The 144,179-nt window shown below is 37.8% G+C and overlaps 6 protein-coding genes across 7 annotated transcripts; all 6 read right to left on the bottom strand.

Annotated features, from left to right (window-relative positions):
* Positions 1 to 14,715: 14,715 nt before the first annotated feature.
* Positions 14,716 to 25,287, bottom strand: LOC124155014 (odorant receptor coreceptor-like). Its single transcript, XM_046528759.1, has 8 exons — positions 24,745 to 25,287; positions 23,774 to 23,872; positions 23,185 to 23,401; positions 20,589 to 20,769; positions 18,041 to 18,140; positions 17,312 to 17,416; positions 17,055 to 17,210; positions 14,716 to 14,848 (listed from the first exon to the last, which is right to left on the bottom strand). The coding sequence occupies exons 1-8, from the start codon at positions 25,231 to 25,233 to the stop codon at positions 14,798 to 14,800; spliced, it is 1,398 nt and encodes a 465-aa protein (XP_046384715.1). The 5' UTR covers positions 25,234 to 25,287; the 3' UTR covers positions 14,716 to 14,797.
* Positions 25,288 to 32,998: 7,711 nt separating this feature from the next.
* On the bottom strand, positions 32,999 to 45,165 carry LOC124155824 (cytochrome P450 9e2-like). 2 transcript variants are annotated; one of them, XM_046529951.1, is made up of 5 exons: positions 42,335 to 44,742; positions 39,437 to 40,104; positions 37,271 to 37,519; positions 34,396 to 34,671; positions 32,999 to 33,416 (listed from the first exon to the last, which is right to left on the bottom strand). In XM_046529951.1, exons 1-5 carry the CDS (start codon positions 42,610 to 42,612, stop codon positions 33,247 to 33,249), a joined length of 1,641 nt encoding a protein of 546 aa, XP_046385907.1. In that variant the 5' UTR covers positions 42,613 to 44,742; the 3' UTR covers positions 32,999 to 33,246. The 2 variants fall into 2 exon arrangements, with proteins under 2 accessions (XP_046385907.1, XP_046385908.1); XM_046529952.1 differs by lacking the exon at positions 32,999 to 33,416 and adding an exon at positions 34,178 to 34,277 and having other exon boundaries at positions 42,335 to 45,165.
* Positions 45,166 to 53,028: 7,863 nt separating this feature from the next.
* Positions 53,029 to 77,706, bottom strand: LOC124155823 (cytochrome P450 6k1-like). The gene is made up of 5 exons (XM_046529949.1): positions 77,528 to 77,706; positions 69,278 to 70,217; positions 58,914 to 59,156; positions 55,056 to 55,328; positions 53,029 to 54,140 (listed from the first exon to the last, which is right to left on the bottom strand). The coding sequence occupies exons 2-5, from the start codon at positions 70,203 to 70,205 to the stop codon at positions 53,971 to 53,973; spliced, it is 1,614 nt and encodes a 537-aa protein (XP_046385905.1). The 5' UTR covers positions 70,206 to 70,217; positions 77,528 to 77,706; the 3' UTR covers positions 53,029 to 53,970.
* A 4,296-nt stretch (positions 77,707 to 82,002) lies between these two features.
* On the bottom strand, positions 82,003 to 97,464 carry LOC124155822 (probable cytochrome P450 6a14). Its single transcript, XM_046529948.1, has 5 exons — positions 97,208 to 97,464; positions 88,281 to 89,235; positions 86,600 to 86,842; positions 84,414 to 84,692; positions 82,003 to 82,322 (listed from the first exon to the last, which is right to left on the bottom strand). The coding sequence occupies exons 2-5, from the start codon at positions 89,194 to 89,196 to the stop codon at positions 82,153 to 82,155; spliced, it is 1,608 nt and encodes a 535-aa protein (XP_046385904.1). The 5' UTR covers positions 89,197 to 89,235; positions 97,208 to 97,464; the 3' UTR covers positions 82,003 to 82,152.
* A 7,652-nt stretch (positions 97,465 to 105,116) lies between these two features.
* LOC124155821 (cytochrome P450 6k1-like) lies at positions 105,117 to 121,528 on the bottom strand. The gene is made up of 5 exons (XM_046529947.1): positions 121,330 to 121,528; positions 113,529 to 114,480; positions 112,079 to 112,318; positions 107,126 to 107,407; positions 105,117 to 105,412 (listed from the first exon to the last, which is right to left on the bottom strand). Exons 2-5 carry the CDS (start codon positions 114,463 to 114,465, stop codon positions 105,246 to 105,248), a joined length of 1,626 nt encoding a protein of 541 aa, XP_046385903.1. The 5' UTR covers positions 114,466 to 114,480; positions 121,330 to 121,528; the 3' UTR covers positions 105,117 to 105,245.
* Positions 121,529 to 129,341: 7,813 nt separating this feature from the next.
* On the bottom strand, positions 129,342 to 140,987 carry LOC124155820 (cytochrome P450 6k1-like). Its single transcript, XM_046529946.1, has 5 exons — positions 140,760 to 140,987; positions 135,501 to 136,448; positions 134,101 to 134,340; positions 130,377 to 130,658; positions 129,342 to 129,637 (listed from the first exon to the last, which is right to left on the bottom strand). Exons 2-5 carry the CDS (start codon positions 136,435 to 136,437, stop codon positions 129,471 to 129,473), a joined length of 1,626 nt encoding a protein of 541 aa, XP_046385902.1. The 5' UTR covers positions 136,438 to 136,448; positions 140,760 to 140,987; the 3' UTR covers positions 129,342 to 129,470.
* Positions 140,988 to 144,179: the final 3,192 nt, after the last annotated feature.

Raw genomic sequence — 144,179 nt, 5'->3', positions numbered from 1 at the left:
AAATGTAACACACGATATAGGACTCCGAAGTACTAGAATATATAATGTACCTAGTTTCATCAACGCTCACGGGAAAAGAACCTTGGAACACGTAGTTCCTAAATTGTTTAATACGCTACCACAAAATTTGCAATCAATAGAAAATATTTCTCTACTAAAAACGCGTCTGAGACATTGGTTACTAGAGAAATATAATGATACCGATATATGAGAATTATGTTTGCTTATGTGATAATACATTTATTTCTTTGTCTTGTAGGTATGTTAAAAATATGTTATGTTATGTACACATGTTAAAAATTTAATGACATTATACTACTAAAAATGTTAAACATTGTTTTGTTAAAAACTAATCAAAATTTATGGTTTAAACATGTATAAAGAAAGATACATATATTTTGTATTTATTTTGTCACATATATAATTTCTTTCTTCCAATACGAGAAATATCTCAAATGCAAACACGTTATATATTAAAAAAAAAAAGATTTTAATACATATATTCCTGTAATGTTAATGTGTATTTATGTATGTACTCTTGCTCCCTAATAATTTTATAATATGTTTTTGGCAATAGTGGAAACATTATTAGTGAGAATTCATGTTTGCTAATGTGATAATACATTTCTTTTCTTTTTTGCTTAAAGTTATAACCTTTTCTGCTACCATTTCTAATCTCTGCCATTAAATTTCTTATATTATAAAAAAGTCTATTGTTAAAACATATTATTACATTATATTGCTAAAAATTTTAAACATTGTTTTGTTAAAAATTAACCTAAATTTATGGTTTATACATGTATAAAGAAAGATACATATACTTTGTCTTTATTTTGTCATATATATTTTTTCTTTCTTCCAATACAAGAAATAACTCCAATGCAATCACGTTATATATAAAAAAAAAATATTTAATACATATATTCCTGTAATGTTAATGTGTATTTATGTATGTACTCTTGCTTCCTAATAATTTTATAATATGTTTTTGGTAATAGTGGAAACATTATGAGATACACAATTTTAAAAGACAATGTACGACCACGAATAAAAAAAAAACTAATAGGCACCTGCTTACAAGCCTTGAAAGGCTTAGCGGGACCTAGACTTTTTTTTTCACATTGTATTTTCTTGTAAATGACATTTCATCTTTGATTAATGTTATAAGTTTTTGTAAAATTTCTAATCTCTGCAATAAATATTATTATTATTATAAAAAAAAAAAAAAAAAAAAAAAAAAATTTGATGATATTAGCCAATGATTTTTGTCCGTGAGTGAAAGGTACAAAATAGTGCGTTAATAGTGAAAGGCTTTTATAAATACTTCAAATAAATGGCAATATGAAATAGAAAAATTATTTTAATTCTTTAGTATTTTACTGCATCAACCGAAATCCCGACTTGTTATTGTATCATTATGGCAATTTTAAGATAAAATACTCCAGTCGTGGTGGTGGAGATAATCCTGTACGAAAGGTGGATGGGATTGAACCTTTGGATGAGTGTCCGTGTAAAATGTACCTACGCCTCGAACATATTAAAGGAAATAGAGTTTAACCTCGCGTACGGACATTAAAAATCCAAGTAAAGCATGTATATTTTTCGGAATGGTCTTTCTTTGTCATTATTCTGCCATATAAGCTCCTTTAATACTGCACCTACAGTGATAAATGAGGTATCATTTTAAACGCTGAACCACCAGCTTCGGACGGAAAATATAATTTCTATTTCAAATTTCACAATTATCCATTATTATGAATTAAAAGTTTCTATTTTACCATGTCTGTTACTCGCTCGAGGTATTTTGACTCCACAAATTTTTTCATCTTAAACTTAAAAAAAAAAAATGGTTTAAAAACCACTTGAATCATAACTAAACCAAAAAAACGTAAAGTATAAAGTACTTTATGATACACCTTCGTCTCTATTTAAAACCCAATTACACCGTTTTCTAAACTTTATTTTCCACAGTCATTTTTTCTGCGCATGTATTTCACAACTAAAATAAAAGACTAATGAAAACATTTTTTGTACCTATAGCTGTTTCAAATCTGAACAATTCGAGAAAGAAGAAATGGATGTTTGTGCACGCTTGAGTGTTATATGTTATATTAACCCCGATGTAAAGGCCGAACAATGCTTCTTTCGTTAGTGAGTGAAATAAATAAATAAATAGGAAATATTAAATATAAAATGTTTTTACTTCTACGAATAAATTATTTTCAAATAATGTAAATTTTGCCTCAATGCTTGCACAAAATTCGCTATGTGGCATAAAAATCCATTGCATTTGGTTTGAACGTTCCTTTCGTAGTCGATTTCCGGCGGCCCCTAAACAGGATCGTGGAGTCAAAGATTTTCTTCGCTTTTTCTTGTCATTGACTATGAGATAAAATTCATTTAATTACAAAAGTTATCTCAGTAGAAAATAATATAGAGAAGAACATAAAGAGAATTTACCAACAAGTGAAGAATGAAGTTCCCCGCAGATAATTCCACGACCACGATAAGTCGCGGGATTAAATATTTTTTAAATATTTATACCCGAACCAAAGCTAAAACTTTGGAGGAAGTTAAATTATGAGTAATGGAGACATCGTAATTTTTTATAATGAAAACATTTATTTGACTTTCTGCCATAAACAAAAGAATTGTAGCAGAAGAAATTACACGATACACGAAAGTATACTAAGGGGCTTTTTCCTTGCCAGTTTTTTCTAGTGAACACTTTCTGTGTTCTCGCTGCATTCGCTTAAGCTTAGGATTATGGATGTTATTTTCAACCGTATGTTAAAAAAATTGTCTTTTTTAAGCTAATACAACTTTTCCAGAGAATTTAGGTAGATATAGTTATACTTAAATATGGGAAAGAATAATATCGTACGTATGCTACCGGCGAAGAGGGGACACGGCACAGGGTTGAGAATTTACGATGCATGAGGTGTTGACGAACATAATAGCATTGGAAGCAGTTTTGTAATTACCTAAATTATGAGAAATTTGTGAAATATTATAATAAATAATTTTGTATCACTTTTAAATTAAGACATTTAGGTCTCTCGTCCATCGGTGCCCTGAAACATATATCCCTCGGTTAGAGGATTAGACCAGATTAATGGCATAGGTAAACCTAATTGAATACTAGTCCATCAGTGCGATCAATGGAAAGAAAGAGAGAGAAAATAAGGAAATGACAAAATGAATAGAAATCTCTTAAGAATGGAATAAAGAATGAGCTGATGCGGAAAGTCGTGAACGCCTTGGGAAAAATTGTGACAACATAAAAAACGGCGATATTAGCGGGGAACATAAAAATCAGGAGTGTTTAGTTACATGATAGGTGCTTGAGATCAAAGCACTCTATTTACAAAACATAATAAGAATATAAATAAAAAATAGGATGGAAATGGTATTTAAAAATAACCTCAATTTAATTCGAGTAACAATTTTTTATACTGACCCCGAAGCTATTTTCCTGTCACATGGCTATCAAATTCACATGAGTCCCGAAGGGCAAGAAACTCTAATTCCGAAAAGCTTGTAAAATAGGTTAATAATTGAATAGTAAAATAGCTTGTAATATATATGAATGTTATGGGTCGAACACCGCCTTAAAATTTGCGTTCTCCAATGTTCTGAAGTGTGGGTCATCTAAATCATAGCAAATCACATTGATGTCATATTCAACTGCTGAAAAACCGGATGAAAAATACCTTTCGTGTCCAGGTAAGTCCCTTTTCCCGTGATTTCCCGCAATAATTAGTGTTCTATTAGTAGTAGCGTGTGTTTAAAATTTATGACTCGAGAGAAACTTTTTACGTACAATAGTCTCTCGCTAATCCGAACACGTTTAATTCGAAGATCCATTTAATCCGAACAGCTCAGAGACGCATTTTTTTCCAAAAAATATTAACTTTTCGTTATTTTCTGTTCAGTACTTTTTTTATATTTTGGCTTCAAGCATGGCAAAATTATTCCTTTTTGTGCAAATTTTAAAATGTAGTACAACATGTAAACTATAGACTGCGTACAATATTTAATAATGTATTTAAATTAAATAGCAGAATTAAAATGTTGAAATTTATTTCTGTCATTAGCACTGGTGAAATAACATGAATACAATTAGTGACCTTAAACTCAATATTAAAATTCTGATACTAGGGCCTATTCCTTACCAGATATAAACTCAGTCATTTTTTTGTTGCAGTGAAGATATTCTTTTGTACGATGCGTAGTTTTGACACCGTCTCATAAGTAGTATATCGGCAGCTGCGGCAGTAGTCTGCTGTTCCAAGTATCGCAGGGCAAGGTCAAGAGCCGCTGCTCCGTCTGCGTGTGACGTCACCCTTTCTTTATCGTCACTTTCGTCCTCCTCACACTGTACTGATTCTTGAGTGACTGCCGCAACTATGACGTCATCGTATAGGAGATCATCGCTTACAGCATCTGCTGTCATCCATTCATTAACGTCTGTTTCAAATGCTTCCTCGCAGCCAGGGATAGCCTGAGCGAGTCGAATAAAATTATCTTTGTCATTTTCTGCTTGGTTTTCTTCATGCTGTAGACTTGGAAATGATTTTTTCCAATACTTTTTTAAAATTTGTTCTGTAATATTCTTCCAATCTCCACCAGTCCAGTAAGCAACATCATTGATGTTTCTTTGTTTTATATTTAAATAAACTGTGTCATCTTGATTAACTTCAATTAATCAAGATTAACAAAACTACTTGCAGTCTTTAATTCTAAGTAACTGCAAAATATTCTGACCCATAGACTGCAGCAAAGGGATACCATTGGGAGGTGAATTAGCTGTTTTAATTTCGCGGCTATCCAGTACTTCATTGTTAGGGTGCAATGGTGCATTGTCAATAAAAATAATTGCACTTAGTGGTAAATCATTATCTTCACTATATTTTTTTACAGTAGGCACGAACTCGTTATGGAACCATGTCTTTAACAACTGTACACCTATTCACGCTTTCTTTTGGCTCCTGTAATACTCTGGAAATGCCTTTAAATTAACGTTTTCAAAATCCCTAGGCTTTGCTAACTTCCCAATCTACACAAATGGGAGTTTATGGTTACCATACGCATAATAACATGCCATTAGTGTGATCCAATTAGAGATCTTAAAACCCGGGACACGGGTGTCTTCTTTCGAAGCCACGTTCTTGGTGGGCAATGCCCTAAAATTTAGGCCGGTTTCATTGGTACTTTGTATTTGATGTGGAGGATAATTTCCCTTTAATATTAAATTTTTAAGTCTACCCACGTACGCATTTTCTGCGTCAAGGTCAGAGGAAATCCTCTCTCCAGTAGTTGCCAATTGACGTATACAATGACGCTTCTTCCAGCGATCTAGCCACTCAATGCTGGCTGTAAAATACTTATCGTCGACCATAAGTTCATTCATTTGAATGTCCTCATCTGAAGTAAGAGGCCCACTTAAGGGAGTTCACCTCTTTCTTTCCTGGATGAACCAAACAGGAAGTGATTCATCAATTTTGGTGAATGGTAAGATGAATACTGGATCGTTGTCTATTTTCAAGAGTATTGCCAGAAGATGTAGCGCAGTATTGCTCCAGCTTTGCGCGGTTTTCGCCAATTACAAACTGAAGCTTTACCGCCATTAAACTCTGTATCCAATTTAGTTATAATTTAACCATTATCTAAACGCAGTAAAGCATCTGGTTTATCTTGATGTGTTAGGGTTCTGTGCTTACGCTTGCTAGCCATGTTAACCGTACTTCATAACACAAATTCTCGCACAAAAAAATTAAACGATATGCGCACTATTACATTATATTCTTCTGTTTCAAACAGATGCTTTTACTATTATTTCGGATAATCCGAACAATCAAGTAGTCCGAACAGGGTTCGGCCCCAATTATTTCGAGTTTGCGGTACTGCATTGCATTAAAATAGGCTGAATTGGATTTTCCTCGCCTCGATTCGCCTCTTTCCCAGTATTTTCATCGTACTGCTCTGCAGGGGCGCAGCTAAGAATTAAGGCTAGGGGAGGTTTTAGGCGCAACTAATACTTAGGGGTATGGGGATATTGCATACCCACCAGGGTAATCAGGAGTTGCGGGGCCCCTCCTCCAGAAATTGTTTTAGAATAATGGTTCAAAATGGCGAGTTTTACGGCTTTATGAGGGATATTTCATTGATCCTAGCACTATTCTATAAGTAATACTGATCCAAATAAGTAAAATGGATTAAACTTAAAAATTTCTCTGAACTCTGGGGGGGGGGGGTTTATCCCCCTAAACCCCCCTCGCTGCGCCACTGCTGCTCAGTGCATCGTGGAAGTTGTGACAGCACGTTTGCCTCTTCAAGTGTGCAAGTATAGTGCTCTTCAGTTTCTTGCCTTGAACTTGGCGTCTCATATTTCATCGCCATCGCAACAAACCTCAATTTTCTGTCCGGAAACTCAATTACGATGATCGAGGCGAGAGCGGACTGTCGATTTTTAAGCCTGATGCGATGGGAATTGAATGGTGATAGGGAATCGCTATTGACCTTTCAATTGCTTCCATTTATGCGTTCCCGTAAGTTCGCCTTCTCCCCCTTTCCTGTAAAGATGAGTTAAAATATGACTAAAGAGTTGTGGAAATTAATGTTAGCGAAATTTATGATAGGTTCAGTACATAAATGTAGAATTTATCATGTCTTACTCGAAATTAATCACAAGAGATAAATTCTAACGCGAAATCTCGTCGTAGTTAAATAATTTCACCTATTCCTAATTAGCTCAGTCTCTTTTATTCGTTACTGTACTTGCAAGCGTCTTGATGTCGAACCCCTGGACCACCTCTGTTTTGTAACTGATGAATGAAGTCTTCCGCGCTCTCCTAGGAAGTACATCATTAGCCATTATCCTACGGCACAGCGGTGAAACCTGACCTCAACCCACACGTGTCATGTTCAGGCCGGAATTGTTTCTAGACCACGATGTACTCGGGCGCTCCTGGAACTTACCGCACTCTGAATAGTTTGCTTCCTCCACAGGTGATCACAATGGGTTGGAAGTGAAAATAGTGCTCAGGCTAGTTTGGAACTCTTGGCCGTGGATGTAGCGTCATAATTATGTTCGCTGCATCCCAACTTCCTCCACTGCCTTCATTTCGTATGCCTATTCTCTGATCGTTGGTGGTTTTAAGAGTATCATCGTTACGGATGTTGCCCTAATCTCTTTTGCGCATGGTACATTTTTCCTCTCATTAAAATTTGGTTGCGAAGTATGATGAATGAAGACTAGAAAGATACTGTGAGCACAGCACAAGATCGATGTCGAGCAGTGAACTACTACTTTGGTATATACTGCGGTATAATTAATGATGCGTTCGTGGAATACAGGGATGTAATATCTACTCCCATTCTTGAGAGAATTGGAGTAATATTATGATTTTATTATCACTGTTTCTTATAGTTTGCGTTGTGTTGTGTTTGTGTGCAATTTATTCACACAAATTCGCGCAATTACCTCTTAAAAATTGCATCTCGTCAATATGTGATATCCATTGCGACTCCATAATAAAAGCTTACATACTATTCTCATATCTAGCTTTTTGTGTATACTGTCGAGCCTATACTATATCACTGTCGAGCAGTGAATATTCTATCCATGACAACCCTAACGCAAGGTTTCTTTTAGGAATTCTAAGGTCGCAAAACTCATATTATTAACTGTATGTTACAGTGTAAAAAAAGTCATCGTTAGTGTCGATTGAGTGCTCGTTTTCACTACAGTATGCGTCCGTTATTTTTTAATCTTCTAACTGTCCATTTTTTCATCTTTCTAGATAATCCGCGCTTGTTAAAGCATGCCCATAAAGTGAGTGTGTTATATCAGCACCGTTGCTCTTTCAAACACAGCAGCATTTTAGCGTAAATGATACACATTCGCTCAAGCCTTTATTTTTGCCGTCCTGCCTCCATTCTGAGAAAAGCCAGAGATGAAAAATAACGTCATTTCATGATAAGCCACGGAGTGTCGGGTCCAACCGTAATTATTGCAGGTTTTAGCTTAATAGTCCACTCTTATAAAATTAATACGTAGGAATTATTCATAAATATTTATGAAAAACGTTTAATTAAAACTGTCATCTTGTTTCTTTTGGGAAACACTGTGATACGTACGTTTTCAAAACAGTGCATTGCTGGGACTTTAAGGTATTGATACTTATTTTATTTGTTTACCTTGTTTGTTAAATGTTTAGCCTGTTGCCTTTTGGTGAAACAATTTTTTTCCATGGCCAATACAGAGTACACTATTATAATTTGGTGGTCAAGAATCATTAAGCAGAAAATGGTATTGGTATGCACGTATATAACTAGCATTGATAACATTTTATTTAAATTAATACCATGAGAGAAAAATTAAGCTTTTTAAACCTGTTCCTTTAAGAATGACTCTCAAGTTGTGATAAGTTTCCTGAAAAATATGTAGGCACCAACTATAGAAAAGAAAAAAGGCAAAATAAAAAATCTAATGCTTTAAAAGAATGGATACTATCCATAAATAAAATTGAAGTTTTTATTAGATTTTTAATTCATATTAAGTTCCAAATTGTAAAATTTCAGTTTTTTTTACAATACCAGCAATATCATGTATTTATTTAGGAAAGAGACTCTCCATGCAGGTGCTTGTACCTTTGAGGCAGCCTAAAGCTCCAAAATTGTTTGTAGCCAAAGAATTTAATCAGCTATGGAGTAAAATATACGTTATATAGTATACTCTATATAAAAAACCATATCATATAATTTTTTTTACCTTGTACAATCATTTTTTTTGCATTTTCCAGATGTTATTTTCCCCTTAGGACTTAAATATTGATTAAATTTAAAGGTATCCATGTCCATAGGCTGTCAGCTTGACCCACATCTGCGCGAGCATGGATCGAACCCCTCTCACTGATTAATTATACATTTAGTGAGCTTTGAATTGACGTGCTTTTATCGGCCTCCAAAGTATATTCTCTACGTAATCAGAATTACCGCAAAACGTTTTAAATGCTTTGTATAGCAATTACTGTTGATTGAGAGCTGCTATTAAAGTTAAATATCCGCTATTCATATATCCGCTGTATATTTTCCGCTTTCTGGGGTACTGCGATAATTTCAATCCCTTATAAACCTACTTGGGAAACACCTATTGTTCTTGCAAATCTTCGAGATAACCAAATATTAAGTGTTGTGTCTCAATAATAAACAATTAGCTTAATTGAAGTAAGCGGGAAATGAGAGGGAAAATATTTTTCCTTTTTATAAATATCGCCAGCAATTCTGGTACCATTAACAGTCTATTATTCGTGTTTGTTTGAAAAAAGGTACGGTATTTATTGATTCAAGAACTTCTACATATGTGTATAAGAGAGCCCATCCGTAGGAATAAATAAATTTTATGAATTCATCCCAGAGTAGAACTTAACAATAATTTTATCAGCATTAAAAATTTCTAACGAATAAATTTTCTGCTTGCATGGCTTTCACATCCATGCATGGATACTTAGATAAATGCGTTGAAAGTGGAGCTTTCGTCTCTCGAGTAGCAAATACCTTACCTTCTTTTATGCAAAGGTGGCAGGAAATTTGAAACTCCTTATGAGTTGCTGATGCTTTTGATAAATCATAGAAATAAATTTATTTTCATCGCCTGTCTATTTTATTACAACCGATCAAGCAGTTTCCGAGACACAGAACTTCAAATTCTGCTGTATAAAGTGAAATTTTTCGGGAAGGTATCGTAGTATAGCATATTAAATGATACTCAAAGATATCGTACCTACTCTCCACTTTTTTAATTTCACTAAATTTCTTACACGTGTTTCGATTGGCTTGCAATCATCATCAGCTTCTGGTGATGATTGTAAGCCAATCAAAACACGTTTATTAGATTTTTTTAATTAAAATTTAGAAGACAATCCGATATCTCTGAGAACCACCTGGCCATATTCAAGGGGGCTATATCCCCCCTGGGGTATCCAATTTACGCTAGATAAAATGGTTATTTAGACCTCCACTACTACTTGGAGGTTATATCCCCCTCCTGTGTCATTACTCCGACACTGCGGCATCTGGTAGATACGTTTTTTGCAAGGACAGTGCGTGACTAATTTTTAAAATCTCTTTTTTTTTTGTTTTTTTTTGAACTGAAACTACTTCTACTACAAATTTTTTTAACAACAACTTTTTAACAACTTTTTTTGAAAATTTTGAAAAATTTTTATTTTTTTTTGGGAGAAATGCGATGATTTTATCCAAACGTTTACGCAAAGCCAGATACTATCTTCAATCCTCTTCGTTCCGGAATCGGAAACTGTTTTCATCTTAACTAGGGATGTGTGAGTACTCGAAAATTCGAACAGAGTCGAGAGATTGATTCTCGACTCGAGTGCTTCGAGTTACATTACGAACGTTTAGTCGAGAAGTTTAGGTTACAGAGCTGTCGAGGCCAGTAAGTTCCGAAATTTCCCGTCTAGATGTGCCATCATTCATGTAATGATATCATTTTGTAAGTCCATATGTCGTTGTAGTGCCTTGGTCTGGAAATTTCAGCTTGCTTTATACGTAGCAGTCAACCACAATAGTCGTCCACGGGGACTCCGAATACCTTTTCGTCATCCGCGGCGGCCTACTGTCTTCCGACCCGGCGGCACATTCGGAGTAATCCGAGTGGGCCGCTGTATCGCTCATACTTTATTATGCGGTACGTTTTTGTACCCTACCCTACTTTCTTAATTCAAACGCCGAGAGAATAGGGGAATATTTTTAAGGTTTCTGAAAGAAATAAAAATGTGTAACTTTAAGGTTTTGGCGGACAATGCCGATTTTTCCCGATTTTGACGCAATTAGCATCAACGTTCATTATAATTTTCTTTTTATATCAGGCTAAGGATTCAGTATAGAAAATTCACAAGGGGATTGGAAAAATGAGAATATGTTGAAGAATGCCTGGCTCTGAAAGTACCATACTCGACTCGACTCGATACTCGCGAGTAGTCTCCAATTCGACTCGGGATCAGAAAGTGCTACTCCCACATCCCTAATCTTAGCACTTTTTCCTGGGTTTATGTATTTTTTTATCATATGTAGAAACGTAATTGCTTACCTGTCAAAAAATTCGGCTATTTGGGTAATTTCTTTTTGATGTAGGCAGCCGGATGTAGAATACAATTAATTTTCAAGTTAAAACAATAAATTGAAAACTAGTTTTTGTGTTACTACGGATGAAGTTATGCTTGAAAAATAATTTTAACGATTTAAAAACTTATTTTTGCAAATTATACATTCATAATTTATTGCTATTTTAATGGGTGAAAATAATCAGGTGGAGATTTATTGGACTGCGGTAATCTGTGATAACCCTGGTGAAGTCAGATGCAAAAGTGAAGCTACCTGCAAAGTCTTCGATTTTATGAGCTAGCTGCGGGAAATCTATATCGTTGAGGAAACCGCGCCTCGTTTTGGTCAATAAGAAATTAAAATATGATTTATATTAAAATAAAGTTCCTCTAATATTATTGGAAGAGTAATAATATTGTCGAAGATTGGTGTCTCGGAAAAGCGTGGAATTTTCCCTAAAGGTCGAGGGCATACCTTATTGACATACCTTATTTATCCTTCCGCTACAGGGAATAACAAATTTAAAAGGACGAATTGCAAATTAAATGGAATTTGTCTCCTCTCCCTCTCTTTCTTTCTCTCTCTATCTCTAGTTATCAAGCTGATTGATGGTGTAAAGTTGCAAAGCCAATGTGAGCAAAGGGTACCATTTCCGGCTAAATACATATTGAATATAGAAATATTTACTCCAATCGTTATTGCTGCCTCAAATGCGAGGGGCTTGAAAACGAGGGCGGTGTTACGGTCTCAATAAACTGATCTGATTTTCATGTTTCCATGCCTGAAGTAGTTTCTCTTTCCGGTATATGCTGCAAGGATTGATAAATTTCATTTGTATAGTAGCATTTCGTCACATCGATTTCCAATGATATACTAGCAAGATAAAATACTTCCATCATTATTCCAATCGTGCTGTTGGCATGGCATTTTTGGTTAGTATTGTCATGGACATTGCTCTTTGCATCCATTTCTGAAAATACTTTGTAGCTCACTGAAATACTATAGAACACTACAAAATATATCCTAAAAAGTATTTTTGCAGTTTTTTTCAAAGAAAATGCATTGCATGGTTAACATTAATAGAGTGATATATACTTTCATACCATACTTCGTTTTTCAATACAGTCGACCTGGAAATCATTGCGTTAATATCGTTCTTAATATTGTTTCCAAATAATTTTTTCATATATGTTAGCATTACCATCTCATATCAATTTTCTATTTTTATTTTATCAGCCATCTTTAGCGAATTTGATTCAAGTTGTTTCACTTCAACCCATCATCTTTAATGTCAATATTCTCCGCGAACATTCCCTACCTTCTCAGAATGCTTTGCTTTCATGAAAATATTTGTTCTGTTTTGACATTATAGATATCTTTTCCCTTTTTTTGACTCAATGTCTCTATTCTACTCTCTATCTTCTTCATTTTTTAATGTCAATTTTTTCCATGGACTTTTTCATTTCTTGATGCCATTAGAAGTTTGAGTCAGTCTGTCATCAATTCATAATTATGGTCAGGGCTGGTTCCATTTTATTCTTGGGCGTTTATTGAAATGCCATTGTCGTTTTCTGTTTTCGTTTATTATGTGATAGCCATTAAGGAAAACAAATAATAAAAACAATCTTAGCAAAAAAGGTAGTCGTTAATACAGGATATAATTCGCTAAAGGATAGAATTAATAAAGAAAGATCTTTATAGCAATGAGGTTTTCTATTTCGAAGAGTTAACATGTTTTTTGGTCATTTGAGTAGACAATATAATTGCCACATTTATTAATGTATCTGTTTAATTGTAATTCTTTGTGAACTGCGTAAGTGCTGAGTTCTCGTCCACAAAAACTCTAATTCTACTTCTTGGAAAAATTTTGTATTTTCTACTTTTTTGTTTGATGAAGCGATTGGCTATTGATTCATTGTAATATGGGCTTTTTACGTCAATAGCATGGGTAGGTACAACCTGTCCAAAGAATTAATGACTTACCTTTATGAAAAAGAGGTTTACTCACATTGAGTACCAATCGTAAAACCAGTCGTAACTTGGAGAAATTATAAAGAAACGATTATTCAAACAGAGACATTTAATGAATGATTGATTGCAAAACGACATACACTGCACTACAACATGGAACAGTTTTCATACCTTCAACGATATATCACAACTACAGAGATCAAGTCCATTCAGTTCGTACCACATCATCGCGAAGATGGTTGAAGTAAAATACTTATGGTATCTAAATTCACAAATTCAAAATCTGTAAACTTAACTCAAGAAATTGACATTTAAAATAACTAGTTCCACTATCACAGCAATCGCACTGACTCCGTCCATATTATCCACGTGATCTTGGGTATTATGCTAAAAAAATGCCTGAAAATAGTTCAAAATGGGAATTCGTATGACAGCGGAGATATCTTATATAATAGTTACCCTCATAAAAGTCATGGATTCTGGCGAACAAAAATGCAAACAAGCCTTGATTGAAGATTGACTGAAACTTGTGTCACACCCATCCCACCCTAGGACGAAACAGTTACGCTTAAAGTCGCATTATTATTGCCTAAATAGAATGAATCTACTGCTTGCACTTATAAAAAACACTGACTGCGAGAATAACTCAGATAAACACGAAGCCACCATTAACACAACTGTTACGAACGCAAGCAGTGTAGTGTAAGTCACCGCCGCTATGTGGCCTATTTTGGAAAACTAATGCGCGCCAAATTAAAACCGAAAATTAGCTTACCGCTAGTTTCACGAGCCTCCACCTTGGAGTCTCCTTCACCACGAGGATGTTACACCCGTAATCAAACCACGCCACAGTTACAACCGCCTACGCGCTCGAACTTCAACCTCAAGAATGAATCAGCAGAAGTCAAGAAGCTGATACATTTTATTTTGTAAAACAAAAACCAGCATTCTCTAACTGCGTATAATCCTAACCTAATAGCTTAGACTGATTATAATGAATTAGAATCTGCTTCATTTTTGCTTACTAGAGTTAAAGCAATTTAATTATTCACTCATCCTCTCGCATTTAACATTGTTTACGCGGCGGCATTGGAGTGATATCTCAGGGTTTGGGGTTGCGTATGTGTTGTCAGTTTCTTCGCCTTAAAGATATGAGAGGGACGTCGCGAAACTGTTGCGATAGCAAACACCCAGGCGCCCGTAATCCTAAAGCCTGAGATGTCATTCCTTCGTCCACATTAAATTCACGGGTGACACCACATATTCTACCCTTAGTGACGATGCCAAAATTTGTGGTGTGTTCTATTTGCAAGTCGAGTTACCCCTAATCCCTTTATTTCCTTTAATATCATTGTCAGGTTCATTTTGATGCGGTATTGCGGGCAACGCGACGTTCCCACAAGGAGCGGCAGTTTCCACATGGCGACGGGTCGTGGCACATTTAATTTTGAGAATCTGTTCTACCTTTAACTAGAATTCTCGCCATTTATTAATATTTCCCAAAAGAATGATTTTTTTGGGCTTCTAGTGGAATTATAGATGCAATGATGATTAAAGGGTTTCTTACTCCATATTATGCACGCATAAAACATAGGCTGCTGTGTATTATTATAGCATCATTTTTTTTTGGAAAGCATACATACAATCTTTACTACCATTGATACAAAGCTGGCATTAGCCATGTCTGAATTTTTGTCTTTTACTTCAACTGGATCAAGACCATGAAATATGTTACCACAGCTCCCAAAACCTGTAAATAATTTTTTTAATCACTGTTATGGACAATAATAGGTAGGTAATAATAATGTTTAAGGCATCTAATTTTATCATAAATATTAAAGCAAGGTAAATTCGTAATTTTACATTCATATTTTATGAATTCACTGGAACATTTTATTGCTTGTGGTTGTGATGTTAAATGACACATTTTTAGAGCCAAAAGAAGACTTATGTGAGAAATATTGGTTCATTGCTTCTCAGGAGAGTCTTAACATAGAATATTGTCTCAGCATTGGTGAGGGAGATGTTAGAACAGATGAAATCAATTGAAATGAAAATCAATGAAATTTCGAAAGCGTTAGGTATGTGTCTGTTAGTGGAAAAAGATATTGTTCATAGTATTAGCCTTGAAAATTCTAGCTCTTTGTATATCAGCAGATATTTCTCCATGTACTATAGAAGCATTTAAAGTTCATTTATGCTATTTTTCCCCCCAGGAGGAAGCATTGCAAACACCTGATCATTACTACACATATGTTGTTAGTATCCTGACAGGATATGCAACCTCCAAATACTTGTTTGCAATGCAAATGGCATACAATTTCAGGCGACCACCATAGTCCTATCGCAGTACACTGCTTCACATGCATAATTAGTATAAGCACAAAATTAGTCATATTTACAATATACTCTTTACTGTTCAGGCCTGGGACAGTGTTGGTCGAAAGTAGCTAAGATTGAGGCATGTCACACGATCTTTTTCATCTAACTTCCTAATGTTTTTCTTAGTTTCAGCAGAAAATTTTCTCGTAAATACGCTTTCCTTAAATTTCATCTTTTGGGTGTATGCAACATAGCTATACCAGCTCTGTCTGAATATGGGATTGAAAATTATCTTTGTAAAATATCTGAAAATTTTGTCAAATGATTGCTTAGACCTGCATTATTTTTTTAACTGATGATTCACTGATTAGCATGTTATTTTTTTAATAAAAAAATAATATGCTTAAAAAAATGTGGAGCAAGTTTAATCATGACTATGTAACCTAGAGCAAATACTTTTGTGTATTTTGTCTACACCTTCGCTCTCATAGATGACATCAATTAGTGGTAAAGCTCAAAAGAAGTGGTCACAGGATGTGATAATACTATTCTGTCATTTAAAGCTAATTCTAAAGTTTTTTAACGTGTGCATATTCCCATCAGAGTAATATGGGCAAAGTTGTGAATACATCGGGAAGAGAATTGCATTAGTCGATGAAACATTTATGTATTGGAAAGGGGCAAAGGTGGATCCAGGATTTTTTTCTGGTGGTGCACAAGGGTCTCATGGGCAAACAAGGGTCTCATATTTGGTATTAAAAACAAGGTGTGTACAACAATTACTGTGCGAAATATTCTCTTTGTTGTAATATGAAAGCTATTAATATGAAATTAAATGATTGAGACTCCGTGATACACAAAATGATATGAACATAATGATTATCGTATTAAAAATTTTGTCTAGTTTCTAAGTGTCAGATTGTTTTTTAATGGGGGGGCAAAAGGGCACGTGTCCCCATGTGCCACCCCCCTTAATCAACCTGTAGAAAAGGAAGGTGTGAGAAATGTTTTGTAAAATTGATTAGAAAAGGCTAGTGGAGAGACTCATATGAAGTGTTGCGATCCATAGTCCTGAAAAGTGGATGCTGATGAAATAAGACAGGAAAAGAATGGAGGCATTTGAGACATGGGGAAGGAAGAGAATAAGATTGTGAAATGAATGTTGAGGAAAAGGAAGATGATGAGGACTCCAAGGACACTGGCAATGAGTACTACAGTCTTCACATTAGTTTTTTAGCATAGGTGCAACAGCATATTTCCTAGGATTAGACCTGTTAGAGCCGTTGGAAAAGTTTAATGATCAAATGCTGTTGCCAGATAATAAAATATGGTTTGGTAAACCAAAGTATTTTATTGTCTGTCAATAATGTTCAATTAGAACAGTATATTTTGGAATTGTCGAAAAAAACTATGTCTTCTATTTCTTGGTGGAACTTCCTCAAGCTCAGGGGGAAGGGGTGCTCCCCGTTTTCCCCCCTTATGTATCCGCCACTGATCCACCCTACATTCATCTTTGATAAATTGCATCTACCCTGACACATATTACATCCTAAATCTCCATTTACCTTAGAGCTAACTGAGCCCACACCCGCTGACTAACATGATAGTTGTAAAATTGATGAGTGTGAACTTACTGAAGCAAACAAATCCAGTGAAACTGTGAAGAATTTGGCTCCAGAAACAGACATTGGGCGTTGACTTTGTTGGCATACTATTTGGATAAATGCCTTAGCTTCCTCTGTGCATTCATACCATGGGCTGTCATAAGCTGCTTGCATGACTGAAGTACTCTGAAATGTAGTTTTTTAGCATGCACGCCATTTTTATAGCCTCATATCATCTATGTAACAATACTAAATTAGTACTTGCATGAATGATTTCATCCACTTACTTCTTCGATTAGATTATTCCCATATATGCAGAATAGAAATACTTGCCCTAAGGTATAAAGCAAGTAAGTGATCACCGTCAATGCATGCATGTCAACTGATGAAATCTGCAGGAAAATAGGTGAAAGAGAATTATGCGTCAGAGCATCTATAAGTTTCAAAATACTTTTAAATAATTATTTTGGAAGGTATATTTTCAAAACTGAATCAGTCTTAGTAAGTCTATACATGGAAAAGTGAGGGTTTTTTATTTATTTTCAACTTCCCCGAAACAGCATACAGAAGCCATTTACAATGGAGGAATTAACAAATCACGACACAAACATCCATGCCCAGGATAGGGACCAACTACCCCGGCGGGATTCGAACCCGCGACCTGCAGTTTGGCAGGCGAGGACTTTACCCCGCCTCCACCAAGGCCGGCGGGTTATTTGCATCATGTATGTAAAGCTAGCCAGGGCAATGGAATTAAAATTATTTTATTTGTTCTATATTACTAGTTATTTTATTTATTAAAAGTGGTATGTTGTGGTAATTTTAGGTTAAAAGTTTCATTTTTATACATTCAATGAGTTTGGTAATTCTGAGTGATTCCTTTTCATGTAGGCATGAGATTATTCATTAGGTATTAAAATTCATCCATTATTTTCAAAATTAATCCAGAAAATATGCTCCACTGTGTTGCATTTCATGTTTATGTTGTAGTTTCATTTTTATGCATGTTCTCTCACCTTGGTTGCTTCATACGATAGCAGAGTCAGTGCTATAGTGCTGGTAAGCATATGAATCAGTAAAGCCATGCCATAAGAGTCCCCAATGCATTCAACAAACCTAGAAAAGTATTCACATTCCTGCATTAACTTTAATTTTTTGTGTTTGATTCAGAGGTGGTGATTTTAATTCTTCTATTTTTGTGCATAATAAGGCGTATTCCTTAATGATTAATAGTAGTGGAACTTAGTGGGACCTTGAATTTTGGTGCACAAGTATTCAAAATCAATTACAGAAAAGACCTTTGGAATCATAAAGATTAATATTTTGTGTTGAATCAATGACTATCTTGTAAAATATATTTTTATCACAAATTCATGATGATTTATTGCTGAAAAAAATGTGAACTAATACCAGCTTTATATTTTCCTGAAAATCTAAATACATTTACACTCTGTAGCCTCTATTTTTTTATGATTTCCATGTTATTGTATTCTCAATGATTTTTTCCCATGATTACAGGCATTATTCCAAACCCTTGACATCACTTATAACTATTGATTTGATTTAGGTTTGCTAGATTAAGGCTGTACATCATACAATGTCATTCAAGTATCACACACAAACCTCACCAAAGAGTCCTAAGGATCAATGCAAATGGGGAAAGTTCAAATTCATTTTTGGATCATGAAAATTATTTGAACCAGCATGGCTCATAATGTGTTAAAAATTGCAAATACAAATTTTCACTAGTTTCTTTAAATTGTATCATTTAGGGAAGATGTATGTACTTGGAAAGGCAGTTATCAAATATCAGTGCTGATTGCCTACCCAATTAACCCTTTCTTGCCAGTGCCTAAGAAAGGAAAATGTTTTCCATGCTACAAGTAGCATGATAATATTCTAACCCTCCGTCCATCTGGCGCCTAACATTTTGGAATGCTATATGTCACGCAGCATCTCACAGACACCATTTTGGAATGGTTAAACAAAATGCGTGAAAGTAGAAATAACTTTTTTTACTACAATAAATCATTCATTGAATACTTAATGTCATGAATGGATGACAAATGTATGCATAATAATGATGGAGATATTTGTATTAATGAGAGACTGAATACTACTATTTTGACGTTTCTTACTTACAGTTTTTCTTTTATCGAAATTATATCAAATTTAGGTATTACAATAAAAAATTTGTATCTATAATATGCATATCCAAAATTTAATACTTAACACGTTGCATACGGATGGTGAGAATTCTCGTCATTTTTTTCCCGAACGTTCCGGACGGATGACAAAGATTCTCGTCATTTAGGCACGTCAACCTAAACAATTTTAAAGCGTACAATACGTATTCATTAGTACGTTTTCAGTTGTTGTTCGTTATTCATAATGAATTGATGCATCATAGCGTTTGATTGGGTAAAGTTATATTCTAAACATTAGCTTTTTAACCATGTTTAAACCGAAGGCATTACGCCCTAATAGGCATATTTCCAGAATCGGCGTTCCTAGGAATTTAAATACCCCGGTACGCAACGTGTTAAGATAGTTGTTTGTTTAAATTGTATACGTATTTTAAAAATTTGCGATGAATATCAAGAAGCTACATATTACCATATAACGTATTGTTACTCAAGTTGTCGTATGACATCGACCCGACTCCAAAAACAACAAAATATCAAATTTTATTCCATAAGTGCATCAATACATATACCTAAGGGTATTGGCGACTATTTCAGAATCCAAAATAATAAAATACCAGGAATTTGAGTTTCCTAACTATGGAAATATAATGTGGGCAAAGAAAATAAAATGGCATCTGGTAGATACCACGCAACCAATGAAGGGTTAAACATCTCTCTGCAGAACTCTTTTTTGGGATGGAATTACCATAGTGTTCTCATCCCTTCAATTTGGGATCAAACTCAATTTTTAAGTTTAATCCATTTTACTTAATTGGATTGATATTACTAATAGCATAGTGTAATTATTAATAAAATATACCTCAGAAAGCCTTAAAACTCACCATTTTGAACCATTTATCTTAAAATTCAGCAATTTATTAATCTCGCACCTACTGCTTATCCTGGTGGGTACTCCATACCCCACACACCTCGGTATTAGTTGCACCTAAACCCCCCCCCCCCAGCCTTAATTCCTGGCTGCGCCCCTGTGTAGGGTATGGCCAATGTTTGTTGGGAAAGGGTTAAGAATTCACTCCTCTGAGCAAAGTCATTGTTGTCAAACATCTCTGTCTAGAATTTCCTTTTATGTCTAAGGAAATCTATTCCACATTTTTGCCTGTTTAACAATGGGATTGTGAGCTATTATGGGCCAGGTGCCTGCTATTATATGATTCTAGTTATAAACCATGGCTGGAAATACCATGTCAGCAATGAAATGTGATGATCATTATGTAGACAATGCCATCTCCATCCCTCACCCTGCTCCTTTCATACACTTCTTCCTATCCTCCTCTGTTCTGTACTCAGGAACAGATGTTTTGAAGGTTTATTTCTATAATAAGTTTGACCGTCATTCATTAAACTTTTAGCAAATTACCTTACAATGTGCTTGTGCTTTTCCACCCAGTACTTGGTGGCTTTTTGAATCACTGCTTTTGTATCATTAGCTCTGAACATTCCTCTTCCAATAGCCTCCAGAGCTGCATGAGGATTGTCTATTATATTATCTCCTTTTCCAAGGTAAGGAGATACTATGTTTCTCTGGTGCCCAAATGTTCCTAAAAAAAGAACCAATTAACATGATCATCATCCAGAATTAATTTTGGGAAATGATGTGTCCCTTATAACATTAATTAACCTCCTCCAAAGTGGAATTGGCAGATAGGGTTTGCTTAGACAGCATTCAAATATTGCAGGCATGTAGCATATTATGATTTTGAATGGCCTTAATGATCCTTTAAGCAAACTTAAAATACTCTTAAGATAATATTGATTGAGGAATGTGCACGGTAGCCCTAGCAGATCTAGATTTAGACCAATGGGGGGGGGGGGGGGGCAAACCAGAGGTCTGCCCCTGGTGAAAATGAAATGTTCACTTAACTGTTCTCAGGCTGTGAAAAAACTGTGCAAACAGTTCACAAATTTCCTGGGCCATTCATGAAGCATTTGGGAATTGTTCACAGTGAATTTTGGCCCATTGAAGTGCTGCATACTGTTCAAATAAGGTGTTCGTGGGGTGTTTCCCAGCTGTTCATGAGGTGTTTTCAGGTGCAATCCATGAACGGTTCCCCAACAGTTCATAAACACTTAGGCAACAGGTTCTAATTACCTAGTTAAACGCTTCCTGTACGGTTAGAGAAAACTTCATGAACAGCTGAGAAACGCATCATGAATAGCTTATTTGAACGGTTCGTAACACTTCATTAGGGCCAAAATGCAGTCCTTGAACGGTTCCCCAGCAGGTCATGAACAATTCAGCAATAGGTTCTGAACATTTTGTTGTTGCCTTGGTTCTGAACACTCTAATGGCCTTTGAATGTGTCTGGATGCATTGATTGGATTGCATGGATGGCATAATAAAATTGTGACATCCATGCAATATTCATAATAATCAAATTAAAGTTGATGGATATCTCTTAAATATCCAAACGACCTTGCAAACAATGTTGCGGCCATGTTCAGCAGTAGACATGGTGGTTGTTCATATTACAACATCTCTTAGTTGTCACAACATCTAATGAGTAGATAATGTGTGTGCTTATTATGGTTTTGTTAATCTCTAGATATGCAAACAAAACTTTTGTTCTTTTTACTTCTATTCAGAACATATGCTACCTAGGGATACTGTTTGGAATAACAATTACTTAATATCACAGATATTACAATGTGGATATCTATGAAACGTTACCTTTATAGCTCATTGTGGAAGTTGCAAGTGGTATATCTTTGTAACGTTGTCAAAATATCCATTGTGTATTATCAATATGTTTCAGATACATCAACCTAATTTTGATATCCGATGGTCTACTACTTGGGTCATGCATTGATATTTTTTGGTCCCCAATTTCAGTTTGTTGTGGCGATATTCTATGTTTTGATGACTTCATGAAAACTATTGGGTTCAATGTTTGGTGACTGATAATAATATGTTACAAGGATATTGTAATGAAAACCATTTCTGTATTGATCCTTGTCAAATAGCTGAATGAACTGAAAGATGCTTTTTGTCCTGGAAACAAGGAACAGCGTGGAGCTCAAAACAAAAGTGTTCATTAACCAATCACCTGGATGAACTCTCAAAAAAAATATTCATTCAATATGCCCGGAAAGCATCAGGTTTAAATTTTTATTCTCGCTGTTGACAATGTTTTTGAACTTTGAACTTTAATTGAGAAGTAGATTTATTACTCTGAACGAGCTCCTTGTCTTTGACATTCCACCTCATAAATGTAGTTTCTAATACATTGAAAAATGACGAAGTGATGTGTTTCAGTTGAAAGTGCACACAAATTTAAATGCAGCCGGCTGAAGAATGCAGATGGGCAACTAAAGCAGAGGCATTGCTATTGAGAATGTGGAATTGCTGCAGAAGTTCACTCCACTAGGGAAGTGCTATCAGAAGTCTTGCAGGTGGTAGCCATTACTACCATCTTTGCTTCTTGGCCTACAGCACTCATTTACCCTACCCTCCCCTATATAATCCAGCTTGAAAGTGAAGTGGCAGAACATGGCCCTTCACTTGCCAAGGAGACTTTTAAGTTACTGACAAACAGACATTTCAGTACCCCACTGGAGCATTAAGCTACAAGTTTCTACATACCTCTGTGACCATTCTATGTTAAAAATTTATTTAGATTCCTGAGTGTGCAAACACATGCAAAAATTGACATTCTCATATGCTTTATCAAAGTATGGCAATTCACCCACTTCACCTGCCAAGGTAAACTGGTAATTTAGATGTGGTGCCTATAAAGTAAAGAAAACAGTATGGCAGGAGAATTGTCTGGTCTCTAAGAGACATACTGAATAGGGATCAACTTCATATTGCAAGTGAGACCCTACTATTCATTATCAGGTCACCATGTCCGTGTATTTCATAGAATGTAGTGGTAGCTATAGTAGTCTTTTAGTTGCAATCATAGCTACATTAACGCATCAGTGTCATGTATGCTTTTATAAATATTATTTATTACCTTCAGTTGTCAATCCTGTACTTTCATCCTGTGCCATTACTGATGAACGTAGGACAGAGAACGTTTTAGGTATTGATGGAAAACCATTTCTTATTAAAGTGGAATGCTGGTAGAAAATTTCATCCATGACACCATGTCCACTCTTCATATTTCCAAGAGAAGAAAAAAGTTTATTTCTTGGTATTCTACTGAGTTCCATGAGGGGATGTAAAATGTCCTATTTGTAAATGAGCAAAATTTAAAATATTAATGTGTCTGTTATTAAAGTTTTCTTAAGTTCAAATCTCACTTCATATTTGACAAGGTTTAAAATGTTTTATTTTTTGTAAAAATGAATTTAGTCTCAATCTACTTGATGTTAATTATGATGCAATATAGTCAAATTTCATATTATTGGATAAGCAATTTCTTCATTTTTTGCTTATATACAATGTAGGTTAGTAAAAAATTTAAATCAATCCTCAAATAGGAGTTTTTATCACATAAAAAATGTTGCTTATTGTATTGTCATATCAGTGCTGCAAATTCCATTTCATACCATTGATTACTTTGAAGTTAAAAATAATTTCATTTTATCTTAATTTCTTACCTTTAGGTGACCAATTTGTTCACATGCAAAGATGAGCCATGAACAGAACAATAGATCAAGAAGGTTGATCTGGGCCATGCAGAACACTATCCAGTAGAACTAAAGTAAAAGGTATGTTTAAAAAAATTTTGTGACTCATATTTTTACATCAAATTGCCAATTTATAACAAAGATTTGATCAGCGATTTGCTATATTATAAATCATTTTTGAAGGTAGAGTTGACCACTTCTGGCTTCACTTGGTGTTATAAATTGCATGTTCCTTTTTAATAAATTTTCTATTCTTTTACAATTTTTTAATTACGTATTCCCACTTAGTTTTGCCGTACTATGACATCAGGAACATGTGTGAAACTCAAGTCACAAGAGTAGAAAACTCTCTAGGTTATGAAGATTGTGGGACAATGCTAATTTAAAGTCTGCACCCCTGTTAAACAAGAATGAATTCAATGCTCCCCAACCTGTATCACCCGAGGGCCTACAGATCTGAAATCCTACCATGGTGCCAATTTATCATTATCATGATTACTATTGAATCAATAAAATATAGGTATACATAAGTCATTTATGGAGCCCAAATCTTGTTGATGTATGTATGCATGTTATAAATGAAATAGAAAACCCTCAATGACTTTGAGTATAAAATTGCCATGGAAAAAATAATAATGGGTTGTTGTTGATTTTGATAAAAAAAGAGAACACAGAAGTTTCAGAATTTTTGTACGTCAATAGATGAAGAGGAAAAATAAAGAAAGAAAGTAAATAAACTGTAAGTAGTGGTCAGATAATTAATTCTATTGCTGCATTACGACATTATCTCAGTCTTGGGCCATCATTTTTCCTCAGAACTTGGCTTCAGAGTTCATTGGAAATAGTAAGCAGAAAATTCTGCTAGGTCATAAGTTTTGATCCCATTGATTGCATATGGTAATTGAATTTTAACTATGATACATATTGGTTGAGAATCTAACCTGGTATGCCAATGTCAATGCGTAAGCAGGATTGGTTGAAGTGTCCCATGGGTAGGTTGCGTCCACAATCAGATTCCATTGGCCTCTGCTACTTGTTTCATTCGTGAAATGCACAGAGGATTTGGCTAGCGGGTTGCCTTCATTAGTGATACTTGTGTTATCTCCCAGCAAAAATGTTGTTGAGGTCTTCCCATGATGCCCCAAGCCAAGAAAGGGTCTAATACTCCAAAACATGGCAGCTACTGCTGAGCCGGACATAATGCTCACCAGGAGACGTCTCATTTTTTGTTGTGCATCCTTCACGAAGAAATTGTTGGATGCTATAAATAGAGGCACCCTCTGTCTGTCAACTTGAATTGTTATTGAGTTCCTCTTCATCTCCTCCCCAGATTTTGTGCTTCCATTCCCTGCAGTAGAGATATTTTGCATCTCTTGTGAGACTTCATTGTCACTATTCCACTCTGTTAGGGCTGTGTCCCACAAGCTCATTGTTTTGTAGAATTTTTTTCTTTGAAATGCAAAATAGAAAACCTACAAAACGAAAGTAAATTTTGCTATCATGGGAGAGCTAACATAGCAATAAATACCAATCCATATATAATATTGTCTGCTTATAACTTACGAATGGGCAATAATTATGTAGACCCTAATTTAGTTTAAATACCATTGAAGTGTATCCTAACTGCATTATATACCATTCGCATGTTAACATGTGCTTGGGATTCGCTGGGCACATGGGTAAAAAGAATGGATGGTACAGTTTTTTCTGATCTTATTGATTTAAACAATATTATGTCTGCTTATCTAGAAAATAATTTTCTGAATGTTCTAAATTAGGGTGTACTTTTCCCAAGAAAATTTTTAACTATTAACCATCTTTGTGGCTGATATATCAGCTTTTGCCGCTTGTGCAAAAAGTGCAGCGGACCGGTATATTGGCTCTTACGTAGTACATGTTTTAATTTGCTATAACTTATTACATTGATATATTTTATTTCAGTAAACGTAAAAATATTTTGTCAATATTAACCAGTTTAACCTCAATAATTAAAAAAAAAAACTGCTTATGGATATTAAATAAAATAGCTTTGTATTGATTTTTTTTCCTAGTGCCACATTTTATGAAAATACCCTCCGCAATTCTCGCCAGTAACCCAGAAAGAAGGATAGTACTAAGAGGGTTAAGAGGAGGAGCCAATTTAAGAAAAAAAGTTAAATATCAAGTTTGAAATTTTGGCCGAAATGTGGTAGAGAAGATGGTTGAAGCAAGAAAAGTCAAAGCAGACTAAGCAAAATCATTTGAAGATGCATAGCCCCACTCAGCCAATTGTGAATGATTTCTAATACATATTTAGTATTTGGTGCTCAGGATAAAATAATAAATGGTATCCCCTCCAGCAGCATACATATTTACTTATAAATGAAGATTTAGTAGAGATGAATGAGGGAAAAGATGACTCACTGTGAGTACTGCAAACTTAAACTTACCATGCTTATGCCAGAGGGTATGTCAAGATGGCTGCATCAATTGCTGAATGTTGGTAATATGACTACCAAGATGGCTACATTAAAGCTAAATTGGGAGCTTTTCTCGTAAAACTTAAAAACCTAAGCAGTCTGCCTACCAGGGTTGGCAGTGGGTGTGTGGGTGGATTACAGTTACAGTAGGTGAGTGGCAGTGGGTGGATTACAGCTACCTAATCATGGCATGTGTTGGATAGCTAGTCAATTAGTCATTCAACTAAGAACTATTGGTTATCTCTCTTCCTATTTTATTGTCATCCTAAGTAAATACAAGTTGATTGGGGGGAATCATTGAAGTGGGCCGTTGCCTGCCTTAGATCTGCAACCTTGGTGCAGCATTTTAACAAATTTTGAGGAATTATATATTTAATGGTTCCAATGCACTTAGTTGCCAATTTTTAGCATCACACAAGAAATTTATGTAATTATTTACATTAAAATCATTCCTTGACACTTTAGCATCTTTCACACCACTCAAGGTATCTTTAACAAAGAAGATAGAACCAGTCCTCGTGAATGCAAAAATGAGATTCAAGACCGTTTGAGATGGTCTTTCAAGAGTGATTGTTCTACATGTCTTGAATGGGGTTGAATAGCCTTTCACTGCTGCACAAAGCTTGAATTGGCTTCAATAACGTTAGCCAACATGATCGACAAAGGAATAACGCAAAACATGACCGAGGCAATAATAATCGGAATTTAACTTACAGGCAACAAGTTCGTGGCTATTTTTTGGAGTGTGAAGCTCCTCTTCTGCTTCATGTGGTAACCTGAGTAGCTAACTTCATAATAAACCTTTGCTCCCCTTAAAATTTAAGGAGGGCTTCAACGACATTTCTCTCCCATTTGGCCATGATGTCAATACTGTTCCATCTCCAAGTTAGTGCTGGGATGGCTAGAAAACCTTCAGTGATTGGTCGAAATGCCTCAACACCAATCAAGTTTCAATATAAAATAGAATCGTTCAACACGTTGAATTTAATAGAAACAAAAGGGTTTAAGAGAATTTAAGACAAGATGACCATAACAATTGTCACGACATCATATCCATTCGAGAAAGCTTGTTCAAAAAGTCTTGAACAGACTTTGACAGTGTCAAACAGCCTTCGGAATCCATCAGGAAAAATTTCCAATTTTTCACTTTTCTCTTAAAAATTCAAAATTTTGATTAAAAAATTGATTATTTTATAGGTCATATGGACCATCAATTACTAACTGTTAGCACCATTGGTAAATCAATTTTAAGAAAACTTTTTTTCAATTGATCCAAATGTCTAGTCACCAAGGCTCTGTAGTCCCATAGTGATTAAGAATGCTATATTTCTCTGACAGAGTTGAGAAAAGTTCGAGATGGATGGAGATATCATGATAAAATCTTGGGTCACCTTGTTTTTCTTACTCTCGTCGAATTGCTATTTTTTTTTATTTATGAGCCCATTCTAACTTTGGTTGCCACTGATCAATATTCCCATCACAAAGCGTGCCACAGTTAGGTTTCACCAGTGCATGACGAGCACGTTCAAAGCATGTCCAGTGGTGTCATGGTGGTGGAATGCACCAGAATGCCGTTCCGGCACTGGTTAACAAAAGGCATAATATTCAAGTAACACTTTTATCAATTTTGCTGTCTCAAAATTTCATATATACACTCTTAACCAAAACAAAAAATTTTGTAATGAAAGTTAAATAATAACTTGTAATAAAAAACTGACTTATATTTCGATACCTCCACTGCAAAAATGCTCAACAATTGCCCACCGAATCAAATCCGTGCATCTAGTAGCCCAACAATACGAATCCACTCAGCTGGCAGTGTTCGGAGCAGAAACGCTCACCTCCAAGCTTGAAGAATAGGAGATGTGCGTTTATGCTCCAGACACTGCCAGCTGAGTGGATTCGTATTGTTGCACTACTAGATGAGCGGATTTGATTTGGTGGGCAATTGTTGAGCATTTTTGCAGCGAAGGTATCGATTTCACTTCTAAAAAGTGTTAAGGAAAGTGAGTTCTGGCCCTGTTAATTTTGACATGACATCACTTGTCACGCCATGCAACTTCTACAGTTGGACATCCTGCCGAGTATACACACCTCTTAACAAGATCAACGAGAAAAACATAAATATCGTGCTATACAAGGCTGTAGCCAGGGGAGGGATCAAGGGGGATTGATCCCCCCCCGAAATGAAAAAAAAATTAAATAGATACTTTATGCTCGCTTGGTGCTCACACAACGATATTATATTACGGTGCAGGGACATCTAGTAGTCCAATGCAACTTAAGTCAATAATTATCTAAGAGAATTTGTAGGTGCAGTGTGTGTAGTTGTACTGCAGTGCGTGAAATAATAGTGCTGTGAATTAGTAGAGAGGTGAGTGACTTATGAGCCTCCTGAGGGACCACAGAATTGACATCGACACCGAGGAGTTAATTCATTTGGTCGCTATAAAAAAAAAGCTAGAAGGCTAAATTCAATTTTATAATAATATTTTTATATTTTCCTTTAAGGGTTTATAATAAATATGTATATTTAACCGTATACGCTATTTTATTTATCTTATAAAAATAATTTTATGTTTGTCTACTATTCCATAAACTGAAAATATTTTCTGGCTACGGCCTTGCTGCTATATGATCATGAATTCCAAGTTTCCCACTTCTCTGGGTACTATCCTTAGCTAGCAACGTGGGGTGGCCTGCTAGTAACTAATAATTTACTTGCCTATATTTTTAGAATATACAAGATAATATTTCATTGATGCCAATTCCTAAAATGGATAATCCTTAAATCTAAAGCTTACCTTTGTGGGACCATGTAGAAAAAATAGCAGGGTTATGGCATTAGTGGTTAGAGCATCCACGTCATCAAATTTCTTTACCAATTCCACCGCCATTGCAGCAAACTGCAGTGACATAAGCGACATGTGTATTATGGAATAAATAGCTCTCAGATAATTGCATTTCATCCGGCTATTCAGCATTGGGTTGAAATCAGGAAGGAAGTGACCTGCTAGGCACATCAGTTTGATGTGAAGACTTAGCTCTAAAGCTCTACTCTTGATGTATGCATGTAAATTCTTGTCTTTGGTTAGAAAAGGCTTCACTTTTGTCTTTGATGGCTTTTTCAGTGATCTTCCCATTTTCTCCTGAAAATCAAAGGCAGTTTTACAAGCAAGTACACAAGGCCTGGATGCCTGATTTTCAGTCGCATTCAACAGTTCTGCCCTTTGATAATTTTAGTCACATCTATCCTGGCACTTACAATAAGTGCCGTAATAATCACTCATTCAGGGTAGGATGGAAGGCATTAAAGGTATGTCATGAATTTATCTTCTTGAGTGGAAACTATGCCAGCAGTCTGGCTGTGTTTTTGTTCACACCTTGTGTCAGCTATTAAATTTTGTTGTGAGAATGTTCTGATTTTGTAATGATGGATGAGATGAACAACTATTATGCTTCAGAAGGGTTGATAAGTTAGAATAGTTGGTTTGAGAAATAGTATAGTGGGGTCAGTGGAGGAGAGTAATTTCAGAATATTTTTGAATGGTCCCATTTAACTGAAAATAAACCCTAGACATTGCATTGACACAGAGTATCTTAAGGCTGTTTTACACGGTACACGGAATTGCGCAATCTGATGTACGTGCGAAGGAGCAATCAAAATTGCGTCGTGTAAAGCGTTGAATTGCTAGAACACATGCGAGAATGCGTGGATGCGAGACGGCAAAATAGCTCATGTTCTAATTTCGTTCATGCATTCGCACAATTCCATGCCATTTTAGAAATTAATGCAGCTCTAACCTGCACAATTCCGTGTACCGTGTAAAACGGCCTTTAGGAGGAACAGAAATGAAGGAGAGTAAGTGAGTAGGGTGAACATTTTATAAGGAATCCTCAGAAAAAAAGCTGTTCATGCTGAACAGAGGCGCAGCTAAGAATTAAGGCTTGGGGGGTTTTATGATCAACTAATACTTAGGGGTGTTTGGGGTATTGCATACCCGCCAGGGTAAGCGGAATTTGCTGGGACCCTCCTCCAGATAAATTTTAAGATTAATCGTTCAAAGTGGCGAGTTTAACGGCTTTCTGAGGGATATTTGATTAATCCTAACACTATTCTATTAGTGATCCTAATCCAATTAAGTAAAATGGATTAAACTTAAATATTTCTCTGAGCCCTGGGGGGGGGGGTTTATCTCCCAAAACCTCCCCCTTGCTGCGCCCCTGATGCTGAATAATGGTTTTTAAACTGATTTAGTTGCTTGGGCCGAGCAGTTGCGTTTTTCAGGATCCAATTTGCCTTTGGGGAAAAAGTTGTTTACCTACCGTCAGGATCTTATATGAGAAGTTGTTTCAACGTAAGAAGATAAAACTCACAGTCACCTGAGCCCTAAAATTTAATTTTTGTAAAAATCCAACATGAAATTTAAAAAAAAAACGCCTGTGGGTGAGCAGTTTTTTTTTTACGAAGTAAAATCTGATGCTTTCCCGGCGAATATATTCAAAAAAGGCTATTCGGGCTTCCAGCCGGGTGGTCTCCTTTTGAGTTTTATTTTACAACTGCCATTTCAGTTGCAATCTGCGATCACTCAACATCTCTACATAATATTGTCAAAGTTTATTACATTCAAGGAAACCTAAGGATTAGTAATGCATGCGAATTCGCGAAAATATCAAATTTAGGCCACCCGCGTCACTATACATTGGGAGCTGACTTCAGGATTATTAAATATTTTTTTACAAACGTTTCTATGATCTTTGGGAAGAAAATAATACCTGACGATATTTTTGAAATTAAATATGATTTTGCTGTTGAAATGTAAATATGATAATTTTGCCAATACTATCATACATTTTTGTTTACCAAAGCAAGTTGTGCACACAGTTTGAAAATTGCTTACTCATCTAAACACCTCTTCGCGTGTTATGAGGATACACGTACGTGAAACTAGGGCCAATATGAATAATTATTTTTTACAAAAGAAAAGATGCGGATGAATATTGATTTTTTTCGTAAGAAATGATATTGGGCAGGTAAAAAAAAGAAAGGAAAATGTGCGATTCATGGAAATTAAATGTAAAATGTCCATTTTGCCCTAACTGAAATGTAATAGACAGATAATCAGGCTCTCCGCATATGACCTCTGGGCAAAATCAAGACTAATCTTGTTAACGCTGAGCCTTAGTTTGCGTTGTATAATATGCTTTTAAAGCCATCGTCTAGAGAAGCGGTTTCCAACCGGTGATAGGCGTAACCCTTGGGGGTAGTCGGGGTTACGCCGAAAACAATTGGTAATGGCGGACGCCAGGAACTATGTATCTCTTAACGAGGACATATGACATGAGGTATTTAAAAACAAATTTCTATTTATACAATTATTTATAGCTAATAGTGACACATAGTCGAAGTGAAATTACGTGATAAAATATGCACGTTACATTTTTGGGAGTACAATATTAGTTCCTTATAGAGTTAGAATAAATAATTCTAATAGTTATATATATAGAGGGGTACGGGAGGAAAAAAAGGCTGGGAACAGCTGGTCTAGAGGTTAGTTGACCTAATTTACTCCTGAGATATTCATTGTATTTTGTTTTTCAGTCCATTTGGAGACCTATGCATCCAACTGTTGTTAAGTTTATAAATATATAAAAAGAGCCATGCAATCAATTTGATTTGCTTTTTTCCGGTATTTTTTCCAGTGTTGTTGCTGGATAAGGTTATCTAATAACTGATAACGTGAACGGTAAACGGTAGTCTATTAACCTTCTTATTAAAATATTTCGGAGAAAATTACAGAGAGCAATGAATGAAATTGAGCATCGACGCATGAAAGTATTAACTCCAAAGGTGAAACTCTTATAATGCACGCGAAAGAATATTGAGGGAAAAAATTCATTGTAATTAATTTTTTGTTTTGCATTTTTCGTTAAAAAAAACTTTTAAAATTTGTATTACCTTTTAGTCTTCTTTGTCGTTAAATTTTGTCTTGTGCCCGCCGGATTTCTCCTCTGAGCGTACAAGTTGTAACCGTCTCCCTGTTGTATCTCAACTTATGGATTCTTGGTACCTACCAGCCGTGGAATTATTCCTTGCTGCGGTTTTATTCGTGACGGGTGTCATCCTTCTCACGCAATCGCTCCAATCAATTTGTCTGAGAGAATTATTGAAGTGGGAAAGTTGGCTGGTCGTCAATTGTTTCCTTCGCCCACCCTTTTCTTTCACAATGATTGGTGATAATTGGAAGGCTCTCAGCAGTGAATTCCTGTATTTTTCCGGCCAAATTATACTCTCTTTCACTATACTATAACACATTCCTCTTGTGGAATGACCCCTAATTATAATCACTTGTGAGGCCCCTGAGTTTACGTAAAGTATTAACTCCAAAGCTGAAACTCTAATCATGCACGCGAAAGAATATCGAGGGAAAAAATTAATTTCTGAGTAATGAAATCCAGAAATAAAATATTCTGTATTTTGCTTTTTACATTTTGCGTTTTGTTGGCGAAGTTATTATTGCATGATTTTAGATAGCAAAACAATCGATGCAAAACTTAACGGCGTACAATAGTCTTGCGGCTGTTGTCTGTATATAGGAATTATTGGAAAATTTGCTCAGATAGTTTTTATCATAATGGATAATATGTAATTCATCTAGAGAATATCTTACCGACTTTTATTTTGTGGGATGATTCTCAAGGCAAGGATTGTTTTAATTTATTTCGGCAACCAAAATAATCTATATATTTTTTTATTCCCTGTTATTGTTACAGAAAATATTTCCATCATTAAAATGTATTACTATAACGTAATACACGAACTTAAGAGTTCAGTTTAAGCACCTGTCATAGTTATGTTTTATTGCTTGTTTGGCATTTTCACCGTGGATTTGCTTTCCCATTGCAGAATTTCGTAATGCTGTCACTATGGTTTCAGTGGCATCACAGCATTGAGATTCTGTTGGTCATTGCTGCTCTCTCGACTCAGTAGTCGCGGAATTCGAAGCGAACCCATAGTCCACCTTGAGCCACCGTGATGAAGTAACGTGGATCCAGCTTTATACTTCTGGATTGTTTTTCGTGAGGATGAAGCTCAAAATTCTGTAGCAGCGTTGCAATCGCGGCTTTGGCCATCAGAAATCCTAATCGATGACCTGTCAGTGGAAAAGAAAGTTTTGAGTCAACTGATGAATCGTGACAAAATGAAATGGTGTGATGAATTAAAAATTTTCGGCTATTTTTGTGGGAAACACCATTGAACTTTTAATATGATTAAATTTTTATGCTAATGTTAATGTTACAGATGTTTAAATTTCTATATTAACACGGAGATAAGTAATGTTGTTGTGTATCTTTTAGAAATTCAAAAGTGTTAAATGGTGATCGATGCGAGAGTTATAGGTATGTTCTTATTTACCGGCCATCGGTCACAACAACTTACAATGAAAGTCCCTAATGAGTCACCATTACATCTCTTTCAAATTTTTCTAATTGATAGGAAATGGATACCCATGATGTGTAGTTTTGGTCTCAGCTGCCAGTGCGCAATATTTTTTGAGATATTAGCGACGGAATGTGCAAGGGAAACGCCTAAATGCATGCAACCAGATGCACAACAATACACCGTCGCGTCAGTGCTCTTCATCCTAGCAACGGTATATAAAGGGTTTCTTGTTTCGCTGCGATTCGCATAAATATGGGCGTTTTCTGGTTCTTTCTGTCGCTAATGCCTCAAAAAGTATTGAGCGTTGGCGGCTGAAACAAAAACTGCTCCTCTTGGGTATCCATTTTCTATCACCAAGCAAAATTTGAACGAGATCTGGAAGTGACCCATGTGGAATATTCATAGTTATTTTATTTTTCTTCTTTTGAAAAATTAGGAAAAAGTAAGATGAAATGTGCCATATTCACATATTTTTGGATAGTCTGGGACGAGCTCTATCTTCTTCTATCCGGACGAACCTTGGGGATGAAGCGCAAATACATAATGAAATGGCCTCATTCTCACAAAATGGCTTCATGAAATAGGAGAGTGGCAGTCATGAAATAAATAGAATAAAGTTAATGGAAGGGAAAATGAAATTCAGAGATTAAATATTGTCTCGTCTCTGATCATTGCATAAATATACTTGCCTATGCAAATTCTTGGGCCCTCTCCATATGGGTAATACGTGAACTGGTTCCTTTCTTTCCGAGCTTCCGGTGAGAATCTTTGCGGGTCGAATTCGTCCGGATTGGGATAGTATGTTGGGTCCCTCTGAATGCCATAGGTAGGAATGACTACAGGAACGCCCGCTTGTAGCGTAAAGCTGGAGTATTCGTTGTTGTCCGCACTTGGGTTTCCGAGGTGATAATCCGCACTGCACATTCTTGTCATGAAAGGAGCCGGTGGGTACAGACGCAGTGTCTCTGAAAAAGGTAAAAAAAAGTTGTTGGATTGGTATATTATGGAATTTTATTTGCGTAAATATTTTGGAAACTTGTGTAGGGTAGTGATTTGGACATTTGAGATCCCGGCGAAACTTTACGGCTTTGCGCAGTTGACGGTTTTCGGGAATGAGAGAGTTTATTCTCTGAAAACCTGTTTTCTCAGTTACAGGGTATCCCCGGCGGGACTGCGATTTTCGTACGTGGGTTAGTCATATGAACATAAAATAAATTTTCAATCCCAGAAATCCCAGACTTTGCACAGTTGATGGTTTTTGGGAATGGGGGCGTATATTCTCTGGAATTACTTCATGGAATATGGACTTAGAAAGTTAAAATTGGTCAATTCGTGAACCATTGATATAAGTCGAAAACACGATTTAAAAAAATAAATATCCATGATTGTGACCCCACCTTTTCATTGGGGCCATTATGAATTTGGAAAGATACGCCCTTAACTGACTTTGACCTTCACTCAGCAATTCTGTTGCCATCCCATCCATAAACCTGTCCTTCGCGACACTAGAAGGGCTGAGCTTCTTTTACATTGTAGGGCGGTAGTGTTTTTAATGATATCGCTGTAGTTATTTAATGAGCTTGAAAGTATTCATGTAATTTTCAATAAATTTTAATGCGTAAAACAATTTTTACCGTAGAAAAGCACAGGTCTTTTGGCGTACTGAGGAACTTTTCCTTTATCCTATTGCTCAAATATTAACCTAGGCTATTTTGTCTCGATGAAATTGATTTTTTGTTCTTTTTTACTCAATTTAAGCGGTTGATAAGGCTTTATTTCTTGCATGTAAAATTATTTCAAACAAACTTAGTTCGTATCTTACATTTATCGGTTCTTACATCGTCTTTTATTCATTTGTCAATTTCATAACACGTATGTTTTTACTCGTATTATCCTGTAAAAGAAGTATTCTGGGAGTTGGGAGAAATTTCTTTCAGGAAGAAAATGCCAATTTTGTAATTAATAATACCAAACTTAAATTTAACTACAAAGTAAATGGGATGATGATTTAACAAAAAACTGAAAGACAATGCGGATATATATCAATGTTTATTTCTTTATTTTTGAAGATAAAAAGGAAAAGGGTAGAAAATGATTCCCTCTTATCCTTGAAAGTTCAAATTCAAGTTATCATTATAAAATAATTTAAAAACATGTCGCTATAAATTTGCATCCCGTAGTTTAAGACATGTAAACTATTCCTGAGTAACTCAAGCTGAAACCACAAAATGGTGAAACACTGACATCGAATGGAGGTCAAAACTGACCCCATTCAACATGTATATACCACCCCGCAAGCCACCTTAATAGGCTCTTAATACCGTTGGAGTTAAGCCTTAACAAGGGAAACAGTTATGACTCGCATGTTTTATTACCGTACTGGTACGAAGGAACGACTGCCACTACCACCACTGTGACATATGTGTACTAGGGTGGTAAGAAAAAATTCAAGTTACAAATTTCGTGTCGTTATAGCGCGGAAAATAGCGATAACTTAGTACAAGAAGAACAAAAAAGAATTATTGAAATCGGACGTCATCTTCCGATTCCGCAAAGCACCTAAAAAAAATGACAAAAATGAAAATAATTGTTTCTTTCGTAGTAAAACAAGAAACTAAAATGTGTATTTTTTTACGCTAATATAGCAAAAAATTATTACAATTAGTATTGGTTATTATTAATATCAACGTATATAGGGTTGTCAACAATGATTATCATTTTTGTCATTTTTAGGTGCTTTGCGGAATCGAAAGATGACGTCCGATTTGAATAATTCTTTTTTTTTTGTTTTTCTTGTACTAACGTATAGAAACTTTTCCGCGCTATAGTGACACAACATTTGCAACTTGAGTTTTTTCTTACCACCCTAATGTTTACTCGCCAATTCTGTATTGAACTCCATTTCTGAGCTGAAGATGCTCGCGGGTTTGACAGCGAAACTGTCGTCAATCAAACAGATATCAAACGACGCGATGGCAGCCCGGAAAACATGATTATACCAAACATGCTAATGCAATGCTTCTGATTCCTTTGTCAAAATCTCTTATTTCCACGTAATTCATAGCGCTGAACAGAGGCTGACTTCCATGTCCATTTGGTTCTTTCCGTTCGTTCCGTTTTTCTGCTTACAGAGACCATAGGGTCGGGCTCGCATGTCATTCATTCTCCATGAATTGAGCACCCTTTAGAAATTATTTTCTTTTCATTTTCAGGAGCATGGAAACAAAACTGAGGTTCTCTTACGCTCACATGTGGTGTACAGTGCCGTACATGTAAGCTTAGAGGCAGATTTTTTTCGCGGGGCAACTATTTACTTTTGCTGAATTTTTGGTGCAATATCTTTCGTAAGTATTTTCTGCTATTTCATTTTAAGGTGTAATCCTCACTTATCTTGTATGGGTATGGCCAGGTTTTTAATATTTGAAATTTAGGTGTGGATTTTTATATAATTTTCTAAGATTTTTTAAAAGTCATTCTTATCGTATATTGAGCATTTGTTTGATGATATATCGTGGGCTTAGTCACCAGTTTTTGATTGTTTCCGCATGGATATGAGATACTCACCATAAAGAACCATATCCATCAGTTTCATTTTCTCTAAGGCATCGTAGGTCAGATGTCCATCATGTTTTTCCATTGCTTTCCATACTTCTCCTCTAAGGGATTCTTGAAGTCCTTTGTCGTGGGCTAGCTCGAATAGAGCAAAGCTAATCAAAGTCCCCGTGGTCACAGAGCCATCGGCAAAGAAAGCTAAGGCCGCTGCAGTGATGTCGTCCAAGTCTTCTGGCTCCAAATTTTCGTGGAAGATTTTTTCTGGTGGGGACAAAAATGCGACAATACATTCTATTATTTTTACCAAATCTATTAGACTACGGGAACATGTTAAGACTGATAAAAAGCTACTCTAGACCCTTGAAGCTGTAATCTGTTGTTTTATTATAATCTAATTCTTAATTTAACGTGTAGATATCATATTTCGTTCACGCTAGCGCAGAAACAAATCAATTGAGTTATCCATGAGTAGATTAGACTTCATCCTTCATTGGGTATCTAAAATAATTTCTTAAGAAATGGAGAAAATTTGGCATCATTCACTTTTGATGTTTGTGAGAGAGTATATTTAGTCAGGAAACATATTAAGAAACTTGGCATCGGCGTAAATGACTACTCGGGCATGGTTTTCTTACTTGAGTATGATTCTTTGACTACCAACATCAGCTTGTTACAGTATTTTCAAGTAGTGTTGCATAATCTTTTTGATAACCTTCAGACAACTTAATTATAGTTCCTTTATCAGCTGCTAAAAATGGTATGATGCCAGGGTTGTCAATTGGTTGTAATGCGGTAATAGTTAGGTGTTGTATTGAAATTAACATAATGCAAGGATCAGAACAATTCATACTAACATAAGCATAATTTTGAAACCCCAATCCCCAATGACACTAAGAGATCAGACCCCTTTTTACTGTCCATTGTGAATGCCTTCATCCCGTTCTTAAGCTATTTCCGCCATTTCTCCGTGATTTTACTAAAAATATGTTGAATATTGTGCTGAAATCTATAGCATGTTTAATAACCTATTATCACAGGTTTAATATATTGTTACTCTTCGTTCAAAATTCAGCGTTGTCACCTTACTAATTTTTTTAGGAGATAAAGGTTTGTACCACGGCGAGTAGGTGTAATCAGTCCATCTCGTTAAGACTTGGCCCTAGTTTGTTCCTCCTTGAGAAAAACTTCTTTATCATTTTTTGTCTATCATTGTTATTTTAGTTATTTTCGTAAGTTAATCGTCATCACAAAATGCATAAAAAACATTTATTCTGCGGTAGTCTTTTTTATTGATTGTAATAGAAACCAATATAGATTGAGGCACAAAAATCTTTTTTATACAAAAATTATTAAAGAATAGGTCCATGACAAGTATCAGGCTTTTCAGAGTAAGGGAATTACGTAAGGCCGTATCTCAGTGGTGGGTTGAGGAGTGTGGCTGGGGTCCTTCTTTTACTTAGCGGCCCGAACCTTGCTATCATGAAGACAGGAGAGGCCTTGACGGCCTGACCCCTAAGAATACGAAGGCCCTGGATAACGCCCCTCAACCCATCCCTCCGGGATGCAAACTCACCATAGGCGGATTAGTGGGGTCACTGAGGTCACGAAACTCCCCAAATTTTATCAAAAGTTTTAATTTTTTATTACTTTTTTATTTTTCCTATCTTTGTATAGGAGTAAAGAGAGTATGCATGAAAATTCATGGCTACAAGTCCCAAACGAGAAAGTAGTTTGATAATCTCTATCGTAACAGGCTCAGCTTTGTGGAGGTTCATTCTAATAAATAAAAGTGAACAAACTATGTATAAATCCACCAATTTATTTATGTGGTACTACTAGTTTTGACGCAGCGGCGGTACCTGATGATGACGCCGCTGCGTCGAAACTAGTAGTACCACATAAAAAAATTGGTGGATTTATACATAGTTTGTTCGCTTTTATTTATTAAAGTAGTTTGAGTTGTATTTATCATAGACCGTAGCACTCCCTGCAAAACATTTTGCACGGGAGAACGCCCCTCTCTGCCGGGGCGTATTCCATACTCCCCGGACCCAGGTGCCCCCATGACCCCTCCCCCCTAAATTTAATGCTGAATCCGCCCCTGGATCTCGCTTAATCTATTTAGCTAGCTTCTCGTCTCCCTCATTTGAGATTGAAGTATGTTGGCCAAAAACTTACGCGAATCACCCGGTCGGAGCTTCCCCTCCTTCCAAAGCCGGATGAACATCTGCATGTAATCTTTTCGCTCCACATTTCCCCGCTCCCTCCTGCAAACCTCCTCGAACACGGTCTTCCTGAACCATTCCGCGACTCGCCTGGGAACGAAAGGGATCCTCAGCAACTTGGCCAACCAGGGTATCTGCAGGAAAATCAGTTGGGAGAGGACCCGACTGGTCGTCGGCTCCAGCATCAACCTCCCCATCTTCCTGACCTCCGTATCGGGGCACGACATGGCGTCGCAGGACACGCCCAGTGTGAACGTGGACATTGCCGATGTGGTGAAGTTAGTGCTTAATTCCCACAGCTCCACCTCCCAGGTCCCCCGGTTTGCCTTGAGTATATGCGTCGCATGATCCTTTAGGTCCGAGCAGACTTCCGGTAGCAGGTTGAATATGTCCCGCAGTTTGGTGGCAGCGAAGCCCGGGGAAAGGGCGTCTCGAAGTTCCTTCCAACGATCTCCGCTCACGGCGAAGAGGTGCCGTCCGAACATTGGGTCGAGGGATTCATCACCGGTGACTTCGTTCGCTGGGAAATTGGTCTGGCAGTCGTCCACGATGATCTTTTTGATGAGTTCTGGGTCCCGGAGGAGGATCGCTGGTTGGGTGAACTTGTGGAACCCCACGAACCTGTTTGGAATGGTAAACAAATGTAGGTTGCTGCGCGAAAATTTCTTTGTGAAAAAATAATTTTCCTTGGCCGGAATTCGAACTCAAATCTTCCGAATCGGTTAGGTAAACAAGCTTAAATACCGTGCGAAAAATCTACTGAGGAAACACCATTTTCATTGACTGGGATTCGAAACCGGGATTTTCCGAATTCTTAAGATCTATGGAACCCAGTTTCGGATCCCGGAAAAAGCGAATGATTATTTTTTTCTCTATGGAATATCCACATTTAACGTGCACTCATGTGTGCCGCCGTATCGGTACGCATCTGGCTATTCCGCGATTATTTGCTCGAATAATTATTCTGTTTAATGGAAAAGTATTGAAATGAGAATTAAACGAACAAATAAATGCTCTTTTGTGGTTTTGCTAGAGAAAATTTCACAGCCAGAATTTAAATGGCAATACATTATCATCAGGTCCAAATTGACTTTTTCATAAGCACTTGTTGATGTTGACTCATCTGGAAAAAAATCATCTTCGCGAAATATTCTTTGCCACGGGCGTTTCCAAAAAAGTAAAAATCGACCGATTTAGAGAGGAAACTTGGTATCGTAATAAATACTTATTACATTTCCGTAAGTATTGCTGAAAGTACTGGAGGCTGAAGATTAAGTGGTACTGAGAAGGAATTCATGCATGGCTAAGAAATGTTACTTCATTACAAACCAGAAAAAGGATAGTTTTCTAATATTAGGTTCCTCTCAAGAGCTCAATCAGCGCAATATACTTATGCGAATAACACTAAACCAACGGGAAAAATAAGTTAGCCAACAAAGGGCCATTCATGGGGTTTGAAACCCACAGCATCTTTCATTGCAAGTAAATTTGGCTATTAGTAGTTCTTACAAAATAGCTTTCACTCTTCCATAAATAATGGAATTGCTTGGATGGTGTAAGATTGCCGTGGCGATTAATGTTATTGCTTCCAATTTTAGCGCCTCGGATGTAAAAGATCCTAAATGGAAAGATATTTCTGATTATATTGTATTGAATATGAGTACAAATTTAAAATCTAAGAACATATTTGTATCCGTACATAAGAAAAATCCGCTTACTTGATACTTTTTCGCAGGGGTGGGTCCAGGATTTTTTTCTGGGTGGGCAAAAGGGCCTGACAGGCAAACGTTCTTCTCATTCTTAAGATTATAAACAAGGTACAGCAATTACTGTGCGAAATATTCTCCTTATTTTAACATGAAAGCTATTAACATGAAAATAAATGATTAAAGATCCGTAATACGCAAAAACAAAACGAACGCAATGATAACCGTAGAAAAACTTTTGTCTAATTTTTAGGCATCGGGGGGGGGGGGCACGTGCCCCCGTGCCACCTCCCTAAATCCGCCTATGGACATGTTATCCTGATGAAGGTAAGTCTTGAAGGACAAGTGGACGGAAAGGAAGGCCGCAGATGAGTTACTTAGGAAAATTTATGAAGGATATAATTAAGAAGAAATACGTAAATATTTAAAGGTTAGGTGATTGGGGAGCGGAGTGGAGACATGGGACAAACCAATCTACGGATTTTAGTTAAATGAAACGTTGCAAAAGTTCCCATGAATTTATTTGAGCACGACTCGTTTCGTTAATATAACAAAATTCTTAAGTGCCCGTTGGCATGTTGATGTAGATTAAACAGGAAAAAATTCTCATCGTTATTGAAAAAATATCTTCATGAATTATTCTTTGCCGCGAAAGTTTCTCAAAATGTACAAATCGGCTTATTTGGAGAGATAATCACTTAACATTGGTGTAACAACAAAACACGTGCTCAAATAAATCCTGTGTAAATATTGCTATGTTTCATGTAACTAATATTTATGACTTACATTACATTGTGCCACATATCATACAAAATAATCCTCGGATATTTGACTCGTGAAGATGATGAATATATATGCCTTAGTGGTATATAATACACGCCGTACCAATTTGGCGAATTTTCGCTTCGAATGATGCCTCCTATACTTGGAAAATTACGGTATTTTACCAATAACCGTTCCTTCAGTGTCACTCATAGCGCTGATGACTTCAGGTACTAGTGATGATTTTTGACTCCAAAGATTACAGTGATGTAGAGATCCTAGAGGAAAAGCTAGTTCTGATAATATTGTGTTGAGTATGAACTAAATTCGAAGACAAATTTAAAATCGGAGAACAAATTTTCGACGTAAATCAAAAGACTCACCTGAATCCTTCATGCTTGTTATAGATGTCGGCGTACACTTCTCCGATGGGTTTCTTCGAGAGTGCCGCATCAGAGACACTGCCGACCAGTGGCCGGTACTTTTCGAACGGGATGCCCTTGCGTCTCCAGTAAAGTTTGGGCGCGAGGTAGAATCGGTGGAAGACGTACAGGTTAATCGCAGCGATGATGGCGAGGAACTCGGGCGAGGAGTACGGCGGTAACCAAGCCGCGAGCATGGCTGCCACACGAGACGGAATGGAAGAACTCTTTGGCATCATGATACTATAATAACCTTGCTTTCCTCGGATTTTCACTTGGGAGTCCCTCCTCGTCGTCAATTTTTTTCTGTTTTTTCGTGCACGCCTGTTTGTTTTCTTCCTCTCCCTTCATTCACAGTCGTGTGAAATCCACGTAGCCCCTCACCGCTTGGACAAACTTCGATATTTACCTGTTGGTCGTAACGAGCTTATCTTCTCAAGGATTTGTGTCCTCCAACGTTGTGTTCACGATAAGCATTTAGCGATGAGAACGCTTACATTGGCAAGAGTTTTCAATGCACCTCGATCCGCCACATGATAGATAATCTCAGGTGCATCACGGGAAGGAGCGGCCGTTTGGTACTAAATGGTTTGCTTTTACCTCTTCTTACTCCTTAAATTATGACGAAAGATTTTATTTTCCCTTCTGAATTCTTAGTATTGTGGTGGTAACTACAGTATAATTGGTTTACTTATCCGATGGCTAGCTCTCCAATCGTCATTGTAGTATGTTATCATCGCAGGCTGATCATTGTAACTAAATCTTTATTTCGGATACTGGTACATTGATTTGATTAATAAGTATTTGCCGATGTAACTTTATTGCTTTTACGTGCTACACAAACGTGATTGAGAGAGGAATTCGAGGTATTTGTTCGAGAGAACGATTGGAATTTTCGCACAATTCAAGGAAGAAATGGATATAAGTCTCTCCTGCGAAAACGGAAGCCTAGATCAATCAGAGCTGAAGAGATATGATATATTTGTGAAGATAAAATATCAGCGATACGCTACCAAAGAGTTTTAAAAGCACGAAGTTCAATTTTGTAACTGCTGTGTAGCGTAGATTTGGGTAGCTGATGAAAAGAAGAATTTTATCGAGCACACATCGTATACGACTGAAAATATCAATTCAAATGTGAGACTTATCTTACTACGATATGATAGTGATACTCATGAACAGTAATTGTGAATTGTGGACAATTATGAAGCTTTCCGATGTCCAAATTATCCTCACGTCGTAGTGCTGGTGACCTCTCAGTTCGTACCGTTTTCCAGAAGCAGACAAAACTGACAACAAATAAATACATCCAGTTGTAGGTGTAGTGGCTTTTTGTTGTTATAAGGCTCTTGTTTTATAAATATTTGATTTAAGGCTATAATTTCATTTACTTTTATCTAAATAAAATTCAGTAATATACCATTGTTACGTCCAATGAAAATCGTGCGATTTCAAGGTGCAAGTGCATTGATGAGAGGAATTTAGAAATAGATTTTATGTACCGATGTATCACTCTGGATTCAGTTATATGGTATCCTTGCAGTAATCAGGTAGGGATAGTGAGAAATATATTGCTTTAGCTCGAGGAATTTATTTCACATGTGGTCTGAATCTATTTTATTTGCTTTTACAATTAACAGCATCTTTTTTGTACCCAAGAATTTGTTTTATTTTTGTTTACCTTGCTTCGTGCTTGATTAGTCCGCAAAGTCTCGAAATATTTGAACAAGCTAACGTCTCCATTTGCCTGGGCATCCTCCAGGCAGCGGCTGATTTTAGCTTTTCTTGCTATAGTATTCACGGGCCTCTTACCAAAATCGTCTTATTTTGTCATAATTTGTGACACGAGCGTCTTGTTGGGTTATCTTACACATGCTACGTTTCAATCGATATCGAAGTTCTGTTCAGAAACTCCTTTTTTTATCGACTAATTCACAATCACAATCACTAACATTAACATGATGATTGTTTCCCTGCAGAAATACGTCGCAATAAATTTAATAATTGTGGGAAATCACGAGTGTCTATTCCAAAATGGGAAAATTCCACTTCATCACGCTCGGATATTCGGAAATTATTATTACGTAATTGGAGACCATATTTTGAAGTTTCGCCCAGGTTTTTAACGGGGCCCTCCGGTCCCGAGCCCAGCATTTATACCAAGTGATCACAGCATCCCAAAAGGCTCGACGCCCATTTAGCTCCCCTTCAGGTAATAGAAGCTCGTCTTGCTAATGAAGGACCATGCGCCAAAATTGGAGACCTCGTTCCCGAAACTTAGCTCTTGTCAGTGGCCATTGTGCAAGCGGAGGGGCAGGAACTATAACTCACGTTATCAACCACGACGCGTTATATCCATTTTATGAAAAGTTACGACCTCTCGCGGTCGCGTCGGTTGCATATCGTATGCCATACTTGATCAATTGGTCCAAATGCGTCACGTACGCAGCTCATGGGAGAGGAGATGCAGCGGGGAAGCGATGACCATGAGTTCGCAAAACGGCCCAGCGCGTTTTATTAACTTATTATTAGCAAGGGTGCATTTAAGATTTCTAACTCCCCAGGGAGGATCGATTTAGAAGTATTGGTTTGTCGTGATTCTTACTGAACTAACTTAATTTTAAAGGAAAGTGAAAAAAGAAACGTTTTACCACTTACTCTGATTTTACCCTTCATTCAATGAAGATAAATTAGATGCTGTCGAACTACCTGTTCCTTTTTTACCCATCACATCGCAGGTAAAGTCCTGCTTTTTTTAAATATCACATTTACCATTAATAAGTTCAACAGATTCAGGCTTCAATTGGTGGAAGTTAGACATATTTAAGTAAATAAAAGATCGTAGCACTTTTCCACAACATTTTTTACTGCGTCCGACGCGTCGGCTCACTGAGCCATCATCTGGTACAAGACACTGCAAAACATTTGAAAATCACCTTTATACTCTTGAGAAAGTGGGTTGGGGAGTATTTGACATCTTTGAAGAAGGGGGTGGGAACAGGCGTACAGAGTAGAGACAATGGGGAAAGATACAACTACGGGATGTGGGGAACCCACGTTGGAAGAAGGACTCTAGTCATAACTGTAAAATAACGACACGTGGGAAGAACCATGGAACCCCCTCCCGTTTTTCTGTGTCATCACCCACCACGTGTATGGTTTTACAAAAGTCGCGACGCTGGCGTTAGAACGATCCACATTTCACGGTGACATATAGTAAAATTAATGCTGTTAAAGACCCGATTATATTATTATATTATTATTATTATTAACCCGGCTAGCAGGGTTTCTGCCCTTAGGACAGAAACCCTGCTAGCCGGCCCTGGGTACTCGTTTTCGCTGTCCTTTGCACCTCCTGCCCTTTGAGGCTGCTTGCGGAATAGTTTGTAGCCGTACATGTAATTCCGTTCAGAGGCGAGGTCACGGCGCTCGCAAGTTCGCCTCCCTCGCTTTCCCAGAATAAACCACGCTATCTGCGGGGTGGAGTGGATGGAGTGATACTTCCTTTCTACCGCCCTCTTGGAAAATCCATCTTTTGATCGACACTTGTTTCTCTTGCGCTCTATAAACACCTAATATTGCCCAACCATCTTCGGTATTCATAATAGAAATATTTTTAGATACAGTCCTCTGAAAGATCTCCCTTCGTGCTGCATGCATTTTAGAATCCAGCTCCAAGTCAGCTATGTGAAGTCTCTTCCTTCATTCACTACAGTTTGTTTAACCCATTACTTCTCGTTGATTTCATGGAAAGGGTTGAGAAGCGAATGAATGTAAGTGATTATCTTTATAAATAGAGTTAGGCACAGATATTGATAAAAGAAATGTACAAAAAACGTGGTGGCCAATAGATACGATCGAGTCTCTGTTCTGTGCTGATATCGAGTGGAAAATAAATTGCCCAGCTAACTATATCTAGTTGATCTCGTTTTAAAGTTTGCCTAATTTCTGTACCTAACCCTTTAGATTTAGAAAAATCACTTTTACCCCTTGGCTTCTCACGCCCTCGTATATAATCACTTAAACATTAACAGATATCGGAATTATTCGTCTGTATAGTTTCATATCTTAACTCCACGCTATAAATTTTAGCTATATATCTTTGATATACACATAAGATTTTGATTTTTTTTGCTTTTTAAGATTGATATACTAGCTTTCGCCTGAAATCTGTTAATGTTTATTTCGTCTCATTTGAGATCACCGGGAGGTAATGGGTTAGTAACCAGCCTTCAATCATAAAAATGGAGAAAAATTTAATAATGTTTTATAGCTAATGATGTTTTCTTCCTGGTAAGATCTAAGTAACGATATGCTCGCTGAGTATCGTCTTCATGGGCACATGCAACATGTGGAGTGATGACTAGAGGACCAGTGAGGTGTTTTTATTTGTAATTCTATATTAATATTTTCATTACGTATTACCTCTTGCCACCTGAAAAATAGCAAAATTTCTGTATAGTAATAATAATTATGTATGATTTTAAAAGGAAAATATCATCTGAAAATCAATTACGTGCGATGCGTGGCAGGCGAAATGAGTGAGTTAATTCATGGAACATGCAAAATACAAACATCCTTTATTTTTTTAAGATTATCGTCGTAGGAACGATTCCCATGAGTACTGTATCAGTTCAGGGTTTCCTCTTCTGCTCTTACGTTAACCACTGTCAGTTCATGGCATGTAATAATTAATTTTTGGTGAGTAGTAAAAGTAATTACATTGTACTTACTCTGTTATTTATTTTTTCATGATTATGTTGTAATTCGACTTGGAAACTATTTATTTCAAGATATGTGACGTTATTTCTAAATATTTTTTAGCTTTAATGTTTTCTAATTCTTCTCTTAATTATTAATTTCTCTATTTCTTGATTTCCACATGCATTGCAATATTTCAGAAATATTACCGTGATTTCCATCGAAATTAATTTTGATGTGACTCGTCGAGCGTAGTATTTTCATGGCGCAAAAGTTCACGCATGTGCGTCTGAAATATTCGTTTCAATCAATCGAAAAAAGTGTCATGAATACTGTTTTTGGGATCAACATAGTCATGCGTCCGCTTATGTTTTCCGGGTCCATAATGGGCAGGCGCTAAGTACGCTCTTCTCGACGGCGTATTATTTGTAAATCACTCGCCAGAGTTGCTGATTAAATCTTGTCTGCTGGCCTTGACAGGCGGTCGTTATGACATAGAGCGTCGTGGGTTTGCGGCATGTGGGAGTTACACACGCGTTTCGATATCGCTATTATTGTCGTCGCCATCACACCATTAACGCTTCCCCTTTCGCTTTTCTTGAGCCCGACCGCGTTCTAGTTGAAGGGCTTATGTCTGTTTATCTCGGGGTGACCTCGGCAAACTGTTTTTCGGATCACATTCTCATGCGTTCGCTTATGTTTTCAGCTCAAGTTCTCATCTTTATGGCTATCATCTCCATCTTTGGCTCCATTTTTGTGCATAAGTTTTGAGTGTACGTGAGGAACATTTTTGAGCGTCATGAGCGTCATTCCATGAGACTAGTGCTTGAATGCAATTGACATGATATTTCTGTCATTGTTTAAAATTACGGACTAAGTTTGTGCCGAACGGAATATATTTTTAGCAAATACACGGATAGGATTATGCAGCTAACATCGTAAATTACTATTTTGATTTTTAATAAAGTGATACGATGGCAATTATATCGCAGGCTTCTGTGAAATAATTGTCATCGAAGAAGCAAAAATTCTTTCTTTCGAGTTTATTACGGAAATCGTGTTACTAAAAAATGATGTGGCTGAAAATGAATTTTATCTCTCACAACGTGGAAGTTTAAAATCATTTTCACTCTGGGTAATCTTCCTTATCGGTGCAAAAATACATCCCAACGTAGCTTCAGGCGACTATCTGGCGGGCGATAATTTCAAGGTATTTTTTATGTATGACCAATAATGTGCATTTCTATACAACTACCTTTATTTTATAGGATCCTTGTCTCGCGTTTTCGAGCTGTATTTCGTATTTACCTGACTATGCCCGATTACGTATTAAATTCAAATCTGACGGGCGATGATTTGTAGGTATTTTTTATGCCTGGCAAATCATGTGCATTTATATGAGCCTTCTTTTGTTTTATAGGATCCTTTTTTCTCCATTTTGTGAGTTTTAGTTCATGTTTAGCCGACTATGTTCGATTGCGTAGTAAATTCGAGGCGCAAAAATTGGATCCTCAGGCCTTGTCGTCGATTTTTCATGTGTCGCCATGCGTGAGGCGGGAGAAAGTTTTCTCGCCTGGAACCGTGCACAAGGTCAATTCAATGAACTTCCCATGCGAGCGGAGCGTTGGGTTTAACAACCGCTTTAGATTTGAGCACCATTGCTCCACGGTCGTGTTCGTAATAATCTCGGATCACACGTCTGACCTATAGTTGCGAGCCAGTTGCGTAAGTTATAGCTTAATTGAGGCGTCTCTGGCCCGAACTAGCCTTACGTATCCAACCCTCCGTTAGCCGAACCTTCGTTCTTAGTCTTTTTATTTTCTTTTTGAACATTTATCCGACTCTAAAGAAATCAGTGGCGTAACTTTGAGGTATGGGGGGTGAGATTAGGAGATAGATCCCCCCCCCAAACCTCAGAGAAATAAAAATATTTATTTAAAACTATTGTCTAGTTTTGACACACCATTACTACATCTGCTTAAAGTTAATTTCTTTGTGCCAAAAATGATGTAAAATGTATTTCCAGGCATGTCATTTTTGAAAAATTTTACCAGATTTTGCCTGGGTGGGAGGGGTCGCCATTCCATCCCTCCCAAATGTATATTTCTAGTCACGCCACTTAAAGAGATAATATCTTGCGTGGAAGCTCTTTTTCTCCGAGTTCTTGGGCTTGTGCACATGTGTTGATGAATTTTCACTTTGTCAGCGAAGTTAAGCATCGAGTTAGGTAGAGTCATCGTTTTTGTCCGTCCAATTGCTGTTTCCTCCGTCTCCAAATTGCCCTGTCATCGGACTAAGGCCATAAAAAGCGTAATGGTGCTAGACACTGGAACACATTGGACTCAAATTATCATTTTCCTGTGTTTACTAACTTTGACGGTACTGCGCAATAGAGGTGGGAATTTCGGTTCATTTGGTGGATTCGGTTCATGGGATTTGATTCGTGGCAATGAATCGGTCCTTTAAATCATTCATAATGAACCGAATGAACCGTGGGAATCTCGAATTCATGTGAATATCGAATCCATGCAATTATCGGATCCATATGAATGTCGAATCCATCTGCATCGTGAATCTGTGTGAATCTTGAATCCATGGAGAATACATTATATGCATGTGTAATGTATTAATCATGCTTGAATTCATGAGGATCTGTCAAATACTATGACGGATAGCAATCCGCAGTGATTATTAATTTTCATTTTAAAGGTATCTCTAATAAATTGCTTTCAGATTTTAAAACCTCTTCGATTTATCTGACTGTTATGCTATACGAAATTAGTTGTCCACGATAAATTAATTTGACACGCAATTACTCTTAATGTAAATAACTAAGTTCAATCCGTCTGATTAATGACATCTTAATTGTTCCATTTCATTCAACTGTTTCTCAAAGACTTTCTTCCTTATTGAAACATTTAATTGAGAAAGTGAAGGATTCGTATTAATTCCATATAAAAAAATCCCATGCCTCAAGAAATTTCATTTCACTGCTACTGTTAGAAGAATACTTATATTACTGATTACTCCGTGAAAAAGCCTTATCACATTCTTAGAAATCAGTGCATATTTATCCCGTAACACTGTAATACGTACCGCATATTCCGACGAGTAAAATCAATAGTAATTATAGTGAAGAATAGGGTGGTTTCCTATTATTTTTTTATTGCCTAAATCGAAAGATTATTACTCCTGGAGTACGTATTTCACGCTTTTAGATTTTTAAATGACGATATCTATTTTTCGCGATCAAATGAAAAGTGAAAAATTTCAAGCGCGCGAAAACGCGACGCGTAAGTAGGAATGAAGGGAAAAAGTCCGTGCGACGAATTTCTGGTTCCCCCTCCCGCCTGGTAGGTGACCTTGATCGAGGCTCTGAGCGCTGATAGGACGCAGGATGCTAACGGGTAGCTGAGTACCTTCCTGTCTGGTAGCGCATGGCTTAAAAAAGGTTTATTAATACCTTATCAAGCGAAGAAAACTTTCCGACCTTAGCCAGTTTTAATAGGTGATTATTAAGACATGTTTCCCTGAGCTCTGTGCCTCATGCATGCATTGGTAGCCTCTGACGATGCATAACTCCTATCCTCTCGTGTAGAAACTAGGTCCCTGTGACGTCACGTGGAGTGGAATCGCATGGGCGCCAATCTGGCCTTTTTCAAATGAGGTTAAAATTTGACCCTTGCCATTCGTCTAAACCGGTATTTCAAAAACCAAATAATTTGTGTATTATGAATACACTAATGGTGGGTAACGAATCGCCATCAATGCCTTTTGTTTTCTTTGATGAAGGAAACTACCCTATTCATTTTTATTGCCAACCTGTATGGCCATTCGTCAGGATCTAACGATGATTCACCATCTTTCATGGGTAGCATCAACGCAGTCAAGCCGAATTCAAATCGTTCTCATTGAACGATTTGGATTTGGAGGATTTGAATCTTCCATCGTTCATTTTGAACGATTGGGATTCGGCGGATTTGAATCTTCCATCAAATAGTTCATTTTGAACGAATTGAGTGGAAAACGTAGATTCAATTCATTCGGTTCATGCCCTTGAATCATTAATTTTGAACGATTCATTCGTGAAGGACACAGCTCTACTGCGCAATGAGTAAAAGCATGAAATTGCAAAGTTCTCATAGAAAAAATCACTATGGAAAAGTGGTATTACTCGTGGTATCTCAATCGTATCATGTTCTGCGTCCATCATGGTACTTTCTTCATATGCTTATTTCCTATTCTTCAAGGTTTTGGGAACCTTTCAATTGAAGAAACATATACCAAGCACTGTGCCCACAATTTTGAGAATGAAGGTCAGTTAATTATTATCAATATCATTTTTAGGAACGATTAAATTGAGAAATAAAGAATTATTATGTCCTATTTGAATTATTTCCAGAAACTTATTTTTCATTTATGAGAGCCTAGTGATATTTCGGAATTGGTTAGACAGCGGGTTGGTAGAGAAAAAACCTGTGTGACAAAAAATATTTATTTCATTCTGGAGGCCATGCTCAAAGCTCTCTTATGCAATTCCATGAATATAATTGTAATCGCAGCGACGAGAACCATATTTTTATCACGGAAACCAGCTTTACCGAACTCTTCTTGCAAAGGCGGTGAAAAGTTATGAATAGTAAGAAATAAACTCTTCATTGATATGATCTATTCCGCTTGCGTACTTGCAAGGCTAGATAAAATTCTTGTTCTCATTGTTTTCCTGATTGTGTGACTTTCACGTTTTTCTTCCTGTTTCAAGTGTTTTTTATTATTTTAAGTCGTAAATAAGTCGCTATAGTAGTTTTTAAGTAAAAATACCACGTCGTTGCGGAACGAACATCAATTAATGCGAGTGAAAATTGAATGAATTTTTACGTTCATTCATAAAAAAAATAATTTTTTAAATTTATAAACGTGACCTTTCTTAAAATCTCGGAATATTTACTTTCGTTGGTGGTCCTTCTCCGGTTTTTTATCGTTGTCGGAGTATCGTTACAGAATTAGAACTGGAGAAGGACCACTAACGAACGTAAATATTCCGAGATTTTATGAGAGGGTGCATTCATTTAATTTAAAAAATTCAGTGCTTACTCGCGTTAAATTAGTTTTCTATTTTTGTAACGATACTGCTACAATGATCGACTTACAGCGGAAAACTTAAACTTATAAGGAAGGAAACAATTATCAGAACTTGGAACTGATGTATGCTCTTCTACCGAAGTTACTCATGGACAATGACAGCAGCGGCGAAATCAGGGGGTGAGGCCATCTTAATGTCTTGTTACAGAAGAACAATAAAGATCAAATGGATTGACCGAGTTAGTAATGAGGAAGCTATAAGAAGAGTACTAGAAAAGAGGAGAAGCATGAAAAAATTGATTGGAAGACGGAAAAACCATACTTAGGCCATATTTTGAGACATGTTGGCGTGATGAAAACAATCGTCGAGAGACAAGTAGGTGGCAAGAACGGAAAAGAAAGACCTCGAACAAAATATATAGAGCAGGTAAAGAAGGATGTGAAAGAGAAGAAATACGTGGGTGGTAAAAGATTAGCTGATAGGAGAATTTGGTGAAGAGGTGCGTCAAGACAACCTTAAGGCCTGTTTACACGGTACATTAACCCGTACGAGTTAATGCCTTGATGTATGAACACGAGAATGGACACGAAAATGAACAGTGTCACCACTCAACTGGAGCGAATGCACGAACGGAAAATAGAACCTGTTCTAATTTGGTTCATGCATTCGCTCATGTTCCGTTCCGGTCCACAAAAATCATTCACGCAAACAGACATTAACGACTACGGGTTTATGTAGAGTGTAAACAGGCCTTTAGGATTGTTGACCCGTGATGATGATGGCTGCTAAAACCTGACGCTTGCACCATGGTGGCATTTCCTCGTAATTAAAGGTCAATGAATTCACACATAATTGAATAAAAACTCAAAGATAATGAAAATTATTTATTTATTATTACATGCTTAAAACAGTGGTAGTTGTTAATAATGCTATCATTTTAGGCAATGTAATAAAAAACCGCATAGTCTTAGGGACGAGATCTGTATTGTTATCATCGAGCCCTGAATTTTTCAGAAAATATCATTAATTGAGAAAGCTACGTGCTTGAAAGTCCATCCAGTGCTGACATAATCGCTAGAAATGGAAGACAACTTTTTAGAGAATTTTATTCTTCGTAAAACTGAGAACCACGTTTCATATTTTTAGAAGTTGTGGGCCATATTTGCTATCGTAACGGTCTCAATCACTTTCTTTTTCTTCTGCAACCTATTTTTTTCTCAATAACCTTTCAACTGCTCATTGATGCATAAACAATCACTTTTTAGTTACATCCCACTGGCGGTTTTTATGATTTGACTGCATAGCAGTGGTACGTCAGTCGCGATAAAAATGAAATTTTATTTAAAAAGTATTATTTCAAAGAGAAAACCATTTATTCCGTAGTCACCGATTGAAAAATGTATCTTCAAAACTCTTAGTTTCCATTCGAATAATATTGATTTTATTGGAGTACATGAAGGGACAGACTGTGCCGTTATCTTAAGGCAACCGCTCACAAAATCTTCAATCTCTTGCTACACAAAATCACAATGAATTACCGCACTTCTGCGGGGGAATATGAGAGGAGGTCTCACTAGAATACTTACCTAATTATTTCGCACAAACTCTTCTACTCCCTTGAGCAAAGCAGTCAATATACTGCCCTTTGGAATCGATATAATCTAAGTGCTACAGCCTTTAAAGTTGCGAATTAATATCTGTAGATTTTCATTATCTCTGGATCCAGCGAATCATTTTAGCATCATAATAAAAAGTCTCGATTAGAGATTATTTCAACTCATTGTCTTACTTAACTAAGTTCATTGCATAGTCTTTATTCGGCGAGGTCTTTTAAGTGAACCCAGAGGCCATGCTTTGACGCCATCATGAAGTGATTTGGGTCTACAACGATAGGGATGGTGCTTTTTTTGTTTGGGAGCACTTTAAATCTAGTCATCACTGTTGCCATTCCCAACTTCGCTTGTAGAAATGCAAATCTGTTGCCTGAAAATATAAGGAAATTTTAGTGAACACTGGTGTCAATATTGAATATTAAGAATTGTTGGAATATTGCTTCATTTGAAATAATGAAACAAATCAATACTATGTTTCTATATATCATACGTTTTCAGGGCTGCCGACTCATAAAAAATATTGGGGGGGTTGCCCCGGGAAATTCGAAAAAAAGAGAGTTTTAAAGTTTTTTAAAAGCAAACCCTGAAAACTGACTTTCGATAACTCGACACTCCGGGAAAATCGGCAGGTCTGACATCTTTTCCTCTCCCCAATAACAAATTTTTGGGATGGCTCGGGCCCCCTCAGGCCCCATGGAGTCGGCGCTATTGTACATTTTTAAACTTACCTCCTCAGTATTGACATACGGAGGTTCTTAATAATCATACTCGTTTCACCACCAATATTGAGCCATTCTAAACCAAATTTTTATCAAAAGTAGTTTTGTGCATCATTTTGTGTGTAAGAATGCATTTTACTAATAAAGGCTATTAGCAAAATATTCAAGAATAAAAAAAATTGTGGAGCAATGTGAAGAACAAACGAGTGATAGTCGGAAAAAATATCAGTTTTGGGAAAGAAACTCTTTGAAAGAATCAATAATATAGTGGCCAATTTATCCATTCCATTGAAATACATTCTTTTTTTTAACAAAATATTAATGGCAAGTGAAACCCATTTCGAAAATGAGATACGGTTAATGTAACGCATTTTGTCATCAGAATGGTGATCACTCTTCAATTCATATAAAAAGATTCAATAATAAAAGATAATATTTTTGAGAACATTGTCCTATCCTTTTACATTAAGGTTGATTTTTTAAATTTGTTTGAAGAAATTTTATCTTGTCGCGTTTCAACTTCATGCAGGGATCAATCGATGCCCCGAGACGAACGTTTTACATACCTATGCACATCTTGGGTCCTTCACCGAATGGCAAATACGTGAGCTGGCTCTTGTCTCGTCTCGCCTCTGCTGAAAATCTCTCCGGGTCGAATCTCTCGGGATCCGGGTAGAATTCCGGGTCCATTTGGATGCCGTAGACTGGGACCACGATTGACGTACCCTCCTCGATCCACATACCACCCTCCACACCCTCTCCCACGGGGTTGGGCATGTAATACCGTTGGGTGCACGTGCGTGTCAGGATAAGGCCCGGCGGGTATTTCCTCAAGGTCTCTGTTGCGGGTAAATTGGATGGAAGAAATTTGTCATCAGAAAGTCATCTGAGTTTGGAACTCAAGTGCAGATACTTTTGTTTTCGAGCGATCTGAAAGATATATTTAGAATATTACAAAATCAGGGGAATCAAACTCATTTGAAGAATTGTCGTTTTCGTATAAAATTAATAGATCCACACCTTGATGAATGACGAGTTTAACAGAAGCATAGAGTTAATATTGGAAGAGTAAAATATCGGAGAATGAAACTCTTGGCGATAATCATTATTATGGGAGACGATTTAAACACTTCATATTTTACGACTTAAAATCATTGAAATTAAATACCATGAATATTCGGAACGTAAACAGTTCACGTGAATATTTTTCAGTCTCAGGTCCAGAGTAATCAGATTAGACATCTGCAATTACAGAGTTACCTGAATACGGTAATGAAGTGCAAACAGAGTTCGGTTTATAAAATCCGTCTAGTGTTAAGAATGATAGATTATTGAAATGATGTGCAGGGAATATGCGCTGAATAATAATAAAACCCCGACGTGATTTGTAAAGATAACAGATACATCAGATCGAAAAATTCCTATCAGAGTGTCATCTGAGTTTTGAAGTCAAAAGCGATCTATTGAAATAAAAAAATTGCTAAGTGGCTTCATTCAGAAACTCTCTAGAGATCTAAAACTTTTTTTTTTGAAGGAGATACGTATAATTTATGTTGAAAATTATTAACTCAATTTATATCGATAATCTGGATTGTAATTATCCTGCATTATTGAATTTAAATCGGTAAGGTTCACGTTTGATCAGGCGTTGATTAGCTAGTCGGCGAAAGGGTTGCAGGGTTGTTGATGCTTTTGGTAAACGTCGCAGGGAATATGCTACGGAGATTAAACACCAGGCCAAGGTTATGCGGTTTTGTGAAGCATCTAGAGCAATGAATTTGAGGCTTAATGTGACACTAAAAGGCAACAAACTTGAGCGGCTGGAGCAGTGCAGCTACTTGTGTAGCACACAAGAAGAAAAAGGGATGAGTAAGTAAAAGAGGCGTTCGTGAACTTTAAGGAGCTGATGAAAGGATTATTGCGATAAATTGTAAAAAAAAAATGCTAGTGGAGTGTCTGATCTCGAGTAGAGCGCTTTACACAGCAGAACGAGGATGAATTTACTTTTGGACGTGGAGGAAAATGGAGTGGGTGTATTTGGACGGCAGAGAAGTAGCTGATTAGCTGAGAAAATATGCGCTGAAGTAGGGTAGCAATTTATTAGGACTAGCATTCCCATCACTATTTTTCATCACCACTGTCCGGACGCTTTTTCCGTCGCTAAAACCGTCACTAAAACCCCATATCAGCCAATCAGAACGAATTCCCGTATTGAGCGATTGCAGCGCAATGTTTGGCAATCATGGGAACGACATAGATAAACAAACACGCTGTATACTTTCGTTATGCGGGTCCTATGACAACGAGCTGTGATATCGGAAATGATGCGAAAGTCCGGCGAAATAAAAATGTCTTTATTGGGCGAGATTGGGACTAGAAAGTCCCATCTTCCATCTAACCCCTCGTTAAACATGAAATATGCCCTGCAGGAAAACGCCCACTAAAGAAGGTGGGCGTGAAAAACCTTAGAAAACCTACTGAGAGAGCTAATGTAAACATATCTACAAATACTAGGGATAAGGGGATAGATGCCCCCACAAAACCTCAGAGAAATATAAAAAAATATTTAAAGATATTTTCTAGTAAATATATGTAGGTAATAACTGCATCCGTAAAAAATTAAAAAATACTTTGTTTTATTCCACAATTAATTTCAAATAGTACGATCCGGGTTTCTGCGTATAATGCTATCCACAGGATAACAGCATGATATGCAGAGATCCGGGTCGTACTATTTGAAATAAATTGTGGAATACAACAAGGTATTTTTTATTTTTAACGTGAGACAGTTCCTCAAAGTAACGCCGGAGACCGTGTCTTACATTAAAACTGCATCTGCTTAAATTTAAAACTTAAGTGCCAAAATTATGTAAAAATGTATTTCCAGGCAGGTGATGTAGTGCAGGTGATGAAGGATGTAAGGCAGAAATGGATGTAAGGAAAGGTAAAAGAAAAAATGATAAAAGAAAGAAATGTATAAATGAAAAGGATGCAAGGAAATGTGCAAGTGCTGAAAGATAAGCGAATGGGAGAAAGAAGTGGAGAGCTACGTGAAAATAATCTTCGGATTATCGACTGTTGATGATGATGTGATCGCAGAGGGAAAAGAACGGCGAAGTGACATGGTGGACGAGGACAGGGAACTTCTAGACAAGATAAGGAGGAGAAAGAGATTTTGTATAGAGCAAATACTGAGCTGGGAGAGGATGTCTGAAATATTTTTTGAAGGAAGAATGTTAAGTTAGAGGGGAAGGAGAGAATGGGTTTAGGAATTTTTGGTGGAATGAAAGGTACGTGCCTTGCGCATTCAAAAGGGCGGGGTGATTTTCAAAGCGCTCCATGCATATCTACCTTAACCGTTAGAGTACCTTTACTAATAATTGACCTGTGGGCATGGCTCTCAAATATTATATTTTTTCTATATTTTTGACTTTGTTACTTCAGTTGTACTCTTTTGCTTTTCCGTAGCCTTTTGTTGGCATTACTTGGGTTTTTTTTTTGGGGATCGGGTTGGTGGAATTGCCAGAGTGTTGGCTTCCTAACCGGCGGGCTCGGGTTCAAATCCCGGTAGTGGCAGAGAATTTTCAAAGACTGCCCGATCCCTGCTTGAGTGTTGTGTGGAGGACATTTAGAGCGCAACACTCCGTCCGTCGGATGGGACGTTAAGCCGTGGTCCCCTTGGTACCTTTCGCTAAGAGCAGGCTAATGTCGACGCCGGGTTTCTCTCCACCCTTCCTTCCACACCCTTTCCTCATGGCGCAAATGACCTAAGCTGTCGGTCGCCTCCTCCAAATACCATACCATACTTGGGTTTTTGACGAGAGGACATGGGTGCATGAGTTTTTGAGGATATAAGAAATCATTTATTGAAATGATTTTCCTTCCAAAATTTATTTTCTCATTAATTCCACTATATTTCGGCGTATGAGAGTATTTGTGGAAACTGAGTGCTAATTTTAAATATCATGGGTATATTTGATATCTTTTCTTTCATACAACCAATCAACCAACAATTACAATCACTCAATTCTCTCAAAAACTCCTTTCAATCACAAAACTCCTTTCGGGGACATGATATAAGGTCATTTTCTCGATAATTAACTCCAACAGAGCTGCCGCGTTTGGTCTAAAATATCAAGAAAAGACCAATGCTATATCACATTGGAAAAAAATGAGTGCTTGCTGAGACCAAAATTTAAATTTTATGCATTATTAACGTTTTTCGTTAAAATATTCGAAATTCCAACACAAAATGGGGGGCAGAAGATGTTAACCGATTTTGAAAAAAAATCGTATCTGTAATACCCTCCCGGGTACGAAAAATGTTTCCGGGCATTACGATTCGCTCCTTAAAAAAAGTGGCAATACGAGGCACCCTAATGTACACCCTTGAGTGTCGCAGTAATGTTTCTGAGGTACGTTACCTTTGAGCACCATATCCATGTAGTTCATGTCCTGGAGTGCTTCGTAAGTCAACGTGCCGCCGTACTCTCTCCTCTTGTCGTCGATCTCCTGCCTCAGTTTGTCCTGGATGTCTTCGTTGTGCGCCATTTCGAAGAGAGCAAACGCGAGAAGCATGGAGGACGTCTCAGATCCATCCGCGAAAAATCCAAGGGCCTGTGCGGTCAAGTCGTCCAGTTCATCTCTGTCGTCCTTCAATATTTTGGCTGAAAATTCAGGTTAAATAAATTCAGAAATTCAAAAAAGTACGAATATTTCTTGTACAGAAGCTTTCATATTTGACGGTTCACGGTTGAGTCTCGGTTTCCGGGCGTTCCTCCGCGTTGAATTGTCCATAGATGACGACAGTTTCTCCAGCCATCCTGCTGGCGTCTTCAGGTCAGCTGAAGACGCGAGCAGGATGGTTGGAAAAAACTATCGTCACCCATGGACCATGGGCGTAGTGAAGAATTAAGGCTAGGGGGGGGGGGTTTAGACACAAGTAATACTTAGGGGTGTGGGGGTATTGCATACCCGCCAGGGTTAGCAGGAGTTGCGAGGGCCCTCCTTTAGAAAAATTGTTCAAAATGGCGAGTTTTACGGCCTTCTGATATTTGATTAATCCTCACACTATTCTATAAGTAATACTGATCCAAATAAGCCAAATGGATTAAAATTAAAAATTTCTATAAGCTCTGGGTGGGGGTTTTATCCCCCAAAACCCCCCCCTCGCTGCGCCATTGCTATGGACAACTCAACGCGGAGGAACGCCCGGAAACCGAGACTCATACGAGGAAACGCCGCGGAAACCTCAGATCAAACTTGGTTCACGATTGATAAATTTCTGGATAACAGACTAATCATGAAACTAAGTTAGGATTAATTAATGCCGTGAGGTCTTATGACGCGTTATGATTAAATTTATAGCATGTGTCCTGATTTTATGAGGATAATGAAAATAATTAAATTTTTCAGGATAACAGTTTTAAGATTTTTTTAATTCAATCAATAATTACTAGAAGTTTAGGTTACAATTTTACAACATTTTTATATCACAATGTTATAGGTACAGTAACCTCACCTTCTAGTGATTACTAGTTAAATTTTAAAATATCTTAAAATCTGATATCCTGAATAATTAGGGAAACGGACATAGTGTCAATAAACTTTTCTCGGGTTTTCGCTCTCCCCGCTTTTCCCCGCTCATTGAGGAGCCTTGAGAATGGGTGACGAGACGGATCCCAAAAAGTCGGCGCTCTTACATTTTCTAACCCTCTTGGAAACCCGAGAAAAGTTTATTTTTTCCTGTTCGCCGGAAAAGTGTTAAATCGGATATAGCGCCCTTTTATTACGAGGTACAGATTTTCATCTTCAAGATTTCATTCGCCATGAGGTCTTAAAGCTGTGCTATTTGTAAATTTGTATAATGTGCCTAGATGTTATGAATATAATAAGGACATTTAAATACTTATTTTCATGTTCAACATTTCATTCGATAGTGACAGAGAGAGAGAGAGTATGAGGGTTCTGGGTGAACCCTTCGAGGGTACAACTCACCGAGGCCGGGAACCAAGCCCTTGGCTTATACGCCCAATCACCCGGGGAGGAGGAGGAGGAGAGGAAGGAAAAAGGAGAAGAGGCGCCGCCGCGATAGGAGCCCGTCGACGCCTCTGGGAAAGGAAAGGTACGGAAGGGACGGGACGATGGAAAACACCCCAATGCTATAAAAGCGAAGAGGGCCCTACTAATTAGCGAAACCAGGCAAAGCCATTAATGTGCCAGCGATTTTAGTGGATTTTCCCCGATGGTGACAAGATTATATTGTTACTTTATAATCTACCTCACTGAGGTTGGTTTGGATAGGAGTGGATATAGCTCTTCCCCTGACCCCCTCCCACCCCGGCCAAGCCACGGGGGTGTGGTATAACACAATCAGGGTATGGAAGGTAGTACCTTTCCCTGGGGCACCATGCGCTTCGTCGATTTGATGCATGGGGTCCACGTTTAGTTTATAACTCTCAAGTATTACAGTAGCAAAATATCGATTCAGAAAGGCAAAGCTATGGTAAAGTTCCATAAAATTCTAATCATCTGAAATGATTATCTGTGGGAAAAATGATTAAATTGGTTTATCTTTCTTAGACATCATGGAAGAGATTCATCCTATCTCTGTGGCATTTTTAATTTCATCTCAATATATTTTGGGTCCTGTAATTTTTTTGTATTTTTTATTAAAAGAAAAAATTGGTAGATATCTAGGCAGGATCATCTATTTTTTCTTGTATTTTGTCAGTTTCCTTAGTATGATTTGACATTTAATGTTTTAGCTTACTGCTATCAATCCCAAAATCAATTTCAACAGTTTTTTTGGACGAGAAATTCCGTGTTCCTGCTTAATTGGTCTGTATGATAGACATAAATGTGACGATTATTACATGGGTCTTGTATCTTGTGGCTGAGAGTGTCCTGTAGAACGACTGCAGCTGGATTTTATATCTTTGGTGAGTGAATTTAACGTCAGTTTAAAATATGCTCCGAGTGCGCGTGACTCTGAAGTTAGATTCTTGCCTGTCTCGAGAGTGAAGTGTACTTAATTGAACTTAATTGACCTTCATCGCTTTCTCAATGGGAACCGTTTAGATGTTCTTAGAAAATTGATTGTCGGCTGGACTTAAATTCATTGAGATGAAATGGACTCCGGCAGTATATTTACGTATTTGTACGTGACATCTTAGGTATTGATGCTGTGTTACGTTAGTGGGCTCGACGATAGTTTCGTGGTTAGTGGTGGAAGTCGTTTGTGCCGGCACAGTTTCTCCGAAAAGGATTTGGCGTGTAAATCAAAATGCAGGTACGTGTTTAAATGGCTAATGTGTATCTTTTTTGCATTTGGAAAGATCACTCTTACACTTCGAAAGCTATTGAAGCTGGGATGAACTTGCTGATCGCACCAAGTTTAGCGTTAATGTGGAATCTATGATATAGGAATTACTTTCAGGGCATCGAATGAAATTAAATATGCCAGCCATCGGATCGTCTTAGTTACATGCTTCTCTAATTCTACAAGATTTAAATTACTTAGATTACTATAAAATTCGTTATTGAAATAAATGTTCTTGCTGCATAAATGAACGTGTCCTATGCACAATATTTCCAATGCTTTCCTTTTTTAATAATTGAAATATCCAGCTCCTTTTTCGAATTTTCTTATAGAGAAGCTTTCATATTTGGCAGTTCATGGTTTGTTAATTCCTAAATATTGGAGGAATTAGGGATCCACGTTTGGATTAATTAGAGTGGTGATGTAGTAGCTGAGTTATTTTTATCTTTAAATCTGCATTATGTGCCTAAATGATATGAGAATTCCAATGAAATTGGGCTCGGAAACTGTTAACCACTGCTCTGTGAGACAGTAATATGTCCGGTAGAATAATTCTACGAGACCTGATGGGCTATTTGCTTTTAATGTATAAAAATGTTACGTAAAAGAAGGTTATCTATCTGGTGTGATAGTTAAGAGAACTCATCACCCCGGCTCTACCGGTTCTGTTTTATCGTTTTCCTTTGCATATTACTCGTTTTAAGATTAGGCATAATTTTGAAATTTTAAGAATATGTAGAGTAACCGTTTTAAATATTTACTTGTGCCCTAAATGTAAACATTTTACTTCCCAGAAAATTATGTGATTGGATTTGAATCTATAATAAACTTGACATGGGCGTAGTCTCCGAGTCATCCTAAAAATTTTAACTCAAAGAAGTGAGTTGCCAACAAGAAATTCTGGTCCAGGGAGAGGAGTGCATCCTATTTTTAGGTCGCATCCCTCACGCTCGACCTGTCTTTTATAACATATTACCCACTTATTTCGGGCTTATTCTATTTTCTTGAATTTTTCATGCTTCATACTATAGTGGTTATTTGCCATAATCTGCTTTAACTATTTTTTTTAAATGTCGTCAGTAGTTTCTCAGGTGCAATTTTTATACATCGGATACAACAAATGTTGATTGAGGGCCACTCTTAGGTGCATGAAATTATCAAAATGATAATTTAACTTTTAATTCTTTGTGAAAAAAAGACAGAAAAACGTTAGTTAGGGTCTCGGTCTCCTTGATAAGAAAATATAATTCGGGTGTAGTAAGATTCACAACTTGCATTCGGGTGTAATTACCGTGAGGGTTGGTTGGTTGGTTCTATAATCCTAATAGGAAGCAGCCCTGGCTCAGAGAGCTATAAGAATAGAAAGCATCCTTGCTGATGTTGGTCAAGGGATCAAAAAAAACTTTTCACAGTGCGCGACCCGGGTTTCAATTAATTATCATCATCTTCAGGAGCAAATTATGATTTGAATATAAATGGTAAAAAATAAGAGTATAAATGGTAATAAAAATAAGTGGTATAAGTAATTGTGTGATGTCCAGGAAAACTTTCTTTTACCATTTAAATCTTTTCCTCATACGCAGATGCACATTCTCGCAGTAAAATTGTCTCTTATCGAAAGACGAGACGTGAGGTCAATACAACGTGGATCACAATAGGGTGGTTTCCTATTATTTTTTTATTGCCTTAATCGAAAGATTATTACTCCTGGAGTACGTATTTCACGCTTTTAGATTTTTAAATGACAATATCTATTTTTCGCGATTAAATGAAAAGTGAAAATTTTCAAGCGCGCGAAAACGCGACGCTCAAGTATGAATGCCGGGAAATATCTCCGTACGTCGTATTTCTGGTTCCCCCTCCCGCCCGGTGAGGTGACCTTGAGGCGAGGCTTAGCGCTGATACGTCGCAGGCTGCCAGCGGGTAGCTGAGTGCCTTGCTGAATGGTAGCGCTTGGCTTAAAAAAGGTTTATTAATACCTTATCAAACGAAGAAAACTTTCCGACCTTAGCCAGTTTTAGTAGGTGATTATTAAGACATGTTTCCCTGAGCTCTGTGCCTAATGCATGCATTGGTAACCTCAGACGATGTATAACTCCTATCTTCTCGTATAGAAACTAGGTCCCTGTGACGTCACGTGGAGTGGCATCGCATGGGCGCCAATCTGGCCTTTTTCAAATGAGGATAAAATTTGACCCTTGCCATTCGTCTAAGCCGGTATTTCAAAAACCAAATAATTTGTGTATTATGAATACACTAATGGTGGGTAACGAATCGCAATCAATGCCTTTCGTTTTCTTTGATGAAGGAAACTACCCTATTCAAGTCTTTCAGTCATGATACCATTAGCATGGGGACGCGTGGATTCCTTTAAACAGATGGAGGATATAGAACTTCTTTGACGTTGGGTACATATTTTTCCGCCGGGAAGTTTCCTCGATAGATCATGACGAAATCATTACTCTGCATAATATCCCTGAATGGGAACCAGACTTAGTTATGGATAGAGTGTGACACTCGTCAAAACTGCTGGCAGACGGAAGTGAGGCATTAAGGTCAGCGCGTACGGCATTGTGGGAAGTGACGAAGGGGAACGTGAGTTGTGAAAATAAGGAAAACATTTCCTTTGAAAACTAAATTTTTTATTTGGTTGGAACGGTTGATGGTATTTTCATATAATGTAATTCTGAACAGGTGATGCATATGATTGATGAGAAGAGAGCAATATTTAGATAATACAGTCAGATGTGTGCTATCAACGCAGATAATATTGCAGTCATGACGAAGATCCTAAAACAAAGACATGAGCTGATGGAAAAAATTAGAAGAAAAAGATTTTAAAGTTATGAAAGGGATACAAATGATTGGTAATGTTCAAAGGAGAGGTTAGAAGAGTGGAGAAATGATGGTTCAAAAAAAACAGAAAATGGTGTATATTTTGCACGCGGACAACCTTTAGGGGAGCAACTAATTACAAGAAGTACCAGGTTAAAAATATGTAACATGTCAGTCCGACCAATGGTCACCTAAGCTTGAGGAGATATGAAGTGAAACACTTTGCACTTTCCACATAAAAATTTACTAAACTAGAGTCGACATGTTTCGCTGCACTGCAGCATTGTCAAGACTCTTGTCTCAGTCTTGATAATGCTGCAGTGCAGCGAAACATGTCGACTAGTTTAATAAATTTTTATGTGGAAAGTGCAAAGTGTTTCACTTCATATCTCATAATGGATCTCCACAAAGTATCTGCCTCATCCATCCAATTCAACTAAGCTTGAGGGACGTGAACCACGGAACAGTCAGATGAAAGTGTTCTCAAGATTATGTGAGTGGACAACACTAAGGGAGAGACGCGGAACTTTAAAGGAAAAGCAAGGATGAATAATGCAACATGATTTAGAGCTAGATCAATTGCTTGAAGCCCAAGTCATTTTAAGATGCGTAAAATCACGAATAAAATGGATGGTATGTGGAGTGAATGGAAGAAGAAAGAATGCCCAAAAGAATGGTGAGGGAAAAGTTCTACTCCTAAAAAGGGAAAGGCAGACCCAAGCACAGATGGATGTATGGCGTTACTTTTAACCAAGAGCAAATGAACATCGATTGAAGGAGGAGAAGCAAGGGCGTACCCAGGATCAAAACTAGGGAGGGGGGTACTAGCCGTGGTTGTTCAAATTTTAGGTAAGATTTAAGCATGGAAAAGGTGAATTAAATCAACATTTTAAGGGAAATGTAACAGCTCTTTATTAGTTTTTAAAAATATTTGCTTTTAAAAATATTATTTTCCTTAAAGACGTTCGCGTTTTTTGCTTCTAGGGGGGGCTGCCCCCTCCTGCCCCTCGCTGGGTACGCCTATAAGGAGAAGAGCTAGAGATAAGGAAGGCTGTGCGTAAATTGTGGTAGAGGCCTAGGCTCACCAAGGGCTGTAGCATAGTGGTGGACCATGTTCGAGAGAGTCGGTACGTACGTGCGACTCCGCAAAGAAAAGCGAAGTGGCAGACTATTAGTGATGGAAAAATGTCGGACAAAATCGATTGTTCGAGCGATCGATTTTCAATCGAAATAAAAAGCACGACTTTTCAACAAAAATCGAACTTTAAACTGAAAGGTGGAGTAATATAAAAAAATTACGGTTCATTTTTTAAAATTCATCTTTGCTTTTCCTTGGAAGTTCCGCGTCTATTCCTTAGTGTTTTAACTCACATTATCTTGAGAACACTTTCATCTGACTGCTCCGTGGTTCACATCCCTAAAGCGTAGGTGACCACTGATATATAATATACAAAATATGCAAATATACACTATCTCCTGTTTTTATTTGAACCTTCATTTCTCCACTCTCCTAACATCTCCTTTGAACATTATCAATCATTGGTCTCCCTTTCATAACCCTTAATTCTTTTTCTTCTAATGTTATCCATCAGGTCATATCTTTGTTTTAGGCTTCTCGTCTCATCAATCATAGTCATCGCCTATTCAGGATTACATCATATGAAAATAACATCAACCGTTCCAGCCAAATAAAAGAAATTTACTTTTCAAAGGAAATGATTTTCTTATTTTCACAACTCACGTTCCCCTTCGTCACTTCCCACAATGCCGTCCGCGCTAGCCTTAATGCCTCACTTCCGTCTGCCTTCAGTTTTGACCAGTGTAAAATTTCATCTAATTAGTTAAAATTATGTCAATATGGGAATTATGCATTTCTTGCTTGATGCACTGGAACAATTTAGCGTTCAACTTCTTAGAGGCCGTAGGATCAGTTGTTAATTAAATATTATAATTACGCGAAAGTTGTTTGCACGGAAAAAAATCTTAGTGAATACATGAAAGTCACATAAAAAATATTGACTTTCATGCAATACGATATTTTGAAAAGGTGATCTTGATTTTAATTCTTCAGTCTTCCTCCGTATTTGGCGTCATCCATTGGCTCACATTAGCTCTCGGAAATAATGGCGGAGATTTATTTTGATCGAATTCTATCATTGCGCATTCGCTACGTATGAGCAGCCGTATTGCGTAGGGGAATTCGGTTGCCAGCAGTGCGTCATTCGGCCGACCTCGAGGCAATCAAATCTGAGCATCTTCTCGCATAGTGTTTGTTACTCACGCCCTTTGTGCTTACCAAAGACTTTTCTAGCCTTGAATATCGAGCATCCCTCATAAATATTTATTTCTGATGGAGTGAAACAATTGAGATATTGGTGCAACCTGAACCTCTTTTAAGCACAGAATCTATTTTTAAGAGAAATATCACTAGTCTTTCGTGGAACTCGAGACATTTAACGCTAACTGGCATTATATTAAGTTGAAGATAATAGATATATTTGCTGTGGGACTTCCTATCTTGGAAGAATGTGTTACTCTTGAAACTTATTTGCAGCGACTGAATCTCTATTTTTGCAAAAACGAACTCTTTGCAGTGCTATATTCAAGGTATAATTTTGTAACACAGAATGAGCGTACGCATGTTTTGAGTGTTGTCCATGGCACCGTGCAAGCACCTGAGAAAAATCTAGAAATTTTCGAAAGTATCTACAATAATGCGACTTTTTAAACAATAAATTTTAGTAGAACATAACATTTAAATTCGACGAAGAAGGACCAACATTAGCCTATATTACGTGATATTTTTATTTTTGGGGTCGGATCTGTAACAGTATATGCTGTAAAAGTTGGTACAAACGTTATTTTCAAATCTATTTTCCCTTAACTTCGGCACTAATTCATCTATACGTTTGAATGTACCGAGAATTTTTATTGCACTATGGTATAGTTTAATAGCTCCGTTTTATTTTTCGCTAGTTTTTCTTGAGTAGTAAGTCGATTTTAGCGTAGTTTTGTCCACGTTATTCGACCTGATAGCGTAAAACTTTATTTATATCGTCGAAGATACAGCACGATGCCCTTATACGGGCTCTCCTAGTATGTCCTGAGGTCCTTCGCCAGTCCTCGTCGCTACAGGGATGTTGCACTCGTCAACTGCGCCTCCCTAATCTCGGCTTCCAGCTTCCGTCATCTTAGTGCCTTATCATTTGCTTCCTCTTTCCCTTTTAAGCACTTCTAATCTCCCTTTCCCCTTTACAACCTATTAAAAATATATTAAGATATCTTAAATTGCTATTTTCATTGTAGTTTCATGCTCAAAAATTAATTTAAACCCTGCGACGGGTATCGTTTGTTGTCAGGAATGCGATGAAACCGAAACCGTTCTTTGCACAAATTACTAAATGTCAAAATTTTTAACGAATCAACTCTAATTCTTAGTCACTGTGCCTGACTTTAGCGAATAATTTCAAATCTTCCATTTTTTTACTCATAGGATGATACATTCAAGGCGACCGCTGTCTAACTGGTGCAGTTGATGCTTTGATTGCAATGGCTTTATCAACTCCGACATTAAAGTTCTCAATCAAATCTCGTGCGAGTTCCTTGCTATTTCTCTTTTTCATCCTATTTCAAATACGCAAATTTTCACGTAGTATGGTTACAACTATGACAATTTTCACATTGGGTTTGGCGATAGTGTAAATATCTGCTGTAAATCATTTTTATTTCACTATCATTTTCTGCTGTTTCAATAGCTGCAATTTAAGTCAGTAAGGTATTTTTACATCTTAGCTATTCACTTTTCCGTAAATCAGACTCATTAAAACAACTTATATGGTGCTTGGTGGTATGATTACTTCTACGTGAACATTGAAGAGCGATTGCTTATAGACGAAAATCCTGTCTTACTATTATTATCTCTAAGCCAAATGCCCCGAGCGATCCTGGTGCTATATTGTGATTATAGCGGCAATTGTTATGTAAATACTACCCCGCAAGCCACCTGGGGTTATGATCATGAATTTCCAATGTATTCAGCTTACGCTTGAAAAGCGAGGACCCAGCGTATGCTAATCTCCAGCGTACCGCAGCAATCCAAACTAGATAGTTATTTTTGCTACCTACCTCTAATATGAAGTCAAATGTTTTATCTTCAGGTACATTTGAATAAATATTTTTCTGGTGATTCATTTGAAGCAGAAAATATTTCAAAGTACGTCTAAAACTATGGCTTTAAATAATCAGGTGCTTTTAATTTAAAGTACTCGGCATCCAATTGAGAGTTAGGGCAGTGCCAAATTTCACGCCTTCGATATTTATATAGTTAAATTTCTGTTCTAAAATGAAATATATCGATGCTACAGGAGTGTAAAATATTAGTATGATACTTTATGTTAAATACATTCGAGTTTCATCAGCAAATGAGGATAGATACTGGGATTTGTTTCACACCGAAGAAAAAAGTACTGAAATAAATTCTAGACTTTCACAGGGATCACCCATTCTTGTTTTTGTATTCTCGTATGGGTTAAAGACTGGTTTAATAACTACGCCCCGGCTAGCGGGATAGTATGTAGATACATATTACCTTATTCAATAAAAGAGAAGAAGTAAGGAATTCGGTTGCTTTACCCTCTCTGATCTTCTTGCATTCTGCATCTTTCATGTCTGGATCCAATTTCCCCTCCTTCCACAAGTCTATTAGCTCTTGCAAGTAATCTCTACGGGGAACTCCCTCCTTTTCTCTGCGCTCTACGACACTGGCGACGATGCTCCTGAAGAAGTTGGAGACGACCACGGGAACGAAAGGGATCTGCAGAATCTTGTTCAGCCACGGCAGCTCGAACAAGATGAGGAACATCAGGGCGTTGTACGGCGACGGTTGCATGAACTTCTTCCCCATTTTCCTGAATTCATTTTCTGGGTTGTTTATCGAATCGCACTGCAGTCCAAAGGCCACCGATGCGACCACGTCCGTGGTGTATCGCGCGCAGATGTCCTTGAGTTCCACCTCGTAACCAGCCGGACCCGCGGCGTCCGAGTTCTTCGACAAGTAAGCCCTCAAGTTGTTGCAAACTTCGCCGATGAGCGGGTAGATAGCCTTCATCTTCCCCGAGGAGAATCCCGGAGAAAGTGCCATCCTGAGTCTCTTCCATTTCTCGCCGCTGAGCATGAAAATGTGCCTGCGAGACAGGATGTCATCGGCGCTGTCCACGTGGACGTCGTTGGCGCCGAAATGGGCGAAGTCCCTGATCAGCACGTTCCGAATGAGTTCGGGATCACGGAGCACGATTGCGGGCTTGCAAAATTTGTAGTATCCGATGTATTTATTACCGTCGCCGTACCTGTATATGTCAGCCATGACCTCGCCGTGGGCTTTCCTGAGGAAAGTTGCCTGCACCATGCTCCCGAATAATGGTACTGATGGAGCGCTGGGGATGCCTTTCCTTTTCCAGTATGTCATTGGTAACACGGCGTACCAGATGAAGGCGATGATGGCCATGATGGCCAGCGTCATGAACACATCTTTGCAGCACCACTCCATGCCGAGGAGCCCCATGGCTACAGCTCCCTGTGGGATAAAGAAGGGTGATCATGAGTACCAAGTTGCGCTCAAAGTGTCAGCGGCGGTTACATTTGAGGGGCGCGCGCCCCAATCTTGCGGGCCACCGCATTGCCGAACATTGCTTAACTATAATTGTACCTTTTTTATATCGTAAGATGGTATTGTATTGTATATGTTTATGTATAACTTTCTCAAACTTTGCATGTCACTTGATTATTTTTTTATTACGATAAAAGTAAAGGTAGCTCAAGACATCTTTTGCGCCCCCCTTGAATTTGTTCTTTATCCGCTACTGCAAAAGGTGGAAGTGACTGACTACTTTTTCATGTTTATGTGCTGCTTGCTGAAATGGAATCTTTCACTCATACCCGATATCGCAATTTATTCCAAGAAATCGGCATATTCAATGAAAAAGAGAAATGGCAATTTTTCCACAAATTTATTCAATAACGAGGCATTTTGCGCTTGAATTCTTCAAGTGGGTGAGTAAAGGGGTAAAGAGACTTGTTTTTGCCACGTAGGATTGAATATTGCGTCTATTATCGGTTCAAATAGCGGAAAAGTCTGTTGGTAAGTCGTTTGAAGGGAAAGAAACGGCACAAAGCGAGCTCATTTCGTCGTTAACAATAACTTAGGTTGCGTTGCGGCAATTCTGAAAATGAAGATAATAGCGTCGAAATATATTTTTGAATTGAATGGCGTGCTTTCGAATTCTTCTTGCGGCTTAATATAGGAATAGGTAAATATTTGTGTCATAATATTCATGTGAGTTTCAAACTGACGGCAGGAATATATCCTGTACGACGCCTTTCCACCGTCAGGTCATTTTCAATTACAATGTGAAGTTGTTGAAATCAGGAGCTGTATTTAAATAGTTCGGATGAGTGGGGAGTGGAAGGGGTAAGTTGAGAAAGGGGGGAGATGTGTCATTGGGTGGTGCATTTGGGGAATTGGAAGGCAAGGAGTGGGGAGTGGTCCATGAATGTTTGGTCGTGAATTAAGTGAATGCCCCCTTCTTGAACATTTTCCAATTTTTCAAGCGTGTTCAGTCACATTGTATGTACTTGAAAATGACCTGGCGGTCGAAACGCGTCGTACATTATTTAATAAATTTTTAGAAAAATTGCCATTTCCCATTTTAATTAATTCAGGATGTCATTCCGCTACATCTCGCCTGCCTCAGTCACTTTCATTTAGAATTCGGTAGATGGAAGGGAAAGATAAGTTATAGACGTGAAAGCCAAGCTATGGAAGAGAGAGTTAAGTTATGGAGGGAAAAGATAAGTTATGGAAGAGGAAGTTAAGTTATGGAGGGAAAAGATGAGTTGAGGAAGGGAAAGGTAAGGAATGGACGGTAAAGATAAGGAACGGAAGGGAAAGTTAAGTAAATACGAAAAAGGTTTCATTCATTCGGCCAATGTCTCATAATTTTAAAATAGTGAAAACGCGAAAGTTGCCGCCCACTTTTCATGAATTTGTTACGTCATTAAAGCTCCAGTTGCGACTCATCAGCAGAAGTCGGAAACGTCATCAATATGCTTGGGAAACAGTTATTCCCGCTGATTTTTCTCCGCAAACAGCTTGAGAAGTAGGTGACTGATCGAAGTTGATTCTTTATTGTATCTATCGTTGTGATGTGAGAAAATAACCATCGATGATGATTTCAGGTCAGTATATTTTTGAGTAGTGGATTTCATTTTTATCCATTGTATTCATGGATAGTGTTAATTTTTGTATGAAGTTTCTTGAGATTTTGTGCTGTTACGTTTGAAGGTATTTTGAGAAATGGAAAATTTACTATTTTCTGATACAATAGTAGCGCATGCGAATAAATTTTAAATTGCAACCGATGGTGACTTTGTGATTGATTTTTAATCTGTAATGTGTATTTGCTTCTTTTCAGCCTCCCATGATATGATAAAATGCGTATTTATATTTTCTCGTACTCAATACTTAAAATGTCCAACTCTACAGGAACTTGAACCCGGGCTAACGGGCTGGAAGGCTAGCACATCAGCTACTATGCCTCTATGTTTCATATGAAATGGAAATGAATGTTGTGTGTGGGTGTGAATTATTTGTTTTCTAATGACAATGTCATTCATCGAACCTTACGGGATCAAATGGCTGTTTTATCTAAATATTTCTTGCACAACTATGATATTAGGTAGACTTAAGTTGTTTTATGGCTATTTTCGTGTATCATTGAACCATTTTCACTGAAAAAGAGACAATAGAATAACGTTAGCATATTTTAAATAATAAATTACTGCCTCTATTGCTAGAAAAAAGTACCAAAAAATTCCCTAAATCATTACTTCACGCGGATTTAAAAAAATCAAATGTACATTATTAATTATTGGAGCTTTGAGGACATATATCGGCTGCTCTGGTTCCTTGTATTTTCGTGCATATATTAAATCACTTTCAGTCTTTGCTTTACCAAGGCTCTTGCCTTTTAAAGTTCTAATTTTTTATACGTGTATTGCCTCATAGTTTATCTGGATTTTGAATAGGTAACCTCTTTTTATTTGATAAAGACCTCAGACGTTTTTTTACTGAGGGAAGGACCGATAATGGAAAATTTTTGTCCGCTTTGTTCACTCATGGGACTGTGTTGGCATTAAATGCCAGGAAACGGGATCGACCAGATGTCTATCATGCTTTCAGCTGATTCATGTACGAAATACATGAGATTGTTCCTTCAATATATTCAATGTGTTGTGCTGTGCAGAGTTCCATCCAGTATACATGATGCTTGTCTAGAAGACATTTGAGTGTGTTTAACAAGTGTTTAGTTTGCCTATCAGGTCGACCTGGATAACCTTTCGGTATGTTATCCTCAATAAAGAATTTTCGGAGTTAGATAAAGGGGCTTTTAATGCGATGGATATTCAAGGAATGTCATCCATGAACTGAGTCCGAAAAACTAATGGCTAATCGTAAAAATACTAGCGGATAAGAAAGAATTCTTCGATAAGCATGTATTTAAAATATTTACATCAACGCTACTCTTTTTAAGGACACTAATGTGATATCTATTAGGTCCCTGATGACTGGTCACAGCTATGTGTTCTATTATATATTTTGTGGTTGTTTGCTGTAATTTTAGTTATTTTATGAGCTCTGAATTGTATATGGAAGCATTATTTCCTTTTTTACATTATTTTTATGAAGAAATAGCAACCTTAAAACATTTTAAATTATACTTTAACAATATACTTGCCCTAAGTCCATACGGTCATCTCCGAGTTCAACTCCAGTTTAGAGTGTTACGCACGTTCGTGTGGTTTTAGCTCTCTAAAAAAATGAGTTCGTTTCTTGGCGATGGTTTCAACGCATTATTAAAGGCTGTGCGTTAAATAACTGTCCTCCAAATGCATGATGTCATTCGTCATGTGGCTTCGCTCTAGGTTATAAACGCTCTCTTTTATGAGCGGATCCTGAGATGATATGTCTGCTTTTTTCTTTTGCTCATATGAAATGAATGTAAAGTGGCGGGCCGCGAGGAATTACCACCATAATTGGAATTTTCACTTAGTCTCGAAATCAAGGCACTTCCATTATCATCCTTATCATATATCCATTATTGATTTCAGCCTCCTTTGACGTTCATCTAACAATTGGTCAGTTAGGAATTCTCGCCCTCACGTCACGTTCTCGCTCACGTCCTTTAGTTTCTTACGTGGGTGGGAATCTCTCATTTTTTGCTGTAAATGTAGCCATCTGCTTCTATAGTGAATCTTACCTTACTCACTCTCGGTAGAATTACCGTGATATGAATTTGAAATTGGAGTGTCCGTATTCATTTTTATAATTAACCCTGTCAAATTCTTCTTAATTTTGAATAATTTGCATTCGTTTTGAATAAGTATTAGCAAGTATACTCGCGAGAGAATTGGAGTATGGACGTAACAGGGAGATAACTTAGTAAAGTCGTGATTACGTTGCCTTTATTTGGGCACTGCATGCGATGACTGGATTTTTATACAGTAACGAGAATCCTAAATCCTATGTCTAAGGTATAGGATTTGCTTTGATTAATTAGTGAGGTTTAAGGAAGAAGACCTAGGTTCAAACCTGGCAAGGTAATTTTGTCTTTAGATGGGAATTATTTGTTTAACATTTCAAGAGGAGTGCTTATCCCCGTAGAGTGAGATCCTGTGGAGTATTACGGTGATCTCTTTTGCGATTAGGCACAGAGCCAGGCAATGACAACGACTCTTTAGAGAAAATGACCTCAGTTGTCCGCCACGACCCCGAATAGCGAACCGTGTAGCGTGAATTATTCATGAATATGTGAATTTTGTCGTTTAATGAGACTACATCATGTGTTAACCACACATATTCCACGTCAGTACTCGTCCATAGTTGTGATTTCAGCGGTTGTCCTATCCATGACAATAATCGAGCCATGGCGCTGCGAGCTTGGAGGCTCCGCACTGAGAAAATGGAGGCAGCAATTGATATCTGTACGCTCCTCCTCGGAAAGAGATGAAGTCACTTCCGTAAATATCGTTTAAATCCTGCTTTATGACTTATCGGGAGATAGAAATGTCATTCAAGGCCAGAGGACAACATTTTTGTGAACCGAACGAATTTTACAATTATTTTGAGTAGTTATTTACCTCGCAGAAGGTTTAGAGAAAGCTTGCATTTAAAAATCAAAGAAACAAAGAAAATCTCGTTTAATCAAGTATTTTAACTCTTTATTTTCTTCGTTCTTTAGGAAAAGTGTGAATGCATTCAAATCTACTGATGATGGACATTATCAACTAATATTATCCAACATAAACGAATGATCGACAGGTATGACGTGTTACCGGAGTTGGTTTCGTCTTCATTCATATTAGTAGGCTGCTACTAATCGACAGTGCGCTCGTCAACAATTTGAAGTGCAGAAAATATTTTATCACACTTTATGCGCTATCCAAAAAAACAGAACTGTACGCGGTAAAATCGTTCCACTTTTATTTTCCTTAATTTGTAGGAAGTATGTAAATGCATTCGAATCTTTTAATTTTTTACATAATTGACGAAAGTGGTCCAAAGCGAATTATCGAAAAAAAATGATGGCCTTAGATCGTTCTTATTCCATGATCATGGTCGGATAGTTGTCCGTCGGAAAGACGGAAACCGTCGACGCCCAGTGTGCTTTTGAGATCCCAAACTCCAGTTCGAGGCAGTCCCACAAATAAAGTGAGGAGAGGCCGGCTGTGTGGGCAATCATCTTCCTCACTCTCCCTCCTTCTCGTTCTCGAGACCTTCCCGTTGACTTTTATTGTATCGTGAGTTACGACATTTGATGCAAACCAGCCGAGACAGTCTGGAGGAAGCTTTTGGGCGTTCAAGTGGATCTGATGCGGATGACCAGCGGTTTTATACTTCTTGCTCCTATCATTAATCCAATCTGCTGCCCTATACGCGAGGCGAGAACTAATTCAGAGGAAGTTTCTATGCAAAATCAAAATAAATATTTCAATCTCTTCGTCGAGGGCAAAGAACAGTATTTTCTCCGGAAGCACTATCATTTTATATGCTGTTATTGTGTGCTAAGAAAATCCGAAATTTTATTTTTAGGAAAAAACTGAAGACATGACCCTTATAATTCCATCTCCCATAGTGCGTAATTTACTTTAGCTTGTTATTCTTGGGACAAAAAAAACGAGAAATAAATCCATCCTTAAAAAAGAAATATTAATAAAATTTTGAACATTTTATAATTTTATGGATACAAGATTTTTAGACTTATTCGGAAAAATACTCTTTTAAAAGCGGTGATTAAAGTACCAACTTGGCTTGGGAATTTTCTACAGCAATCATTTTTTTCGATAACTATTATCCTTTTAAGTGTTATGATACACTGCGGTAAAACATTCCTTGTAAGTAGTAGATTTACAGTTTCACTCTTTTTCACTTTTAAACTATCAGGAATTCACTTTTTCAGGGTTTCACTTTTAAAATATCAGGAATCTCCACGTGGGGTTTCTGTAATGTCATAACTTTTTACGAGCGAGATTAAATCATTTATCTAATTCGAATGTATTCGAAGAGGATTTTATCTTATTCTAGCCTTGAGAATGACCTCAGCTTCCACATCCAGATGAGGTTTTTGGTATTTTTTCTGACTTTTCCTTCGACATATGACGGAAGTTTTTTTTGATCTGGTGGAATCGAATTAAATAATACAGTTCTGATATAGTAAACAGGTACGGACGTTAACACGGACATACAGAAGTAGAGCATTGATAATTACAAAAAACGCGGCTGTTAATGGACGCAATTTGGTTATCAAAAAGTTCGCTTGCTCAGATTCTATCTATGAAATGGTCGATTTGTGTTATCTTGTTGGTCTAAGGCGTGAATTTTCGGTGGAACCTTGAAATTCGAGCACTTGGATACGAATGCTTACCACCAGCAACAGCAATGAAATCCTTTGCAAGCATATTGCTGAAGCAGTTGGGCGCTTCCTCATCTTCTAGGCATTGCAACGACGCCATTAAACTGTAACTATTTACTAAGTAGCTATCACTTCAAAAATTCATTCATTCATAGTCCGCTTTTTAAGTCAATTTGAGCGGAAATAGACGGGAATTACACGCTTTATACGTTTCGCTGTAACTGTCTTCAACCCTAATGAATGCGGGTATTTTACCCTTCTCTCCTAAGGATGCTCCAAATACTTCGATCGTATCCAGTGTCATCAAAGCATTGGAGAGGAAAAATCCTACTCCTCAAGTCTATAGACGGAAATAATTCATTTTATTCGTTTAATTGTAGCCACCCTAAACTCTAATGATCACGGGTATAATACTCTTCTCTCGTATAGATTCTGCGAGTACCTCGGTGTTGTCTATTAATTACTGAGATCAAAATAAAGGAGTGGAAACACCCTATACCTCAATTCTATAGTAAAAATACGGCAATAATATATTTAATACGTTTCACTGTAACTATCCTATACTCTAATGGTCACGGGCATGGTACCCTTCTCTTGTATGGATGTTGCGAGTATCTAGGTCTTGTCTATTTAAAAGCTACGATCAAAACATAGGAGTAGAAACACCCTACTCCTCAATTATATAGTAAATAGACGGAAGTAATATGTTTTATACGTTTCACTGTAACTATCCTATACTCTAATGGTCACGGGCATCTTACCCTTCTCTCGTATGGATGCTGCGAGTATCTAGGTCTTGTCTATTGAAAACCACGATCAAAACAATGGAGTAGTTTCACCCTACTCGTCAATTCTACTGGGCTATTAGTTAGTAGATGTAGTGGAGGACCTTGACATTAGTAGATTGTTTACTCACCGATGTCTGTCCGCTGCCGTGTCCTTGCGTTCGGAGGCGCGGGCGTAAGTAGATGTATCCGGAGTCGACCGTCGCTCTCGGAGCGGAGGAGTAGAGTGTTCGCAAACTATCGTCGGCTCAAGGCCATATCAATGAGGGGCCCGAGCGGACCGAAAGCAGCGGTGACTGCGGAGCATCGCTGCGCTTTTGTCCCTCCCCTACTGCGTCACACTGGGAAGCCTTTTTCTCTCCACTTCTTTTTCTCCTCTCTTCCTTTCGCTCTCCGAGTACCAATCCGTGCTAGCTTCTAATCTCGGTGCGCGACCGTTGTTAATGATTCTCGTTTGTTTCTCTTTCGGTTATGACTGCCTGCGTAACCAAACAGTTAGCTCCTCTTCCTCCCCTCTTTCGGGCGGTAGTTCGGGGTGTCGCCAGTGGGGACATGCTCACACCATCTGAATCAATTGGCGTGTTTCAAAAGATCTCTATAGCCATTCACACATCCATCGCAGCCTATAAGTTATCTAAATATTCCTTAACTTATATTTTCCAATGTGAATAAAATATAATGTTTCACTATTTTTAACCGTTTAAGAAGACAGATCACTATACATTTTATCATTTACGAATCGGTGAGGCTTAAAAAAGGTAAAAATTTATATTTATTCACAAGTAGATATTGGGAAAATTCCGCCATATCGATCAAAATACTCGCTCGTGAACTTTTAACTCTTAAATATGGCCCTTTTATTTACAAGAATAATATATACTGAAATTAAGGCACTGTGATTTTTTCAGGCATTTTCGCATAAAAATTCGGAAAATTTTATTTGAATCTGGAATCAGGAAATGTAAGTAAGTGAGCTTTATTTGTTATCCATCATCATGGAATCGAAACAGGTCAATGACCTGAGTGATTTGAGTCGGTTTGCATGAAGAAACAATGGCGATCCTAACCGTTTACAAGGTTCGAGGTAAGGCTGGCCCAATTTTGATTCTCCATCAGTTATGGAAATATATTGGTTGACTTACTGGTGGCAAAGAATCCATATAATTATTCTAATAGATGCCCAGTCTTCTAGTATCCATATCTGCCGTCTCTCACTTCCAAGGTTCATGCACGAACAAAAATTTAGCTAAAGCTAAAATCGGGTTCTTAAAAATTGAAACTTTTTTTTTATTTAGAATTTTTTATTTATAGAAATTTAACAGCCGCTGCTGCCGCTTTGCCGGTAAATGCATATTTGCGTTGCCTTCACTATTCGTAGATGCTCCAAAAATCCTTGCTCAACATGAATATTTCATGTGGAAGTCTGTAAACCTCTTTCGTATTTGTATCAACGCCTATTACTGAAATTAATATCCTCCGTAGACGCAACATTCTCTTCTCCAAATGGGTGTTAGTGTGGAAATGAGGAAAATATTGCGATAGGATCTCTTTCTGTTTCTTTGAATAATTGTGGTGAGAAATCTTTGTAAAAGAAGTACAATCGAGATATCCTGAAAATAATTATATTTTTAGGTGCTCCTATACGTATTCATGGATTTGACTTTCTAACCCGTACAGAATAAAATAAAATGGAGCTCTGTTCCTTGATTACGTGTTGGAGATGATTGAACTATTTACTCATTGTTACAGGCTTTCTTTCGTTATATAGGTTTACTAGCAGGCCACCCGGCGTTTCTCGGGAAGGATAGTACCTATAGAAGTGGGAGACTTGGAATTCATGGTCACATGGCAAGATTTTTTTCTTTGAGCGTGTCGAGAAGTAAGCCTACGCGGCAGGATGGCCAACCTTAGAAGTTGCATGACGTGACACAACAAACATCAACGAGAAAACGACACAAATGACCTGTTTGGCGCATCTGAAAGTAGTACTACGGAGTTTGGAAGCATGAGATGCACCTTTGGGAGGACTTAAGTTGCAATCCGTGCAGTCTTGTGGAAATGCACTCCGGACAGACAAAAAGGCGTCCCTTTATATGCATATGGATTGGTAATTATTTACATTACATTAAATATTAACATTACAAAATCTTTTATAGTCTTTTGTAATTTAAAAAAAAATGAAATTTTAGAAAGCTACATAACATAGTCTGATATGAAGAGGAATTTTTTTCTCACCTTACCTCGCTTTATATTAGGAGAGCGATTCAATTGCAGTGTCTGGTTTGATGACAATAACTACGGCCTCTTGGCACTGTCCGAAATGACATGGTGAAATACCAGCGCTCCGGGCTTCTCTTCGTCCTTCAACCGTATGCAAATATTGCTTCACGCTCCTCACCCGCCGTTCAAACCATCGCTAGTGTCCTTGACTGTCTGTCGCCCTCTACAGACAAAAATTGAACCAAGATATTACCCTCGTTACAGCAATCGAGCTGACCTCTTGTAATGACATCTTAACCCATAGGGAAAACTCTGAATCTAAATGAGCGTGTGCTTTTCCACTAATTACATTTGCTAAGAATGTCCTACAGAGTTTGTGACTTCAAGGTGTATCGGGAATACAAAGAAAACGCTTCCAATGTCTTCCTATGAAGTGCTGTCGACTTTTTGTGATGAGTGGATCAAATTTTGTATCTGATACTTTTTTCAATTGTTCCCTCATTCATTATATTATTATTTTGGATTTTTTCGGTTATTTTTAATATTTTAATTCCCATTAAAGTTCTAGAAAAAATTTCTTCCAGTTGCTGTTTAAACCACATGGTTGCAAAAATATTTGCCAAACTATCCCTTAGCACTACTTTACTTTTTTGAGGAAAATACCAGGATACCATCAATTAAATTGTATGGTATCAGCAAGTGCTACTTGTAGTGTGTTTTTTATGTACCTACCGAATTTATCAAATGAAAGTTTTCCTTTATGTACCAGTTATTTTGCAGTGCAAAAGGTTTTTTCTCTTTAAAATATATATTCCTTGTATTTATAGGAATCGCCAATAAAAGTTATTTTTAAAGAAGTTTCAAAAATAAAGTTAAGTCCTAAATCCAATAATAACATTCCGTATGATTGAATTAAATGGAAGTATTTGCTCTATTTATGAAAATGGTACCCATTCGTTTCTCAGAATTCGTCCCTCTTGATTCTTATTTTGCTCTTTAGCTTTGTTTATTTCCGACTTTTTCCAAATATCTCATCCTTACTTGAAAGAAGGCGAAAAAACATGTTAGCCCTAAAACTAATTATAACAGTCAGTACTATGGTGGAGTTGGATGGAAATATTTGCTATAATTACGAAAATGGTACTCATTTGCTACTTCTGATTCTAATTTTTCTAGTTATAATTTTGTTTATTTCCGACTCTTTCCAAATATCTCATGAAAGGTGGGAGGGGATTTTTTGGTCGTCTATATAATATAGAGGATGACATGGAGTGTGTCGTCGTGGGCAGCTCAAGGTCCGAACTGTCCTTTTGGGCCGATTACGTCACCAGCTCACCGCGCCTGAGTTGACTGGACTGCAAATTCAGTAATGTTTCTTTCGTGCTTCCCCGAGAGCGTGACCGCGCACATGTATAACTCCATTTGGAAGGCCAAACAGTTTATTAATCCCCTCTAGGAGGAGATGAGGCAAACAGTTACGCGCCTCTGGCCCTTCTTCTTTTTTATCAACAAGCCTTTGATCTTCTTCGAATAAGTTTGGATATTTTTTCAATCAAACAGAAGCTCTTTTCCATGAATGTAACCGAAAGTAACCTTGATTAAATATCCTCGGATTTTATGTGTTGAAACTTTTATTACCTTTATGTGTCTGTTCCCAAAGTCTTCCAGCTTGGAGATTTTCGTATTTGAAAATAAAATTCGCAGTCTTCCTTGGTTCTGGTGCTAATAATAAAAAACTGGTGCTTGGTTCTCCTGAATAAACAACCGTTGTCTTCGTGAATGCAAGTTTTTTTTTCTAGTGAATGAATCCGCAATTATATGCTATTTTAGTTGGTATTCAGACTGCCATATCTTATGGTAGTCTGAATGGTATGAAAGGATGTTTTTCCTCTGTGGACGAATGCAAACATTCTTATACCATCATTCACAACTCTAACACCTAACTTGGCAAAATATCCATTACAGTTGAATAGCAAATATTCCCTCCCAATTCAACCATAAAGACTTTTATTATTAGTTTTACGGCTTGACACATTTTTTCAAATTTTTTTATAGTAAGTAATTTTTATTGGAAATTCGTATTAGTATAAAAAATACTTATTTTAAAGATAAAATACTTTTCGCGTTGAGAGATCATTATCATCACATTTTGCAAAGGTATGAGCCTCGTGAAATATTGTTAAGGTTTTATGGCTTTCAGTTTCAGATCGTGAAAATCTGCCTGAAAAAGGGATTGACATGAGTGGTTGCGAAGCGACGTATGCAGTGAAGCAACGAATTAATTTGCTTATTTCCAGAATTGGTAAATCCTGACACTAAAATTGGTCTGGATTTCTTTAGAAAATATTTCAAATCGCATAAAAATTATGTACACTGGAGTAAAGGATATTTTTTATAAATATTTATTGGTAAAAAATGAGGTTTTACATTGTTAAGCATAATACTTGCATAGATTGATGGTGCAATAATCTGTCTTAGCAGAAGCCATGTGTTTTTATTACGTCCTTCGTTAATAATGTATTTATGATACTGATTTTCATTGTTTCAGATGCCGAAATCTAACCCATAATTTATCTTTGGACGTAAACAAGAAGTTGTTTGGATCGATCTTAATGGGTTTATTCGTGCGCTCGGATGGTAAAACTTCGTAATTGGCCAATACCGTCGCTATCGCTGATTTTGTTTGAGCCAATCCAAATCGTATACCTGTAAAAGATAAGAAATACAAATTTTATTTTTTCACATCAGTAATGTAAAAGAAATCATTAAAATATCGGGATTTCCAATAAGATAATTGAATGCTGAGGTTTGAACGGAAAATCGTACAAGACTAAGAAAATATTCAAGTATTTTTTAATTGTTATAATCCACCTATAGCTTCAAATTAATGGCAATGTAGGAATAATTACTAGTTTTTCTTTTTATAACAACTAAACCGTACACCTTCTCATTCATATTTTGCGACTTTGTGGTCCAAGTCATATTAGTTATGCAACTTAAGTCAATTACAGCATTTCATGTCTATTGGGTATCTTCATAAATTTAAAAAATTGAAACAGTTAAATCTTCTGGGTAAATATTATAATTTTCTATGTGAATCATTTTTTTTCCAAAGCGTAACAAAAAACAATCATTCATTATGAATTTACATTCAAGCCATTTCATTAGGTTTTTCTTTTTAACACTTGGTCTGCGTTTGAAATCATTCATTCTTAAGTTTTTAGATCAGCACAAAGATGAAAGCCTTCAACTCACGATCGTCTATCATTGGAGTGGCTTATTGTATTCCAAAGGATTGAGGAGTGAAAAATAATTACATGAGAAATCTCAGGTATATCTTTCGATGGAACATTGCTTAGCTATGAGACACTGTTATTTCATTGGGAAAATATGCATCTATGTTAATCAGAATGAAGGAGATAAAACAAGTGTGTCCATCATTAATTAAATAGCTCTAAAATGTTAGTGACAATGTCCTTAGAATGCCCCTCTTTCATCCAGCTCCTTTGTTCTTAGTTTTTATTCTTCGCTTATGAATTAGTATGCTATTATGTTTGCAGATTTTCTTGAAGGACGTTAAATGCTCATTTAAATAGGTCCAAATAGCATGAGTAATCCTTATAAAATATTTTCGTAAAAATTTTAAAATAATAACACGGAGTTTTTAATCATTTTAAATATCTCCGAGATAGTTCAACAGTACGTATTGTAACATTGGGAAAATGGTTTTTTATATGTATTTTTCTTTCCTTCTCGTTTACCTTTAATTCTGAACACAAATGTTTATTTAAAACATAACAATATTATCGTAAATATATTTAAAAACTGTAATAAGAATAAAAATTGGACCTAATCATTCATGCTGATTAGTATTTATACTGAAGTGCTGTATATATTAATAATACCGCAGAAGTTCTTGTAGGTACTTATTGCTTTGTTACGCTCCACTCTGAATTCAGCGCTATTGATTAAATCACCATGTACTAATGAGTAGTGAAATATGTAAATAAATGATGAAATAAAATTATGCAAATTGAAAATGCCTTAAATTGAAGAAAAAGATACAGACATGCATTGGTAATTTCTACTCAGGTTTTACGCCGCGTCTTTGTACTCATGGCCAATCTGAGATGAAAAAGGTAAAGGAGAACAGAAAAATACCTGATAGTAGAGATACAAGAGGAGAACAGTACAATTTGACACAGTACCTACCCTCTATCTGAGGATGATGGAGAATACCGCTGGTATACATTGACCCAGTGTAAAATCTGATATGAGTTTACTAGGGATGGATGGATCACGGATTTTTTTCGGATCCGGATTCGGATCGGATCCTTGATTTTCGGAGCCGAATCTTTCGGATCGGATATTTTCGGATCCAAATGCATTTTCAAATTCCTAACGCTGAGATTCCCCCGATGATTGTTCAATCTCTTGTGAAGAGTCACACTATGTGCCAGTCGTATTTTGCCTTTTTTATTTTCCACGGCTGAAATTCCCCTACGTAACCTCTGCGAGAGCTTTCAAACAAAACGGTTCATGAGTAGGACAAGAATCGCATGCAACGGCGCATTCGAAGATAGAATCGGATCTCTTTCCACCGTTATGGGGCGTTGCATTCGCTGAAGCTATTGCTATTTAAAATTTCGGATCCAGATCCGATCTCTTCCGCGACTTTGGATCCGATGTATCCGATGAAGGGAAATATCCGCGGATATTTGGATCCGAGGTATCCGATCCGACCATCACTAGAGTTTAACCTAGTTATCCATGAAGAAAACAATTTATTATACCTACCAATGCATATTCTTGGTCCTTCTCCGATCGGGAGATGGACGAATCGATGTCTCTCCTTCTTTCCTTCCTCGGTAAATCTCTCGGGATCGAATACTTCTGGATCGGGGTAGTGGATGGGGTCTCTGTGGAGGCCATAAACTGGGATCACCACTGGCATCCCCTCCTCAATCCAAACTCCGCCTTTTTCCGAGTCGTCCCCTTCGTCGTGTGGGGGCAGCTGATACCGCTTGGTGCAGATCCGAGTGAAGGACAACACGGGTGGGTACAGGCGGAGGGTCTCTGAAAAAGTCACATGCCAATCTTTCAGCATCTGCTTCACATGGATTCAATGGCCCATTAGATGATGATACTTTTTCCGGTGAGATCAATTGATTGGTTATGAATTATTTACGCCTAAAATGATTATGATGCTATTTCATTTCACCCAAAATATGCGTAGATTTTATGGAATCAAAAGGTTGGGGTATTTCTTGAATTTGGATTACCGTTCCTAAGATTAGTTGGCTGCATGTCAGCAGCTAATATTTGCAATTAAAATACTGTCTGCCTCTATGCAGCTTCTCTATAACCGTTTGCTCAACTATAATGGGAAATATATCGGACATAATATTATTATACTGAGGAAGCAATCATGATCACGTCGTAGTTCCTAAGAAATACTCCCAAGTACCTATCGGTGGTGACCATAATTTCAACTTTTTGAGGAAAAGTGTTTCATTCTATTTGAATAAAATATCACTTTACTTAATGATGGAGCAATAAAATCATAATATATGTATAATGCCGTGAAAACCGACAATCACACTTAGTAAATTTAAAGAAGATATGGGAATGGTTGATTAAGATCGGAGGAGATAATAAAATATTTTATGATTTGTTTGTTTATCTCTTTACTCGTTAAAGAATTGAAAGTTCAAATTTAAGTTAGAGAGCTCTGTTTTTTTTAATTTTTCATCTGTAGTCATAATATCACCGATCCAATGTGTGGATATGTGTCAATCTGTGGTTGTGGTAAAGCATGGTTAAAAATTTCATCAACCATTTAACCCTCCGTTAGTCGCGGCACATTTTGGAACGCTATTTGTCGCGCGGCGTCTCACAGACACCTTTTAGTAATGGTTAAAAAAAATGCGTAAAAGTATAAATAACTGATTTAACCACAAAAACTCATTCAATGAATACTTAATTTCATGAATGGACAACAAATTTACGCATAATAACATTGGAGATATTTGTATTAATTAAAAATTGAGTTCTACTTCTTTTGATGTTTCTTGCAGTTTTTCTTTCATCGAAATTATATCAGCATTTTTAATTTGTAAAATATACTCAAACATATTTTTCACAGTATGATTTTGCTAATAACCTAAAAAATAATTTTGATTGCAGTGGGAATTATTGACTTTGGAGACATTTTATATTGATTGCGTGTTCAGTTGAACTTGAACCAAAATATATCCTATCAGATTTGAAAGTTATTATTCGATGCAACCGCAAAATATTTATGCGTATGTTTACGTTAATGCCATGCATCTACATCAATGCAATTAGCCACCATAAACGTATGTAGCAGAGGGGTAAACGGTATTTTGTACGCCAAAGTTCACTCAAATAATGTGAGAACCATAGTAAATTCTTGGCAATGATAGTTTTATTCAGGTATTAAATTGATTATAATAAAAAAAATCGTCGCAATAAGACGCCCATCCAAAATTTAATGCTTTGCATAGTTTTTCATTTAAATTATCAACATATTTAAATTTTACGATGAATATCATGATGCTATGAGCATGTAACGTATAGTAACTCAAGTTGTCGCGTGGCGTCTAGCAGACTCCGAAAACAACAAAGTATCAAAATTAATTTCATAAATGTGACTAAATATATAATCATATTGGTGACTATTTCAGAATCATAAAATAATAAGGTGCAAGGAATATGAGTTTCCTAGCTATGAAAATATGATGTGGGAAAAGAAATGGCCTGGCGTCTGGTAGACGCCACGCGACCAATCGTAATTATTTTGAATAATAAGAAATTTGGAAATAAGGCTACTTGAATCCAATTCTATTCGTCCTGATGAAATCTTGTTCTGATTATTGACTCAGAGAGCTGAAAATCAGCGACGTTAATGGAAACAAATATTATGGCTAATTTTAAAGTTTATTATTTTTCTGCCAGCTCACCTTGTACGACCATTTCCATGTATTCCATCTCCTGAATTCCTTCGTATGTCAAATGCCCACCATGGCGTTCCATTGCCGAAAAAACCTCTTCCCTGAGTCTTTGCTGCATATCCGGGTTATGAGCCATCTCAAAAATTGTGAATCCAAAAAGCGATGATGAAGTTTCAAAGCCGTCTGTGAAGAATCCAACTGCCTGGGCCGCTATGTCATCCAATTTTGTGCCACTTAATATGTCTCCGCCTTCTGGAATAGTTTTCGTAAAATTAAAGTTAAGCATTTGGATTTCATATGTCATCTGTTTGGAACATGTAATGTATTTATATCAAATAAAATATTTTAGGTTGCTCAATTTTTCTTCATGCTATCCTTAATTCTTTGCAATTCATTCACTCTCTATTTATATTGTTTTGATTTCTAATGGAGTTGTTAGTAATCTTCATTACGAATTCATTCATTCAAAATGATTGCAAGAGATAAATTTTGTGAAATAAGGCATTACGCAAATATTTTAGAAGTTATAGGTGAGTTTCGAGGTTGTGGGTGAATCCACGTGGCCTGCAAGCTTTAATTTAAGTAAAAATATTGTTTTTTGACCTCAAATTTGGTAAAAATGTGAATCCTGCTGTTCCCAATAAAACCCCGCAGGAATAAAGGACCGAATTTCAACCATGACTGTATTTTATTTGGTTAATCTGATCTTCGTTGAGTAATTCTCAGATTTGTGTGGCTCGTGCTTCATGGTAAGCAAACGTTTAGAATAGACATTACTTTTTGCAGTCATAGCCCACTCTTTTTAATCAAGGTAGTATGCTTTGGCGAATGATATTATTTTCCTGCCGATGGCAATTTATAATCAATTATTTCGAGGACTTTAATTGATAGAAGTTTATTTGCAAGTAATATGTCACTTTATCACACAAGGAATAATTCGTGCTTCAAAGTCTGATTTTTCGATAAATGTTTTACCTATAGAAAAATTTCTCATTTATTGGTTTCAGAGTAAATTTTATTTATTTGGAAACGCTGCAATGAGATTTTAGTATAAAATTTTTTTTTATAAATCATATTTAAATTATGTTCTCGATTGCATGGTAGTCATATTCTTCGTTTTCCGATGGCAAAGAGCATTCATGATAGACTTGAGAGTTCGCCATTATAACACCGCAGTCACATGCAGAGTAAGGTTTATAATACGCAAGATACAAACCAAGAATGAAATCCGGGGCATATATGCATTAAAATTACACGAAATAATCACTAATTCCAACATAAATCGAAACCGAATGATAATTTGCAATGATATTTTAGCTACAGGGATGGTAAGAAATATAATTAACTTTATATGAGTAATTTTCGGAGCTAGAGGAGGTTTTAGCCAAACTTCAATCAGAAAATTCATAGCGTACTCATCAATCAGCCATGTTGGCTGGATGTTTATAGCAATTCTAATGAGATTAAATTTACTGTATTTCACATTTTATAGAATACTTCTACATTTAATGCGTACGCAAATGAAATATTTTAGGTATGTAGACAAAGACAATAAAAGGAGCAAGGAAAAATAAATTTCCTTGAGAAGAAGAAGTGGCGCAACAAACTTTGTCCTAAAACTTTCGAAAGTGTCCGTACATATTTTGATTCCCTACACTTAACGGTTTTCTTTTATTTTTTGTATCCTTACCACTTTGTTTCTCTTTCTCCTCTTCTATCAGGCCAAGCTTCCCTTGTTTGCACAGCTGGGTTAGCATCTGCAGGAAATCATTCCTCGTTGTACCAGTCTCCTCCCTTTTGCTCAACACATCCTTCACCAGACGCCTGAAAAAATCTGTTATGTCTGTTGAGAAGAACTTGAGCCGCAAAATCCTCGACAGGGTTGGTTGAACCATGATGATCAACTGGACCAGAGCCTTCATCGGCGTAGGCTCCAGTAATTGCTTCCCCATCTGACGGAACTCATTGTCCGGATTCCTTATGGCGTCCGTCTGCAAGCCGAAAGCGCATGACGAGACGTTTTCTGTCATGAACCTCGCCGCCATGTCCTTCATCTCGATTTCCCAGCCCTTTTCGCCTGATTTCTCGATCATTTCGCGGAAGTAGACCTTCAAGCGATCGCAGTTCTCCGTTATCAGCGGGAATATGGTTTTGATCTTCTGTGCAGTAAACGCAGGTGTCACTCCCGACCGGATTTTCTTCCAATTCTCACCGGGCACCACGAATATGTTCCTCGCCATCAGCGGGTCCAGTTTGGGGTGCATCTGGACGTCGTTGTCATGGAAATGCGTGAAGTCCCTCAGCAAGACATTCTTAATGAGTTCCGGGTCCCGGACGATGATCCCCGGTTTGTGGAACTTGACGAATCCTCCGTAGCGCTTGCCTTTGAGTTTGAAGTACAGATCCGCGTAGATCTCGCCGATTGCTCCCTTAAGAGTTATTGCGTCCCACAAGTTCCCGAAAATGAGGGTGCCAGGAATGTTTGGGACACCTTTTCTACCCCAGTAATTTAGTGGAGCGATGAAGGCCCAGTAAAATAATCCACATAGAATGGTGATGAGGAGGATCACCACCTCAGTGACTCCGAAGCTGTCGATGAAAATCATCGTGAAGGTAGCAGCTCCGCTATTCCTCGCTGCTGTGGCCTATAAATATATAATTAAAAACAGTTTAGGGGTAATTCATTAATTACGTGAGGCATTTAGAGGGGGAGGGGGTCAAGCCGATTCTCGCACCCAATCTCACGTGGGAGAGAGGGGGGGAGTCCTGGAATTAGAGTAACCACGGGGGGTTTCCGGATGACAACTCCCCCTTGAGCCTTTAAAAGAGGCACCAAAACGAGGAAGATGGCCTCCATAAATAACTCTTATTAAATGCTCGTACAAAATTAGTGTTTTTGAGTCCTAAAAATCACGTTTTCAACCTCAAAAATCTCAAAATTTTCCGAGGGAGGACCCAAATTTGCCCTGGGGTGTTTTTCATACACCCTTGAAGGGCCTCGAAATCTCGGGTAAACGAATTGGCTATCCACTGATACTGGCAAGTGTCACGTAATTTTATTTTCTGTAAGAAACAGTGTAAAATTGCAATCATAGTAATTTTAAATTATAGTCTTCAATAATCTTAAATAAAAATAATAAAACAAATTGTATTTTTATAAAGTCCAACGTAATGAAGAATAGATTAACGTATTTACACTGAAAATGCGAATGTTGAACCTTCTCACGTGAGATTAGAGGGAGTGGGTCGAGCCAAATCCCACGCTATATCACTACGTGCACATGAGCTAAATACATTTTACTTGGTAAATGACCGAATTCTTTTACATTAACTTTGCGACATTAATATTGATAACAACCATAGCATTGATTTCGGTTTTCAAATTAATACGCTGTCCATAATTATATTATATCTTTCCCGGAAGTGATACATGTATTTTCATAAATTTTATACCTGCCATTTCTTAGATTATTGTTCCTTATCTGTCTTCCTTGGCATCATGGCCTCGTATTTTTTTGCACTGTCGCATTTATATCGAATCGGAATTTATTGTATCAAGTTCCGTAAATTCAGTAAATTCAAAAATCTTGTCTAGAATAAGTATGCTCTCGCCACCAGCCTATACTTTTAAAGAATATCTCTAATTATAAAATTATGTTTTGGGACTGAGTTTGGGGTACTCTTGAAAAAAAATGACAGCACATACATTACCCATGGGCAAATTCGAAGGAACTTAAGTATAAATAGAAGAAATTCTTTATCAGCAGCTCTCGGGATATTTAATTTTGAGTAAAGTTGCCTAAACAATAAAAAGTTATGGTACCTTTCCACACGATTTATTCAATACGATTTATTTAATAACTTTTTATTGTTCAGAATGGATTTTCTCAAGGTAAAGCCAGAAACAATCGAGTTTAAAGTTGCCTAACATTTTCATAGCACAAACTATAAGTAATTTCAGTTTATTTATAAATAATTCTAAGTTTCTATTTCCAATGTTTTTTTTATATCTCCATCTGGTCTTTATTATTTCACATGATCTGCTTTAACTGGTTTTGATAACGGCCTTATTTCTTATTGATGCCTTTTTTACATAATGAACGACAACCTATTCTCATCCGCTCGTCAATGTATATCCCATATTTTTTATCATCTACAAATTGAGTTCGAGAATGTTGAACATTTTCAAGTTGATATCCTTTTTATACCCTGAAAGACTTCTGGCCTTTAAACTAAAATACCTTAAACGCATAAGCGTTGTATATTGAGCTGGTGTAGTAAAACTTTCGCTTCAGAGCGACGATCATGGTAACGATTTTTTTATACTCTCTCAGGAATCAAGGTTTACTTTATACGCACTTGATGCACCAACACCTCTCCTAACAGTGCAATTTTGCCCTTCTTGTTATCCCTTTCCTTCACTTCTGGGTATTTTCTTTGCCTTTCTAATGACCGTCAAATTGAAATCTCTTACTCCTGCTATCCTCTACTTTTTTATTTGCCAAGACTGCAGTTTCATCAGTGGTACAGAACACCTAATTATTTGTATATTTATCATCATATCATTGATTTCCCTTTCTTTGTGTTCTTTGCTTGCTCTGCCATACAGTTATACAAGATAAAATTTGATATGTTTCATCCAAGTCTATGGCCTTTGTTATCTTATTTTCTATTTCCATCCATTCAAAAGTCATATCTGCTGTATTTGGTTATTTCAGAGCTTATAGATTATTTTTAACTCAAGTAAGTTCCTCTTATTTTTAACAATGTAATATTCTATCATTATAAACTTCAATCTCCTATTTTAATCTATTTGGCTCATATTCCATTTCAAGTATTCGTAGGCCACAAGGTTAACAAATGCATTGAGAGGATGTGGTGAAACGTATCTTAACTTTCCAAGATTAGAACAGTAGATTCCTTAGTGGGTAACTCCGTTCCTCCTGAATCCAGAATGATCGGCCTGTTAATTTTCTCCTGTATTTCTACCAATCTTTTAGCTGCTTATTCTAGTGAAAATTAAAAGTAGATGTCATTATTCACTAATTTCTGTTTCTCTGTTACCTTTCGGTCCGGATTTTCTCTCGTGCAGTACCATAAAACGGGGTATTTCGAAATTATTTTTTGGTGTTTTTACTCGTAGTTTTCACGCCCTATATTCAAACTATTTCTGTTCCAATGTAACAATGGATCCTTTGTTAATCAAATTCATAGGCAAGTCAATCCTCACCTTTGCACCACGACTTTAAAAGTATTTTTATACAAGTGTCAAAGCAACCTCAAGGAAGCAACCTTCTTTAAATTCATTTTTTTAAATCAAACTCACATGTATTGAAAAAATACTCATAAATATGAGACTCTTTGAACACTATTACAGGCTGAGATCAAAATTATCTTGAGTTAAAATTTGAGAAAATTACAGAAAGTACTATTTTGTATCTTCGAGCACATCGAATTCTAACGCAGGATTGGTCGAGCCTTCAAGCAATGTAGTGGTATGATATTTTTCAACATTAAAGAGGCATAGGTGGATTCCGTCACATTTAATGCAAATAGAAGATTTTGGATGTAACAAGCACCCCACACGACCTTTCTCATGCTTAACTCTGTATTAGAATACTGTGTCAGCGGTATTGTAGCATTTTGTCAAAGGAGTCCTGAAAATGTCAATTATGTAATCAACTTTAATTGTATAATTTAAAAAAATGATGTGATATTTCGGAATGGTTCCTCTGTTATTTAGGTATTTGTGCCGATTAATTATCTTAGTGAGACGAGTTTTGATTCCTAAATGCGACATTGCCCTATAATGGACCGTCGCTCTGCCTCCATGCGTAGAGTCACAATAGCCTTATCTTTAGTGAAGATAAAAACTCATTCTCCTTCGTGCAATCTCGTTAATGGGTATTTGATGGTAAAATCCTTTTTAGCTACGTGAATTAGAGGAACTTTTGAGTGATGAAGTAGTTAATATTCGTTTTCTGTCCTTCTTTATTACATTTGTATGCATGCTGCTGATAAATTCTATCTTAAATGTGAAGTTCTCTCGCTAAAAGTTGTTTCCATTTTTGATTTGAAAGTTGATGAGTATAAGCTTTGCATAACATTAAGGTTTGAGAGTGCACCAACCCTACCTACTGCATTCTTCCTATCTCCGCGATCGGAATAAGACTGCCTATACACCTAAAAGGTATTACGAAGATAAAAAATTTCTCCTCCAGTCTAGGCTAGCTGCAATTGAAATTGATTTGAAACCGGGAAAAAATGATCAAATTGAAGACGATAAAACGTATCGCAGTAGAGATACGCGAACTTTGGTCACTACCTTGGGTAGCAATGACGCCATCTACTACTCCACCACACACCAGCATGACCTTATATATTGATTTTTTTTAAGTATAACGTAAGGCAGGTTATACGCACCGTATGAAATGAATTAAAGACAAACTATGTCCCACATAATGGGACCATTACCATTCTGAGAAGCTTTCAGCATTACGAATGCCATAAAAAGTATGGCATTGAAAAAAACCTTAGCAATTCTCCCTTTGTTAAATAACCCTGTCGAATTCTTTTTTGCAGGGTTTTATCACGAATTCAGGATATCTGGCATCGAATCCCGGTCAAACCCGGTGATTTCTCTTCTATTGAATTTTCGCACTTCCTATGTTTTCATTACTATGCGATCTTAATTTATGTTTTGCCCTCTGATGACCTGCTATTCATTATTATGATTTTTTAAACTGATCAAGCTCGCTCGATACATCATGAGCGCTAATTGTGTCGATTAAGTATCTTAGTGAGACGAGTTTTGATACCGAAATGCGACATTACCCTCTAATGGACCAGCGCTCTGCCTTCATGCGTAGAGTCTCAAAAAAACCTTATCTTTGGTGAAGATAAGGTTTCACTCGTTCTCCATTGTGCAATCTCTCAAGTGGGTATTTGATAATCGGCCCACTCGCTTTTCTGTCGTCTCAGAAGGATTAATATTGTTTACATTTATAGATAAAGCTCGAACACACCTGCATACTTCCACATTTCCATTTTACCTTGTTGTATTTTACTTTTTGCGATTCACATCTAAGCTAGAAGTTATCAGCAGAATGCGTACAGATGTAATAAATAAGAACAGAAAACGAATATGGACCACTTGATCTCGCGAAAATTCTCGTAATTCGCATAGCTGAAAAAGGAGTTTACTTGCAAAGGTACTATTTTTTTCAATGTCATATTTTTATGGCATTCGGAATGCCGGAAGCTTCTCGGAATGGGTAGTGGTTCCGTTGAATGAGCCATAACATGGCTGTAATTAATTTGCATGCGGTATGTATAAATTGCCTTACATTGTATTTTTTAATAGCCAAATAAGATTGTGTTGGTGTGGTGGTGTTGTAGATGGCGTCATTGCCGCCCACATTTCCGTCGCAAAGAAATCACTGGAAGCATTCGAAGATGCTAATTTATCCCTTTGGTCAGAATAATTCTTAGTTGACCTTCGCATTAGATAGTTTAATTTATAGTAAGTTAACGTTAAATTTTAGAGGAGACAGCGCAGTATTTATGGAGCGAGTACTGAGCGGAGAGAGGACGTAGAAAACAGATTTAGAGGGTAGAATGTTGGGTAAAAGAGGGATAGGAAAGAAGTGAATGGGATTTTTAGGTATAATGAAAGGGAGTATGTCTTATTATTAATTAAAGACTGAAGTCCATGAAAGGAGAGGGGACTATCGGAATACCTACTTCATAAATAACCCATGCAAACCTTTATTAATGGGTATAATACTTTAATGGTAATCACCGTCAAAATATCTTCTGTCTTGGATTGAAGAATTTACCAGAGTACATGAAATTTATTCTTTATCGATTTGTCATGATATCCTTGAATGAAGTAAGTGTATAGACCTTTCTCAGCTGGTATTTAATCACTCTGGATATCGTGAATGGGCAGTTTTGCATAATCGGTATAATTTAAGGTGCTTCGGTAATTGATCGACAGTGAGACAGGATATACGCATAGGATTAAGCGCTTGCTGTCCCTTTCATATTGCGCCAGTTAGTGGAAAGATTATTAAATATGTCCTTGAACACTACCTCGATAATAGTATGATTCAGCAGTTAAAGGTTCTCTCTACTCTTGAACTATTCATATTCACGCCAGCATTTTTCATTTTTTGCGTGATGCACCGTTCGCTACTCTTGTATTCTGCTTATCGTTTAATCAACTTTATTAACAATCTACGTTGTATCTCACTAATGTAAAAAATAGAATTTTATACTGGTTTTACTACAGATATAAAGTATACTTTTTTAATAACTCTTCAATAATTCAGCTTATCTTCTTTAGTTGGTAGGTGTAATGAAAGCTAAGAACTGTATTTTACTGTTGAAACATCCATGTTTTTTTGTAAATTTTTGTTCGAGTTTTGAAACAAAGAGACAGAGAATAAAGAAAGCCCTCCTTGATTCTTAATCGTTTGATATCCCACTTGATTTTCTGTCTGCTGCATTGTCAGTACTCAACTCTTGGGCGAATGAGGATACGACGCTGTCTGAGGACTGGATTGCTTTGATTGGTTCACTCATAAAAGGGCATTCACCATCCTTGGCGTGGCATTCACTGTATGGAGCGTGCTTCCATTAGTTACTCTGTGTAATAACAGCCTCATGCAGTCAATTCACGTGGAGAAAAATTTTAATTGCCCTTTCGATAATCGTGACAAGTTTCAAAATACGAATTCGATGTGACAAGTTAGACTCGTGATGTCAAATTTTGCCTAGTATGGTCGCGACAGAAATTCCCTGAAAGCTAACATTTTCGGCTTTCCCCAACGGTTGGGTTTCATTTAGCAAATAAATTATTTTCTACGAAATCTTTAAAAAATTGAAATTTTGGATATTTTCGTGGAGAATGTTTAACTTTTGTTCCCAAATTCGATTAAGGACCAATTTTAAACGAGGCAAATCAATTTTAGGCAATAAAACATAAAAAAACGAATCTGAAAAAGTTAATATGGTGATTTTTTTACGAAATGCCAAGTTCGTGTTTTCTCTAACAGTCAATGCCTAGGGAATTGAATAACAGCATTTGAGACCAGCTAATATTTGTAAAAGTTACCATCTCGAAATATAGTTAATTCATGAAAAAAATAGGAAAATTAGACTTAGAATGGGTATTACTCAAGATTTGTACACCCAACATAAGAGCTGGGATAGTAAGAAAGAATGGGGCGTTGGAAAATTGCCCAGAAGTATCTTGCTGTCTTCTGGGTGTCGGGCAAGATCCTATCCTATCTTGCACTCTCGACCTCTTTGGCTAATTATGATATCACTTTTATCTTCACGCCCTCAAATTTCTTGGTAACTTGACCTCTGCCTTCATGTCATCAAATAATTCAAGCAACTCAGTTGTCAATCGTGTTTCCGGACATTCTCTTGAAAATTTTTGTTGTCTTTCCCATAATAAAATATATGGCGCCTTAAAAAATATTTTGAGAGACTAGTAATTGCTAGATTGCGATGGAGAAGGAATTTGAAGAAATGTCGCTGGAGGAGGAACTGGAAGGGCCACAGGACCTAATCCTCAAAATTTTCTAGTGCGTGTAAAAATACGCGTAGAATGAATCTTTTAAATATTTGATTGAAAATTCATTCTGCCAATGAATGCATGCTTTGAAGAAGACGAGTTTTTGCTGTGGGAAGAAATATGAATTCGGATTATGGATGCCAATCTCAATGCATTTTAAGCAAGAAAATTTTTAAGGAAGAATATTTTATTCCTATTTTTGCACCCACACGCAGGGGCTGTCTGGCCAGGTCGACTGGGCGGCGATTGCCGAGGGCCCCGAAGTCATGGGTGCCCACAATGGACGCGTTTATCGTATATGAAAGGTGTTATAAGAAATGGCTCAGATCACTTGAATCAAAGTTTTTTTGCGTACTCTTTATTTCGTTTTTTCTGTTCTTGATAATGGTTTATCGGCCGAAACCGGTCGGAGTTTTAACAAATGTATGTGAAAGTAATAAGTGTCTGCTATTGATAATAAGTTTTTTGCGATTATAAAATTCTACGCTGTCATTAGTTTATTTATTTACAAAATTCTCCGTGTAAAAAGATTATATAAAAAATTAATAAAATAAAGGTGTCATAAGATAAAAAAGAAACCGATGCTTTTTTGAAAGAGTTTTTCGAAAAAGTTGTTTTAGATTTTTTATCGTGCAGTGCATTTTTAGGGAACAAATTCACTTTATAGATGATAGAAACGTTATTTCACTTTTATCTAGTTTTTAAGAGCCAGAATAGCGTCATATACATTTCCGGGTATACAATTTCCAAAACTTTTCCGGGAACTCCGAACCCCCATTTCCCGAGGGCCCCATCATCCGGGGAAGGAGGGCCCAGTCACGGGCCACCAATCACCCCAGACCGCCCCTTACCGCAGGGTAAGATTGGTTCGCAAAAACTTGCTACCGACATCCACTTCACTAAGTAATATCAAAGTAATATTTCTTCAAAGTCCTTCCAAGTATTGTCTGAAGTAGATGATTGGTCCCTTTTCCGTGTTAAAATGGCCCAAACAAATTGGCCTCAGCTGACGAAAAATGACTCGTACTCACTGTGTTCTAGTCCAACGCCTGTGAGAATCACGGCCGCATTCGTGCGTCCAAGGTCTTCCCTTATGGTGGGTCCTTCGCCCAATCAGAGGTCGAAAGTGCGCTCCAACGCGAAGCGCGCGCGACAAACGTCCCGTCGGAGATCGACGAGACGAATGAGACGCCTGTGCTGAGTTGGTCTACTGGAGGAGGAAAACGTCCCCCACACCACACAACAGTCGTATCCCTCCGCCAGATCTGAATGGCGGATACATATCATAGACACCCACTCGGTCTGTTGTTTGGGACTAGGTAACTCTCTATTCTATTGCGCCGTAGGAAATCATAATCGCTCATCGGAGGCGGTTTTTTTTCTTGGCGTCTGCAATGACGGAGCACCGAGGCGTCCTCGGCGAGTGCGCAAGGCGAGCAATGATTGTGAATTATTATGATAAAAGTTTTATTTTCCTCCCCCTCTCGTGTTTACTAACATTCTTCCCTTTAACACGGTTTTAACACGTCGCTTACGAATGACGAGACTACTCGTCATTTTTTCGCGACAGTTCTAGACGGATGACGAAGATTCTCGTTGTGTAGGAGCGTGAACTTAAACAATTTAAACTTAAAGCATACTATTTGGTGGTATGTTTAAGTTGTTATTCGTTACTTATTATGAATGGAAGTATTGTAATGATTGATTAAGTCAAATCAACCGTGTTAAACCAATGGCATTCAAATTGTCACATATTTTTATCTCAACATCTCTACCCAGGTGCGTCGTTTCTCAACATTTAAATACCCTAATACGAAATGCGCCAAGTATTTGCTCCCCAATCAGTACTCGCGCTATCCATCAGACTCTCTGTCATATCCGCATCTCCTCTTGAAGCTACCTTTCATCGCTCGGTGTGACTTGTACTCACAATTAGCCGTTCTCTTTCCTCGCCGTCCACTTCAACTTCTCCATTCTCCTCTACACCTTTACCGCGAACATCTCCAGTTTTTTTTTCGTCCTCTGCTTCAGTGTCCACGTTTCCGTACCATAATACGTTGCACTCCATATCTAACTCTTCAATAGCCTAACAGTTTTAATGTTTAGTAAATAATGAGTTTTCCACGAAAGGTTTAATGTAATCGATTAAAGATCCCTTGATCTAAGCCGCTATTTCCTCAACGATTGGATGATTTTCTTCTGTTCGTCCCATTTATCGTTGATCTCAGAATCCTATGGATTCATGCAATTTTTTACGTTCCACTCATTTCCGACTGTAGGATTATGTCATTACCAAAGTTGACATTGCTATCATTATCAAGGTTAAAATTGCTGTCATTTTCAAGATGTCTGAAATTAGATGTAATTTTCGAAACCATGGTTGGTAGCAAATTGTCAGTGTGATAGGGAAAGAGTAAATTTTTTCTTGCATTTTGGTTGCGCCAAGCTGTGCCGGAAAAGTTAAACCATATCCTTAATATTATATCCGAATAGAAATAAATGTTATATTAATTGTGTGCAATATGTTTTTGCCGATATATTAATGTTTTTTATTATAATATTAAAAAGATTTGTCACCCGTTTACTAAACACTTTGTAAAACTATGTACTGATCTACCTGTTTTTGTCGTGATGATAATTTAGAATGAATTGGTTTCATGTTCACCATTCGTATTTTAATTAGTATTGGAGGGCGGTATCAAAGTGTGTATAAAGTTGAAAGTATGACATAAAAATATGACATAAAGTTGGAAGAAGTAATTCGAAGAATAAATGGTGCCGTTCAACATAGGTATGCGTTATTACATTTTTGCTGAAATTCCATTTCGGATAGGTTCTGGTTTCGAAGCTTACTCTAAATATGGTTACTAACAGTGGAGAACAAGGGCGTACCCAGGATCAAAAATAGGGGGAGGGGGCAAACCATGGTTGTTCAAGTTATAGGTAAGATTTAAGCATGGAAAAGGTGAATGAAATCAACATTTTAAGGAAACTGTAACACCTCTTTATTATTTTTTTAAAATTATTTGCTTGAAAAAAATATTATTTTCCTTAAAGACGTATTTGCGAATTTTTCTTCTAGGGGGGAGGGCAGCTTCCCCCTCCTACCCCTCGCTGGGTACGCCCATGCTGGAGACCGAAAGGAGTCTCACTCTATCTCGTGCTAATAATTATTTTCTTAGAGCTTCTGAGATTGTATTCCGAATATTTTCGATGTTTTTGCCAGCATCTTAATTGTGGGACCATATATGTTTTAAAATTTTAATATAAAAAACGATTTAATCGAACCTACGGGTTAAAACCAATTAATATATGTGTTTATCATGCTTCTGCATATTAGATATGTGCTGTTGCTTCTACAGTACGCAATAGAGTAGAAGACTTTTTTCCTGCAATTTTTGAGATGGAGCTTGGAATTGTGTGAAAATACACAAGTGAATTGTGGTATTTTTTTAATCCCAAGGTGTTGACTTTTGCGATTCATAGCATTACAATTATGCATCCCAGTGGCCTTCATCTGCTGAGGGATACTCACGACAAGTGGACAAAATTACATTGGAAGTGAGCGATACGAATATTATCCTGTGCTAACATATTTTTGCTTGTTGATTATTCATATAGAATGATTTTTTTTGTAATTACAATGGAGATTTAGATTGTAGAGAGAGGGTCAGCAGTTTCAGTGTAGCCACTTGAAAACTCCGTGAGAGAACGCATCACTCCCGCTTGATCGCTTGTCTTTAATGACGTAATATTTAGTTATTTGATTAAAATTAATAATTAATTATTGATTTCAAACTTATGCTATTGTCTTCAAACATGTCGCACTGTTATCTTGAAATGTTGATTTATTTAGACCAGACCCTTTTCAACATATACCTGTATTTCAAATTTAAAAATATTATTGTATCATGACCGGGGGATGCGGGATCGAATCCCGGCTAAGTCAAATATTTATTCATGGCGAACGTCATCCTTGGTGTATTTATTTTTTCAAATGTGAAAAAAAAATTTCTTGGTAATACTAATATGGGTCTGCTGTTCATATATACTTTCAATAAAATTTTAAGATGTTAGCACGAGTGTTTAAAAAAGGTAACGCTACAAAAAAAAGACAAACCACGACCAATGGAACGGGAAAGATGCGTCCTTTTAACACTCTCCTGCTCATGACTGGTGTCAGCTAATCCCAGGCATCATTTTCCGCCCACCAAGCTTGGATTATGATAGTCGTTGGGAGATTTCAAGAATGAAGTAGGTGTTAATAGGGTGGTTTCCTATTATTTTTTTATTGCCTTAATCGAAAGATTATTACTCCTGGAGTACGTATTTCACGCTTTTAGATTTTTAAATGACAATATCTATTTTTCGCGATTAAATGATAAGTGAAAATTTTCAAGCGCGCGAAAACGCGACGCTCAAGTATGAATGCCGGGAAATATCTCCGTACGTCGTATTTCTGGTTCCCCCTCCCGCCCGGTGAGGTGACCTTGAGGCGAGGCTCTGAGCGCTGATAGGACGCAGGATGCTAACGGGTAGCTGAGTACCTTCCTGTCTGGTAGCGCATGGCTTAAAAAAGGTTTATTAATACCTTATCAAACGAAGAAAACTTTCTGACCTTAGCCAGTTTTAGTAGGTGATTATTAAGACATGTTTCCCTGAGTTCTGTGCCTCATGCATGCATTGGTAACCTCAGACGATGTATAACTCCTATCCTCTCGTGTAGAAACTATGTCCCTGTGACGTCATGTGGAGTGGAATCGCATGGGCGCCAATCTGGCCTTTTTCAAATGAGGATAAAATTTGACCCTTGCCATTCGTCTAAACCGGTATTTCAAAAACCAAATAATTTGTGTATTATGAATACACTAATGGTGGGTAACGAATCGCAATCAATGCCTTCCGTTTTCTTTGATGAAGGAAACTACCCTATTGGGGTACCATTAGAGGCGAGGAGAAGGAGAGTGGGACATTAAAATTTAGCGCCCGAGAAGGTCTTTCCGTTGAGTCAAGCAATATGGCTTTCCGTAGAGTTCAGGGTCTTTGACCTTATCGCTTGTACTTCCGCCGGAAACGTTATGGCAGCGAAAGGACATTTCATGATTATAATGTCACGATACGATTTTTAAATGCCCAAATGTTGCGTTGTTTATATTCATCACTGATTTTGTACCTAATTTAAAATTTTCGCTGAATTACATTCGTATTGTATAAAATGTGAATTTCTTTATCTAAATATTGTAGCACCTCATTATGACTGAAGAATAAAATTTTGTTGTTCACGATTAGAGTGAATCATGGTGACCACGTCCACTATGATATTTGGTCGTATTATTTGATGAACTAAGTGAATAAACCATGTAGGTTTCATGCGGCATCAAGATATTCCATTTACATTTTTCAGCGTTTTTTGCCTGAATTGTGATTCGCAATTGCTATGGTCAAGGAGACCTTGGTGGCTCATTTTCCTCAGTATAAGATTTCATGAGTTTGATATGTTGATATTTTCTTAAAATTTCCCCATATGGTAATGTTTTCCCTTAAACATGAAGCACAATTCGATGCTCTGGTTCGTAAGCACACCCATTGGGGGAAAGATTTCATTCTTTCCCGGCGAATGGACTTAGTGAAGAGTTATCGGGATCGCCACCGGGTCAGGAACTTCATATCTGCCGACGTTTCAATGACCGAGTCGGACATCGAAACGTCGGCAGATATGGAGTTCCTGACCCGGTGGCGATCCCGATAACTCTTCACTAACACCCATTGGAGAAATGCGGCGCGGGGGGAGGGCGATTGCTGACCTTAATTCATCCCTGAACCTGGTAAAATTTAACAAATAAGTATTTCAAATAACTTTAAAATTCAGTCTAATAATAAATTTTCATGGCACCATAATAGTATTCTAGGTATTTATCAAATTTAATTTTAAATTAAGTACAGTTTTAGAGAAATGAAACTCCAATTCAAGTATATATCCATTCACAACAATCGGAAAAAATGGTTCTAATGATTAAGGTACGAAATATGCCTCAAATTTGATGAATAAAATGAGCTCCTTTAATTACGATTGTGGACCAAATGTGATAGAAGAGTGATATTAAGGCATTTAATCAACCGCGGTTCAAAAAAACAGTTCTGCGATTCAATTCTATTAGTACACCCTCATTGTTATGTTGTTACCCTGCTGGCACAGCATCCTTCAAGTAAATATCGCAAAATATATTATGAACGGGCTCTCTTATATGTAATACTGAACACCTGACCAACGAATAATATGCATGACGAGTTTCCCATTGCATCTAATAGCGGTAGGCCGAACCTATACCTCATTCAACCATACCAACTTCGCACTCGGTGTGTTGGCCGAAACTAAAGCGTTCCAAGGTAAAGCACGTGGTTCCTCCGGTGCGATTCATTATCTGCGTTTCGTTTTGTCCCAGATTTTTAAGGCCGTTTTACACGGTACACGGAATTGCGTACGTGCGAAGGCGCAATCAAAATTGTGTCGTGTAAAGCGGTAAATTGCTAGAACACATGCGAGAATGCGTGGATGCGAGACGGCAAAATAGCCCCTGTTCTAATTTCTTTCATGCGTTCGCGCAATTCAACGCCATTTTAGAAATTAATGCAGCTCTAACCTGCGCAATGTCGTGCTCCGTGTGAAACGGCCTTTACATTAGTTTCGACCCGAAGTAGTTTTGACTCCGATTTCGTTTCGGCCCTGAGTTAAGCTCCCCGGGCTTAAATCCATTTGGTTTTGTTTCTACATTTCGCTCCCGGGAACGATACGATTCTAAATTAACTGGTTTTGACTTCGTTTAGTTTATATTGCCATCCCTGATTAGTTTCTAGACCTCCCTTAAATACATGATTCAATTCCTCACGGGAAATTACGGCGACTAAATGGACACCGTTCCCGACCCAAAATATGAGAAAAAAATTCTCAAAGGACAATACTACTGACGGTATTTTCATTGCCGATCAATATGCCTGTTAAAAAAGGAGAAATATGTGGGTTAGGATGACCATGGCGATAAACTACATTCTTGAAGAGGAGGATCATCATCAGTCCACAATTCGGGGACTGCCTTGACACAGTTCTCTATTCCGCTCTCCTATCTGCCAGCGTTTTCATAGTGATGTATTCCTTCTATTTTAGATCCTTTATAACCTGTACTATGAAACTCCGGGGCAGAACCTTACCTTTCTTCCCTACCACCTGTCCTTCTACGATTTGGTTTATTAGGCCATCATCAATAAATTTATTATTGCTATTTTTATTTAATTCAAAATTGATTCCTAAAATAAACATTAATACTAAGTGATCACGATGATGGCACGTTCGGAAACATAAGGTCCTGTGATTACTGTCCCATGGTCATTTCAATGGCATCGTTTTAGATCGCAGAATGGTTTTCTGTTGGTAAATACTCTTTTTTCTTGATACTTAAAATAGAGAATTTGAAGGTGCATGCCAGTTTCTGAAATCTCGAATCCTGTGTCCAACAAGTGATCACTGGAGTGATTATGATGATAGCTGAGGATTTTTCTCATCTGAAAATGCGTTTATTATCGAATTAGTGTGTTCATTTACTTAAGGATTAGAAACTCATGCGTTTGCTGATAACCGATCGGAATTTGGGTCAATCGCCAGTATTTGGTTCTGGTGTGTCCTTTGGTGTATGGGTAGGGCGTGATAGTGGTGTAAACCGGGTGAACTAATTTTCAGTCAACACGAAATCTGGCCTTGATTTTATAATGCGTTGAAATTTGATTACTAGATGATAAGGCGTGGAATAATAAAAAATATCCTTCATGCGAGCTACCTACCTACCTATGTGAGATTTTTTGTGATATTGATGACCGCTTACGCGACTGATCCTGTTTTTCTGTCCAGATAGGCAACTTTGGTACATGCATTGATGTTCTGAGCGAATACGAGGGGGGTTTTTTTTCAACCTTCGATAGCTCATCAAAATCACCTCACAAACGACAGGCGAGTACTGCGCTGGTAGGGCAAGTGCGTATCCTCCGCACCACACCCTTAAGTCATTTCGATACCTCCACTGCATAAGCGCTTTACAATCGCCCACCGAATAGAATCCGCTCATATAGTGCTATAAGGGCTATCTAGATGAGCGGATTAGATTCGGTGGGCGATTGTTGAGCGTTTGTGCAGTGGAGGTATCGATTTCTGACCGTAAGTTTTTAGTTTAAGGTTAGTAGCAGTCTCATTAACTACACTGCCTCAATTGATTCTCCTGCCAAGTGTGCACTGCGGAGAGACAGCTAGAAAACTCGCCGAATGGCTTCAGAATTTACATGTCTTGACCGTAATGGCGATAAAAGAGCCCGTAATCTCAGCGCTGATGCAGACCAACTGCTCCATGTGCAATATTAATGGGACATTTTTGATCACCCTCCTCGCAATGTCGATATAGTGCCATGTGACTTACATATTGACGCTGAAATGAAGAAGTGGCTTGGAGGGAAGCATTTTCAATGGGGCGATGAGCTTCAAGGCAAAGGCAAAATTCGTAGGAAGTCATTGGCGGTAACATCCTATGAAGAAGGTATAGTTAAATTTGTCCACAGGTGTGACCAATTCCTCAATCGCCGAGGCTATTATGTCTAATGGATACCACAAGTGTGCTCAACATTTAGCAATGAAATAATTTTTAATCAATTATTTCTTCTTCTGTTCATGACCCATCGGAGGTCGAAAAAAAACGTTCCTCGTATTACAGCTAATATAACTCATTTACATAGCTTAAATCATCGAGTAGATCTTTAAGGCTCTAGTTCTATTTTTTTCTCTAAAACTCCATGCTTCATTCCGGGAATTTTTATAGGCTTATAGAGCATAAAAAATTGTCGTCCCATGTAATAAAAATACGTCGCATGCATTTGCTTTATCAGCAGCCAATAATCAAGCAATTATTTGAAAAAATATGTTTATTTTAAGTATCTTTCGACACATATATGTTGCTTTACAAGAGAACAATCCAATATTGTGCTAGTAATGTAAATAATAACCAATAATTGACGTTTTACTTATCGATGATGTCATATTTTTTCGCACTTCACCCAAAGGCCTCTTTTAGAGAGCAATAGAACCGAGCCAGGATCCCATTCTATCGGTTGAGGTGTCTTCTCGTTGCAAGGTATAAATCGGTAGGTGCTGACCAAGGCAGCCACGGCCGTCTTGCTCACCAACCTGGCGAACCTGTTGCCTGGATATGAAAAAAACAATTATTCTTTACATTTATTACGAAACATGTGTGCGACGTTTATTAATGATAAAATTTCTCTCACAAATTGTTTTGATAGGATTAATAATAAACCGAGATGTTATTTGATTCGATTTCATCCTTCAAGAGGCAATAAGTGACGTTTTCTATAAGAATATTGGTTATGCCTACTTTTGATTGACAGTTTTTATTGCGACCCGAATCGACCAATGACAAATTGTTCTAAATTGGAAAATATTGGTAGTTGGTTGATTCATTTTCAGTGATTTGAAGGAGATTTGAGTTATTTCCAAAACTACGAACATTTGAACAGACTTCATTCATGACACAGTCAGAGCATAGATAATTGACCCAAATAATTTTCAATTCAAGGAAATAGTCTTCATGAAATTGACAAGAAACCACTTAAGGACCAAATACTTTTATGAAAAATCAAGCGAGTACACACAACATATTGTTGTCAGAATCTAATGTTGCTAAATTTCTACAAGTAAGCTTGATAGAAAGGATAACACTTCAGGGCCAGCATATTTTTGGAAGCAGGGAAGTCCAAATAATCAGAGGTGTCATCGTGCCGGAACGCCGTTCCGGCGAACAAAAAGACATAATAGTCAAACTACACTTTTATCAATTTTGCTGCCTCAAAATTTCTGATACATAGATTCGTGACCAAAACAAAAAAATGTGTAATAAAATGCATATATAATAACTTAAAAAATACAAAGAGTAATATTGTACTTCTAAAAAAAATACGGAAAGTGCGCTCTGGCGCTGCTAATTTTGCCATGACGTCACTGCAAAACATCTGTACAATGACATTTCCTGTATGATTTCATGATACTTGCATGAAATTTACTGATTGCAGGTGTCCGTACTGAATTTCCGTTTCGCGTCCGTCTCTTATTTTAACCGTCTTCAAAATTAATAAGTGGATGAAGTTATTGCAAGCTTCAACAACAGATTTGAGGAAATTTGAGAGAAAAAAGGAGTGCGGGTGTTCTTAAAGATCCTCATATGCTCCTAATGCCAGGATTTAGCCATATGGCCAGGTCGCCTGGTCGGCGATCGCCGAGGGCCCCGAGCTTATGGGGCCCCCACAACGAACGCGTCTGTCGTGAAGCCTATATGAAAAGTGAACTTAAAAAAAGACTCAACTTACTTGAACCAAAGAGTTTTTTTACAATTATAACATTCCACGTTATCATCAGTTGCTTTACACTGCATGTAAAAGGATAGTTTAAAGAATAAAAAATAAAAGTGCCAGAGGATAAAACAGAACAAATGCTTTTTTGAAAGAGATTTTCGAAATGGTTATTTTAGAAGTTTTATACATTTCAGCGCTGTTTCAAGGGAAATATCACTAAATAATACATGACAGAACCATAATGCATTTTTAAATTTGATAAGTTTTGAAATTATCTCTTATCATAGTATTTTTTCTTACGAAATTTTTACATTTTCATTAATTAACTTTTATACGGTTTTTAAGAGCCATAATAGCGTCGAAAATCTATTTCTGGGCATGCGTTTTCGTAAAAATTTTCCAAAAATCCCCCGGTAAGAGTGCCCCCATCATGAGCCATCCCTGTCCGCCACTGCATATGGCCTTAATTGGCGGATATTGGTTAATTTATATTTCGTGTACGGATTATCCTCGATGTACCATTCTGGCCACAAGTGTGATATTGAGCTCACCTATGCACATCCTCGGTCCCTCTCCGAATGCCAGGAAGGTGTCACCTTTGACGGACTTGCCCTCCGTGCCCTTGGCAAATCTCTCCGGGATGAAGGCGTCCGGGTCGGGGTAGTGCTTGGGGTCGCGGTGGATGGAGTGGATGGGGATCATGACGGCCGTGCCCGCCTCCACCCACAAGCCACCGCTCTCCCTCTCCGCCCGCTCGTCCGCAGGCGGGAAGTAATGGCGCCGAGTGCATCGGCGAGGCGTGAACGGCACCGGAGGGAACTTGCGCAGCGACTCTGGAATCCATTTAAAGCGGCAGCGTGTCTAGATTACTTCTTTTGGAATGATGGGGACATAGGTTTAAGGTTATTCTGGGATATTTTCATTCTGCCGATTGAACGATGGTTGAATTCACACTGATTGCCTTAAAAAAGCATTCCCCTGTGCCAGAAATCGTACCGCGGACCTTTAGCTTTCCGGGCCATTGCCGTGATCTTTACGCCATCCACGATCGTCATAATTAGTCAACAATCCTAAGATTGGTTTGACGCAGCTCTCCATTCCTCTGTCCTATCCGCTAACCTTTTCATAGCGACGTATTTCTTCTCTTTTACATAATTTATAACCTGTCCTAGCTTACCGGAAGCAGGAATTAAGGTCCATGGACAGAGAATCTATATACCATAAAGCCCCTTCACGACCACTCATTCATTCATTCATTCACTCACTCATATAAATGTTTGGGGTGAACGAGACGAGATACGGCAAAAAGTCTAATGATGACCCCTCTAAAATTGTCTGAAACCCAAGGAAAAATTATGAAAACACTAAATTTACTATTATTTATCTGTATATTCATATAAAATTGAGTATGGGGATTAGTTCAAAAAATGGCCACCAAATTCCAATGGCGGCGCGGCAGTCATACAAGCAAACAATCACAGCAACATATTTGTTTATGCAAACAAGAGGAGCTAAATTGGGAAAGAAGATAAAGGAATTAAAACGAAAGGATGATATAGATAAGGTAGGATATTTACTAGGTAATTTTTGAAAAGTCAATCTTTTAATAGCTTCTTTCCGTATGAACAAAAATTTGATCACATCAAAGCGTATTCAAAGGAAAAGTTGAGAAATACAAGGGAAACAAACCTTCCTTCAAAGATAGGTTAGTAAAAATGATTTTTAGCGTTTTATTTTTCATTACGTTCTTTTTCTGTTACAATTTTTTATGTGCAATTTTATCCGTGATCTGGTGCATCATAGGAAGTGAATAATAGAATATGGAGGATAAGTTCAATCATAGGTATTTCTTATTCAATTATTTGTCTTACGAAAAGCACGATTCATTGAGTGACTAAGTTATTTAGCTTAAATATATTCTAAATCATGACATTTATGATGCCTTGTTCATTAAAAGTTGTCATCTGCTACTCACCAGATGATTTAATTTCGTATTATATTGGATATTAAAGCTGTAAGGAGATTTTTGTGTATACCGACTCATTAAAAAATTTTTAGAGGTTTTCCTGGAGTGGTATCATTCGCGATCATGACAAATAATCTTTCAATAAAATCGTCATTTCTAAATTTGTCATACTAGGCCCAATTCATGCTAAGGATCTCCACTTATCAATTAAAATGTAGTTTACTGTAGTTCATTGTATTTCGTAAATTCGTTATGTTATGATATTAAGTAGGTATAAATTGAGTGTTACAGGGGAACATGATCTCGACGTTATTTTGTATTTGAATTGAATAAGTTAGAAACTCTATCAGACTCATAGAAATCCATTTTATTTTCTTAGTCCCTCAGAAAAACGTTCCCCTTCATTAATATTTTACTTTCATATTGTAACCCACGTACTATACGCTCGTTTGACTTGAAAGAAGAAATATTACTTATATCTAATCTAGCCAATTGAAAAGTAAAAGACCCGTAAGTAGCAAGCGGCATACAAAAATTATAAGACCTTCCATAGCGACCAAAACAAGGCCGTAGGCCTTTTACGGGGGGGCAGAGCCCCCCCAGCGAGCAAAGCGAGTGTATAAGCTATGTTTCGCGGACGACTTAACACTCTTGGCAGAAAGTGAAGGCCAACTACAGGAAGTGCTTAGGGAGATGGAAGTCACGCTTGCTAGATACAATCTAAAGTTAAGCTTGACCAAAACCAAGACACTCGTTGTAAGCAAAACAGGAATACCAGCACATATAACCTTGGGTAATACACAGCTGAACAATGCAGAAGAATTCACGTATTTAGAAAGCAAGATCACCACGGATGCCAGAAGGAAAAGGGAAATTAGCAGTAGAATACTACAGGCAAAAATAGCTTTCAACTAGAAGAGAAAGATATACGTTTCATAAAACATGAGTATGAAGATTAAGATAATGTACTCAAAACTTTTGTATGGAGCGTAAGGCTTTATGGTAGTGCAACTTGGACAATAGGAGCAGCAGAGGAAAAAAGAATCGACGATTTTGAGCTATGGTGCTACCGTAGAATGTTGAAAGTTTCATGGGTATACCGGGTTACGAATGAGGAAATAGGTACTGGACAGACTGGGAGTGAAAGCAGACCTGTTGAATATTTTAACTGCTAGGAGAAATAAGTTGGTTGGTCATTTACTGAGGCATAATGGATTGGTAAAGACAATTTTGGAAGGCACCGTGGAAGGAAAGAATAGCAGAGGAAGACCGAGGTTGAATTATATTACCCTAAGTAATGAAAGACAAAGGCTGCAACAATTACCTGGAGCTGAAAGGGCTGGTGGAAGACAGAAACGGAAGACTACTGCAAACCAACCCAAGGATTGACTACTTATTTCATATTTTCACTTTTAATAAAACAATACAGGTTTGATTATGGAAATAATTTTAGAGACATTAATGTTTCTCTAGGGTGGGTGATTAGGCCGGCGCTTTTTTTTCAAAATGATCCGATTTATAAATTACTAGCTGACCCGGCGAACTTCGTACCGCCTAACATTCAATGAACTTATAGTTTTGTTGCACCATTTATAAATAAAGAGCGGCTGTATCGTTTAAATCATATTTGATTTATTATAAATTAAATGAGAAAATATTGATGAAATAAAAATTATACGCATTCAGTTGTTGGCTATTTGTGTTATTAACCGTAAAAAAATGTTTTTAGGTCTAAGTCCGTAAGCGTAAACTTGGCTCGTTCACGGGGCAGGTTAACGCAACGCTAGACCGACGCTTGACTGATGCCCAAAATAGTGTAAGAATAGCCCCTATGAAGCAGCATTCGTATCAAATGACATTAGGCACGCCAGTTATAGTATCTCTGTTTAGAAAAAATGCACTGCGTAAAAGTGCTGCATGCGGTGTTCCCTACACATTCGGGCTTAATGTCTTGCGTCAAGCGCCTTCTGATAAACAACAGTTTTTGTTTTGTTATCAGGCGCAAGATAAAGCAAATGAAGCTAAATAAAAATAGCGAAGCAAAGCAGGGACGCAGCGAGGAGGGTTTTTGGGGGTTAAAACCCCCCCAAAAGCTCAGAGAATCTTCTTATAAAACATTTGGTTATTAATATTAGGGGGACGGATGAGTCACAAATAATTTAACTGTTCACACAGCCGCAAAACCTACCATTTTGAACCTTTTATCCTAAAAAATGTATGGGAAGAGCCCCCACACCTCTCGCTTACCTTGGCGAGTTTTCTATACCCTACAGACCTGCCAGTATTAGCTGCGCCTATCCTTAATTCCTAGCTGCGCCAATCCTTAATTCCTAGCTGCGACCTTGAAGCGAAGGAAGAAATACAGCGGATGGTTTACCGACTCGTGAACATACCACATATTATTTACCATGAGAAAATCATGGGTTTTCACTGACACATGAGAACAAACATCACAAAAACTGAAAGACTGACCATGCGATTTGTTAATCGTTATCACGAATGCAACACGAATTGGAAATTGAAACGTTTAAGCTCAAAAGGGCATATAAGTTAGAATCATGGAATCTTCGGATTGAGAATTTCCTCATCTTTGAATTTTCCTTAGAGTGTAGTGGCGTGAATCACTTTTATTATCAGTTTTTTAAATAACCAAACACGTTCCGTTGGATAGTTTTGGTTGGTTTAGGTTTCGAAAGATCATGAACACAGAGCCTACCTTTAGCTGTAAATCGTGCCGTGGTAAGCCAGGTGCGTCCAAGGACTTTAAATATTCAGATAGATAGTTGGTGACTTCGTCTTCGTTTATTACAAAGTTAAAAGATTTGAATTCATGCAGAGTTCACGGACATTACTGATAATCAACAATTGCTTGGAGATTGTTTACACAAACGGTAGTTATGTGCTTGCTGACAACTCATTCGAGCTGAGCTTACCTCTAATTCAATTATTTTAATACTATTTTAATATTACTTTAATATTTTTAACATGTTTGAACATTTACATTTTTTAATGCTGTTAAAAAGATCAGTCAATACATTAGTAAAAACGAAAAAAAAATCTTATTTTTTTGACCGTCTTAACAATCAACTCCTAAAAACATATCTCTAAGATAAAGTTGAATTTTTTTTGTGAACTTTTCCTATTTTTTAATGCCCTATATGTTATCAGGGCTGAGACAAATCCAAAGAGCCTTATGTCACTAAAATCGGTGCTGCCGTTCTCGAGTTATAAGTGTTCTAACTAACACGATTTTCGACTTTCTTTTATATATATAGAAGATATATTGATTTCCATGAGTAAAAATTCGTCTGAACTGGGGATCGGACCTTTGGCTCTCCGAGGCAGACAAATACGCTATTTAAGTTTCCTGAATTCCATTTTCAATTGTACCGATGGTCATGGCACAGGTTATTCATGTAAATTTCATCACCGTTCACGCGGCAGTCCCGAAATATTAACATTACCAAGTCTATTTTAACTAGACTCATCATCTTTGTTAAAATAATTTTATTTTACTGCTTAAGAGCGGCGATCTTACCTAGTTGTACCATTTCCAAGTACGGCATCTCTTGCAGTGCTTCGTAAGTCAGTTCCCCTCCGTGCTCGGCCTTCACCCCGGTCACCTCCTCTCGAAGCTTCTGCTGCACGTCTGGATTGTGCGCCAATTCGAACAAAGTGAAGGCGATTGACGACGACGAAGTATCATGGCCGTCCAGGAAAAAACCCATGAGTTGAGCGGTCACGTCGTCCAGGGACTGCGGGTCGTTGAGGATCCTCTCTTTGAAGGGATACGTAAACGAGAGGGATGCAATAACAGAGAAGTTCCCTCTGTAGGTGTATGGTAGAAGCCTAAATCTCAATTGTTATTTTTTTAGAGATAAATTGGTGCAAAAGAGGAATTTTATTTATTTTTTATTGAATTGATGTTCATTTAACTCCATTGATAAAATGTATATAGCGAGGATGTTATTGGCATTATTTAAATTTAACCAATGAGGCTGCCTTTATTAGGCATTTTTCCATCCAGTCAAGCGTTTTTGGTGATTTTTAAATTATTGATGTATTGAGAATTGATGTGGTAACTCATTTTTTCGTTAATTTTCTTACAGAGATACGCTTAGGTCCTCTAAATGATGCAAGGTCTTTGGAAAATTCTAAATGTACAAAAAGATATTTTAGATATTTTTATAGGAAAAAAAGTAATTAATAGTTTATTGTATGACAATGTTTATGGTAGAAATGACTGGTGACTACTTGTTTATCATTTCCTATGAGCTAAAGAGAGTTAACCGGTAGAGAAACAAACCATTTAAGGACGTATTTTACATTTTACTTTTAATACTCCGGCCATTCTTCTTAAAGGAGCTTTGAGTACTTTTTTTACCATCGATACGCGAATTATTCAACGCTAAAATATCAATTCTTGAATTTCTAATTTAGCAAATCTTTATTTTACTGCTTGTGAGGAAAGCATTTTTGCATGTCCGCTATAATTACATGCCACTTGAGAGATATTTAGATCGATTGTCTGTAGCTGATATTCCTCTAAAACCCAAATTTGGAAATACGGATTTTTTCACCACATTCAAGATTATATGCATTTCTCTTTGATGTGCCAGTGTCAGCGTATGGGCTCCTGAAAAGCGATTTAAGCTAATGCTTACCCCTGTTGGGAAAACGAAAAAATATTAAATATAAGTGTCCCTTACAAAAATATTTTTGAGAAATATTTTTTAAACCGTATGGATTGGACAAGTTGCTCCACTGAACAAGAAATAATCACGTATTTACATATTTAGAGATGCTGGAGCTGTTTAATCCTAGGAAACGATTAAACAAGAGGTTTCTGCGGATGTTTCACAGTAATTTCATCAACCATGAGGCTTCCGCTATATTTTTATCGCAGATAATGTCTGTTCAATTTCGGCTGTATGATTATTGATATACTTTAATCCACAAATCACCGTAAATTACGTGAACATGCTTACCCGCAACCTGTTCCTTCAATTCCGTCATATCTGCGTCATCCCTGTCCTCATCAAGGGGAACTCCTTTGCCCGGCTCAACTCCGAGTTTCCCGGCATTCTTGAGAGAGATCATCATGTTCAGGAAATCTTTGCGATTCTTCCTACTCTTCGATCTGATCGAGATGACATTCCGGACCACGCCGCGGAAGACATCCGCGCACTTGTCCGGTATAAACCGAACCCGTAAGATTCTCGTCAGGAGAGGTGAGCTCAGGAACAGGAGCTTAGCCAAACCTCTGGCCGGAGTAGGTTCCAGGATCTCTCGCGCTACCTTCCTGAACTCGTCTTCCGGAGATCTCAACACGTCGATCTTGATCCCGAAGGCGCAGGACGCCACCACGTTGGTTGCCATGCGAGCGAAGAGATCCTTCATCTCGAATTCGGCCTCTTTCGACTCGTCGAGGAATTTGTTCAAGTCCTCGACGATATCCAGGATCAGGGGGAAGATCAGTTTCATCTTCCCCGCGGTGAAAGCTGGGGTCAGCGTGGTCCTCATCCTTTTCCACCTCTCTCCGCTCATGAAAAAGAGGTTTCGTCCCATCATCGGGTCCATCGAGAGGGTCACGTCGAAGTCGTTGTCGTGGAAGTTGGAGAATTCTTTTACCATGACTTCCTTGATGAGTTCGGGGTCTCTGAGCATGAGGGCAGGCGTCGAGAATTTGTGATAGCCGGTGTATCTGTAGCCCTCTGCTGCGCTGTAGATCCTTCGCTGTGCGTCCGCCAAGGCTATTTTCTGGAAGAAAGCGTCCTTCATGCTGCCGAAGATCGGTACTGCTGGGGCGTGAGGGATACCCTTTCTGCGCCAGTGCCACAGTGGAACGACGAAGAACCAGACGAAAGACACGCATAGAATACCCGTCGCGAGTCCCAATATTTCGGTACAGCTGATACTCTCCATAATGTTTGTGAGTGTGTCTGTAAATTAAGGAGAAAATATGATTGTTGGGAATGCTTATATCTCACCAATAGTATAATTGCGATTTAGCCTTTAACTTATGTATTTCAGTTACAATATCGTAATATTCGTAATCCTAGCTATTGCCGTTTTATTTTATGAAACCTGGAAACGTCACCACTTCCGTTGAGCTTAAGAGAGTTAAAGCTTCAGTGAATTAAACTATCATTCTGAATATCAATATGGCGTCGAGGTGCAAAATCAAGATGGTGCCGAGGTGCGTTACGCGCTCTTCAGTCGCTCCGCATTTATACTGTCAACATATGGTACCATAAACCTATTCGCCAACAGTGCCTTCTGTGGATCAAGTGTTCTTCAACTAAAGGAAGTATTATTTTCCGGCCTTACAATCGAGTTATCCGATTTTTTGAATGTGTGCTACACATATCGTACTGGATAGAATTAAAAAAATTGTAGGCAAGAAAGAATACAACAAAGCTGGAATTCAAATCAATGGTGAAAATGCCTTCTAATTACGGCCAACATTCTTTACAGGCCCGAGGATATCTGAAAACACTCCTTATAGAGAGAAAATTTAGATTTCAGAATGCTTTTAGAGGAAGTATGGGGTTTATTGTTGATGTTCCAAGGCCTGTATCAGGGAACTTGAATGACGGTAACACCGCAAGACGTCTCTTCGATTCCCCAGACTTGGCCGCTGATTAGACGGTCAATTGAGTAAATGTAGACTGCAATAGCACATAGACTGTAACCCATGCAATGTAAAGCAAGTGTAACATTCACGTGTGTTTGCAAATGAAATGGTTAAATACTTCATCTAAATTATATGTTTTCATAGGAAAGTGTAATGTACCATCAGAAGAAAATTAATTTTTCATAATTACAGGTATCAATGTTGACCTAATCAAACATTTTTCCATCATTCTGAGGGCAATATTAAGTGGAATAACTCTAAATTATACAGCTTTCTCGGATTACTGCCAGAGAACTGCGGAGTTATTCACTAAGATGTATCCCTGGTATTACATAACAATCACGGTACATAAGGTGCTTCAGCATAGAAGCGATTTTGCAAAAGAGCTGATTCTTCCTATGGGACAATTATCTAAAGAAGCATTACGAGCCCAGAATAAGGACACGCGTAAATTCCGCCTGAGATTCAACAGAAAGCAATCCAGGTAAGGCTCAAATGAAGACCTTTTTAAACGACTGTTATTAACGTCTGATACATTTCTTTTCACCATCCTGGTATCAAGTCCGAGGAGACCGAAGGAAATGCCAAAAGATTAAAGAGATCTGCTGATTTTTTTAATGATTGTGTAGAAGAGGGATCAGACGCTAGTGACGGAATAAGTTCATCGGAGGATTGATGGTAGAAACTCTATAAATAAGAAGAAATACAATTCAGTAACTTTAAGGAAGAAGAATGATGTGTGATATACAATACATCTATTCTATTTATATCGCAATTTATGATTCCGAATTGATTTTATTTGCAAGTTTAAGGTAATACGTGGATTTCCATTGATGGTATATTGTATTTTTATTTAAATATCCCTTTACGGATAGACCCAAACATTATCAAACATTTTTACAAATCATATGTATGATTTGATACTGAATTTTCATTTACTGGACATGCTGCCACGTATTTTGTCTTTAAGATGGACGACCGAAAGTGAAATTTTACCTGGTCAGGTTAACTCTTCATCTTATATTTTAGAATAACATAAAATAATGAATTTAAATTTAACGGTTTTTTCATTTTCACTAAAACATTCCCCTATTGTATACATCTTGGTCCGATTAAAAAATAAAAAGCACTGGGGAAAGAATCTGTTAAATACCTTCAAAGGCTGTACGCCGTCATAAAACGCCCCTTTACGCGCGACCCACCTCGGCGAGGGTCTAAATAGAAAAGGGTAACGGTAGTTGCATTTCGCGAAAACAGTTTGTTTTTCTCTCTCTTTAGTATGCCAACTCAATCTTTTAACCCTACCTAAGTAATACCGGAAGCATATTTCTTATTCGTGGAATGGTTCCGACAAATATCCAATCCCAAGCATTTCCACGCGAGTAACGCGTTAAATGGTCAATTCGATCGATCCATAATCCTTGCTAATGTCATCAGTATAGTGTTTTAGGTCATTAATGACTAGGTTCTGTGCTTAAAATGACGATTTTCAAGAATAAAGTATCAAAAAACTTGAAACATCGACCTCGGTTACCGAGCCTCAGGGTCCCGCGGCGTGTAGCTCAGCCTTGATTCGCGATCGAAAAATCGCTCTCATTTCCTTCGTCGCAGACTTTTTTCCAAGATTTCTGCTTATAATTCTTGAGGAATCTCTACTTTACACCGTGATGTGAGTTTCCCGAGTTATATATTTCGTAAACGAAAGATAATGTCTACTTTATGTCAAATTTCACGTGAAAAACGGGTCCGCCATTTTGCGTTGTAAAACCAGTCAAATGAGAACCAAAATCTTCAACATTCATGGAAAGTATAGGCAAAGCATCAAGTCAAAGGAATATTGCGTTTTTTATTCCATAAAAATCATGCCAACGCAACACCACCTGCTTAAATTCAAAGTTTTCTGAAGAAAAACGAGACCGCGCGTGTTTTTAAAAAGTTGGTCATGTTTGGGCCACTGTATCTCAGTAACGGATCGTATTGATGTAAAATGGCACATACATCTATAGTTGGTAATCATTTATAAGTATTTACGCCAAGTTTGAAATCTCTATCTCAAAAAACGTCATTTTGGACTTTTGTCCAGCTTTTTTCGATTTCAGCCCACTGTGCGCCGGGGCGAAATATCTTTGATTCTGACCACGAATCCCTCGATGCCGAGTACCGTTTCTGCCGTTCCCGGACAACCCGTGCACCTCCCAATGGCCCTTTGTTTCCCCTCGCTCCCTGGTCAAAAGTTTGTTGGGAAGACGTGAATTACCGCCTCGACCTCATTCCCTGGGGCGTTACATCGTCTTTATCCCCCGAGGAAGCGGTCAACTACATCTTCAGTGTTCTTGAAAGTACCATTTAGGATTGTGTACCCAAATTAAAACGCAAGACCAGAAAATTTCCTTCCTGGTTCAAACCCGAGACTTTTCGTATTCTTGGAAATAAGAACCGCGCTTGATACCTCTACAAATCCTGCCCAAACGAGTATAACCTTCTCTCATTCAAAAACCTGCGTCGCTACTCAAAAGTCCTGATTCAACGCGACTATGAGTTCACCCGGAATGTCACCTCATACATTACCACCCACCCAAGAAAATGTTGGTCCTTAGTAAATTGCCGCCGCAGTAAACCTAGAATCCCTGAAATAGTTTCTTACGATGATGCTAATGCCGTTGGAGAAAACGGGACGAGCGTCTTTCTCAAATTCTTCTCTGAATGGATGACGCCCCTCTCTTCCCCACCACTCACCCAAGATCACTTCCTTGCACCCATTTCCAGAAACTGCCTCTCTGAAATCCGAACCAACCCGCTTGAAGTTCTTAAATGTTAACGCAAAATTCCCCTTCAGCGTTCCGCAGGCCTTAATGGCCTGAGTCCGATATTCGTTCACAATTGTGCTGAATCATTCTCCATTCCTTTAAGTTTCCTTTTAAACCGCAGCTTTCCCCTTGGCATCTTCCCGCCACAATGGAAAACTGCTTATGTTATCCCCATACATAAATCGGGCCCAAAAAATGTTGCATCAAACTATAGACCCATCTCCTTACTCCCAGTTCTCTCTTTAGTTTGTGAAAGAATAATCCTAAATTGACTCTACTACTTCACATCCCCTCATAGCTCTGAATATCAACATGGTTTTCTTCCGGGCCGCTCGTGCATGACCAACTTATCTGTTTTTCGACATAACGCCAGAAACTCCATTAATAATAAATCACAGACACCACATTCCTGGATTTTTCTAAAGCTTTTGACTCTATCAATCATAGCCTCCTACTCCACAAACTAGGTTAACGATTTAATATTCCTGATAATTCCAAAAGCCTCTTGTCTAGCTTCCTCAGCAACCGAAATCTAAAGGTTATTCTTTCTGGTTTTTCATCTCCTTGGTCTTCTCTGAAATCTGGGATTCCTCTGGGGAGTGTCCTTGGTCCTTACCTTTTTAACTTATATATGGATGATCTTGCCTCCCTGTTACCTTCTTCTCAAGCTCAAATGCTCCTTCACGCTAATGATTGTAAACTTTTCAAGGAAATTCAAAAACCTTCCGATTGCCATGGCCTACAGGGTGCTTTATGTCAGACGATCAAATTGGTGTGATGTCTGGAAACTTAAATTAAACCCAGATAAATGTAGTGTAATGTCTATTTCCCTAAAGAATATCACACATCAATTTAACAACACTATTTTTAATCACTCTTTGAAACGTGTGTCAACATCTAAGGATCTAGGCATTATCACTGACGATAAATTAATTTCTACCCCGCACATATAATCCATCAAGTCTAAATTAATGTCCCTCTTAGGCCTCTTGTATCGTTTCACTGAAATTAATAACCCCAATGCACTTCGAACTTTTTTTTCCTCCATCATTCTTCCAATTCTTACCTACTCTTGTCCCACCTGGTCTATCTCTCCACAAACCAACCTCTCATCCCTGGACTGTGTCAGCAATTCTTTGCTAAAAAAGTACAAAATAGATTACCGCATTTACGTAACATATCCACTAATCCTATTCTCTCCTTCCTTCTCCATCCCTAATCTCACTACCCATTGGCTCACAGCTGATTTAAAACTTATTTATAAGATTCTCAATTCCACCATCGATTGCCCTAAATTGCTCTCTTTTATCAACTTTAAAGTTTCACCCCGCCCAACCCGTTCTCATCGCCTAATCCACATTCCCATTCACTTGCTAAACGTTCGTTTTTCTACCGCATTTCTTCTGTGTTGAACTCACTCCCTCCGTACATCGACCCCTTTTCACTGCCATTAAAATTCTTTATAAGCCTTTCCCTATCCTATCTGTCACCGAAGTACCTTGTACCTGCAGTTAACGCAGACAATTTTCTCCATTCATCATTAAATAAATTTAAAAAATTTGACTTTAAAATCGAGAAAAATTTCTCTGAGCCGAACATTGCGCGAAGACACCCTACCTCTGCCGAAGTAAAGCGTGACGTCATAGGTGCCTGAACTGCCGTCGGGAAATACACTGAGCGAATGCTGTAAACATTGTTTTGAGGGAGGATTTAGCCGATCATCGTCACTTGTGTATGTGCTGTTATTCTTGGTAAGTTTTCCTATTGCTATAGTGCCACGATTATTACTTGGGATACTAAAAATGATACATCGGGATGATGAAGTACAAGCGTTTCACTTCGTATGTTTCAGTTATCAGAAAAATGGATGATAACGTTGCTGCTCGTTCGAATACTACACCTGAAATTCATCTTCAGCAACATGCTACCACGCAAGCCGCCTAAAAGGCGTGTGGCAGGGGGTGTTAGGACACCATCCTTTTTTTAGGACATCAAAAATTGATGCCACGATCCTCATGGTATTTGTTATGACAAAGTATTGCTATACGTCGGTGGAAAATCGAGATGTATAAAATGTAAGACTTTTTGCTATTCAATCACGATGGAACACTGATCATTATAATCATCAAGATAATTACAACTCTTTGCCGATATTTTTCAACCTTGTCAAACTTTGTGTATTACAACTACTGGCACTGTGATTATTAGCAGTAGCTTAAAGGGAGTTGTCACGTTGAAAATAACATTATTTAGCACAAAAGATGTTCCTAGAAATCTCAAATCACCGACCAAAAGTTGCAAATTAATATGTCATACACTCGAGGCGCGCTAGTTATGACTCGGTTCGGGGAAGTGCTCTGCGTAAACGTGCCACAGCTCCTACACATTCGGGTTTAATCTCTTGAGTTAAGCTCCTCCTGATATGACAGTTGAAATCAAACTGCTCAATTCGTCGACAGGAGCACGGACATTACTGATTGTCAATAATTGCTTGGAGATTGGCTAAAAACACGGTAGTGAAATATCAACTCGAGCTGAACTTACAATTAGCTCGAATTAAACATTTCAAATATAATTTCAATATTTTGAATATATTTTACAATTTAAATGCTATATTGTTACGAAGTTCAGTCATTAAATTGGTAAAAACAAAACAAATAATTTAATTTGTAGTTTTGACCAACTTATAAATTGTTAGTATCAAAAGAAAATAGAGATGGCACTTTTCCACAGGTTTATTCAAAGTACGACGCGTTTCAACCGTTAGGTCATTACCAAGTACAATGACATAACGGTTGAAACGCGTCGTACTTTAAATAAATCTGTGGAAAAGTGCCACCCCTATTTTCTTTTAATACTTACAGGATGGCATTCCACTACATTTCGCCTGCTTCTGTTACTTTTATTGTAAACTGTTGTAGTGTTACCAACTCCTAAAAACATATCCCTAAGAAAAAGATGATTTTTTTGTGAACTTTTCCTATTTTTAATATTCTATGTGTTATCCGCGGCAGAGAAGAATCCAAAGAACCTAATATCATTAAAAATCGGTGCAGCCGTTCTCGAGTAATAAGTGTTCTAACTTACACGATTTTCGACTTTCCTTTACATATAGAGATATCTACGCGGTGATCAAACCTTATGGATAAAGCCAACTTTTTGCGGAGAGATATCATGGAGAAACATACCAAATGATAACACGAGATATCATATATCCCACTGGTAGTACCTGATAATAATTGTGTAAATATCGCAATTCGTGTGGCAATCTGTTGTAATAAAGTTAGTGGGCAATGCGATACCTTGTTTATCATTCTTATCAATAAAATGAATATGGACACTTACTGTCAACCGAGTTGTTGCGATCTCAATCTTGGTTCCCCAAGCTTTCCGCTCTTACTATCTTCACACTCTCCGCCATTCAAGTCTTCTGCACCCAGTCGCGGAGCTATCCAACCGTACGGGACGATATACACAGAGACTATGGGACTTTATTCATCCCCAAAAAAAGCCAATACATCAATCCTCTCTGCTACCGAGGAAGTCGCACTCGAAAACAAACAGACGGCGGAGAAGGGCGACGCATGGTAATCTTTTGGGTCTCTCTCCCTTCCCCTTCATCCGCCTCCTCTCTTCTTCCTCAATCCTTTCTCCTCTCGTCCTCTTCCCCACCGTAGCGATCCCGAAATCTGCTTCAAATCTTCAGTCGGTATGATGAAGGTAAAATTAGAGTTCGTTTCCGTCTCAACGCTCGCATTCTGACGTGAGCGGTACCAACGCAGCATGAGCTGACTTGGGTACAAATGTTAGCATTGGATGGTGATTGGTCGACACAGCTATGGGATTTAATTAATATTATTCTTACGCCTCAAAAAATCAATTTTAATATTGTTCTACTTCAACAAATTAATGCTACATTTTGCTCCTTAAAACATGATAATATAAGGTGAAGCACCTATTTTCATTTTCCTTAGAGCGTCATCCGGACATCGGGAAAAAAATTATTTACAATGCTGTTTATTTTTACATTCGAAATTCAAGAAATTTTTTTTCCTCGTTTGCTGAGGAAAAAATTCTACTCAAGATTTCGAGTCTATGGTCCTGATTGCAGATTGAAAGTAAAGGGGATAACACAACACGTAGGGCATTTTCGATTAATTTTAGTGTAAGAAAGAGATCGTCTTACGATTAGTAGCTGATTATGAAACCCATTGTATATGTGACTCGTTAAATACAGGGGCATCACTTAATTTTTATAGTTGTTTTACGTGTATGTGGTACCAAACAATAGCTTGTTTTGGTGTCATTTAAATATTGTCTTTGCTAGATTCCAATAAGGAACGAGTAGCCTAGTGGGTTGAGCTTTTGACTGAAGGCACACGTGTTCGAATCCCAAAAGAAGCCTTCGTACATCTGAAATAAAAATTCTCGGGGCTCAGGGAGAGGAACCCTACCGTGACCCCCTACGCTGAATATGTGAATATTACTGCCCTTTTAGCCTATTGCCGGGTGAGATTTTCCCTCACCTAGTTAAATCAACCGAAGATGGTGAGAGTGATGGTAGTGTTGCCAGGAGATCAGTACTTTGGCTTAAAAATGCCTAACAATAGTAAAGCATAAGAAAATATAGCTTATGACAATCATAGCGTTGATTACTCACTACTGACGCCCATATTTAAGGCAGATTATCAACTCCTCTGGTTGAAATTGCTCATATTTTACTACTTAGTATCGAGTAATCAACTGGTTTGGCCATAATGATAACCTAGAGACGAATGAGTTTCAATTCGAAAAATTGCTGAAAATATCCCGGTCTTCGTGCTCTTCGTTTATCTTGATTTCCGGTGTTTTATCTTATCTCTTCCCACTTAAATATAGTTCTTTTTCATAATTGTGTACACCAAACAGGCTCATTATTACCGTTGAATTCACAAGCATAAAAGACGCTGAGTCATTCCTCTTCTTTTCTTTATTCTTGTCCTCTAACCAGATGAAAGTCATTGTATTGTCACAACCATGGAAGCGCTACAGATCGGCAAGGGTAAAAATAGTTTGCGAAAATATTTGAAGCGAAAAAAATATGGATATTTCAATATTTAAGATTCGTTATGAGTGTACGTTTGCTCTTAAACGTAGTGTGTTACAAAGTATTGAAGTGATGAGTAATGTAAAACAAATAACTGTGATAAAATATCTTTTTCCTGACATATCTTGGCATTCTAAATACTCTTTTACAATTTATATTTCACCATCTGATTAGTAAATATCTTTTTGTCCCTCGGTTTTTGTTTAACTCTTGCATGGTTTTTAGATCCACCCGCAAGCGATTATCTGTTTTTATCTGAAGAGGATAATATTGTCTGCAATCAGAGGTTAGGGAACATCTGGCGGTTAATAAGAATTGGAAAAAGCACTAGTGTGAAGTTTCATTTCACTTTTACTTGGGCTATTATCTGTTTAAATTTAGTTTCGCCGAGTCTTTCAAAGATACTTTGATTAATATCACTAAAAAACATTGTATAGACCCTCGTTAGATCCTGGAAATGAGTGAAGGCAATTTTTTTACTATTTGGGCTCTTCTTCGATATCTGTCACCAGTTATATATCATCCTTATCTTTTTGGAAAGTTTCTGCCTTGCTAATGCCTTGATAATGCTATACGATGGGCTACTAACCGTTGACGCCTCTGACTCAGCACAAAATAATACGCGACCTTGAATGTCATCGCGCCGCGGGTTATCCGCACGTCCGAGCTCGTCATATCTCACAAGTTTCTCCAATGCGCTTTTCCCTTTCCTTTCGATTCAAGGATTTTTTTATGCGTTTAAAAATAATTATTCAGTTACATTCCCTCGTCGTCTGCAGAATAACTTTAAATGTTTCTATTCTTGTCATATCATTTTTGTTACGGACGCTCGAAGCACTAGAATGAACCTAATATAATGAATAGTAGCAAACCTAACTTATTAGAAATCCTTTATCGTTGGGGATGGAGGAATAAAAACTAGGCTTTATCCACATGGTGATTTATTATGACCGACCATACAGTGTAACATTATCTACGCTGAAACGAAACCATGGTTGCTCATATTAAATCACCAAGTGTAAAAAGCTAAGTTTTTATTTCTCCAACTCCTAGTAATATGTTGTCTCATCTGTATTTAATACTGCTATTGATTCGCTGATCCGAATTTCGCAGTTCTTGTTTGCAGCCTTATTACAGTTTACAACTTACACAGTTTTATTTTTGAACGTGAAATGCTGTGACTCTTCATTCATTCATGTATTTCCGTAATCAATGGGTGGATGAAATATTCACGGCTGCAAACGGATACGAGATGGTATCAATTAGTTATCAGATGGCACTCCCAATCGTCGCAGCGGCACATTAACTCTCCTATATTGCCAGGCGGATCGGAAACCCAGTTCATCTGATTCGGGACCCATCCGGATTCAGGAATTTCATTGCAATTCTCTCAATGTTACGTAATACAGTGAACGCATAGTGAAATAACCGGGTGAAAACTGAAATTCTTCTCACAAGAAAAAAAACGATAAAAATGGGTGGTCAAGTTTGTGTGGAGTTGGCTTCTCACGTTGTGGGCCCGACTTCAAATCTCAACCGTGGCGGAAATTTTTCTCAAGTTGCTCGATCCCTACTTGAATGCTGTGTAGGAAAAACTAAAAATACAGCCCTTCCCAATAGTGCGAATGACCTAAGCTTCCGGTCGCTTCCACTAAGTACCAACCTACGAAATGAAAAAAATCGGCAAAATAATTTCTTGAACTTATATGCAATCCTGCAATCTCCAATCCCAATTTTACTCTAGTGCGGTCAGCTTATAGACCTGTTTACACGGAGTATTAACACGTACGAGTTGCTCACTGTGCGAATGCTTCAACGTTGTTGGTACACCGCAACGGAATGTGTAAAAACACATGAACGAAATTAGTACAGATTCTATTTTCTGTATATGCATTCGCAAAAGTTGGGTGATTACACAGAGCTTTTTTGTATTAAGTCACGCATTCGTGCATTTAGACATTAACTTTTCAAAATTATGTACCGCGTAAACAGGCTTCAGGAAAGGGAATGGGGCCTAAAAAGGAAATAAAACGCCGAGGGAACCAGATCACGTTCGTTTCCGAGTTCAATGGAAGAGCACCTTGAAATAACGTCACGTTCCCCACTCTCCGTGACATTGGGTGACGGCGACACTCGGCAACGTCTCGTGCTGTATTCTCCGTGGATAATCCTCGTGATTTCGATGTGTTGCCTCAACTAAGAGGCACTGTTTTGTGGCACGTCGGAGGGACGCGCCATCGCTTCGAGAAGGCATTCGACCTTAACTCTACACCAGGGCTGGATTTTCCTATAGTCTTCAGACTAGGACCTCAAGATCTAGAGTAGTGTACTTTAAAGAAATGGAAGGAATTATATTCCAGAATGGGAGGTGAAATGGCCTCATAAGTGGAATCTCTCAGAGCCTCTCTTCAACTAAATCTGGCCCTGCTCCACATGTGCTCTGCATATCTCCGGTTTGTGTACAGTGATGAGATCGTTCATCAATTTTCATCTACTCTCGATTGTGATAGGGTTTTACAAGCACACAGACCCGTATATTTCGATTTTTCAATCCGTCCACTACTTCTCGCGACGAAAAATTGTTAGCCTTAACCAATTAGCTGATAAGTTGTTGGTGTCGCGAACTCGTGCCGAGCATATTTCCGATCCTGTGTCACTCCTCGGCCGCCAGCACGAGCCGCGTGTGATTCGTTTTTTACACTTGTAAGCGATTCCTTCTATCATTGGATGGTTCTCCTTCAATGAGGAAGTGAGCCAGATCGTTTTTGACGTCATCAACTCATTAAAAATAAGTCAGTAACTTTCGCGTTTTTTTATTTTAGACGTACGAGTGAATGGTAAAATATTAACGATTAATATTCCATCGTAACTAATTTTTTTCTTTCCATCTGCCGATTTTTTTTTAACTCCACCGCCCCGAAACCAACAAATTGAAGGCCTTACTAGCGGGGAATTTAGCGAGCTACAACTTCAGACGTTCACACACCCATGCTCAAGACAGGGGCAACCTTAGCAGAAGGGACTCGAACCCGCGACCTTCGGTTTGTCAGGCGAGGACTACACCCCGCCGCCACCGAGGCAAATATCTTTCTATGTCTATATTAATTACGATTTCGGGTCTATGTGAACTGCTCCATTGGTTAACTTTGTACGGACGGAGGTTTACTTTATGTGCAGATCACAGACCCTTATTAAGTATTTTCGGTCCGAAAAGGGAATTGCCAGTTTTTGCCACGGGAAGACTGCAGAGATATGCTTTGCTTTTATCAGGGTATGATTTTGATGTTCAGTACGTTAAATCTGAAAAACATGGTAATGCTGACGCTCTTTCACGTATGCCATTACCTGACTTATACTCTTTTAATGAAGAATCAAAATGGGTAGGAACTTATTTGCTTTGTATAGCTGAGAGTTCCGTACCACAAAATTTTGAACGTGTAATAAAAGAAACACAGGGTGATCCTATCTTAAAGAAGGTGTACAATTATGTAATGACTGGGTAGCCTAACTTTATCTCAAAGGAAAATAGTGAGTTGCAGTCATATTTCTTAAGGAAGGATCAACTGACTGTGGAGCATGGTATTATTATGTGGGGGTACAAAATTGTAGTTCCAAGTAAATTGCGTAACTATGTTCTGAATGAATTGCATTCGGGTCATCTAGGTATTGTAAAGATGAAACATGTGGCTAGAAATTATGTTTGGTTCCCTAATATTGATAGACAAATAGAAGACCTAGCTGGCAATTGCTAATCTTGCCTTAGAGAATGTTCTAGCCCTCCTAAGAGTGAACTTCATGTGTGGCATTATCCCGCTCCTACTTGGGAGAGGTTACGTGTAGACTACTTGTGCCCTTTTAAAGGAAATTTGTATTAAGTGGTGATTGATGCTCATACTAAGTGGCTTGAGGTATTTGTAGTCAGCTCTACCTCGGCTAAGGTAATCATAGAAAAGCTCAGAGAGCTATTCCCAGACGGCACAGGAATTTTACGTATCTATTAACGAGGGTTGGCCATCAAGATACAAGAAATCGCGCTCAGGAAGATACTGTAAAGGGGTTATTTCTTGATTTCCTTCAATGAGAAATAAATATATATTGAAATGATATATTTACACCTGAAGCACAACCTGATTCCGATGCTCTGGTCCGTAAGCACACCCATTGGGGAATGGCAGCGCGGGGGGGAGGGCGATTGCTGACCTTCATTCATCCCCTAACGTGGTAAAATTTAACTCATAATTATTTCAAATAAATTTTAAACACAGTGTAATAATAAATTTTCTTGGCACAAAAAAGTATTCTAGTTATTTATTTTATTTAATTTTAAATTAAGAACAAATTAGAAGAATGAAATTCCAATTCAAGTACATATTTATTCGCCAGCATCGGAGAAAATAGTACAAATATTTAAGGTACGAAACGTGCCTCAAATTTGACTACTGATCACACTGTTATGTAAATTTCCTGATTACCATATTTCGTAAACGAAAGATAATGTCTACTTTATTTGAAATTTCACGCGAAAAATGGGTACGCCATTTTGTGTTGTAAAACTATGTAAATGTAAACCAAAATCTTCAAAAATCATGAACAATATGGCCAAAGCATCTTCTCAAAGGAATATTGTGTTTTTTATTCCATAAAAACATACAACTGCAACACCACCTGCTTAAGTTCAAAGATTTTCGGAGAAAAGCGAGTTCGCGCGAGTTTTTGAAAATTGGTCATGTTTGAGCTGCTGTATCTCAACAACGGATCAAAATTATGAAAAATGGCATACAAATCCATAATCAACCATCATTTGTGAGTATTTGTGCCAAGTTTCAGGTCCCTATCTCAAAAAAAGCCATTTTGGACTTTTGTCCGGCTTTTTCCGATTTCGGACCACTGTGCCGCGGTTCAAAAAAACAGTTCTGCGATTCAATGCCATTAGTACACCCTCATTGTTATGTTTTATCCCTGCTAGCTAAGCGTCATTGAAGTACATATCGCAAAGTATCTTATGAACGGTCTTTCTCATATGTAGGATTGAACACCTTACCGACGAATAATATGCATGACCTTTACTCGGGATCGCGTACGGGTAAGAAAATTGAAGGCAGCCTCGTTATTCTTTTTAACATCATCATCATAAGTCAACAGTTCTAAGATTGGTTTGACGCAGTTCTCCATTCCTCTCTCCTATCTGCCGGCGTTTTCATAGCGACGTATTCTTTTAATGTTACATCCTTTGTAACCTGTACTATGTGACTCCGGGGCCCTACTTCCCTTCCACCTGTCCTCCTATGATTTGGTTCATCAGGACATCATGTATTTTTGACATATTATAAATTATTATTATTATTATTTTTTATTCTACTTCAAAATTGATTCCTAAAATAAGCATTAATATCGATGATGGCACGATCGGAAACGTAAGGAACTGTTATCACTGTACCATGGTCATTCCAATGACATCGTTTTAGATAGGAGTATGGTTTTCTTCTGGTAAATACTCTTTTTTATTGATATTTCAAATATAGAATTTGAAGGCTGGATTACGTTTCTGGGGGCACGAATCCCGTGTCCAAAAAGTGACCACTGGAATGATTTATGATGGTAGCTGAGGAATTTTCTCATCTGAAAATGCGTCTATTACCAAATGAGTGTGTTCGTGTAGTTGAGGAATAGAAACTCATGCAGTTGCTGATAACCGATCGGAATTTGGGTCAATCGCCAGTATTTGGCTCTAGTGTGTTTGGTGCATGGGTAAGTCGAGTTAGTGTTGCAAGCGGGGTGAACTAATTTTCAGTCAACACGGAATCGGGCCATGATTTTCTAATGCGTTTAAATTTGATTATTAGATGATAAGGCATGGAATACAGCTATATGACAAAAAATATCCTTCTTTCGACCTATCTAGCCTATTTGAGAATTTTTTGTGATAGTGTTGGCCGCTTACGCGGCTAATCCTGATTTTCTGTCCAGATAAGCTACTTAGGTACATGGATTGATGTTCTAAGCCATTATTACTTCAAATAGAACTCATTTACATAGCCTTAACCATCGAATCGACCTTAAAGGGTCACATTTTTTCTCTCTAAAAATCCATGCTTCATTCCGGAAATTTGTTTAGGCTTCTAGAAATGGTATTTGATAAATGGCGCGTAGATAGAGGAAATTTAATAGCACTTATGTTTCTATAGTGTTAGGGCGTAAAACATGGTTGTCCCATGTAATACAAATACGAAGTTACATTTGCTTCATCAACAGCGGGCCAATAATCAAGCAATTATTTCAAAGTACATGTTTATTCTAATTAACTTTCGACACAAGCATGCTGCTTTACAAGTGAATATCCTAAAATTGTGCTCGTAGTGTAAATAATAACCAATAATTGACGTTTTGCTTATGGATGACATCATATTTTTTCGCACTTCACCCAAAGGCCTCTTTTAGAGTACAATAGAACCGAAGCAGGATCCCATTCTATCGGATTAGGCGTCTTCTCGTTGCAAGGCTTGAATTGGTAACTGCTCACCAAGGCAGCTATGGCCGCCTTGCTCACTAACCTGGCGAACCTGTTGCCTGGAAATAAGGACATAGGATTAGGAGGAAATTAAAAATTTAATTGAGATGTTATTCGATTTCTCCTTCACAAAGACAATAAGTGACGCTTTGTATAAAAATAATGGTTATTCTACTTTTGATTGACAGTTTTTATTGCGATACAAGTCGACCAATGAGATATTGTTCTAAATTGTAAGATATTGGTAATAGGGTAGTTTCCTTCATTAAAGAATACGAAAGGCATTGATTGCGATTTGTTACCCAACATTAGTGGACTCATAATATGGAAATTATTTGGTATTCGAAATCCCAGTTTAATGGTCAATTTTAACCTCATTTAAAAAAGGCCAGATTGGCGCCCATGCGATGCCACTCCACGTGATGTCACAGGGACCTAGATGCTATACGAGTAGGCAGGAGTTTTATATCGTCTGAGAATACCAATGCATGCATGAGGCACAGAGCTCAGGGAAACATCTCTTAATAATCACCTATTAAAATTGCCTATGGTCGGACAGTTCCCATCGTTTGATAGGGTATTAACAATCCTTATTTAAGCCAAGCGCTATCTGCTAGCAGGGCACTCGGTTACCTGCTAGCAGATGCTAGTGGCCCCATCATGAGCCTCAGCCTGGAGCCACCCCAGTCCGCCACTTCATGTGGCTATAATGGGCGGAATTTGGTTAATTTATTTGTCGTGTACCTACGGATTATCCTCGATGTACCTTTCTGGCCACAAGTGTGATATTGAGCTCACCTATGCACATCCTCGGTCCCTCTCCGAATGCCAGGAAGGTGTCACCTTTGACGGACTTGCCCTCCTTGCCCTTGGCAAATCTCTCCGGGATGAAGGCGTCCGGGTCGGGGTAGTGCTTGGGGTCCCGGTGGATGGAGTAGATGGGGATCATGACGGGCGTGCCCGCCTCCACCCACAAGCCACCGCTCTCCCTCTCCGCCCGCTCGTCCGCAGGCGGGAAGTAATAGCGCCGAGTGCATCGGCGAGGCGTGAACGGCACCGGAGGGAACTTGCGCAGCGACTCTGGAATCCATTTAAAGCGGCAGTGTGTTTAGATCACTTATTTTGAAAGGATGGGGAGGTTAGTGTAAGGTTATTCCTGGATATTTCCATTTCGCCGATTGAACGATGGTGGAATTCAAACTAATTGCCTTGGAAAAACATTCCCCTTTGCCAGAAAGCGTACCGCGGACCTTTAGCCTTCCGGGTCATTGCCGTGATCTTTACGCCATCCACGATACTATCAGCAAATTTTTTTGTCTAGATAGCGTAGTGCCCGGCAGTGGCGTAACTATGGGGGGATGAGAGGATAGATTCCCCCTCACCAAAGCCTCAGAGAAACATTTTTAAAACTTTTGTGAAGTTTTGATGTAAGTATTATAACTGCATCTGCTTAAAGTCAAATTTTAAGTTACAAAATGATGTAAATTGTATTTTCAGGTATGCCATTTTTCAAAACTTTTCCCGGACCCTTCCTTGCCTGGGGGAGGTCGCCCCATGAGGCCCCCACATACCCGCCTCCAAAGCATATTCCGTTACGCCACTGGTGCCCGGCTAGTCATTGCTCCATGGTTCGATTTCCGCGGAACAGGGCAATTTTTCCCAGGGTATGTAAAATGAACCTAACCTTAGGTTATGTAATTGCAAAGTATTTCCATGATTTTTTATTTCCATAATGATTGTAAAATAAAATCAATAGAAGTACTATAGTACTAGTTTATGGGCAGTAAATATTACGAAGGCTCCTAGCGGCATGCGGTAAATTTTAAATATGGTAAGTATTTTCCATTTCTCCTTAAGGAGTACGTGGGGCTAGCCCCTAACGCCCTCCTTTATATACGACTCAGCTTAAAAGCGAACGTTTGAATTAAAATTTTCGGTTGCATCTTCTATTCTCTTTCGTGAATCAGAACCTCATCTCGATCCCTATGATACAAAGGAAAAAAATCACCCAAAGAGCCTAATATATTCATTAAAAATTGATTTAGTACATGCAATACATAGCCTATTTAATGCACAGGGTGACCACTGTATAATTTATTTTGTGTGCAAAATCATGAAATTGCAGAGGAAACAATAATAAAAATCTCGAAGACTTGTCTTTGCTGTTAGTGTGAGTAAAATTGTGATTTTTACTCATAAATACATTTTCAATGTTTGAGTAGTTGTAAGACGGCAGGCCCCTGCTGTATTTTTTCTTAAGCATGAATGCATGCGCTAATGACTGTGTTTCATCACAGCTTACAACTCTAGCTAGCCTCGCATGAACGGCCTTAATTCCTCTACTTGCCCTAATGCTGAACACATGTCCATTAATAGCCCCTGTTCCAATTCCGAGTATTCATGCTACCATTCGTTCATGCACTTATCCGTCAGGGCATATGAATCTTATAAACATGGCTACAGAGGTATGCTTACGGTGAGTGATTAAACCGCCAAACTCTCATTTTCCGTCATCGGATTTATGGGCACTTCCAGCAGCTTATTTTCTGTTTTCAATGACAGTCAATTTAGTCGACGATCCTTGTCACGTGCGCTGAGTAAATAGCATGCAGCCTTAAACTTACGGAAGCTAGCCTGTAAGGTGATGCATGGATATGAATAATCCCCAGCGTTAAGTAAATGCACCGCTCGAACAGTCATTGTCTATGACGTATTCCTTGTTGAAAACTTACGGTGTCTTCTTAAAAATATCAGAGATTAAAGAGTATATTTTTCAACATTTGCTGGTGCCTCAAATTTGTAACTTTTGCGCCGGTATTTTCTAAAATGCAAGGTTTTTTTTATTTTACATACAGGTAAATATTGAAATAGGTTTTCTAAACATAAAATTTGTCGAGATAATAAAGTCGACTAACAGGTCACAAAAGATGATAAAATACGATCGGTTGAGTGAGAGGAATACGTCTTCTTAAATTTTCACTGCCGACTGGTTCTAGTTGTCCTCACAGTCTGATGATCCTTGGATTTGAAAAATTTTTAAACTGTTATTTATTGATATTAGTTGATATTCGTAGGTTATTTTTTCATTTATAATGAATTAAAATTGGCTTAATAGTTTGAGTAATTTTAGAGACAAAAATGTTTTCCTGGGGGCCGTGGAAGCCTAGTGGGTAAAGCATTAGGCTGCTAATTGCAGGGTCCCGGGTTTAAATCTCGGGTGAAGCCTTGAAATAAAAAAATCCTCGGAGTGCGAGGTGGCCCAGGAAAAAGATCTGGTCCGCCTACCCTGGATTCGTGAAGTTCACACACATGTGGCCTATTCCGGGGTAATCTTTACCTTCACCTAACCAAACCAACCCTCTGTTTGAATCACTGAGTGAATGAATGCTTCCCGGACATGGCTCGACGTCGAGTCATTTCTTTGTAAGGTTTTTTATCGCTTTTACAAATGTTTGGTATTTCTAGCATTATTGGGTTTTTTGTAACTGTCATCCCTCCATCGGAAGGAGCTTTTCTTTCTCCAAGCAACCACTATTATTCCATTAATATAAGACAAGAACCTTCTTTTACGCCGAGCTCTGAATTAGGTCCTCTTCCCCTTGTGGGGATAGCACTCAAGAAATCTCGTTGGTTCATGATATTTTCTATTGTCTCTTATTCAATATGTAGCTTCAAATCTTGGGTTTTGTCATTATCCTCGTCCAATAGGCAATTTGAGCGGTGTTTTTTCGGAGTTCCTACCTTTCGCACCCACGAGTCCGATTGTTATGACTGTTTACTTAAGACACGCGTACAGCAATTGGTTCGTATAAGTCTAGAAAAGTCGAATAGGTAATTGCTGATCAGCGGAGAAAATCTCCTGGGGTAAAATCAAAGTACCTAATTATGGTAGTGGTAAATAATTGTGAAAAGTTCAGTTGAGAATTATGAGAATTTAAATGTGATAGTTTGTTGTAACTTCTCAAAAATTAATACTGTACGAATTTTTCTTATCTGTATTTCGCAAAAAAATTTGATTCGTTGGTGAAAGACGAAATACAAGTATGCTGCCACTGCTTATAGTTTAAAGATAACTGGGTTTTTTGTCGCAATGTTTGCAATCCTATATCTTATACCTACACTGACGTGATGTGGGTAGTAGTATTTATGGTACTTCAAGAAACGTCAAGGGCGCGCTTTAAGGCTAAAGTAAATTACCATGTTATTGAAGTTCAAATTTATTTTGCTAATTTATTTTTAATCATTATACAGTATATATTGATTTCCATGAGTAAAAATTCGCCTGGACCGGAGATCGGACCAGAAACTTTTGGCTCTCCGGGTATCTGCGCAGACAAATACGCTATCCAGGTTCCTGAATTCTATTTTCAATAGTAGCGAGGCTCAGGGCACAATTCATGTAAATTTCATCACCGTTCACGCGCCAGTCTCGAAATGTTACACATTACCAAGTCTATTTTGACTAGACTCATCATCTTTGTTAAAATACTTTTATTTTACTGCTTAAGAGCGGCGATCTTACCTAGTTGTACCATTTCCAAGTACGGCATCTCTTGCAGTGCTTCGTAAGTTAGTTCCCCTCCGTGCTCGGCCTTCACCCCGGCCACCTCCTCTCGAAGCTTCTGCTGCACGTCTGGATTGTGCGCCAATTCGAACAAAGTGAAGGCGATTGACGATGACGAAGTCTCATGGCCGTCCAGGAAAAACCCCAAGAGTTGAGCGGTCACGTCGTCCAGGGCCTGTGGGTCGTTGAGGATCCTCTCTTTGAAGGGATACGTAAACGAGAGGATGCAAGAAAAAAGGATATCCCAAAGCACGTGTAATATAGAGACAATAATCTCCAATTTCATGTTTTTTTCTGGGAGGCAAATAGGTGGGCAAGAGTATTTAATTTGATTTTTATTGCATTTATTTTCACTTAAGCCAATTGAATGAATGTAGATGGCGATGATGTTAATGGGACCATTGAAATTCATCCCATCAATTTAAGCTTTCATGGTGATACTTAAATTATTTCCTTATTGATAGTGCATTGATGTGGTGACTCATTTTTTGATTGACTTTATAACAGCGATGTGCTTAGACCCTCTTAATGTTAACTTTTAGTTAATAAGGGTTATGTTCTAGAGAAAAAAGCGATTTAAGGGCGTCTCATATGCGACACTTTTAATACTATAGCCATTGCTTCTTTTAGTATTTGTACCATGTCTGCATACTCAGTGAAGGAGCATTCAGTACTTTTTTACCATCAATGCGTGATTTACTCAATATGCTGAAAATATCAATACTTGAATAACTATTTTTTTATATTGATTTTGCTACAAAAGTGGAAAGCATTTTTCTTTTTCCGCTATAATGACATGATATTTGCGGGATATTTAGGTTAATTGTCTATAGCGGGTGTTCATCTAAAATTCAAATGTATAAACGGCTGTTTACCACATTCAAAGATTTAATCTGCGTGTCGGTTTGATGTGAAAGCGTTAGTATGTCAGAAATGTGAATTAGGCTATTTCTTTCCTTCGTTGGGAAAACAAAGCAATATCGAAGACAAGTGTCCCTTACAAAAATATAAAATAATACCCTAACGTAATCCTCAAAAATATTATAAAAATATATAAATAAAGCAATTACAAATATTTTACTTTTTATATGGTATGGAATGGACAATTTGCTCCGCTATTCAAAAAATGGTTACATATTTAGAGGTTGGAGACTGTTTAATCCTTGGTAACATTCAAGAAAAAGGTTATACGGGTGTTTCGCAAAAATTTCGTCAGTCCTGAGACTTCCATTGCACTTCCTCCCTTATTATGCCTCATTGATAAGTTTAATTGCTAACTTATTCAATTACTACAGTATGCTTTTCGATATACTTGCATCCACAAATCACCGTAAATTAAGTGAACATAAAGTGCTTACCCGCAACCTGTTCCTTCAATTCCGTCATATCTGCGTCATCCCTGTCCTCATCGAGGGGAACTCCTTTGCCCGGCTCAACCCCAAGTTTCCCAGCATTCTTGAGAGAGATCATCATGTTCAGGAAATCTTTGCGATTCTCCCGACTCTTCGATCTGACGGAGATGACATTCCGGACCACGCCGCGGAAGAAATCCGTGCACTTGTCAGGTACGAACCGAACCCGTAAGATTCTCGTCAGGAGAGGCGAGCTCAGGAACAGGAGCTGAGCGAAACCCCTGGTCGGCGTAGGTTCCAGGATCTCACGCCCTATCTTCCTGAACTCGTCTTCCGGAGATCTCAACACGTCGATCTTTATCCCGAAGGCGCAGGACGCCACCACGTTGGTTGCCATGCGAGCGAAGATATCCTTCATCTCGAATTCGGCCTCTTTCGACTCCTCGAGGAATTTGTTCAAGTCCTCGACGATATCCAGGATCAGGGGGAAGATCAGTTTCATCTTCCCCGCGGAGAAAGCTGGGGTCAGCGTGGTCCTCATCCTCTTCCACCTCTCTCCGCTCATGAAAAAGAGGTTTCGTCCCATCATCGGGTCCATCGAGAGGGTCACGTCGAAGTCGTTGTCGTGAAAGCTGGAGAATTCTTTTACCATGACTTCCTTGATGAGTTCGGGGTCTCTGAGCATGAGGGCAGGCGTCGAGAATTTGTGGTAGCCGGTGTATCTGTAGCCCTCTGCCGCACTGTAGATCCTTCGCTGTTCGTCCGCCATGGCTACTTTCTGGAGGAAAGAGTCCTTCATGCTGCCGAAGAACGGCACTGCTGGGGCGTGAGGGATACCCTTTCTGCGCCAGTGCCACAGTGGAACGACGAAGAACCAGACGAAAGCCACGCATAGAACACCCGTCGCGAGTCCCAATATTTCGGCACAGCTGATACCTTCCATAATGTTTGTGTCTGTAAATTAAGGAGAAAATATGATTGTTAGGAATGCTTAAAATATCTCACCAAAACTAGTTTTGCGATTTAGCTTTGAAATGGTGCATTGTAGTTACAATATTGCACTATTCGTAACATGTTATAGCCGTTTCATTTCATTAATCCTGGAAAGATTACCACTGCCGTGGAGCTTATGAAGGAATGTTTTAGTGAATTGAACTATCATTCTGAACATCAATAACTTGAAATATTTCCGATTATTGTGATGGATATTTTTCCAAGCCTTTCAACTGCTGATGTACTCCAAAAAGATGACCCGCTACCATTTATATTGTGTATACTCCTTCTTTCTGTAGCGATGAACTACCCTCTCTGATGTTATACCTCGGTGGCTTTAGCAATTATTCAAGGAATAACCGCGGATTAGCCGATGGCGTTCCTTTACGGAGACAACTACAAAGGCACTTTAAGTTCGAAAATTCAAATTAGGAACAGTAATTTGCATTGACTGGGATTCGAAGCCGAATCTCCAGAATCCGTGACAATGTGACTTGATCTACTAAGGTATCTTTTTCTTCTGGGAATTTGGGAGGCCCGGGTTAAAACGCCGGTCAATGCGAATGATTTTTCCTCGGTAGAATTTTTGTACTACCGAGAATTTTGTAGCTGATGCAATCTTTACAATTTCTTCTTATATCCTGACGCACATAAAAAAGCAGAGGGAGGAAAATTAAATGCTATTACTTTCTGTACCCTCATGAGCTGCTTAAATTTACCCTTGTGCCATTTATCCTACTCATCAAGGAAGCTATGTGAATTCAATACAAATTTTGAATTAGCTTAATTATGATACAACAATACCTTATTACCTACCTGCTATAAATATACGGTTTATGTAAGGCTTGAACTGCATAGAAATTTTATTCAAGGCATTTATCACACTGCATGTAATACATCAAAAATCTCTTATTTTTTTATTTGCATTACAAGATGTTGAATCGTGTATTGCACTTTTGATTTCATTTCTTATTTCTTGAATCATTAGGCTCCAAAATACTCTTTGTGGTCAATCCTACTAATCAGCATAGCTATATTTCCCTTTGTTAATATTATGCGGTTCTGCAATCTGGTTAGCTAACTGTTAGTATTCCCTTTATTTTTGTCAAAGTTCTCCATGATTGCAACTTCACTTTGAAACTTTACTTAACAGTATAATCGAGCCTTGCATTTTATAGTCTTTTCATCCGCAGCCAGAAATTATTTTTTAGGCTTCGAAGTATTTTAATTCCCTAACCCTTTCCAGATCCCCATTTCAATTTAGACTTCTCCACCAGATGCTTAGATTTTTGTCACTTTTACTTGTTCCAGTGTGCCAGTCTGATCTTCTGACTCCTAGTCCTTCTCGAAGCCTATCAGACATTACAACATGACGAGACGAGGAGCCATATCAGGATGAGGAGATGTGATTTTCAACTAATGGTGTCTTTAAACTACTTCTCGTCTACGCCACTGTTGCCGACTTTTTTGTTATTACTGTTTGGCTAACTCATCTTGAATAATTTCATTCCCACGTGCGTCCCTCATTAGTGATTGTGTTTGCAGTAACATTTGGCAGTATTTTAGAGACACTGCCAAACTTAAGCGGTAGTCTAAGGTAACCTAAGTATTTCTGCCGGTGTCTAGTGAAGGTGAGATCGCGTGACAAGTAGCGCATGATTCTTGCGGTAAATCAAAACAATGCGCTTTCTTGCCCTTTTTCCTGAAGATCTTGGAATTGAAATTAAGCCTGGTGAATCAGAGACGTATCCAGGAATACGTTAAGGGGGAAGATCCAAAACCAGGGTGGAAATTTTTTTAAAAACAGTGTACTATGTAGATGGTTTTGAACTAATTTTAACACTTTTCATAATCGAAAAAACTTCATTTAAAAAAGAAATATTTTTTAAATTCATAATTTTTCAATATTTTGTTTTCTTTTATGAAGGGAAGAAATTGTTTTTATATTTCCGGACCCCCACCCCTTCCAGGACCTCGCCCCTCGCACGACACTATAGTGGTATTTTTTCGCGAAAAAATCACTCGTTAAACTTAATTCATCTTCATTAAATTTTCAGAGTACATAGAATAGTCCCTTATTAATATTTACTAGTTTCTAAAATTTGAAAAGTCTTCCCCATATACTGTATGATATAAATTTCTATATATTTGAGATACAGGAAAATGTTGACGTAGTTCTAACAAATATACCGTGAAACGTTTAAGATGGTAACGAAAAAATCAAGCCAATAATTCTTCGGTGAAAAAAAAGACAAAGTATGACCGTTTGAGAGTGAGTGATGCGTCCTCTTGACCGAAAATGGACGCCGCTGCTATTCCTGTGGAGGAAGTGTATGCGATGACTCAAATCTTTGAGGGGTAGTGTCATGAGTGCCAAAGAGGAGGTTCTGGTTTGATATGACACAAAGCATGCAGAGGCTCGCCTACTGACAGTCTCTTTGGCGGTCGCCATGCGTGAGGCCGGTAGTGGAAGCGCGGGTAGTTCAGTTAGCCAGGAAAGGTTGTAAATTCTAGTTTTACCCCTTCCCGCGATACGTATATGTATCACATTTTGCCCAACCTGCAGGCTGTAGAATGCCCCTTGACGGACGTCTCATAATGTTAATGCTATAGCTAATGTGAAAGCATACGGAGGAGGAGGAGTCTCGTCGTCAGTGGCGGCTCGTGAGTCAAATGCTGGGAGGGGCACACTCCACCGGGGGGTCAACATTTTTTTATATTTTGTGTATTTTATTGAGTTTTTAAGGCAATCTATGATTCACTAATAGACAAAACAATCACTTACACTAAAACACTAACAATCGCTTACTCGATTAACTCATCTACAACTAAGCCTATTTACATTAAAATAATTTACAAATAATAAGTCACTGGTCACCAAAACAAGGTATTCTGAAACACTGCAACACCAAGATTATACGGCCGCCGGCCGGCGCGGCAATGCGCTGTCAACTCACTAGATACGTCGTTCTGCGCATGCTCGGGCGGCGTCCCAAGACTTCCATAAGGCACAAGCTTAGACGCGTCATAGAACCAGCAGCCCCCACCACTACCACTCTTCATATAACTGCATGGTAATAGATTGGGATGTTCTGGCCAGCGCCCCGCGGCTACAAATGCGAACTTCTCGCGCTATTTTTGCGTGTTTTTTTCCTAGATTTTCGATGCATTCAATTGAAAAAAAACACTTTTGTTGATTAGATGTATAATTATAATTGAATGGGTATTTATTTATTTTTCCTTTTTCAAATCTTTGGGAGGGGCGGCGTCCGAGAGTCCTTATGGGCAAACAGCCACTGCTCGTCGTGAGAGAGATTGATTTTTCTGGTTTTTCTTACAGTATTCTTGTTACAAGTTCCTATGCTACGAAACGAATTTCATTACGACAGTATATACATGTCTTGGCCTATATTTCTAGATGAATGAAGAACAGATATCTTACTGGTCTACCCGGTGTTATTCGAAGCAAAATTACATAAAGAAATTCTAGGAGGAATTAATCTCACTACACACTCAATTTTTTTTCTTTCTTTGCAGCAAAGGTTTCTCTTGCAGGTTAATGGTTAGTGTACGAATACCTGTGACCAATTGGAACGGCTTGCGGAGTGGTAAGCAGATGTAGATATCTTATTGGAAATATTTTCTGCTCCAATCGTTTTTCTTATCTTTCTTTCTTCGACTTATCGAAGTTCGCCTGCTCAATATTTACGATGTGCCCAAGCTCAATGCCAATGCCATACATTTAGAAGTTACCATTTATTTTATCAACCTACGGGGTAATCAAACCTTATCGATAAAGTCAACTGCGGAAAGAAGTCATAGAAAAACATACCGAATCAGTGGCATAACTATGGGGGGATGAGGGATAGATCCCCCCAAAGTCACTGAGATATAAAAAAGTTTTTCCTATTGTTTAGTTTTGAACTTTAATAACTGCATCTGCTTAAAGTTAAATTTTTAGTGCCAAAATGATGTAAAGTGTATATCTAGGCATATCATTTTTCAAAAAATTTCCCGAAAGAGTTGCCTGGGGGGGGATTGTCACCCCAGGCCATCCTATCCAGGCCACCCCTCCCTCCCCCCCCACAAAGCATATTTCTAGTTACGCCACTGTACCGAATGATAAACAAGGTATTGTATTTCCCACTCGTAGTACTTGATGGTGATTGTGTAACAATCGAAATACGTGTGGTAGCCTGTTATAATAAAATTAGTGGGCAATGCGATACCTTGTTTATAATTCTTATCGATAAAATAAATATCGATACTTACAGTCAAGCGATTAGTTGCGATCTCAATCTTGGTTCCCCAAGCTTTCCCCTTCAACTGTCTTCACACTCTCCGCCATTCAAGTCTTCTATACCCAGTCGCGGAGCTATCCAACCGAACGAGGCGATGGACACAGTGACTATGGGACTCCCTTCGGCCTCTCAAAGAGCCAGACTCAATCCTCTCCGCTACCAACGAAATCGCGCTCGAAAACAAACAGACGGCGGAGAAGGACGACGCATGGTAATCTTTTGGGTCTCTCTCTCTCTTCCTCTTCATCCTTCTCTCTTCTTCCTCAATCCTTTCCCCTCACGTCCTCTTCGCCACTGTAGCGATGCAGAAATCTGCTTCGAATCATCAAACGGCACGATGGCGATAGAATTAGAGTTCGTTTCCGTCCCAACGCTCCCATTCTGACGTGAGCGGTCCCAACGCAGCGTGAGCTGACTTGGGTACAAATGCTAGGCATTGGTTGGTGTTTGGTCTCAACAGCCATGGCATATTAATAATATAATTCTGCTTCAACATATTAATGCTACATTTTGTTCCCTAAAACATGATAATATAAGCTGGAGCACTCATTTTCATTTTCCTTAGAGCGTCATCCGGACATCAGGAAACAAACAATTTACAATGTTTTACCTTCGTCATTCAAGAAATTGGTTTTTTCCTCCCTCGTTCCCTAGGGAAAAATTCCACTCATGATTTCGAGTCTATGATTGCAGATTGAAAGTAAAGTTGAAAAAAACAAAATGTAGAGCATTTTCGATTAATTTTAGCATAAGAAATTGATCATCTAACGATTAGTAGCTGATTATGAAACCCATTGTTAAGGTGACTCGTTAAATACAGGGGCATCAGTTAATTTTTATAGTCGTTTTACTTGTATGTGGACCAAACAATGGCTTTTTTGGCGTTATTTAAATATTGTCCTTGTCTCATAGAGAACGGGTAGCCTAGTGGGGAGAGCTTTCGACCGAAGGTTCCCGTGTTCGAATCCCAGAAGAAGCCTACGTACATCTGAAATAAAAATTCTCGGAGTCCTAGGCGGCTCAGGGAAAGAAACACTACCGTAATTCCTACGCTGAATATGTGAATCTGACTCCCTTAAGCCTAGTGCCGAGTGATATCTTCCCTCACCTATTTAAATCAACTTAAGATGATGAGAGTGATGGTATTGTGGTCAGAAGATCAGAAGTTTGGCCCAAACATGCCCAACAATAGTGAAACATAAGAAAATGTAGCTTATGACTATCATAGCGTTGTTTACCCACTACTGACGCCCATTTTTAAAGCATATTATCAACTCCTCTTGTTAAAATTTCTCGGTGTTACTCGGTGAATTTTACTGCTTAGTATTGGTTTCCCACTTAAATATAGTTTTTTTTACATAATTGTGTACACCAAACAGGCTCATTTTTACCGTTGAATTCACAAGCATAGAAGACGCTGAGCCATTCTTCCTCTTTTCTTCATTCTTGCGCCCTCTAACCGGATGAAAGTCATTGTCATTGTCACAACCATGGCAGCTCTTCATAGTGGCAAGGGTAAAAATAATTTGCGAAAACATTTGAAGCGAAAAAAATGTGGAGATTGTTACAGTTAATATTTGTCATGAGTGTATATTTGCTCTTAAACGTAGTGTGTTAATATGTAATTATAAAATGTAATCAGTGATGAGCTATGTAAAACGAATACCTGTGATAAAATTTCTTTTTTCAAACATATCTTGGCCTTACTAAACTACTCTCTTACAATTAATTTTTCACCATCTAATTAGTAAATCTCTTTTTGTCCTGTTTTCCTATTTTTGTGTACACTCTTGCATGCTTTTTAGAGTTGTCGATCCACCCGCAAGCCATTATCTGTTTTTTTAAAAGGATACTATTGACTGCAATCAGAGATTAGGGAACATCTGGCGGGTGATAAGAATGTGAAAAACTACTAGCGAGAACTTTCATTTCACTTTTATTTGGGCCATTATCTGTTTCAATGTAGGTTCGGTGAGTCTTTCAAAGATACTTTGATTAGAATCACAAAAAAACATTGTATAGACTCATTAGATCCAGGATGGGAGTGAAGAAAATTTTTTGTTACTATTTGGCCTCTTCTTCTCTTAAGTGACATGTCATCCTTATCTTTTTGAAATTTTCTGCCTTGATAATGCTGCACAATGATGCGTTGACGCCTCTGACTCAGCAAAAAAAGATACGAGACCTTGAATGTCATCCCGCCACGGGTTATCCGCACGTCCGAACTCATCGTATCTCACAAGTTTCTCCAATGAGCCTTTCCATTGGATTCAAGTTTTGCTTTGTATTTAAAAAATGTAATCAGTTTCTTTCCCTCGTCATCGGAAATAAATCGGCAAATTAATTTCTTGAACTTATCGGCCATCTTGCAATCTCCAATCCCCATTTTACTCTAGTACGGTCAGCTTAGAGGCCTGTTTACACGATGGATTAACACGTACGAGTTACCTACTGTGTGAATGCTTGAACGATGTTGGTGGACCGCAACCAGGTGCGGATCCAGGATTAATTTTTGGAGGGGGCACAAGGGTCTGATTGATCTTCTGATATTTGAGATTAAATACAAAATACAACTATTACTGTATAAAATATTCTCTTTATTTTAATCTGAAAGTTATTGATACTAAATTAATTGAATGAGTACCGTAATACACAAAATAAAACGTGTGTGATTAAAACGTATTAAAAATATTGTCTATTTCTTAAGCGCCTGGGGATGGAGGGGGAACGTGCCCCCCTAAATCCGCCTATGACCGCAAGGGCACATGTATGAATGCATGAACCAAATTAGAACAGGATCTATTTTCTGTACATGCATTCGCATGTGCATTTTTGCGTTCATTCACGCATTCATGCGTTTAGACATTAACTTTTACGGGTTAATGTACCGTGTAAACAGGCTTTAGGATAGGGAATGGAGCCGAAAAAGGAAAGAAAACGCTGAGGGAACCAGATCACGTTCGTTTCCGAGTTCAATGGAAGAGCACCTTGAAATAACGTCACGTTCCCCACTCTCCGTGACATTGGGTGACGACGATACTCGGCAACGTCTCGTGATGGATTCTCCGTAGATAATCCTCGTGATTTCGATGTGCTAGATAAGACGGACGGGCAAACGAGAAAACGAGCATAATAAAACGTGGTATAAAAAATAATAATGGGAGGTGAAAGGGCCTCTTTTCAACTAAATCCGGCCCTGCTCCACACTTTGCTCTACATAGATCCGGTTTGTATACAGTGATGTATTCGCTCACCAATTTTCTTCTACTCTCGATTTTGATAGGGTTTTACAAGTACACAGACCCGTATATTTCGATTTTTCAATCCGTCCGCTACTTCTCGCGACGAAAAATCGTGAGCCTTGACCAATTAGCTGATAAGTTGATGGTGT

The sequence above is a fragment of the Ischnura elegans genome, chromosome 3 (genome assembly GCF_921293095.1).
Source record: "Ischnura elegans chromosome 3, ioIscEleg1.1, whole genome shotgun sequence".
Taxonomy (NCBI): domain Eukaryota; kingdom Metazoa; phylum Arthropoda; class Insecta; order Odonata; family Coenagrionidae; genus Ischnura; species Ischnura elegans.
The sequence above is the reverse complement of the archived record's forward strand: the minus strand, read 5'-3'. Positions and strand labels throughout refer to the sequence as shown.

What these genes read in the sequence shown, in the direction of transcription:
- LOC124155014 (XM_046528759.1), bottom strand. Translation starts at nt 25,233, where the DNA reads ATGAGCTTGTGGGACACAGCCCTAACAGAGTGGAATAGTGACAATGAA. An exon ending in AAGCACAAGCACATTGTAAG is followed by an intron (nt 18,141 to 20,588) that starts GTAATTTGCTAA and finishes ATACTTTTCTAG; the next exon opens with GTTTGTTGAATGCATTGGGG. An exon ending in CACTGGATTTGTTTGCTTCA is followed by an intron (nt 14,849 to 17,054) that starts GTAAGTTCACAC and finishes AATTATTTACAG; the next exon opens with GTTTTGGGAGCTGTGGTAAC.
- LOC124155824 (XM_046529951.1), bottom strand. Translation starts at nt 42,612, where the DNA reads ATGATGCCAAAGAGTTCTTCCATTCCGTCTCGTGTGGCAGCCATGCTC. An exon ending in GCTCCGACCGGGTGATTCGC is followed by an intron (nt 37,520 to 39,436) that starts GTAAGTTTTTGG and finishes TGTCCCCACCAG; the next exon opens with AAAAAATCTTCCACGAAAAT. An exon ending in GGGCCCAAGAATTTGCATAG is followed by an intron (nt 33,417 to 34,395) that starts GCAAGTATATTT and finishes TTCCACTGACAG; the next exon opens with GTCATCGATTAGGATTTCTG.
- LOC124155823 (XM_046529949.1), bottom strand. Translation starts at nt 70,205, where the DNA reads ATGGGGCTCCTCGGCATGGAGTGGTGCTGCAAAGATGTGTTCATGACG. An exon ending in ATGCAAGAAGATCAGAGAGG is followed by an intron (nt 59,157 to 69,277) that starts GTAAAGCAACCG and finishes CTGAATTTTCAG; the next exon opens with CCAAAATATTGAAGGACGAC. An exon ending in AGGACCCAAGATGTGCATAG is followed by an intron (nt 54,141 to 55,055) that starts GTATGTAAAACG and finishes TTATATTTTCAG; the next exon opens with GCAACAGATTTGCATTTCTA.
- LOC124155822 (XM_046529948.1), bottom strand. Translation starts at nt 89,196, where the DNA reads ATGATTTTCATCGACAGCTTCGGAGTCACTGAGGTGGTGATCCTCCTC. An exon ending in GGAGAAAGAGAAACAAAGTG is followed by an intron (nt 86,843 to 88,280) that starts GTAAGGATACAA and finishes AAACTATTCCAG; the next exon opens with AAGGCGGAGACATATTAAGT. An exon ending in AGGACCAAGAATATGCATTG is followed by an intron (nt 82,323 to 84,413) that starts GTAGGTATAATA and finishes TATCTTTTACAG; the next exon opens with GTATACGATTTGGATTGGCT.
- LOC124155821 (XM_046529947.1), bottom strand. Translation starts at nt 114,465, where the DNA reads ATGGAGAGTATCAGCTGTACCGAAATATTGGGACTCGCGACGGGTATT. An exon ending in ATTGAAGGAACAGGTTGCGG is followed by an intron (nt 112,319 to 113,528) that starts GTAAGCATGTTC and finishes ATCCCTTCAAAG; the next exon opens with AGAGGATCCTCAACGACCCG. An exon ending in GGGACCGAGGATGTGCATAG is followed by an intron (nt 105,413 to 107,125) that starts GTGAGCTCAATA and finishes TTTCATATCCAG; the next exon opens with GCAACAGGTTCGCCAGGTTG.
- LOC124155820 (XM_046529946.1), bottom strand. Translation starts at nt 136,437, where the DNA reads ATGGAAGGTATCAGCTGTGCCGAAATATTGGGACTCGCGACGGGTGTT. An exon ending in ATTGAAGGAACAGGTTGCGG is followed by an intron (nt 134,341 to 135,500) that starts GTAAGCACTTTA and finishes ATCCCTTCAAAG; the next exon opens with AGAGGATCCTCAACGACCCA. An exon ending in CTTGGAAATGGTACAACTAG is followed by an intron (nt 130,659 to 134,100) that starts GTAAGATCGCCG and finishes AATGGATTCCAG; the next exon opens with AGTCGCTGCGCAAGTTCCCT.